Here is a 144,179-nt window from a genome sequence, read left to right on the forward strand (position 1 = left end):
AAATATCATAGACTGGGTGGTTTAAACGGCAGACAGTTATTTCTCACAATTCTGGAGCCTGAAAAGTCCAAGATGGGGATGCCAGCAGATTCAGTATCTGGTGAGAGCTCTCTTTCTGGCTTGCAGACTGCCACCTTCTGGTTGTGTCTGCACATGGTGTGGAGAGAGAGCTCAAGCTCTCTGGTGGCCTTGCTGCAGCTGTCTCTTCAGTCGTGTCTACCCCATAGACGGCAGCCCATTTACATAAAGGTACTAATCCCATCATGAAGATCCCACCTTTATGACCTCATCTAAGCCTCCTAAGTGAGTGAATGATAGTCACTCAGTCATGTACCGACTTTTTTCAACCCCATGGACTTGCAGGCTGCCAGGCTCCTCTGTCCGTGGAATTCTCCAGGCAAGACTACTGGAGTGGGGTGCCATTTCTTCCGCCAGAGGATCTTCCTCACCCAGGGGTTGAATCTAGGTCTCCAGCATTGCAGGCGGATTCTTTACCATCTGAGTTACCAGGGAATCCAAGCCTCCTAAAGCCTCCACAATCAGATAATTGAGGGGGCGAGCCTCCAATATATGTCTGTGGGAAAATACAATTCAGTCCATAGCAATGTCTCGCAGAGTAAATTTTAAAGTTTAATGAAGTCCAAATTAACAATTTTTCTTTTATGGATCATGTCTTTGGTGTCACATCTAAGAAGTTTATGCCTAGCTCAAAATCACAAAAATTTTCTCATATTTTCTTCTAGAAAGTTTATACTTTCAGCTGTTTTTATGTAGATCTAATCCATTTTGTTATGTGTGCTTAGTCGCTCAGTAGTGTCCAACTCTTTACGACCCCATGAACTGCAGCCCGCCAGGCTCCTCTGTTGATGGGATTCTCCAGGCAAGAATACTGGAGTGGGTGGCCATGGCCTCCTCCAGGGGATCTTCCTGACCCAGGGATCAAACCCAGGTCTCCTGCATTGCGGCGGATTCTTTACAGAATGAGCTACCAGGGAAACCCAAGTATACAGGAGTGGGTAGCCTTTCCCTTCTCCGGGGGGAACTTCCTGATCCAGGAATCCAACCAGGGTCTCCTGCATTGCAGGGGGATTCTTTACCAGATGAGCTACCAGGGAAGCCCTGGTATGACTTGTTAGATATGGTGCCAGATATAGATCAAGGCTCTTTCTTTTAACATTTGTATGTCACATTGTTCTACCAGCATTTATTATTATTGTTTTTTAATATCTTGTCTGGGGCTTCCCTAGTGGTCCAATGGGTAAGACTAAGGATCCCAACACAGGGCACCCGGGCTTAACCCCTCGTCAGGAAACTAGATCCCACCTGCCACAACTAAAAGATCCTGCATGCTGTCACAACCAAATAAATAAATATTAAAAAAAAAAAACTCATATAAAAGTTATCATCTTAACCATTTTTAAGCATATAGTTCAGTAAGTGGCACTCTTTTAATGGTTCCCGTTTGCTTGTTTCTTAAATCTTGAATGAGTACTGAACTTTATCAGATATTTCCCTGCATCTATTAAGATGACTATATTTGTTTCCTTTTTCCCTTTTTTAGAATGGTGAATTACATTGAGTTTTCAAATATTAAGCCTGACTTGTATTTCTGGAAATAACCCCATTTAGCCGTGATATATCAATAGTCTCCTTTTCATATGTTGCCAATTTTTATTTGGGAAAATATCATGGAGTATCTTTATGGACAAAACATACTGAAGGCTGCTGAGTTTCTGGGTGGAAGAAGAGATACTTTAAAAATGTTTAATCAGTTCATTTACCATAACATGCAGTGTAAACATACGACTCAAAAATATGTAAGCAAGTGTCAGAAAGAACAGCTCAGAATTGAAAGTGAATGGAAGCAGGAGTAGAAAATGAGGTTATTCTTCCACTGTTTGCACCACCTGTTAAAATTATGTGCACATTACTTTAGAAGTAAAACAATTTAAATTAAATTTAAGAAAAAGATCCTCCCCAACCAGAAACCAAACAACTCTGATTCAGCTGGGATTTTTTTGTTGGTGCATGCCATGCAAACTGGAAAGATAAATAGAAAACTAATTTGTCCCAGCGTAACTGATTAATTAGTCCTTAATTTTCTTCCCATGATTTGTTAATACTCTTGTATCACGGTGTTTCTGTACTATTTGTCCTTGCTCGGATACTACACTGATTAGAGATACCGTAGCATGAGTGTGGGCTTCCGTGATGGCTCAGACAGTAAAAGAATCCGTCTGCAGTGTGGGAGACTGGGTTCGACCTCTGGGTTGGGAAGATCCCGTGGAGGAGGGCATGCCAACCCACTCCAGTATTCTTCCCTTGAACAGGGCTACAGTCCAGGGGTCGCAGAGTCGAACACGACTGAGCGATTGAACATACCATGAGTTAACTGTAGTGAACCTCATTTTACAAAAAATTAAAAAAGGATGTGCAAAGGCACAGAGGTTTATAAAAAAGTAGGTGGCTGGTAAGCGCGTGGAGGAATCTGAATACATAAATAATGAACGTTGAAACATCCACAGTAAACGGCACTCGTTTAAACGAAAAACTCCGGCCGCGCAGTTCCCTGGGAGGAAACAAACATCACAATTTGACAGCCGTAAGTGAAGCAGAGACGTAGAGACTCAGACCACCAAGGCCAGGTTTGCAGGCCCTCACCTGCTCAGGCTGATTGGCAGCGGCTGCGGGGGCGGGGTGAGCCGAACGTCACTTCCCGTCGCGGCCGGCCTGGTCCTCTCGCGCGATGACGGCCAGCGTGGAGCCGCGGGGGCGGCGCCCGGGGGTCGGAGTGGGCGTCGTGGTGACCAGCGGCAGGCATCCTCGCTGCGTCCTCCTGGGGAAGAGGAAAGGGTCGTTCGGAGCCGGCAGTTTCCAGCTTCCCGGGGGCCACTTGGAGTTCGGGTAAGCAGCCGCCTGGCTGACTGGGAAAACGGAACGGGCGCGCAGAGGACGACGTCGCCGCCTGCGCGCATCCGTGCGTGAGTGCGCGCTGACGCTGCGTCGTTTCTCGCGCGTTTGTCTTTCTCGCCTGAGGCCGGCAGGGGGCGCTGTTCTGGGCGAGGCGGGAGCAGGAGTCGCCACGTCCGCGTGCGAGCTGCCCTCGAGGGGTCAGCTCCTCTCGAGCCCTGACGCGGCTGGGCGCTGTGAGTTGTCTTTTTCCTGCTGCTTGCGCTTGAAAGGCCGGAAGTGCGTATTTACAGGCCTCGAGTAGTGTAGTTGTCCCTTCAAATGTTTGCACGGTTTGCTGGCTATTTAAACGCAGGCAGTATAATATTTTCCTGCTCCCGTACGTCTTCGTAGCGCTCCAGCCAAGCGAATGGTTAACGGAAACCCTGGGCCTCTACCTCCCTCGTTAAAACGGGGAAATCCTCCGAAGTACTCCCTAAGGTCTCCCTCTCTGCTTTGACTTTCTGTGAATTGAGGTGTCAGACCGACAGAGAAAGTTTAGTTGTACACAAGGGTGAATGAAGAAAGGCTGAGAGTGACCTAGAAGGTGGGTTCACCCAGGCTCTTGGACTCTTTAATCGATAGAAATTGGTAAGATGCCAGAGGAGGAATTTAGGCAGAGGTTTGTCGGGGCTCGTGCTGTAGCCGAAGGGAGGGAGCGAGAACAAGAAACAGGTGCCCTTGCTCGCTCTCCTGGAGCGGGAGGTGGTGGTGAGCTGGTTTCTTAAATGGAGTGGGGCGTAGGTATGGATCTGCGGGTTGCGCAGAAGGTGCGGCTTAAGTGATCCGCCTGCTCCTTTGGTGGTTCTGTGTGCGGAAATCATGCCTGGTAACCCTGCTTCGCTCTGAGCAACTCACAAATGGCTGTAGGTTTGTGGCTTTTTTTGTAGTTTGTCTTTAATTGCCCCAACTGTGCATGCGTTGTTTTTAGTCTCTAACTTTGTCCAGGTGCGAGCATCCCGGAAAGGGTCCCATCCTATCTCATAGTGAGAATAAGGATGACCTCTGCAGCAGATAAACAGCATCAGAAACGTTCAAGGGGCTTCCCAGGTGCCGCAGTGGTAAAGAATCCGCCTGCCAATGCAGGAGATGTAACAGAAGCAGGTCGGGAAGATCTCATTAAGGAGGAAATGGCAACCCACTCCAGTATTCATGCCTGGAGAATCCCATGGACAGAGGGAGCCTGGCGGGCTACAGTCCATAGGGTCGCACAGAGTCGGACACAACTGAAGCGACTTAGCAGCAGCAGCAAGCTATCGCTTAATAAATAATAAAATTACTAGATTAAAAATCAAATTGCACAGACAAGCACACCCCTTGATGGTGCTGAGTGCAGAAATCATGTGAGGTACCCTGCTTTTGCTCCTGGCAGCTCACAAGTGGCAGTTGGGTTTTTGAATCTTGTTCATAATTTGTGCCAGCTGTGCGTGGCAGCTGTGCTCTGGTCTACTTATTTTGGGTCCCTCATTGTTTCTTTTTGTTCTGCCGGATAGAGGAGAGGAGACATAAGGGTCCCAGGTCTCAGCCTGTCCCACCATCAACGGGATGGAGGGAGGGGGGATGTACAATTATGGCTGATGGCATTGTTGTGTGGCAGAAACCAACACAACATCGTAAAAATTAAGAAAAATAAAAGTAGTATTTTGGTATTCTGGTCCTCTTCCAGGCGTTTGTGTTTCCTTTGTGGTGGGGAGAGGAGGTGCGGGCCCATGTTTTGCTCTCTCTCTCTGCCACCTCCTCTTCTCAGTGTTTCTGATTTCTTTATCCCGAGAGTGCCGAGGTCGGAGGGGAGGGCGCAGAGCGTTCCCTGGGTGGTGCTGCTGCGCTCCAGGTGCCCTCTGGGTGCAGTATTCACGTGTGCGCTCTTTCTGAGGGTGTGTTTGGTGGCTGGTTGGAAGTCCTCCAATCCTACAAGGATTTCTGCACTGCACAGTTCCCTAACACAGGTGACCAAAAACTTCTTGTGATGCTGGCCGCCAGCTCCTGGTGCTAGCTAGCACACCGCGCTACATTTTCTTTCTGCCGGGTTCCCCGGTAGTCTCACAGCATCTGCTTGGCCCGGAGAAAACACGATGCTCTCACCGCCGCTTATTTTCTCTGCTCAGCCATCGTGGGCTGCTTTTGCCAGTCCCCTACCGTCCAAATGCCTAAAGTGGGGATGAGCTGCTGTGTTCACGTGCATCCCTGACACCTCGGGACGCGCTTCAGACTTCCACAGCTCGTTCCCTGCTGGTCCTCTGCTCTGAGGCACCGGGCAGCCCTGTATGCTTCCACAGCTCAGCCCTTTAAGTGGGGGTAACGCACCGGTGCCTCCTTGAGAGTCAGTGGTCACCCGTCTCCCTGACCATTTATTTCTCTTGGAGCGCCTCTTGGTTTGGGGGCAGAGTTGGCCCCCCATCAGGAAGAAAGGGAACATTCCTACAGCCTGAAAACTCACAACTTTCCTCCTTCCACAAAGATCTGTCTAATGGATAGAGTGAGGGTAGATTAGATAATTAGAGAAATAGTCAAGGTAGAAAAAATAGAGAAACAGTATTCTTTTTTGCTGAATATCTCACATACTAAAGTGCTTCATAAATATAAGGAAATTTAATCTAAAAGTCACTGAACCACACAGATTTCTTTTCATACTTGTTTTCACTTGATACTCACATACTTTATCTGACTATAAAATTCCATTTGGAACCATTTCTAAAGGGGGATACTGTATATTTTTAATCTTGTTTCATGTATGATAACTGTACAGTGAAATGTTTTAATTTATATGCAGGTTTTGGTAACTTTTAGAGTATCAGTTCTTGTCAATATCTAGTTATTATGGATCATATTGAAGGTGAACTAATCACCTAAGTGTATTTTAATATTTTATGAATGCCTTTTGTTCTCAATTTTGAGGCATAAACTGAAATTCTGAACCTACTGGAAAAGACTTTACTTACTTCTTGATACACTTACAACAAGCCTGTGAGAAAGTAGCATTATGTTTTTACTTATCCAAAGTGGAAAGGAATGGACTTTGAACTCAAACCTAGGTCTAGTTAACTATGAGGCCTGCGCTCTTAACTGATACATCAGACCACCTGGTTGCATGCTGCTTCCGGGCAAGCAAACTAGTGCTGGATTGGCTAAATGTTCGTTTTTTGTTGTTCAATATGAAGTCCTTTTGGTCTTCAGATAACTAGATACAGGATAAACAGTATCTAAGGGTTGTTGATTTATTGTTTTAAAGCATGGATCAATTACAGCTCTTTTGGGTTACACTGGAAATTTCTAGCCAGAAATTTCATGGCTAAAAAAAAAATGAATAAATAGAATCGAATATGGTGGTGTGTTTCTGTTTTCCAGTGAAACCTGGGAAGAATGTGCTCAAAGGGAAACCTGGGAAGAAGCAGCTCTTCACCTGAAAAATGTTCGCTTTGCCTCGGTTGTGAATTCTTTCATTGAGAAAGAGAATTACCATTATGTCACTATTTTAATGAAAGGAGAGGTGGACCTGACTCATGATTCAGAACCAAAGAATGTAGAGCCTGAAAAGAATGAAAGTAAGAGAATTACATACAATAGTGTGTTTTCTACGAGAGCATGTCTGAAGGAAGATTATGTCACCATATGAAGAGAGTTAGAATGTAATTATACTTTAATTAGAGCTTAAATCTACTTAAGTTCTGAAGACATAAGGATAGAACAGGAAAGAGAATGGGTCTAGAGCCAGACTGCTTGGTTCTTCCGCTTAGAGATTTGTGACCTCCAGCCAAGTTCTTTAGGTCTCTGGGCCTCTTTTCTCATTTGTTATAATAGTAGCTACCTCAGATGGGTTGTTGTAAGGATGAAATGAGTTATTACCTACAGTGGGCCGGTCCTAATGAACACAGTAAGTACTCAGTGTTAGTTTTATTGCTAGTGTTTAATTTTGTTTCAAACTGACTTTTTTAAGCAAAACATTTAATGTGCCTTCCTCAGTTTTCTCACCTGTGCAAGAGAGATAGTAACTTTCTTTTATAGAAAATGATTAACTTGCAAAACACCTAATCTGTTGCCTTCTGTGTTGAATTGAGTGCTCTGAAAGCTTTAATGACAGTAATTGATATCCTTTTATTTACTGTGTACTACACTTTGTCCCTGGGGCTTCCCTGCTGGCTCAAAGGTAAAGAATCCACCTGCCAGTGCGGGAGATGGGGGTTCGATCTGTGGGTCAGGAAGATCCCCTGGAGGGGAAATGGCAACCCACTCCAATATTCTTGCCTGGATAATCCCATGGACAGAGAAGCCTGATGGGCTACAGCCCATGGGGTCGCAAAAGAGTCAGGGTTTAAACAACACGGCAAGGTGTGGGGGCGGGGGCATGGATGCACCACCCTCCCAGCAGCTTGACGTGTTCAACTCTGAAGCTTTCTGAACCCAGTTGTGTGGAGTTTTTATGAAGGATCATTACATTATGGGATTATTATTATTGTGATTGAGTAAACCATTGCCCATTGATTAACTCAAACCTCCAGCCCCTGTCCCCCTCCCTAAGGTGGAGTGTGGGGGTCAGCGGTGGGCTGAAAGTTCCAACCCTGTGATGATGCCTCTGTCTTTCTAGTCAGCACCCACTTCCCGAAACTGTGTGGGAGCCACCAGCCATCTCATTAACATTAACTCAGCCTTGGTTGAAAGGGGCTTATTATGGAAAACAAAAAGATGCTCCTCTGATCCCTGTCACTCAGGAAATTATTAATACAAAGGTTTCAGGAATCCTGCCAGGAAACAGAGATGAAGACCAAATACATATTTCTTATTTAATGATATCACATGAAGAAAAACACAAGAAGGATCCAAAGGCCTTCAGCTGGACTAGGGTACAAAAAAAATGATTCACACCTTAAGAATGGGAAGGCAGGATTGTACCAAATTCACTAGGGGAGCTGATACCTGGCCAAGGTACAGTGGCTCGGGGTCTTTATTTATAATACAGGCATGCGCTCTGCCCCGTGTTCATCGGGCCCTGGATCTGAACAGCCTACTTCAGTCCTCTAGTCACTGCATCTTTCCTCCGGCCGTCAGAGTATAATTAGAGGGATTACCCAGATGCTTCCTTCTCTAGGAGGCGCAGCTAACTGAGCATCTTGCAACACGTGGTTAGTGTGTGCCTCCCCTCTTCGTCCCCCACCTCTCCTCGCCCCCACCCCCATACTGTGTGGTCACAGGTACTGAGCAGCCCTTCCAGAGCTTGTTCCAGGTTCATGGATTCTTTGTCCCCTTCCTTCCCAGAGTGAAACTACATATCTGTATTTTATAGGCAGAGAAATGCTTAATGAAAGAAACAGTAATTACACATAGATATATACATGTAATCATAAACTAATTTAGAACATAGAATTCTTAATAATCATTGTATTTTTGTTGTTAATATCATAATATTTAAACATTCACCTGTCGTGAGCATCTGTACACACTCAGTCATGTCTCTTTGCAACCCCATGGACTGTAGCCCACCAGGCTCCTCTGTCCATGAGATTATCCAGGCAAGAATACTGGAGTGGGTTGCCATGCCCTCCAGGGAATCTTCCTGACCCACAGCTCCTGCCACATACCCGCATCACAGGCAGATTCTTTACTGCTGAGCCACTGAAAATCATGTTTGTATAGCCAAGATAATGTGTAGCATCACTCTTGCGCTTCATTTTATTAGTAGCAAATCACTTTTTAATTTTTCTTAGTACAGGTTAACTAGCCAAAATGAATATGCTTTGTTTCAACTGAAGAAATTGCTTTAATGTCTTTCTTTTCTAGGTTGGGAGTGGGTTCCTTGGGAAGAATTTCCTCCCCTGGACCAGCTTTTCTGGGGACTACGTTGTTTAAAAGAACAAGGCTACGATCCTTTTAAAGAAGATTTGGATCATCTGGTAGGATATAAAGGAAGTCACCTAGAGGTGAACAAGGAGATTCACTGAGTTGTTTTTTTTTTTTAATGGGTTGGCCAAAAAGTTCAGTTAGATTTTTTTTGTACGATGCCTATAGTCTTGCTTGGTTGTCTCTAACTTCATTTAAAACAATTTTGTGAGATTGTATTATGACACCTGTCACAGCAATGTGCATTTTTTAAAAGAAACTTATCAAAATTGGTGAATTTGGGGGGTAGCCATTTTAATATTGAAGATGGAAGAAAAAAGGCAACAATTTCGGCATATTATGCTTGATTATTTCAAGAAAGGTAAAAATGCAACGGATACAAAAAAAAAGATTTGTGCAGAGTATGGAGAAGGTGCTGTGACTGAGCGAACATGTCAAAAGTGGTTTGCAAAGTTTCGTGCTGGAGATTTCTCTCTGTATGATGCTCCACGGTCAGGTAGACCAGTTGAAGTGGATAGCAATCAAATTGAGACATTAATTGAGAGCAATCAACATTATACCACACGAGAGATAGCCGACATACTCAAAATATCCAAATCGAGCGTTGAAAACCATTTGCACCAGCTTGGTTATGTTAATCGCTTTGATGTTTGGGTTCCACTTAAGTTAAGCCAGAAAAACCTTCTTGATCGTATTTCCACTTGTGATTCTCTACTGAAACGTAATGAAAGTGTTCCGTTTTTAAAACAAATTGTGACAGGCAATGAGAAATGGATACTGTTCAATAATGTGGAACGGAAGAGATCATGGGACAAGCGAAATGAACCACCGCCAGCCATGCCAAAGGCCGGTCTTCATCCAAAGAGGGTGATGTTGTGTATATGGTGGGATTGGATGGGAGTCCTTTATTATGAGCTCCTTCCAGAAAACCAATCCATCAATTCCAAGAAGTACTGCTCCCAGTTGGACCAGCTGAAAGCAGCACTCAATGAAAAGCGTCCAGAATCAGCCGACAGAAAGTGCATAATCTTTCATCAGGATAATGCAAGACCACATGTTTCTTTGATGACCAGACAAAAATTGTTACAGCTTGGCTGGGAAGTTCTGATTCCTCCACCATATTCCCCAGACATTGCACCTTCAGATTACCATTTATTTCGGTCTTTACAAAATTCTCTCAATGGAAAAAATTTCAGTTCCCTGGAAGACTGCAAAAGGCACCTGGAACAGTTCTTTGCTCAAAAAGATAAAAAGTTTTGGGAAGATGGAATTATGAAGTTGCCTGAAAAATGGCAGAAGGTAGTGGAACAAAACGGTGAATACATTGTTCAGTTCAGTTCTTGGTGAAAGTGAAAAATGTGGTTTTTATTTTTGCTTAAAAATCAAAAGAGCTTTTGGGCCAACCCAATACATAAAAGGCAAAATAAGGTCCTGTTAAAGAATAAAAAATATCTACATTTCAGAACAACTCCATTTTACCTGAGAAGTCCCACGTGATGGACAGTTTATTTGTAGTCTCTTAATATACCCAACACCTTTTCATTCAGTACTTGTGAAGAATTTTCAGAGATTGTGTCATGAACTGTGCTTCAGATTCAGAACACGTGACAATTGGTGATGTTATAAGTGGTAATTCCGCTTTCTGTATTGCTCTGGTATTGATGTGTCACTACCAGTGTGTGTGGAGGAGAGTGCAGTGGAATTCGTCTTAGTGTTTCAGTTCTAGTAGAGATCCTAATTCAAGTGCTACCACAGAATTTATCACACTTGTTGGTTTTCCTTTCCTGTTCTGTTGTTGTTAATATATTTTGACAGTTCCTACCACTAGAGCAGACAGGACAGGTCGTTAGGCTGTATTTCTGATTGGGAATGTAAACCTAGGGAAGCGAGTTAAACCATCCAGGATCTGTATCCCATTGTTAACAGGCCTTACCATTTTGGATCTCAGTTGATCTCTCTCGAGATTCAACTTCCTTGTATGTGAAATGTAATTAGACTAGGGCGGCAGTTCTCAGTATGGTCCGGAGAAGTCCTCAAGGCCCTTTCAAAGGTCCTCGGGGTCAGAGTCGCTTTTGTCACATCCACAGAGGAGTTTTCCAGAAACTGCGTGTTATAGGTTACTCTAGTAGAGTGACTGCAAAGCAGAGAAGAAAATCTAGCTCTCTCCTAGTAAGCTAGATGTGGAAGAAATGGACAAAAAAATGTAAAACAATGCCATGCATCTCACTTTTTTTTTTTTAAGAAAAACATCTATATTTTTTATAAAAATTATGTTAACATACAAGTTTTGTGTTATGGGTTTTTGTTATTTGTAAATAAATAAAAGAATTCTTAGAATTTATCAGTTTTAGTTGCTAGTATGATACTATTACTAGATAACATCCTACAAAAACTCTTTGGGGCCTCAGTTTTTTGTTTGGTTTTTTTTTTTTTATGAAGTATAGTTGTTTACAACGTAGTGTTAGTTTCAGGTATGTACCAGAGTGATTTAGATAGGTATTAATGCACACACATTTTCAGATTCTTTTCCATTACAGACTGTTGTAAGATAAATATAGTTCCATGTATTATACAGTATGTCCTTATTGTTTATCTGTTTTATACACATAAAGTGTGTATTTGTTAATCCCAAACTCCTAATTTGTCCCTCCCCATCTCCTTTCCCTTCTGGTAATCATGCCTTTTCCCTGCATCTGTGAGTCTGTTTTGTAAATAAGTTCCTTTGTATCATTTTTTTAGAGTCCGTGTATTAGTGATGTCATGATATTTGTCTTTCTCTGCCTGCCTGCCTGTGTCTGGGTCCACCCGTGTTGCTGCAGGTGGCGTTATTTCATTGTTTTTGTGGCTGAGTAATACTCCATTGTGTATATGTGCCATTCTTTATCCATTCATCTGTTGATGGACGCTTAGGTCGTTTTCACGTCTCAGCTATTGTAAATAGTGCTGCTGTGAACGTTGGGTGTGTTAATTTTTTCAAATTCGTCTTCATCTTTTCCGAGTATCTGCCCAGAAGGGGGATTTCTGGATTGTATGGCATCTTAGTTTTTTTAGGGAACCTCCTTCCTGACCTCTTCAGTGGCCGCACAGTGTACATTCCCACCAACAGTGTAGTAGGGTTCCATTGTCTTCCCCACCCTCCTCAGCATTTACTTGTAGACTTTTCAATGATGACCGTTCTGACTGGTATGAAGTAGTACCTCATCATAGTTTTGATTTGTGATATTGAGCATCTTTTCTTATGGCTCTTGGCCACCTGTATGTCTTTGGAGAAATGATGTTTAGGTCTTCTCACTTTTATGATTTTGGGTTTTTTTTTGATGTTGAGCTGCATGTCGGTTGCATAATTTGCAGATATTCTCTCCCATTCTGTAGGTTGTCATTTTGTTTTGTTTATGGTTTCCCTTGCTGTGCAAAAGCTTACAAGTTTGACTAAGTCCCATTTGTTTATTTTTGCTTTTATTTCTTTGGCCTTGGGAAACTGACCTAAGAAAACATTGGTACAATTTTATGTCAGAGTTTTGCCTGTGTTCTTTTCTAGAAGTTTTATAATGTCATGTCTTATTGAAGTCTTTAAGCCATTTTGAGTTTATTTTTGTGTATAGTAAAAGGGAGAAAAAAAATAAAAGGGAGTGTTCTAACTTCACTGATTTTGATGCAACTTTCAAACTTTTCCAACACCACTTGCTGAAGAGACTGTCTTCTCTCCATTTTTTTCTCTCTTTTGTCAAAGATTAACTGGTGTGGGTTTATTTCTGGGCTCTCTCTTCTGTTCCATTGATCCGGATGTCTGTTTTCGTTACTAGTATCACGCTGTTTTGATACCCTAGTGTTGTCAGAAGTCTGGGAGGGTTATACCTCCAGCTTTGCTCTTTTTCCTTAGAATTGCTTTGGCAATTCTGGGTTTTCTGTGGCTCCATATACATTTTAGGATCATTTTTTTCTGGTTCTGTGAAAAATGTTTGGGTAATTTGATAGAGATTGCATTAAATATGTAATTTGCTTTGGATAATATGGCCACATTAATAATATTCTTCCAGTCTGGGAGCATGGGATAGCTTTACATTTTTTAAAAAATCATCAATTTCCTTTATCAATGTTTTATAGTTGTCAGCATATAAGTCTTTCTCCTCCTAGCTCAGGTTTTTTCCTAAGTGTGTGTTTTGGTTTTTTTTTAATGTGATTTTAAAAGGGATTATTTTTCACTTTCTGATACTGTTTTTAGTGTAAAGAAATATAATAGATTTATGTAATTCATCTTGTATCCTGCTACCTTGCTAAATTCATTTATCAGTTCTAATATTTTTTGTTTAATGACAACCCACTGCAGTATTCTTGCCTGGGAAACCCCATGGACGGAGCCTGGCAGGCTGCAGTCCATGGGGTCACAAGGAGTTGGACATGCCTGAGCACGCACATATGCACCTTATTAAGTTTGTTTATCAGTTAGAAAAAGATTTTCTTTTAATCTTTAGGTCCTCAGTAATTTTTCAGAGTGTAATAAGATTCAAAACCAAAGTTGGAGAACTGCTGAATTAGACCATAAACTCATCTTTTTTCATCATGAACCCATTTCTATAAAATCCCTTGCTTCTCCTAGAGCTTGTTATATTTGAATTTTGCCCTGTCAGAAGACTCAAGTACTGTTGTAATACATGCTACAAAAGAATTTTTCCAATGAATGAGGATCATTTTTAAAGTTTTTAATTGCTTGCTTTTTCTAAATTGTATGTGCACATTGTAGAGTTTACCATTTACAAATCTCATTTTCTGTTCTGACAAACTTGTTTTAGAGTGAGCTCAAGTAAAATTAGTCTATGTTCCTTGAACTAATGAATTTCAGTTCTTCCTACTCCTATTTGATTATTCACATCCTTCTCTTGCCTGCTCATTAGTTTTACTCTCTTTAACCGCCTTAACCCCTTTCTGTCCCTGAAAGTGAAGTGAAAGTGTTAGTTGCTCAGTTGTGTCTGACTCTTTGCCACTGCATAGACTACAGCCCACCAGGCTCCTCTGTCCGTGAATTCTCCAGGCAGGAATACTAGAGTGGGTTGCCATGCCCTTCTTCAGGGGATCTTCCCAACCCAGGTTTCAAACCTGGGTCTCCCACATTGCAGGCAGATTCTTTACGAAGCCTCCTCCTTGAATGGCAGATATGGGAGGCTTAATAAGAAGAACCCAGGCAAGCCTTGTGGATGAAACTCAATAACTTAATCCCAAGTATGTTGATTGGGAATTCATTGAGGTATGTCTTTATGCTAGCTAGTACTATATAAACAGGTTATAGTTTCAGAAACTTAACATAAACTACAAGTTTCTTCCGTTATCTACTTTTTAAAAATTTTAGTAGACAAATTCATTAGGAGCTTGTGAGGTTTTCCATTTGTTTTAAATTCACCAAACTAGACATGACGGTTTACTTCAATGGAAAGAGAAAAACCAATCTGGGCTCTTTATTTATAGCAAAAAGTAAAAAGGTAACTTTTCTATTTAGAGGGGGATTGCACTTTCTCAGCATCTGACATGTACAGTGGCATCCAGTAATCACTCTAAATATTTCTCTAAAAGAGCGAATGGCCAGAATAAGATTTAGAGCTGTTGAGTAAGCAGTTAATTCTTAAATGGTTGAGAATTGCCTTTAATAGAAAAAACTAATACACTGACTAGCAATATTCTCCTAAAATGAAATGTCTGTACTTTACTCTGCCAGGATGCTGGCAAGTCTGAAATAGCTCTTCATGTGTTTGTTCAGTCAAGCCCCGATGTGTCCTCTATCCCAGGCAAGTCCTCCTACACCGACCCTCCAAACGTCTGAGGAACATAAAGGACAGCTGTTTCTAGAGCTGTAGAGAGAGGAGCTAAAGTCTGAAATAGAGATGTCCTGAAGGTTAAAGACCTGTACAAAGTCCAAAACCAGGCGGGAGACCAATCATCAGTTTAACAGGAATAATCCTGTGTTGGGGAAATTGCTAAATAACGTGTGTGTATGTGTAATGTGCCTAAAATGAAGGTTTAATATGCATAATTTATAAGATGCCTCTTCAGTTCTTGCTGGGGGTTTATTCTATAATATTCAATATTTAAGTCCTGCTAACTTTCTAGAATTTTTTAAAAAATCCAAGTTCTGAGATAAGGGTTTTGGGTGAGAGGTTGTAGAGCTGTACAGATAAACACCAAATGAGCATGTACACAGCAGTTTCATTTGAGGTACACATGGAACTCCATTTTCCAATCCACTGGTCCACCAACACTCAAAAGAATCTAGGTATTCCTTGAGTCCTATTTTTCCATTTTGGTTTATTTTTTGTTGTGTTGTTTGTGTTGGTTTATAAGTGAAAACCCCTCAGGGGAAGAGGTGCTAAGATTCTTGGGTTGTGAATGGCAGGGACCTTAAGGGCTTTAGGGCTCCAGTACTTAGATTTGGATGTGAAGGCTTCACACAGATGCCGCTTCAGCAGGTTAAGAAGCAGATTCCTCAGTCTGCCTTCTAACAGCACCCGAGTGATTTTCATACGCTTGGCTTGTGGCCACACTTGAGAAATACCACTTTCGAGATAAAGTGTAACTAGTTATTGTCCTCTGCACAAATCTAACATCCGTAATATGGGCTGCTGTTTTTTTTGTAAACAAAATATATATAGTGTGCCCTTTTTTTTTTAAAAGATAAGAGTCTATACCAGGAAAAAGAGTAAACGATGCAGTACTGTCTAAAACTGAAAAATCAAAATGTAGTTAACCACCAGAAAAAAAAGTGATTCTAGGAGCTGCAGTAAGAGGGAAGGTGAAGCCTGAGAGTGTTTTCCATTCTAAAACACTTCTTATAATTTATGTTTGTTATGACATTTCTATGGTAAGTTGTCAGAAAAAAAACCTACTTCATTTTGTTTCTTCTAAGAACGGCAGTCTATGCCTTTGAGAAACCTACCAAAGTTGGGATTACCAGTTCAGATGGGTACATCATCATATTTGATATCATATATGAACATATATGATACTGCATCATATTTGTTCATCTTCCAGATTCTAAAGTATGTACAAAATGCAACTGGATTTACAGAAATATCTTACCTACACTGAAAGTACATTTAAAAGTTTTTTAAAACATACAAGAATACAAACAAAAATAAGTTTATTTACAAAAAAATACAATAATTACAAACAGTATAAATTGAGATGATTTCTCCTCTTCCTGTGACAGAAAGTTAAATAGCCTTTACTTTCAAATGAAGGTTTCTGTTATATAATACAGTGATCTGCTGCTCTTGCTTATGCTTTTCTAAATAATTCCAGCCCTGTTAGTGATATGTACATGGGTCATTTCCCTCAAATCTTCCTTCCAGTACTGTGCACAAGTCCAACACAACTGGAACAGAACAAGGTAAGACAGCATTGAACTGAAAAAGCTTTACCCCAACAGTACAGTGTGATTCTTAAGTATTAACCTAGTGGTTTAGAACTGAAACCATAATTTTTGGCTTAAAAAGAAAGTCCACTATGATTTTTAATGGGCAGAACAATTCTACTACAGCCAACATCACCTGGCTAGCTTTCCACTTTTGCCATTTAAGAAACAGATTTCTATAGTATTCAATTCTGTATGCTCTTTGTCTTACGGTCTCTAATCAGAGTCACTGCTGCTGCTTGAGGAGTCCGTTGACATAACCTCTACATCATCCTCGTTTTCTTTGTTATGCCCTGGAGGTTCCAACAGAAAGTCATGACTGTGGTTTGGTGGTAACATGTTCATCGCCATGTCATTTGACTGCCATGGATACTGTGGAGCAAGGACATCTGGACAAAAAGACGCACACATGAGAACATTTCTACTAACGATTCATTCACTTCTTCTTCTTTCCTTCATGCAAATACTTTGAAAATTTTTTTAAAGGTTAGAAATCAAAATATACATTTGGCCAAATTAATGATCAAACTTATCAAGGAAAAATGTGATGTTTTAAAAAGTAACTAGAATCTATGATTTATTTTTTTAAATCATACTTTCCTACAGTCACTATTCAAGACAGTCACAATTTCAAATCAAATGTCTCCTCTATATATATATATAATGCACGTATATTAACAATGTGTAATAGGTCATGTATAGTACTTTCTATACATTCTCTCTATATACACATTATAAATAGCTAATGTGTACTATACTAAGTATTGCAGTTTAGGCTGTCTCTAAGCCTCCACTCTTCTCCCTGAACCCTAAACACGGTTCTCCGCCAGCAGCTACAGTGTTCGGCTCTGCCCGTAGAGGGCGCTGCAGGGACTCCACAGGTGGTGGTGGTGGTGGTGTCACCAAGTCGTGTGCCCAACTCTTGAGACCCCATGGACTGTAGGCTACCATGCTCCTCCGTCCATGGGATTCTCCAGGCAAGAATACTGGAGCGGGTTGCCACTTCCTTCTCCAGAGCACTTCCCAACCCAGGGATCAAACCCAGGTCTCCTGCATTGCAGGCAGACTCTACTGACTAAGCTAGGAGGGAAGCCCACAAGAGGAAAAGGCTTCTTCCCCTACTAGGCCTGCACTCCCTCCTGTGGTGCCTGGTTGATGTGCAGGATGTCAGCGGCATCCCAGCTGGATGGGCTGGTGTAGTTTCAGTCTTCTGCTGGGACTGTACTGACACATGGTACAATCACAATGAGAAAAATGAGGTGATACTAAGGGAATCTAAGGCACAGTGAACTCCCAGTTTGTCTTAGTTAACAATGTTCACAAAAGCATTTTTAGTAACACAGGGACAGCCTGACAACAAAACATTAAACACTGAAAAAGCATTATCTAGAGTACATTTTTAGCAATGTAAAAAATACAGGGTGGGGCTTCCCAGTGGCTAGGACTCTGCCTGCCAATGCCAGTAACGAGGGTTCAATCCCCGGTCCAGGAACTGGGATTCCACAGCGGGGCAGCTGGGCCCGTGCAGCCCAACTACTGAGGCTGCTCTGTGCTCTGCAACGAGAGAAGCCACCTCAATGAGAAGCCGGCTTGCCGTTAACTAAAGACAGCCCACGAACCACGACAAAGACCCAGTGAAGCTGAATAAATTTAGAATAGGTATTTTAAAAAATACACGGAAAATCATGAGATATGTAAAATATTAAGTGACTGCCCAAAAAATTTTTTCCTTTCTTACACCTTTTAGAAAACTTTTAAAAAGTTCTACCAGATGAAAACAAGTAGACTTCTACGTGAAACCAGAGGGGGTCTGAAGCTCAGAATGAGCTCTCATAAAAAACATACTCTATTTAGTTAGTAAAAAGTCCATTAGAAGCTTTGTTATTCACTTAGTTAATTTGGGGGTTTTTAACAAGTATGTTCATGTGGTATCCTTTAAACTGAATACTTCTTACTCTGTTTATAAAGTATGGTTCATTAAAAAAAAAAACCATGTCTGGAGCTTAAGTTAATGAGAGGCCTAATGCCTGAGGAAAATGGCACAATATCACCTTATTCTAATTTCTTGGGGCTTCCCTTGTGGCTCAGCTGGTAAAGAATCCACCTGCAATGCGGGAGACCTGGGTTCAATCCCTGAGTTGGGAAGATCCCCTGGAGAAGGGAAAGACTACCCACTCCAGTATTCTCACCTGGAGAATTCCATGGACTCTCTAGTCCATGGGTCGCAAAGAGTCAGACATGACTGAGTGACTTTCACATCACATTCTAATTTCATAGCCTCCATCTAGAACGGTCTTAAAGGACAGGAAGCAGAGAGCAGCATAAACTGGTAGTTAACTAACTCTAGCAACTAAAATCGGAGAAGGCAATGGCACCCCACTCCAGTACTCTTGCCTGGAAAATCCCATGGATGGAGGAGCCTGGTAGGCTGCAGTCCATGGGGTCGCTAAGAGTCGGACACGACTGCGCGACTTCACTTTCACTTCTCACTCTCATGCATTGGAGAAGGCAATGGCAACCCACTCCAGTGTTCTTGCCCGGAGAATCCCAGGGACGGGGGAGCCTCTTGGGCTGCCGTCTATGGGGTCGCACAGAGTCGGACACGACTGAAGTGACTTAGCAGCAGAAGCAGCAACTAAAATAAGATGGGTCCAGACCCTCAAACTTGTTCAACAGCCAGGTCTTTGTCTTCATCATCATCTCTGAAAAAAAGCCTTCATCTCGAAGTACTGTTCTGATGAACACATACCTGGCAGTCTGCCCGCTGCAAGTGCGTCCCCTGGGAGATGGCCGTTCACTCCATTAGTGGAAGGGCTGTTCATCTGACCCAGTAATCCACTTCTCATCTCCAGATCGGTTGGGTATGGTCTCCGTGGGTCCCCTAAAATACAGCCCGCTTTTAATTCAATCACACACGGAAATATGCTTAAATACCTTCTTGGAAATACTGATTTTCCTTGGTTCACTTTGAAAAACTCAAGCCACATTTTAAATTTTGGAATATTAAAGTCATCTTATCAATTGCTATTAAGAACATGTTAAAATTTTAATTACATGTATTTTTATATCTTTAGATCTTCACAATAACACTATATGAAAATTGTCATTTCAGCAACCATTCCAAATGACAAAATTATAATCCTGATTCCTCTAAATTAAAGCCTTTTCCTAATAACCTTTTTGTCATGTCATTTAAAGACTAATTCCTGGGGACTTCCCTGGTAGTGCACTGATTAAGACTCAGCTTTCACTGCAGGGGCCTCAGGTTCCATCCCTGGTCAGGGAAGTAAGAGCCCACATGCCACACAGTATGGCAAAAAAGACCAATTCCTATAACTTTCAGGCAGAGAATCAGAAGCCAATGATGTTCATTTCCAAACATGAAAGCACACTGTTTAGTTCTGGGCTGATGAAAAGTTGGCCAGATGTGAACCAATACTGGGGTATTTTCTCACCAACTCTAAATTATTTACCCTCCAAAACTGCAGCCACCCTTAATGTTTCAAGCTGTGGCAAAACACCACTGTCAGGAGTGACTAAAAATAACTACTCCCATCCTCCCAAAAGGCTGGAGCTCTACGCGAGGTCCCTGGCTGTCAATACACGTTGCAGTTTCTCTCTCCTGTTCCTTAGTTTCTCCAGCTTTCTGCAGCCTGTGCACCTGCTGCCTGGTGTCCAGTGCTTCATCTTTATACCCTAAGAGGTGGGATTGTCTCTCAGGCTGGAGCCCTTGTGGAAATCCCTCGAAAAAGTTGGCTTCTGGCCAGCCAGGGTTTTCCAGGTATACAAATACAGCTTTAGAATCATCACATATTACCTTGTATTTTAAAATATATACATTCTATATTTAAATCTTTTCTCCTATTTTATGTATAGCTAACCTAAGAATTTTCACAACCACCATGTATCTAGTAAAAAGAGAATCATTTTTACCTGGGACCCAGGTCAGTGGGGCGCACACAGCATTACTTGCACTAATCCTATGTGCATACTTAATTATTTCTTCAGAGGAAATAGCACCTAAGAGAGTCAAGAGGAGTTTTAACACTTCAGCCTACTAACATACAAGTTTGTCAGTGCATATGTCACAGTTACACTTCATTTAATACACTTAATTTTATTACACTTAATACATACACTTCATTTTTTATATTCATAAAAAAAGTGCACGTAAGTAGTAATATGTATAGCATGGCCTAGTTTTACTATTATTATTGTCACATATGTATTACACATCTAAGAAAAATCTCGAAGAACACACATCAAACATTAACAGCAGTTAATCTAAAATAGGAAAAGAGGGAATTTAGATGTAAATCACACCTACAAATCATGAAAAGCAAATAGCCAAGGTTTTCATTACAATTCTGACTTTTAGTATCCAAACTAAAAGATCCAAAATGGAAGCCTTTTAAAGAGAAAAGCAGGACAGGACGAGAAGGCAGGCTGAGCGTCTCCCAGCACCACCAAATGGGCACACCCCAAAGCCTTACTCAGTTCTGACTTCATGGTGCTTTAGTCCTATTCGAGTTGTCCACTGCATGCTCTCTCATCCTCTATCCCATCTTTCAAGGTCCACCTCAAATCACATTGTTTCCAGCCCATATTCTGTTCTCCCAACAATGTAAAAAACCCACTGTCTTTATTACACATTTAAGTAATAGCCATACTTCTTTATCTCATTTTGTAACCTGAAAAAGGACGTGACACCTCCCTAACAATGTCCAGCACAGGGCTGTAACATAGCAGACACTTCACAATAGAAATTCATTGGAAACTTTTTAACAGCATGACATGACTACCATTAATACTCTCATCAGTTTCTTGAATGGAGAAGGCAATGGGACCCCACTCCAGTACTCTTGCCTGGAAAATCCCATGGACAGAGGGGCCTGGTGGGCTGCAGTCCATGGGGTCGCTAGGAGTCGGACACGATTGAGCTTTTGACTTCACTTTCACTTTTCACTTTCATGCATTGGAGAAGGAAATGGCAACCCACTCCAGTGTTCTTGCCTGGAGAATCCCAGGGATGGGGGAGCCTGGTGGGCTGCCGTCTATGGGGTCGCACAGAGTTGGACACAACTGAAGTGACTTAGCAGCAGCAGTTTCTTGAAACCAAAACTTAAGTCTTTCAGAAAGTCATTTAATGTCCCCACATTACTAACCTTTCCTTGCTTTTTCTATTGACTTGAGTTTTTCTTTTGCTTGGTAAACAGCTGTTGCCTAATTTAAACAACATTTTAAAAAGAAATACAGATTATTCAGAACTATACCAAGTCCAGTTTTTGGCCTAATTCACAAAATCATTTATCCCATAGAAACAATATATAAAACTTGGAAATCCCCACAATTTATTTATAATATTCTGAAATACCACTTGGGTATCATTTACATCAGCTATAATTAATGAGAAAAATACCATATTTATGTATTTATGAATTAGCCTCCATTCACAAATTAATTGTTGGAAACAAAACATAAACTGGATTATTCGCTACCATTTTTGCTTTATGTCTTCTATCATAAGAATGCAGAAAACAGACCAGGTACTACTCCCAAAACAATCCTTACATCTGGTTCAAGGATAAAACACCAAAACACTTTTTTTTCTAGTTTACAAGGTAAGTTTGTAGGCTGAGAGTGTCACTCACTTACACATTACCAATGCATAATGACTGTTATAATGAGCTCTTCCCCTTCCCCCCTGGGCAAAGACAAACTCAGGGTAAAACGAGGCTGACCCTAGCGTGTGCATCCTTAGCCGTAACACAGCGGGTAAAAGCAGGCAGGCAGAGGGATCTAGGTTTAAGTTCCGTGTCTCTACTTTTACCCTCTTGGGCAAGATAGGTATTCATTTAAAACCATGGTTTCATCTGTAAAAATAGAAAAATGGTACTGACCTCATAAAACTGTTAAGATTAAGCTAATACACTAGTGTACCAGGGGGCACTAGTAAAACTGTCAGTTGCCATTGTCTTAACTCACAAGATTTATTCTTTTTCTAGCCCTCATGTTCACTGTCTTTAGAGAAGAGCCTGCAAAGTCTGGTCCGAATGAGAATCAAACTCAGCTCTTCCTGCAATACCACCACATAACAATTACGTAGGTCAGCACTGAGAGAAATAACTGAACAAATAAATTGTCTCTTTGAAATAGTAGAACAAGAAAAACTAAGAGTCCTCGACATATCCAAATCCCACCTCATTTAAGATGGAAGATGACATAAATTAATGTAAATTTTAATCAATTTATAAAATTGGTATATATTTTTACTGATTGCAAAATTTCTAAAACTGAAGATTTAGACTATTAATAAATGACACTTATATGAGGACAGGATAAAAGTAAAATGTCATACTTCTGTGAATTCAATCACGTGAAATCTTTAAATAATGAAAATATGGTTCTAAAGAAATGCAGAGTATCTGAAAATCATTAAAAAGTGAATGACATGGTCTTTCATCTAATGAAAGTGACAAGTTTGGTTAGATTTTAGACTGGAGATTCAAGTTTTCTGCCACTTCAAAATTCTGAAAATAGGTTTATTTTTTGTAAATAGAGTAAATAATAGCCCTTTTTACATTAAGAACCAGCCTCTATCAGCTTACCAGTATCTGTTCTGCTTCCTTTAGCTGTTTTTGTAGTTGCTGAATATCACTGTCTCTCTTTTCTACTTCTTTTTCTAAAACTTGCATTTCATGATGGATTTTTCCCTGATTAAGTGCCAATTTCATTAGTTCCTGAAATTCCCCATCTCTGTGAATTAACAACTCCAGGACCTGTGAGATAACAGTTGGTTAAAACAGACAACAGAATACTGAAGAACTACATTTCCAATGAAACCAGCCACACGTGAACTGGCAAGTCCTCAAAATCTTAACACCTTCAAAGTATTATTTTCTAATCATTATTAGAAATAAAAATAGCGTATCTATGATTATTTTAGAAAGATTAATCAAGATTTTCTACTTTTTCTAATTATATGCTATTCTTTCATACAAAAGAAATCTTTCAGAACTAGCAATATGCCAAAATGAGCAGGCTTATTCATTTCTCAGGGAAGGCAAAATTTGAGATGATTTTAGTTGACAGCCCTGGCAACCCACTCCAGTAATCTTGCCTGGAAAATCCCATGGACAGAGGAGCCTGGCAGGTTGTCCATGGGGTTGCAAGAGTCAGACACGACTGAGCAACTAAGCATGTATGTATGTTAGCTGACACCGGGAACTGAACAGACATTTCTCCAAAGATACACAAATGAACAAAACCAGAAGCAAAGGCACCCAATATCACTAATCATCAGGGAAATGCAAATCAAAATCACAACTGGATATTGCCTTGCACCAGCTAGGTGGTATCGTCAGAAAGACAAACGATAACAAGAGTTGGCAAGAATGTGGAGAAAGAGGAACCCTTAGTACACTGTTGGCAGCGATCTAAATTAGTGCAACTACTGCAGAAAACATTCCAGTAAGTGTGGAGGACACTTAAAAAGTTTAAAAAAAAAAAAAAGAACCACCATATGATCCAGCAATTGTTTCCGGGTATTTATCCAAAAGCAATGAAATCACTACTTGCAAAAAGATATCTGCACTCGTATGTTCACTGCAGCATTATTCACAATAGCCAATACATGGAAGTAATCTAAGTGTCCATGAATGGATGAATGGAAAAAGAAAATGTGATGTAGATCTATACACATGCACATACACACAAAGGAGTATCATTCATCCACAAAAAGGAAATCCTGGCATTTGGAATAATATGCATGGACCTTATAGAACATCACATTAAAGGAAGTAAAGTCAGACAGAAAGACATTGTATGATCTCAGTTACCCGAGGAATGTAAAAAAGCCAACACACAAGAAAAGAGCTCAGGTTGGTGGCTGCCAGAGGGAAGGGAGTCAAATGGGTGAAGGTGGTCAAAAGGTACAAACTTCCAGCTGTCAGACAAGTGAATTCTGGAACTGTAACGTACAGCATGGTGACTTTAAGTAAGAACACAGTACTGAAATCTGAAAGTTGCAGAGTACATCTCAGCAACATGAAGTTCTTAAAAATGTGCAGAATGCAACAGACATTTTTCCAAACACATACAAATTGCCAACAGGTACATGAAAAGGTGCCACCTCCACCTTCCTTGCAATTTTCTTAAATGGTCTTATCATAAAAAAGACTTCCTTGGAAATCCAGTGATTAAGACTCTGTACTTCCACTGCAGAAGGTGCAGGCTGGATCCCTGGTCAGGGAACTAAGATCTCGCATGTTAACTAAACTTATAATGGTAATTTTGCAATGTGCACGTATATCAAATCATAATGATATACGTATTAAGCTAATCCAGTTTAATGTATTAAATATATTTGTATCAAATATATAAACATTAAATATATATAATTAAATATAAAGAAGACATTAAATATATTAAATAATGTATTAAATATCACATAATTATATGTCAACTATATCTCAATTACATCTCACCTAAATGATGCAAAAAAATCCATTTAAAAACTGCAATTAATAATTTAATAGTCTGATCTTCCTGTTCTCACACAAAGTAAACATAAACAGGAAACTGAGGAAATGACGCAGGTTTTTTGTTTTTAATTCAAAAAGAAACCACTTACCTGGTTCTCCTCTCCAGACTGTAGCAACTTTTGGTTTCTTGAAATTGCCAGCATTTCTATAAGTTCTCTATAAAACAAAAACAAAGTCTGCAAAGTAAACACAACAGAGGCTCTCTTATCTGACCTCCACCCAGCCGATGTGCGGGACTGACAGCAAGCAGACTCAGAGCTCCTGCCCCACAGGCCCTCTGACTGGACTTCAGCTCTCACCAGCACAGCGCATTCTCACCAAGACTCAGCTGTGCTCATTACCAGCCCCATTTATTCAAGTTTTACTATTACTATAATTATATAAATCAATATGGAGTAGATAAACACAAATCAAGTATGACTGTGAACAGGCAGAACTGTTTCCATAAAAACCTAAGCTGGGAAATACTCAACAGAGGTGTTACAAAGGAAAACTGTATCGAACCAAGAGAAGTCAAGTCATAAAAACTCAGCAAGAGCCTGCCCTAAGACTGCCTGATGAGTGGCCAAGGGCTCATTTCACTTTAAAGAAACTGAAGGAGAAAACGCAGATGATGAATTAGGGGTGGTTTATGCAAGAAAAACTCCTGCTCCATCAGGGGTCTACAAATCCAGCCCATCTGTGGTTTAGGTAAGTAGCTATTTTAGGAAGACAGCCACGCCTCTTCATTTATATATTGCCAAAAGCTGCTTCCCATGACAAAGGCAGAACAGAGTAGTTGTGACGGAGAACTTCTGGCCTGCACATTTTTTAATTAACCAAACAGGTATCAGCTAAGAGGGATTCTTACACATAATAAATCATACATTTCTAGAATGCTTCTCTGTTAAATATGTTAACTTTCCTATATGAAAAATAGTAGAATGATTGGGAGGAAATGTGCAGCAGGCATTTTCTATTTATACATTAATTTCAAAATCGATGACAGATGGGACAATTCAGGAAAGGACAGCTTCACAATTAGCCGCCTGACACTACTGGTCAGTCCGGTTTGCACCTTTTCATCTTCATTTTCCATTTTACCTTCATATTCCCACCATCCACCTTCCTCTCACTAGCCTCAGGCTATTTAGTGGATGGTACCGACTGGACTCAGTATTTCCCACTACTACCTCCCTCCCATACACTACTACGTATGAATTAATTAAAGCTAATTAATGAGAAAAGTGGATAAAGGGGTGAAAAGTTCATACATTCAAATATTTCCTGAGTGCCTATTATGGGTCAGGCACTTTCTAGATGATCTGAGTTATAAAAATGAATTAAATGCAGAAGTCAAGAAAATATATAAACCAGAGTTGACAAGGATTAGGAAGAAAATTAAGCGGAGTGTTACAGCAGAAAGTGTCAGGGAGGTAGTCTGGCTACTTACACTGTGTGGTCAGGGGAGGTTTCTCTACAGGGTTATCTTTGGAGTAAAGCATGAACTAAACAAGAGAAGCCGGCCAGCAGATGTGGGAGGAAAGAATGCTTGTCAAAGACACAGCCAGTGCATCAGCGCACAGACGGGCTTGAGGAAGCACACCGGAGGCGCCAGGGAGGGCACAGAGCAAGGACGTGAGGGCTGCACCGTGTGGGGCAGGAGCCCCAGCCCGGGGAGAACTCCGAGGTCATCACAAAACGGAAAGTAAAATGCACAGACGTGTAGTGCCCTCTAGTCATCCCGAAACCATACCCTTCTCCTTCCCCACCCTGTCCCTGGAAAACTCTTCCACGAAACAGGCCCCTGGTCCCGCAGAGGTTGGCGCCTGCTCGTGCAGGGCCTTGTCGGTCAGGTTAAAGGATCAGTATTTCACTCCAAGTGCAAAGACAAGTTACTAAATTGTTTTAAACAGGAAAAGGACAGGACCTGATTCATGTTTTTAGACAATTACTGAGCTATCTGGAGACAAGACTGTAAGAAAGCTAGAGTGCGAATCAGGTCAGGTGGTCTTTGTAGGAGCTCAGGCAAAAGAATGACACTGGCTTTGACTAGGTCCTGGGCATGAGGATTTAGTCATGGAAATGGGGAAACCTGGACAGATTTAGGGTACATTTTGGAGGCAGAGCTGACAGGACTTGCTAAGATGACCAACTATTTTAGCCCATTTCTGTACCCCTTAATGAGATGAAGAGTTGGGAACCCCTGCCCTAAATGCAAGCTGGCCTCTGGGGGCTGGGCTGGGGGTGGCCGTGGGGAGCATGGTGTGAGATGCTGAGAAAGGAAGTACACAGGGCTGACCAAGAACTCAGGCACGGACATCAGGGCGTGGATTCAAGTCCTCTACTCCTTTCTTCTTGTGCGACCTGGAAAAGATGTTGGGATTGCCTATACGGTGGATCCCTCATCAGCCAAATGTAAGTAATCACAGCGCTACCATAGAGAGTGATTTTAAGGAGGTGATGTCCGTATGTATCTGAAGGACTTAAAACCCTGGCACCCTTTTACACTGTTGGCTGGAATGTAAATCGATATAACCACTATGGAGAACAGTATCGAAGCCCCTTAAAAACTAAAAGGGGATTTCCCTGGTGGTCTAGTCTGCCTGCCAATGCAGAGGACACGGATCTGATCCCTAGTCAGGGAACTAGGATCCTACATGTGTGTGTTAGTAGCTCAGTTGTATGACTCTTTGCGAACCCAGGGACTGTAGCCCACTAGGCTCCTCTGTCCATGGAATTCTCCAGGCAAGAATGCTGGAGTGGGTTGCCATTCCCTTCTGCAGGGGATCTTCCCAACCCAGGGATCAAACCCAGGTGTCCCACACTGCAGGCAGCATTATGCCAATATAAATTTTCATCAGGAGTCAAAATAACCAGAGAGAATGTAGGGTGGGAAGCTGTAACCAATGGCGTTGGACTGGAATTGTTATAATAAATCATAGATAGCCATTTCAAGACCTTGGAGCCATACATGACTCCCTAAAGCTAAAAACAGGCCCTTGAAGGAAGAAAACATGATTAAAAATTAGAACTATGCATCCATATACACCTGAAATATGTAACAAGTATGCCAGTTCTATTTGATACAAATTATTTGGGTTTCCCTGGTGGCTCCAATGGTAAAAAGTCTGCCTGCATTGCAGGAGACCGGGTTTCGATCCCTGGGTCAGAAAGATCCAAATTAATAGGAATCAGAATTCGGAGGCAAATTATTATAGCCCTTAGTTGAAATACTAACACATTCCTGACACTACATCTTAACCAAATTCCAATTGAATAATCCATGACGAATAGTATACTGGAAATAGTAGTGAACTGCGAGTACCGGACACCACAGTTCTCATCTCAATTCAGCCACTAACTAGTCACACATCCTGAACCAGGATCATAGTAAATACCCAGCAAATGGGATGTTAAATCCAGGAACCTAACTTCTTTGAATCTCTAGTTCATTTGTAATAGAGATCACTGGATTAAAAGATCCTACATGTCACAGGGCAACTAAAACCATGTACCACCTACTGAGCCCATAAGCACAGAACTCACCATGCTTTGCACACGAAACCACAGCAATTTGAAGCCTGTGAACCACAGCTAGAGAGTGATCCCCGCTCACCATAACTATTAATACAAATAAGTAAGTTAATTTTTTAATAAAACTAAAACTACCATGTGATGCAGCAATCCCACTCCTGGGCATATATCCAGAGAAAACTGTAATTCAAAAAGATACATGCACCCCAGTGTTTGCTGCAGCACTATTTACAACTGCCAAGGAAATGGAAGCAACCTGTCCACTGACAGAGGAATGGATAAAGATGTGATACACATACACAACTGAATATTACTCAGCCATAAAACAGAATGAAATAATGCCATTTACAGCAACAAGGATGGAACAAGGCATTATCATACTCAGGTGGACAGAAAAAGGTAAGTATCATATGATATCCCCTATATGTGGAATCTAAAAAAATGAAACAAATGAACTCATTTACAAAACAAAAACAGACTCAGAAAACAAATTTAGGGTTACTAAAGGGGGAAAGTGGGAAGGAGGAGGGATAAATCAGGAGGTTGGGATTAGCATATACACACTGCTCCATACAAAACAAATCATCAACAAGGATCTACTGTATAGAATAGGGAGCTCTACTCAATACTCTGTAATAACCTATATGGGAAAAGAATCTGAAAAAGAACAGATACGTAATAGATAAAAAAAAAATCTTGGTATTCTTCTAAAAGTTAAATCATTAAAGACACGTTTCCTGTAAGCTTAAATTATACAAAATGTCCCATCTCGGGGAAGCCTGCCTCCCAGGTAATGAGCATTAAGCTAAAATACCTTGTTTAACTCACAGGAAACATCCTGACCAGGCCCACCCTTGAAGGACTGCAGGAAGAAATTAACAATTCCCCTCCGGAAACTGTGGGAAACATTTGATTTGCCTCCCCTCCTAGTATAAAAGAAGACGGAATTCTAACTCAGACAGGTGGCTCTTTAGGGCACAAGTCTACCATCTCGGTTTGCTGGCTTTCTGAATAAAGTCGCTATTCCCCTGCCCCAACAATTCATCTCTCTATTGGCCTGTCATGAGGTAAACAGTAGGAGCTAAGACTGGATAACTGATATATACACACACACACACAACTGAATCACTGCTGTACACGTGTGTGTGACTGTGTGTGTTGCTTAGTCGTGTCCGACTCTTTGCAACCCCACAGACTGTAGCCCACCAGGCCCCTCTGTCCATGGGACTCTCTAGGCAAGAACACTGGAGTGGGTTGCCATTTCCTTCTCCAAAAGGAACTATAGAAAGAAAGTGAAGTCGCCCAGTTGTGTCCGAATCTTTTGTGACCCCATGGACTGTAGCCTACCAGGCTCTTCCCCCTATGGAATTTTCCAGGGAAGAGTACTGGAATGGGTTGCCAGTTCCTTCTCCACTGTACACCTTAAACTAACACAGGATCTGACTACACCGAGAACAGGCCTTAGGGAGGCTCCGCGCCACAATCACTGTTGACACAGACGTTCCTCTGGGTCAGTGGTCTCTCGCCAATTACACCAAGCTCCTCCTCGTAGTACCCCTGGGGACCGTTTCCCAGCGCGCAGCACCCACGGGAGTTCCTTATACGTCTGTCGAGTGTCGGTGGACGAAGGGACCCACACCCGGCGACCTCTGACGTCCGCTAAGATTCCCATATTCTGGAGATCAGGGTCACTATCAGTATTAAGATGGACGTGAGTCTGAGCAAGCTCCAGGGGATGGTGAAGGACGGGGAAGCCCGGCCTGCTGCAGTCCATGGGGTTGCAAAGAGTCGAACACGACTGAGCGACTGAGCAACTACAAAGAGGGCTCTTGACCCCGAGTCCCTGAGGGTTGCAGACCCACTTCCACCGCGCTCGGGCACTGTCCCTCGGGGCGCGGCCCTCCCCTTCGAGCCCCGGGGAACCAGCCCAAGGCAGGCCGGTGGTCCCGACTCAGTCCTTCCGGCCCAGCCGCAGCAATGGCCTGGGGCCGACGGCCTCACCTCGACAAGACCTCCAGATCTTCCAGCGCTGACAGCAGCCGCTCTCGCGTGCTGTTACCGCCAGCCGCTCCTAAGCCGCCGCCCGGCCGCTCCTTCTCCTTCTCGCCGCTCGACGCCGCCGCCATGGTGCCCACGGGCAGGCGTGCGCGCAGCTGCGCACTGGCGACGAGAGGCGGGCTCGGCCGGCGGAAGGAAGGATCGCCGAGGCAGGGAGGAGCGGCGGGCCAGAGCGCCCCCTGCTCGCCTGGCGGTACGCTGAGGGCGCCAGCGCCCCCTGCTGGTCAGTGAGGGCTTCGCCTTCCACCCCCTGATTCAGTTCAGTTCAGTTCGGTTCAGTCGCTCAATCGTGTCCGACTCGTTGTGACCCCATGGACTGCAGCACGCCAGGCCTCCCTGTCCATCGCCAGCTCCCGGAGCTTGCTCAAACTCGTGTCCAGTGAGTCGGTGACGCCATCCAACCATCTCATCCTCTGTCGTCCCCTTCTCCCCCTGCCTTCAGTCTTTTCCAGCATCAGGGTCTTTTCCAATGAGTCAGTTCTTCGCATCAGGTGGCCAAAGTATTGGGGTTTCAGCTTCAGTTCCAGCCCCTGGAGGCAGAGCCAAACTGAGAACTGCGGGCCAACACGGTCAGAGTCTCCTAGCCTGTGCTTAGTCGCTCAGCCCTGTCCAACTCAGCGTCTCCTAAGCCTTAAGTTATTCAAGCAGGAATGGGAAGCTTCTGCTCAACGGATTTTCAGCATTTGAAGGACTTACTTAATGGCCTGCCTCTGTTTCAGTTTCTTCGTGAAATGTGCAGGCGGGGGCGGGGGGTGCGGGGGGGCGCTCCTCTTATTAACTTCTCTCCTAGTCTGCGTTTCCGTAACGCTATTCCCATTCTCCTGTTTGGGCTCTCAGGAAGGCTGTAAGAAGTTTAGGGCAGGAGCCAAAATCTATCATATTTTCTTCCTTTTTTTCTTGGTGGTAAAATACACTTAGCATAAAATGTACCATTTAACCTTGTTTAAGCGTACAGTTCAGTGACATCAAGTACCTTCATATTGTGCTACCATCACCACCATCCTTCTCTCAGTTCAATTCAGTTCTGTCCCTCAGCCCTGTCTGACTGCTTGCGACCCCATGGACCTTTGTTGTCAAAGTAATGTCTCTGCTTTTTAATATGCTGTCTAGCTTTGTCATAGCTTTTCTTCCAAGGAGTAAGCGTCTTTTAACTTCATGGCTGCAGTCACCATCTGCAGTGACTTAGGAGCCCAAGAAATAAAGTCTCTCACCGTTCCCATTTTTTCCCCATCTATTTGCCATGAAGTGATGGGACCAGATGCCATGATCTTCGTTTTCTGAATGTTGAGATTTAAGCCAGCCTTTTCACTCTCCTCTTTCACTTTCATCAAGAGGCTCTTTAGTTCCTCTTCACTTTCTGCCATAAGGGTGGTGTCATCTGCATATCTGAGGTTATTGATATTTCTCCTGGCAATCTTGATTCCAGCTTGTGCTTCTTCCAGCCCAGTGTTTCTCATGATGTACTCTGCATATAAGTTAAATAAACAGGGTGACAATAAACAGCCTTGAGGTACTCCTTTCCCAATTCAGAACCAGTCTGTTGTTCCATGTCCAGTTCTAACTGTTGCTTCCTGACCTGCAAACAGATTTCTCAAGAGGCAGGTCAGGTGGTCTGGTATTCCCACCTCTTGAACAATTTTCCACAATTTGTTGTGATTCACACAGTCAAAGGCTTTGGCGTAGTCAATAATGCAGAAATAGATGTTTTTCTGGAACGTTCTTGCTTTTCAATGATCCAGCGGATGTTGGCAATTTGATTTCTGGTCCTTCTGCCGTTTGTAAATCCAGCTTGAACATCTGAAAGTTCACAGTTCCCGTATTGCTGAAGCCTGGCTTGGAGAGTTTTGAGCATTACTTTGCTAGCTTGTGAGATGAGTGCAATTGTGTGGTAGTTTGAACATTTGGGGGCATTGCCTTTCTTTGGGATTGGAATGAAAGCTGACCTTTTCCAGTCCTATGGCCACTGCTGAGTTTTCCAAATTTGCAGGCATATTGAGTGCAGCACTTTCACAGCATCATCTTTCAGCATTTGAAATAGCTCAACTGGAATTCCATCACCTCCACTAGCTTTGTTCGTAGTGATGCTTCCTAAGGCCCATTTGACTTTGCATTCCAGGATGTCTGGCTCTAGGTGAGTGATCACACATCGTGATTATCTGGGTCATGAAGATCTTTTTTGTACAGTTCTTCTGTGTATTCTTGCTACTTCTTCTTCATATCTTCTGCTTCTGTTAGGTCCATACCATTTTTGTCCTTTACTAAGCCCATCTTTGCATCAAATATTCCCTTGGTATCTCTAATTTTCTTGAAGAGATCTCTAGTCTTTCCCATTCTCTTGTTTTCCTCTATTTCTTTGCACTGATCTCTGAGGAAGGCTTTCTTATCTCTCCTTGCTATTCTTTGGAACTCTGCATTCAGATGAGTGTATCTTTCCATTTCTGCTTTGCCTTTAGCTTCTCTTCTTAGCTATTTGTAAGCTATTTGTAATCCCATTTGTAAGCTATTTGTAATCCTTCTCTAGAGCTCTTTGTATCTTGCAAAACTAAAACTCCATATCTATTAAATAATAGTTTTCCATTCCTCCCTCCCTTCTTGTTTATCCATTCATCAGTCAGAGACACTTGGGTTGCTTCCACAATTTTATAGTCCATCTTTTTAATCATATATCTCCCAGCAAAATGTTTTGTTCACTGTTCAAGATGACCAGTGAACTGAACCAATGAACGTGGTATGTAAGTGCTGTGTGTGTTGTTAGTTGGTCAGTCGTGTCAGACTCTTTGCAGCCCCATGCTTTGTAGACTGCCAGGCTCCTCTGTCATGGGATTCTTCAGGCAATAATACTGGAGTGGGTAGCCATTCCCTTTTCCAGAGGATCTTTGTGACCCAGGGATCAAACCTGCATCTCATGTATTGCAGGCAGATTCTTTACTGACTGAGCAACCATATAATTGGTAGTTGTTGAAAATAGTTCGTTTGGGCTTTTCTTTTTTTTTTTTTGGTCTGTTCTGTGAGGCATGTGCAATCTTAATTCCCTGAACAGGGCTTGAACACACACCCCCTGGGCTGGAAGTGTGAAGTCTTAACCACTGGACCATGAGGGACACTCCTGAAAACAGTTTAAACAATTGATGTAGTTTAAATAATTTTAAAATTCAATAATTTAAAGAACAATTCCAAATCAACCAAAAATGTGATTTAACCCACTTTTCAGCAGGGAAAACAATGTAGTAGAAGACCTTCCTTACTAGGGAAACCCAAGGTTAGACAGCCCTAAGAGTGGGAGCTCTGCATCTGACCGAAGCTGCTGTCACAGAGAGTGAGCCGCAAAGCTGTCACTCCCAGACAACAGCTGGAAGGGAGCCAGGAGCACCTGTGGTCCTGTCCTCTGGCCTGACCTTTCTAGAGGTGTCAAACCTGATTCCTGCTGGAGGATTTCCTCAGGACTCATGCTAAATAAATTCATTCATTGCAACTGCTGAATAATAATAACCCAGAATGCCATTTTATTATCTTAAGATGAGCACAATTATATGCATAGATAAACCCGCACTGAAAGCCACAAATATCACCAGAATGTTGACTGGTAAACCTGGATCAGAACAAATGAAGATAAATACAGATTTAATTGATGCAGTCATTAGGACTGACACCATGGTGTAGGGATATCTGTGTTAAAGAGATTGGCGTGCTTGTGTTCACAGGTCAGAGTTGCCTTCTTCCCTACACAGGACAAGAGACTCATGGACACCTTTTATTGTCCTACCACCCCATACTTCTGCTGTGGGCTCACCTCTTCATTTAATACAGTCAGTTCTCAGGCAATGGACTTAATTAATTAAATTTAGGCTTTCTTAATTACAATTGCATTCTAAGCGTGCCTCCCAGTAGCTCTAGTCAATAATTTCTTATATTAAGTTTCCAAGGGGCTAAACTCCTTCAATTTATGTGGATTTTGTTTGTCTTGGGCCAAGATTCTGGTGGCGGGATTAGGTAGATCATATTAGTGTAGCTTCCACATGAAAATCCTGGGAGGATTCTAATTAGTTAAAAATGGCCAGTTATAAATCCTCCTTTACAGATAACCAGGGTCAACATGTGGACTGTCTGTGTGATGTGAGGGCTTCTCTGGTGGCTCAGTGGTAAAGAATCCGCCTGCAGTGTAGTAACTGCAGGAGACATGGGTTCGATCCTTGAGTTGGGAAGATCCTCTGGAGGAGGGCATGGCAACCCAATCCAGTATTCTTGTCCGGAGGATCCCATGGAGCTGGTGGGCTACAGTCCATAGAGTCATACAGAGTCAGACACGACTAAAGTGACTTAGCATGCACTCATGCACTTGTGTGTTGTAAACTCCGTACCTCCTCAGATTTGCACAAATTCACATGTGCACTGAATATTCTCTATAGACTAATAAGCAATGGTACTTCCTACTGATACACTCTTTTGCAAACTGTAAAGATTCAAGTATGGTAAACAAACTATGAGCTATTTTATAATATATTTTAGAGTTGGCCACTGAGCAACATGGTGGGTAGGGGTGCCAACTGGAGTACTGCTGCCTTTGCCTTGAAAACAAAGAAACTGATAAGTGACTCACCCAAGGCAGAATTGAACAGAAAGTGAAAGTGAAGCCCCTCAGTCGTGTCCGCCTCTTTTCCCCGTGGACTGTAGCCCGCCAGGCTCCTCTGTCCATGGGATTCTCCACGCAAGAATACTGGAATGGGTTGCCATTGCCTTCTCACCCAAGGCAGAATTGAACAGAATTGGGACTCAAATCCTAGTTTTTTTTTGTTCCATATGTTGTGACCAATAATCAGACACAAGCTTTTCCCCACACTCGTTTAACTTAAAGATCTGTAAAAGGAAAATGCAGTTTCTATATTTATTGAAAAAATTCCACATGTAAGGGGACCCCTGCAGTTCAAATCTGTGTTCTTTAAGGGTCAATTGTAACTAAATATGAATGTTTTATATATTTACACTGTTCTTATGATAACTGTTCATGGGGTAGATAGCATATTGGAAAGCAGAGACATTACTTTGCCAACAAAGGTCCGTCTAGTCAAGGCTATGGTTTTTCCAGTGGTCATGTATGGATGTGAGAGTTGGACTGTGAAGAAAGCTGAGTGCTGAAGAATTGATGCTTTTGAACTGTGGTGTTGGAGAAGACTCTTGAGAGTCCCTTGGACTGCAAGGAGATCCAACCAGTCCATTTTCAAGGAGATCAGTCCTGGGTGTTCACTGGAAGGACTGATACTGAAGCTGAAACTCCAATACTTTGGCCACCTCATGTGAAGAGTTGACTCATTGGAAAAGACCCTGATGCTGGGAGGAATTGGGGGCAGGAGGAGAAGGGGACAACAGAGGATGAGATGTCTGGATGGCATCACCGACTCGATGGACATGAGTTTGAGTAGACTCCGGGAATTAGTGATGGACAGGGAGGCCTGGCGTGCTTCGATTCATGGGGTCACAAAGAATCAGACACGACTGAGCGACTGGACGGGACTGAACTGAGCTATGATAACTGAATTCATGGTAACTTTGAGTGTAAAGTATTTTCTCAATCTATTGATTCCAGAAGTATAAATACTACAGTGCTGTATTTTAAATGGATAGTCAACAAAGTTCTACTCTATAGCATAGGGAACTCTCCTCGATATTATGTGGCAGCCTGGATGGGAGGGGAGTTTGGGGTAGAATGGATTCATGTATTTGTATGACTGAGTCCCTTTGCCTTTAAAGGTAGGGCCTTTAATGAGGTACTTAAGTTAAAATGAAACTGTTAGGGTGAGCTCTAATCCCATCTGACTGGTGTTCTTATACGGAGAGGACGTGAGGACACGCTGAGACTAGGGATGTGCAAGCGCAGAGCAAAGATGGTGTTGAGGATGCTGCCGTCTCACACCTGGAAGGCACCTTTGGAGGAAGGTAGCCATCTGCGAGCCAAGAAGAGGCTGCCTAAAAAACTAACCTGCTGCCACATTGGTCTTGGACTTCCAGTGTGTGTGTGTGTGTGTGTGTGTGTGTGTGTGCGCGCGTGCGCGTGCACGCACGGGCGCACACACACTCAGTCATGTCCAACTCTTTTCAACTTCATGGACTGTAACCCACCAAGCTCCTCTGTCCATGGGATTTCCCAGGCAAGAATACTGGAATGGGTTGCCATTTCCTCCTCCAGGGACTTTTCCTGACCCAGGGATCAAACTGACATCTCCTGTATCTCCTGCATGGGCAGGTGGATTCTTTACTAGCTGAGCCACTGGAGAAGTCCCTTGGACTTCCAGTTTCCGTAACAGTGAAAAAATTTTCTATTCTTTAAGCAACCCAGTCTGTGGTAACTTCCATCCTCTACTCATCCTTCTTAGCGTACTTTTCCTGTCAAGAAAATCTTCTCTTGAGTGCACTTCCCTCACCAGCAACTGCTTGGCTTCTTTGCTCCTCTGAGCACAAAGAGATCAGGTTATTTTGTTACCAAGTTTAGTCCTTCCTCATGTCAATTTCAGTTCGTTTTTCAGCCCTAATTCCCCACCTAAACTCAGTTTGTAAAGGTCATCAAAGACCTCTGTGCTGCTGAATGTAAAGGTCAGTGCTCGCTGTGCTTGATCTCTCAGCCGCCTGGACACAGTCCATCACCCGCTTCTACTTGATACTTTCTTCACTTGATTTCTAAGATGCCAGACTCTCTTCATTTTTCTATTTCCTCACTGATCTCTCTTCTGCATCTCTCTGGCTGCTTCCTCCTGGTTCCTCCTGACCTCTATGAAAGTGAAAGAACGTGTCAGTCGCTCAGTTGTGTCCGACTCTTTGCGACCCCATGGACTGTAGCCCTCTGAGCTCCTCTGTCCATGGGATTCTCCAGGCAAGAATACCGGAGTAGGTTGCCATGCCCTCCTCCAGGAGATCTTCCCAACCCAGGGATGGAACCTGAGTCTCTTGCATTGGCAGGCAGGTTCTTTACCACCTGAGTCACTAGGGAGGCCCAACTGGCCTCTGTACAGAAGAGCATTTTAGGGCCACTTCTAGGTTCTCATCTCCATCTGGCTCACTTCAGATCACGTCATTCAGTCCAGTGGCTTTAAATGCTGCCTGTAAACTGACTCCCTAATTTTTATTTCCTGCCCAGATCTGTCCTCTACGCTCAGACTTGCAAATGCAGCTCCTCCTGGATACTTGAGAGTCCTCCACTTGGGTGTCTAAAAAGACATAAGCAAGCTGGGATTCCTCATCTACACCCCCACCCACCCAGCAACACTGCCTGCAGCTTCCCTCAACTCAGTTCAGTTCAGTTCAGTTACTCACTCGTGTCTGACTCTTTGCGACCCCAAGGACTGCAGCATGCCAGGCCTCCCTGTCCATCACCGACTCCTGGAGCTTACTCAAACTCATGTCCATTGAGTTGGTGATGCCATCCAACCATCTCATCCTCTGTAATCCCCTTCTCCTCTTGCCTTCAATCTTTCCCAGCATTAGGGTCTTTTCAAATGAGTCAGCTCTCCGCATCAGGTGGCCAAAGTATTGGAGTTTCAGCATCAGTCCTTCCAATGAATACTCCAATGAATAATCAGTCCTGAGTATTCCTTTAGGATGGACTGGTTGGACCTCCTTGCAATCCAAGGGACTCTCAAAAGTCTTCTCCAACATCACAGTTCAAAAGCATCAATTCTTCGGTGCTCAGCTTTGTTTATAGTCCAACTCTCACATCCATACATGACCACTGGAACCATAGATAGCTTTGATTAGATGGACCTTTGTTGGCAAAGTAAGGTCTCTGCTTTTTAATATGCTATCTAGGTTGGTCATAACTTTCCTTCCAAGGACTAAGCATCTTTTAATTTCATGCCTGCAGTCACCATTTGCAGTGATTTTGGAGCCCCCCAAAATAAAATCTGCCACTGTTTCCATTGTTCCCCTATCTATTTGCTATGAAGTGATGGGACTGGATGCCATGATCTCAGTTTTCTGAAAGTTGAGCTTTAAGCCAACTTTTCACTCTCCTCTTTCATTTTCATCAAGAGGCTCTTTAGTTCCTCTTCACTTTCTGCCATAAGGGTGGTGTCATCTGCTTATCTGAGATTATTGATATTTCTCCCAGCAATCTTGATTTCAGCTTGCAATTCATATGGCCCAGCATTTCTCATGATGTACTCTGCATATAAGATAAATAAGCAGGGTGACAATATACAGCCTTGACGTACTCCTTTCCCAGTTCGGAACCAGTCTGTTGTTCCATGTCCAGTTCTAACTGTTGCTTCTTGACCTGCAGACAGATTTCTCAAGAGGCAGGTCAGGTGGTCTGGTATTGCCACCTCTTGAACAATTTTCCACAGTTTGTTGTGATTCACACAGTCAAAGGCTTTGGCATAGTCAATAAAGCAGAAATAGATGTTTTTCTGGAACTCTCTTGCTTTTTCCATGATCCAGCAGATGTTGGCGATTTGATCTCTGGTTCCTCTGCCTTTTCTAAATCCAGCTTGAACATCTGAAAGTTCACAGTTCACGTATTGCTGAAGCCTGGCTTGGAGAATTTTGAGAGTTACTTTGCTAGCATGTGTGGAGGTAATGAAGATAATGGCAACCTCCTTCCAAACGTCCTGCTCACGCACTGCCGCACTCAGTGCTCCTGACCCCGCAGCAGTCTACCATCCACCCACGCCCCACCGGAGACACCTGCACACTCACACGCAAGTCTAGGTCAGTCTTGTGTGGGGCGATGCCAAAGAATCACAAAGAAAGGCAATGCCAAAGAATGCTCAAATTACTGCACAATTGCACTCATCTCACATGCTAGCTCAAAATTCTCCAAGCCAGGCTTCAGCAGTACGTGAACTGTGAACTTCCAGATGTTCAAGCTGGATTTAGAAAAGGCAGAAGAACCAGAAATCAAATTGCCAACAGCTGTTGGATCATCAAAAAAGCAAGAGAGTTCCAGAAAAACATCTACTTCTGCTTTATTGACTACACCAAAGCCTTTGACTGTGTGAATCACAACAAACTGTGGAAAATTGTTCAAGAGATGGGAATACCAGACCACCTGACCTGCCTTCTGAGAAATCTGTATGCAGGTCAGGAAGCAACAGTTAGAACTGGACATGGAACAACAGACTGGTTCCAAATCGGGAAAGGAGTATGTCAAGGCTGTATACTGTCACCCTGCTTGTTTAACTTACATGCAGAAAACATCATGAGAAATGCTGGGCTGGAAGAAGCACAAGCTGGAATCAAGATTGACAGATCAGATCAGATCAGTCGCTCAGTCGTGTCCGACTCTTTGCGACCCCATGAATCACAGCACACCAGGCCTCCCTGTCCATCACCAACTCCCGGAGTTCACTCAGACTCATGTCCATCGAGTCAGTGATGCCATCCAGCCATCTCATCCTCTGTCGTCCCCTTCTCCTCCTGCCCCCAATCCCTCCCAGCATCAGAGTCTTTTCCAATGAGTCAACTCTTCGCATGAGGTGGCCAAAGTACTGGAGTTTCAGCTTTAGCATCATTCCTTCCAAAGAAATCCCAGGGCTGATCTCCTTCAGAATGGACTGGTTGGATCTCCTTGCAGTCCAAGGGACTCTCAAGAGTCTTATCCAACACCACAGTTCAAAGGCATCAATTCTTCGGCCCTCAGCCTTCTTCACGGTCCAACTCTCACATCCATACATGACCACAGGAAAAACCATAGCCTTGACTAGACGAACCTTTGTTGGCAAAGTAATGTCTCTGCTTTTGAATATGCTATCTAAGATTGACAGGAGAAATATCAATAACCTCAGATATGCAGATGACACCACCCTTATGGCAGAAAGTAAAGAGGAACTGAAGAGCCTTTTGATGAAAGTGAAAGAGGAGAGTGAAAAACCTGGCTTAAAACTCAACATTCAGAAAACGAAGATCATGGCATCTGGTCCCATCACTTCATGGCAAATAGATAGGGAAACAGTGGAAACTTTATTTTTTGAAGCTCCAAAATTACTGTAGATGGTGACTGCAGCTATGAAATTAAAAGACGCCTTGCTCCTTGGAAGAAAATCTATGACTAACCTAAACAGCATAGTAAAAAGCAGAGATATCACTTTGCCCCAAAGGTCCATCTAGTCAAAGCTATGGTTTTTCCAGTGGTCATGTATGGATGTGAGAGTTGGACTATAAACAAAGCTGAGCACGGAAGAATTGATGCTTTTGAACTGTGGTGTTGGAGAAGACTCTCGAGAGTCCCTTGGACTGAAAGGAGATCCAACCAGTCAATCCTAAAGGAAATCAGTCCTGAATATTCATTGAAAGGACTGATGCTGAAGGTGAAACTCCAATACTTTGGCTACGTGATGCGAAGAACTGACTCATTGGAAAAGACCCTGGGAAAGATGCTGGGAAAGACTGAAGGTGGGAGGAGAAGGGGAAGACAGAGGATGAGATAGGATGGTATCACCAACTCGATTGACATGAGTTTGAGTAAGCTCCGGGAGTTGGTGATGGACAGGGAAGCCTGGCATGCTGCAGTCCTTAGGGTTGCAAAGAGTTGGACACGACTGAGTGACTGAACTGAACTGATAGTTGAGTTACAATGTTGTGTTAGCAACTTCAATTTTATTTATTAAAAAAAAGTCATGCATTTATTTATTTACTTTTTGGCAGCGCTGGGTCTTCTTGCCGCGTGGGTTTTTCTCTAGTTGCGGCAGGCAGGGGCTCCTCTCTAGTTGTGGTTCACAGCCTTCGCGTTGCAGTGGCTTCTCTTTTTGCAGAGCATGGGCTCTAGGGCACGGGCTTCAGTAGTTGTTGCTCCTGAACTCTGGAGTGCAGGCTTAGTCCTTGTGGTGCACAGGCTTAGTTGCTCCACACAGGTGGGATCTTCTGGAACCAGGGATCAAACCCATGTCTTCTGCATTGGCACGGGGATTCTCTACCACTAAGCCACCAGGGAAGCCCCTAGCAGGTGGATTCTTATCCACTGCACCACCAGGAAAGTCCAGCAACTTCAATTTTTAAACCAATTACAAAGCCTCAGAATGTGCCATTTTACTGCTTTTAATAAGCTGAGTTCTCTCTACTCAATCCAACTGGTGTTGCTCTACATCAGGAGAAGTTTTACAAGCTGAACAAGGCCCCTTATCTTCCTCATCCTGGTTACAATGGGAAGCTTTCATCAGAAGAACCTTATCCTCCTCTTTCCAAAACACAACATGGCAAAAAACTCCCACTGTCCAAAATTGCTCAGTGTTAATTAAAGTCATTAGCCCAGTGGAAAGTAAAGCAATTTATCTTTTAACTCCCTACATTCTTGGGCCTTGAGAATAAAAAGGAGTTTAGGTTAAACATCTGATTCTCTTTAAATATTCATGGTGTGGTTTCAATGGAAAGGTTTTCTAGAATTAACAAAACTTCTAATAATAGTCTCATCTCCTGCTAGAAATTCTCCAGGCATCACTGAAAATTTATCACTTCTCAGTAACTCCAGAGAAGGTGGGCATCATCATTGGCCTGGTTTGATAGTTTCATTTATTCTCTCAACAGATATTTATTGAGCTCTTTATGTGCCAGGGATCTCACTGAATGCTGGGCCTGCAGTGGTCAGGGAAGGCTTCCTGGAAGAGATGCACTCAGAAGCTCCTAAGAAGGTAGAAATTGGCTGGGCTAAGTGTTGGACATGGGGTGGGAAGGTAGGCAGGGATAGAAGAAAGAAGAACTAGAGTAAGGAATCAAGTCAGAAAGAGAATGGTTCAGATATCTCACCATTCTGGATTCAAACATATAGTGAATTAAATGGAGAATTCAGTCCATTTATATGGAGGATTAAATAGTGAATTCACTACACATTTGAATCTCTTTGAACCTCCAAAGAGATATGTCCATGTCCGAATCTGTGAATGTGACCGTATTTGGAGATGTGTGATGTTCCAGTTAGCCCATAGCCTTGATGTCTTCAAGAATTTTCTGGGACACAGCAGCCATCAATTAATAAATCAGTGCTGTTGGGGTGTGAACTATTAACCATACAAATCCACCTACTCTACCATCACCCTGTCCATATTTCTTTGTTTTGTACTCAAGGAATTCATGATAGACTCTGCCAAATTCAAGAACTTCACTTATGATAATTTTTATTTTTTCTCCATTTAACATTCCTAAACAACAATAACAGCAACAAAACGAGGTTTGAGGAAAGGGAACATACTTTTGTATTATATCCATTTTTGACAGAATATGTTTAAATTTGTCCTTAAATTTAAGGACATGTATTTTTAATTTCATAAAACCAGTACCTACCACAGAGCAAATGTTCAGTATTTTTACTGAAGCTTTTTGACTTATCTAGCAGCTGAATGTGAAGGTCAGTATTACATTCATTTTAACTTTTGTTTTCTCCCAGATAAAAATATTTGTTTTGGCTATACTGAGGGAGCTTTCCCAGAAAAAGTCTCCTTTTTGGCTGTTAGTAAGTTAGCTCACTTCCTGTCTCTAACTGTGGAGACAATTCAGAGAAGATTAACTATAATCTCCAGGCTGCCAGTTTGTTTTTCATTTCCTCGCGTTTCAAATCCTGTTCATTTTTGTGTATCAGGTTTTCACATGATAGGCAGATTCTCAATCAATGTTTACTAATTTAATTGAGGAAAACACCTCGTGAGCTAAACACTATAGTTCAATTGGCAAAATTGGCTTCAGATTGCTTTCATCCATCGTCGCTCTGAATGTTTCACAATCCGGAATGAACCACAGGACCATGTATGCAAATGAGTCTGTGTAACACCTCCCCGGAAAAGCAAAGAGATAAGCACTCCAGTGCGAGGAGATGAAGCATTGATGAAGAATGGAAGCCCCCTCAAAACCACCAAATTTCTAGGCCATTTAGCCGTCTCGATACAATAACATCGTCATCATTTCCCATTGTTCTGGTAACTTTCAAATACATCTGCATTCGTGTCATCTGCTTCTGACACTGGCCAGATTTTTACCCTTAAAGCCATACAGATGAGTTTGCTGCTAACTGAGTGAAAAGCACGAGGTCGAAGGCGGTTTCTTGGCCCTGGTCAGGGAGAACAGTGGCCCCTTTGTGTTTCCAGACTCTCTGGGGCTTGGCCCCTGCCTCTTCTTGGATAACTCGTTGCTCTTGGACATTCTGGGCTTCGGCCAGCTCTGGTCGAAACCCTCCCCGTGAGTCATTCCCCTGGGGCCGCCCGGCCAGCAGTGAACACACTGACTCGCTGTCCTCCAGGGCTGGGCTTCCAGAATGTGCCCTGCCCATTTTGTGAACCTAACACCTGATGTAAAATTTCTAATTACAGACCCCAAATTCTCTCTCTTAGGAGATCTGAAACTGCAAGCCGCTCTTCATTAAGAACTTGTTTTTCACTGGAAAGCCCGTTCCAAACGTTGGCCACAGTTCACTCCATTTGATCCACGCTTTTTATCTCTTCTCAACCAGACAAATGCATAATAAAGCTTCATTTGCTGCATGATCAGGCAATCCATTTTCAAGACTGGATGTACACAAGGCCCCTGCCGGGCCAGTGGGCTGTACAAAGTGCCCCCAAGGTATTTCTCCGGTTTTGCCTCGGGGTATGGCAGAACAGCCATGACGTTCCTCAACAAAGGCTTTACAGTTTCAAAGGGAGCTTAGATCCCTTGATTTTAGTAGTGTCAGTGGTTCTTTTCTGAGTCTTCAGACATCCAGCCTGCTGTGTGTTTAGCGCTGGATTTTGATGTGAAGTGGTGGAATTATGAAACACAAATATCACTTGGCAAGGGACCCTTCTAACAGATTTTTGCATATTTCAATCTCTTCGCAACCCATGCCTTTTGGATTACTTGCAGCCTAGCGTATTGGTCAGTAAACTTTACATCCCTAGCGTGAGTGAAGGGCCCATCCCCAGTCTTGCACCAAGGACAGTGAAGTGGGGAGAAGTCCAGGGATATAAAGCTCCAATCAGTCCTCTTTCTTATTCCAAGTCACACTTGATGTACATGCATTTTCTATTTGGCACGCACCCCAGGGGCCCAGGCAGGCTCAAATATTAGGCCCCAAATATTAGGGGAAAGAAAGGCTGCTGAGGTCTGGCACTGCCCTGAATTGCCAGAGAAAAGGTCAAGTCAGAAATGGGGATGGGGGCAGGATGAGGGAGCCAGGGGACAGCAGATGATGCAGGGGCCTCAGTAGGGATAGTCAGCATATATTTGACTAGACTGTCCCCTTTTTGCATTTCTCTCAGGAAACTGTATTGCAGTAAAAAATCTGAAGAGGGTCCAAATAGAAGAAATCTTGTGCCAACTTTGGGCGCAAGTCTTCCTGTTCATTCATTCATTCAGCAACTTATTGAGCAGCCATGATCCTAAATACTGTTCTAGATTCTGATGACGTAGTAGAGGGTGATCCAGATGAATTCTCTGCCCTCCTAGAGCTTGCCTTCTAATGGGGAAGGCAGAGAATTAATCAGCAAATATATCTGATAATTTTGTTGTTGTTGTTTCTGTTTAGTCACTAAGTCGTGTTCGACTCTTTGCAACCCCGTGGACTACAGCCCGCCAGACTCCTCTGTCCATGAGATTTCCCAGGCAAGAATACAGATGTGGACTGCCATTTCCTCCCTCATGGGTCTTCCCGACCCAGGTATTGAACCACCCGAATCTCCTGCATCTCCTGCATTAGCAGGCAGATTCTTTACCACTCAGATTTTAATTTTAGTTTATGATAAATGTTTTGAAGGGGTGGGTGACATGTTATACAGGGTGACCGAGGAGGGCGTCACTGAGGAGGGTGAGTTTTAGCTAAGAACCAAAAGATGAAAAGGAACTTCTCACTGTTTGATGATCTAGGGATCATTCTGTTCATTCCAAGCAGAATGAACAGCAAATGCAAAGGCCCTGAGACAGGGAATACCTGGGAGTGTTTGAGGAAGCCTGCAGGCTGGAGCACAGTGAGTGAGGCAGAGCATGTGGGATGAGGTGTCAGACAGAGGCCCCATCCTGGGAAACCTTGTAGGTCACAGCAAGGAGTTGGTATTCTAATTTTGTTACAATGGGAGTGGAGAGGGTGATCAGTAGGTGGCTTTGGGTTGAACTTCATGGGGTACCTACAATCTGGTAAAGTCATGTAATATTCAGGGTCATTAAAAAGAGATCAGATTTTGGGTGTTTGCGATTGTTGTTTAGCCACTAAGTCATGTCCAACTTTTTTGGGGACCCCATGGACTGTAGCCCACCTGGCTCCTCTGTCCATGGTATTTTCCAGGCAAGAATACTGGACTGGGTTGCCATTCCCTTCTCCAGGGGATCTTCCCAACCCAAGGATTGAACCTGGGTCTCCTCCATTGCAGGCAGATTCTTTACTGCTGAGCCACCAGGGTGCTGAATATTTCAACCATGTTGTCTATCAGGACTATAGTCCCTACCAAGGGCAACTTTTCTTCTCACCAACCTACTTTCAGTTCAGTTCAGTCGCTCAGTCGTGTCCGACTCTTTGCGACCCCATGAATCGCAGCACGCCAGGCCTCCCTGTCCATCACCAACTCCCAGAGTTTACTCAGACTCATATCCATTGAGTCAGTGATGCCATCCAGCCATCTCATCCTCTATCATCCCCTTCTCCTCCTGCCCCCAATCCCTCCCAGCATCAGAGTCTTTTCCAATGAGTCAACTCTTCGCATGAGGTGGCCAAAGTACTGGAGTTTCAGCTTTAGTATCATTCCTTCCAAAGAAATCCCAGGGCTGATCTCCTTCAGAATGGACTGGTTGGATGTCCTTGCAGTCCAAGGGACTCTCAAGAGTCTTCTCCAACACCACAGTTCAAAAGCATCAATTCTTCAGCGCTCAGCCTTCTTCACAGTCCAACTCTCACATCCATACATGACCACAGGAAAAACCATAGCCTTGACTAGACAGACCTTTGTTGGCAAAGTAATGTCTCTGCTTTTGAATATGCTATCTAGGTTGGTCATAACTTTCCTTCCAAGGAGTAAGCGTCTTTTAATTTCATGGCTGCAGTCACCATATGCAATGATTTTGGAGCCCAAAAAAATAAAGTCTGACACTGTTTCCACTGTTTCCCCATCTATTTCCCATGAAGTGATGGGACCAGATGCCATGATCTTCGTTTTCTGAACCTACTTAAGATCTGTCAATTAGAATTAAGGTGCATCTGCTTGTCACAAACTGTTCCCATCCCCCGATGCCTAATAGCACCAGTGACCTATGGTGGGGCCCTCACTCATTTATTAAGTATTTATTAAGTGCCTGTTATGTCCTAGGGATACAGTGGTGAGCAAAATACACATGTTCCTTGCTTATTATGGGACTTAATGATAGGGAAAGTGCAGTGCTAGGCGAGCATACAGAAGTGTAGTCAAGTGACCTGGTCAAGGAAGACTTCCTGGAGGAAGCGATTGGCTGAGAGCTGAATATTAAGTAGGAGAAGACTAGTTGTGAAAGTTTTCCAGTTGGAAGGAATGGCATATAGCCAGAGGTAAGAGAGAATGTGGTGCATTTTAAGAAATATTTTCAAAAAGATGAGAGGCAGAGTACAACATTGAGAAGTGGGAAGAACTGAGGCTGAAATGTACTCAAGGATCCAGGTCATGAGGATAAATCATGAAGAGTCACATAAGGGTGTTAAAGCATCTGTACTTTATCATGAAGGTGATGGGAATTCTCTGAAGGGTATGGAAGATGGATTGGGAATGAGGGAAGACGGTGGTAGGAAAAGTCATTGTACTAATTCAGGGGGGATATTTGTGATTTGACCAAAATAGTAGCCATGGAAATGGAGCAAATTTGACTGATTACAGATACATTCATCCACAGCTTAAAAAGATAACTTGGAGCCAACTCTCTCTAAGGAAATGAAGCCAAAAAAAATATGGGGAGAATGAAATTGATGCAGAGAAAGAATGAAGAGAACATGATGGGTTATGTAAGCTGAATTTATAAAGGAACAAAACCCAAGCATATGTTCATCTTCTTCATATGCTATGAAGAAGATGAACGATATGCAGGGACAGGGAGCGAAAAGGATAGTGGGAAGAAAGAGATGATATGGCCCCTGAGAGAGGAAGGGGGGCGAGTGGTAGTCCCTGGGGCCAGCCCACTTCCTGGAAACTTTCTAGGTTCAGTTCCCATAAGCTTCAGCTTTATCACGTGTTCCAGTCATGAATTCTCATGACCCCTGTCTCTCATATTGCTCCATATGAAGGAGCTTCTCCACCTCCACATGCAGGCTAGCTTGACTGAGTTTTGCTCCTTGCAACTTAAAAGAATCTGAATCAACCATTATGTTATACAAATTAACTCTTCAAGAAAGTCATTAATTAAAAGCAAGGCAAACTGATGCAATTATAATGAGAACTATAACTTCTGAGTGTTCGTAGATGTCCCTGTCCACGGATCAACTGTTTTTCAATTCAATGAGTCCAACTGCGAACTAGAAGTCCCTTGGAGAACAAAAAGCATTGAACGGTCGTGATGTCTGATCTCTCTCCAACTCGTTCTCCAGGGGTTGAATCACAAGAAACCACTTCTGAGGCCAGAGACCACAAATCTGGAGGCGGTGGCCCAAGGAAGGATGAGGAAATAGAACAGGGGAGAGAAGCTGACTCTTGCCAAGAAGCACTCACGAATATTCTGGAGAAGTCAGGTCAGACAGCAAAAGGGAATGAAGGGTCGATGGAAACCCAGGATGATAATCATATTGGACATGATGAGGAGGGGATAGGATGAGATAAGGCTCAGACTGAGCTGGTGCATGGAAATTGTTTGGTGAGGTACAGCGTGAGAAAGCTGAGCAACCTACCAAGTTTCAGGCCTTGTGAGGGGACAAAAAGAAAGGAGGGTCAGCTCCATGTTCTTAAGGACTTACAGTCTGGTGGGAAACCCAGACGTACACACAGATTACATAATGTGGTGAGAAGCAGGTTAGCACGGGTGCTAGGAGTTTCCAAAGCGCAATTAGATTAAGCTAGGGGCTCAAGGTATCACAGCTGGGCACAGTTCTGTTCCATTATAACAGTTACACCAGATATAAACCTGAAACATAGTTACGCAGGGAATTTCAGGACCAGCAAAATTTTAGGTGTATCTGAAAAGTTCTGAAGGACTTATAGCAGGTTGTACAATTAATATCAGAATATAAAGTGGGAACAGCAGAAGAGAAGGCTGGGAATTTAAAGAAAAGCCATTCCATGAAGGGCATTTTTATTTCCAAGATAAAAATCTTAAAAAAAAAAAATCTGCAAAACTAATACAATTATGTAAAGTTTAAAAATAAAATAAAATTAATTAAAAAAAAATCTTAGACTTATTCTTTTTTATAAATAAATATTGGTCAAAGTTTTAGTCACAAGAAGATGCAAAAGTTATGCAACAATGTATCTTCCAACTTTAAAAAAAAACAGAAATGGAAATTTTTACAAAGCACTGTTAAATTGTAGCTGTAAATACTTCCCTTTTAAAATTCCAAATATCGAACAAAAAATGACCAACCAGATATTGAAGAATATAATCATGAAATCAATTTAGCAGAAACAGGGTTAGGATATGGACACTATAAATAGTGAATATATACCTTTCTTTCTGTAAATCAGAAACAGAAAATACACATCTTTTCCTATGTTGTTGGAGCATCTTCTAATATAGATCATGCATTTAGGTATAAAGAGAATCTTAACAGAACATCCTAAAAGAGATTTTATAGATCATTGTTTTCTGATTAGAGTCTAAGCTAGAAATTCGCAATAAAATTGGACGTGGTTTTATAAGTCACTGAAAGATGTTTAGCAAGAGGGTGACACAACCATGTGAGGAATGAGTTTGGAACAAGAGTTGGGAGACACAGGAGGAGGGAAACCAGTTAAAGAGATATTGCAACAGTCTAAGAAAGCAAGACAGTAAGTCCCCTACCGGTGAACCTTCAAATTGCAAACTTTCAAAAATGCGAACGTATGTTCACATGTCCAGTCGTGTAAGTCAGTTCACATGGTCCCACATTCACGCACCCTCCACAGGCAGTTGTGCTTTTGTGTACTCTACTCTGCAGTAGTGTATAGAGCCCAGTAGTGCAGGAGCTTTATTTCAAGGCCAAGATGTCCAGAAGCAAGCGTAAACGCAGCATGATGTAGTGCGTACTGCTAAGAAGGTCTTTTACAGTTGTACTGTACTACTGTACTTTTCCAGGTTCTATACTGTAGGATTCAGAATATTTTCTTTATTGTTTTTACGTTTGTTTTTTATGTATTATTTGTGTGAAAAGTATTATAAACCTAAAATTACATTACAGTACTATACAGCCCATTGTGTTAGCTGGGTTCCTAGACTAACTTTGTTGGACTTAATGAAAAAAACTTAGACTTATGAACATGCTCTTGCAACAGAACTCATCCATATGTAGGGGACTTAGTGTAATGTGAGTCTGAATCAAGACAGGAGATGTAGGGAATAAAAAGGAATAGAAAATTTAAGAAGTATTTAGTAGATAAAAAAGGACTGGCTGACTGAATTTAGGGGAGAGAGAGAGACAGAGAGGGAAAGGAGAGGAGGAGGGAAAGAGAGAGAAAAGAGAGAGGTGAGGGGATGGAGAAAAGGTGAATGATGAGGTTGGGTGGTGATTCAATGGAGGCAGTGTCATTAACTCAGGCGAGCGACACAGGAGGAGGGAGAGGTCTTGGGGAAACAGGCAGCGCTCATCTTTGGGCTGGTTTGGTTTGAGGAACACAGGCTGTAGTGCAGTTTGTGGAAAGAAAGCTGTAAACATTGCCGTTGGCAGCAAGATTCTTCTTTTGTGCAGGGGAGATTCAGAACTCAGGCCATGAAAGGGGAGAGCGTGTCAGGGTTCCTCTTTTATTTGGTGCTTGGTTGCGGACGGGTGTGCTTATCAGAAGTGCTTAACAGGACTTTATACAACCTGCCTCTTACGCCCACCACTTACCTGACATGTTTAGGAGAATGAGGGGGTGATAACTGTCCAAGCCAGCTGGAAGACAAGATGAAGGACTCTACGACATGTGCCACAAGGGCTGACTAATGCTATAGTGAATCCAGAAAAGGAGACAGGACTGTGAGTGAAATCAAGAGCGTGGCCTTGCTTTTTTTCATAAGTCCAGAGGAGGCACACAAGTCTTTTCGGTGCTGGGATGGATCACAGGCAGTGACCCACAGATAGGAATAAGCTTTGGGTGGAAGGATCAGGACCCAGAGGGTGCACTGGGAGGGAGAGGGAAGGGAGATGGGTCCTGAAGCCCGGACAGGGGTTAGGACTCGGCAGGGCAGACCAACGGCGATGTGGTGAGATTTGGGGTCTGTAGACAACAGTTATTTCATGAGCTCTTATGTAAATGGACTTCCCTGGTGGCTCAGACGGTAAAACGTCTGTCTACAATGCGGGAGACCTGGGTTCAATCCCTGGGTCGGGAAGATTCCCTGGAGAAGGAAACAGCAACCCACTCCAGTACTCTTGCCTAGAAAATCCCATGGACGGAGGAGCTTGGTGCAGGCTACTGTCCATGGGGTCGCAAAGAGTCGGGCATGACTGAACGACTTCGCTTCACTTCACTTCTATGTAAATCGAAGTCATTAAAATTAATTTTGCCCTGTGAATTTTCTGAAGAGTTTCTCTACATTTCTTTGGATGGTTGATATCCAAGACCAAGGAGATTCAGCAGAGACTTTTATCTAACAAAGATAAAGCCTTGCTTTATGCGTTCACGGTTGAGGATTAAAGGACTTTTGACTACTTGAGGGGGCTTAGTAAATGTTGATTGCAATGACTTAGAAAATCCTTAGGGCATCAGATGGTGAAGCAGCCTAAGTCTTCCAGAACACAATCCACTTTGAAGCACGGGGTCCAGTGGGCCTGGAGAACGAGGAGGCAGTGATCTCAAGCAAAGGGCGTGACCTTTTCTATCTGCAGTTTTCTAGTCTGTAAAATGGGAACTGTAATTTCTTCCTTCACTCAGTGAATGCTTTATGGGCATCGTCTGTGTGCCAAGCAAGATTCTACCCACGTTACAGAGTTATTTTGAGAATTAAATGAAGCAACATAAGTGAAAGTGCTTAGTATAGGGTCTAGAATCTACCAGGCATGAACTGTATTCACTTTTTTATCCAAAAGAATTTTTTTTTTTTTTACTACAATATGAATGGACATTTGAGCCAATATTGGGTCAGGCCAACAATGGGCCAAGCATAATCAGAGTGCTTGTTATAAATATCAGGATGTCTTGCAGGGGGAAAGGATTAACTGCACTGGGGATCCAAGAAGGAGATGACTTTTAATTTAAAGGTACATTTTAGAAGCAGTAGGATGAAGCGCAAAATGTTGCTCTTGGGAAAGCGAACTCTATGTCAAGGTTATTCTGGGAAGTCTGCATAGGGTGTAATGAAGCAGCACAGATGTTCCGAGTTAAGACCCATTGGAAATATGACTGTCCTGCTGGGTCTAGAACATTGAGAAAGAACTATCAGATAGCTTGCTTCATCAGCATGTTTAGAGTTGAGGTGCATGACCAAATAATTGTTCTTCTGAGACATCTTAACTATAAACACTGCAATGCACTCACTGAGGCCTGGGAAGTGAGTTTGCAATTCAGAATAAATATTTGGAATTAACTGGTAAGGATCCTGATAATGTCCCAGTGCTCTGGGTAATTCATTTTAAAGAGTAAAGGAAGAAAACCTGACTCAAGCTGGAAAACATGTTTTCTCTCGGTATTACTTTCGCTTCCAAAATGAGTTGATTCATTATCAAAGGGGGTGGGGTTTTCCATTTTCCTTTTATAAACTGGACTTTAGCCCAGACTGTGAAGAGCCTAATGAGGTTGGTCAGAAGTCACAATGAGATCCTGGAATATACCTGATACTCAAAGACAGAAGGGGAAGATCAAGGCTGCTTGCATGTGTCCCCTGGTACTCTGAAAGACAGTAACACCACTTACTACATTATGATAACTGTAACTGCCAGATTGTTTTTCAATCTTTCCAATAGACTTTTAGCTCCTCAAGGACAAGGACTGTGTATTATTTAAAAAAAATTTTTTTAATTTATTTATTTTTGGCTGTGCTGGGTCTTCTTTGCTGCAAGCAGGCTTTCTCTAGTTGTGGGGAGTGGGGGTTACTCTCTAGTTGCCATGCACCGGCTTCTCATTGAGGTGGCTTCTCTTATTGCAGAGCACTAGCCAGGCTCTAGCCACATGGGCTTCAGTACTTGTGGTGCATGGGCTTAGTTGCCCCGTGGCATGTGGGATCTTCCTGGACCGGGGATCAATCCCACATCCCCTGCATTGGCAGGTGGATTCTCACCCACTGGACCACCAGGGAAGTCCAAGGACTGTGCATTATTAATCACTGTAATTCCAGTTGCTTGAATACCCCTCATAGGAGAGATTCAGTAAATTCCTTACAGTGAGCAAGGGGTTCGGTGAATAGAGGGGTGGATGGACAGACAGAGGGGTAGTCAGATGAATCTTGGGTTCCTGACATCAAAGAAATAAATGCCATAACAATACAGAAATGGTGCTCAGGTTAAAGGGGAAAACAGACTGAATGATTGGGGCCCAAAAGAGTTGCTGAGGAAGGATATGATTTTAGAGTCATTTAAGAAAAAGCAAACATGGATCGGTTTCACCAGTTTCTCCTAATCCGTCCTGCTGGGACTCCAGAAAGAAAGCTGCTACGGGGTAAATGAGGCTGCCTTGTGCCGATCAAGAACTAGGAAGGACTCCAGGGCTTTCCAGAGGGACAGAAGGCCCTTCTCCTTGACTATGGATTTGTAATCCTGAGAGGCAAGTCTCCATCAGCCTGTGGTGGGAGGGTTACAGGGTTCTAGCGCCCACTGAACAGTCATCGTGATGACAGCCTCCAAATCGTCACTTCTCATAATGGATGGACAATGGTGGAGTAAGGAGTGGAGGAGCTTTGGGAGTGGAGGCCGTGGGGGTTGGCTTGAAGACTTCAGGGTGGCAGTGTCAGTGCCAGGGGACCGTATTTCATAGGGATTTGGTCCAGTCAGCAGCTGCAGGGCACCGGAAGCATAAACCTTTCACCTCCAGGGCATCTCAGACTGAGCCTGTCCACATAGAGTAATTAAAAAAACCGCAATCGGCCAGACCTGGAAACAGCCAGGAGAGGGCGCCTCCAGGGACAACTCACTGGTCTGCAGAGCAGCGAAAGGTGAAAATGTTAATTGGGACCCAATGGACTGTAGCCCACCAGGCTCCTCTGTCCATGGAATTCTCCAGGCAAGAATACTGAAGTGGGTTGCCATTCCCTTCTCCAGGGGATCTTCCCAACCCAGGGATTGAACACAGGTCTCCTGCATTGTAGGCAGATTCTTTTCCATCTGAACTGCCAGGAGCTAAAAAGCTGTGGGGAAGGACAGACTGCAGGGTCCCCTCCCTGGGCAACACTGACCCAAGGCCCTTTGAAAGAAGGTTGTGCCACAAGAATGGGTCATTGGAGAATGTAGTCTCTGCCTTTCTACTGGCCGGTGGAACGTGAAAAAATAGATCAGCTCTCAACTAACTGCATGGAAAGCAGCAGATACAAATACATCTGTACAAGGGAAACCTCTCCACTCCCCAACGCTTTACATGGTTCACATGAAGATCTGAAATTTCAAATTTATAATCTACACATTCAACAGGGTGGGGGATATTGGAGGGGTGGGGTGAAACATACTATACAAAGGGAAAGCTTGAATTTATAGATTATTCTACTGCTGTCACCTCTAACCATTAAGGATGTAGCAGATCACCATTTTTAAGAGCATGTGAGCCAAATGCTAGGGTTTCAATCCAGGCTTAGATGCCTTTTACTCTGAGACTGTGAGCAAGTCTCTTCACCTCCTAAGTCTCTGCTTCTTCTGTAGAAGGGGATAATAAGAACACCAATCATAGAATTGTTAAGATTAATGAAAGTAATCCAAGTAAATGCTGACGCATAATAAGAACTCAGACTTCCCTGGTGGCTCAGATGGTAAAGAATTCCCCTGCAATGAGGGAGACCTGGGTTCGATCCCTGGGCTGGGAAGATCCCCTGGAGAAGGGAATGGCTACCCACTCCAGTATTCTGGCCTGGAGAATCCATGCACAGTATAGTCCATGGGGTCACAAAGAGTTGGACACAACTGAGTGACTTTCACTTTCACAATAAGAACTCAGGAAATTAGCATTCATATAAAATACGGCTTGAATGATAAAATTTGAATTGCATCGCATTTGGCCAAACAATCCCAAGTTTCCTGGGCTTCCCTGGTGACTCAGTGGTAAAGAATCCATCTGCCAATGCAGGAAGCCTCCTGCAATGCTGGAGACCAAGGTTTGATCCCTGGGTCATGGAAAGGGCATGGAAATCCACTCCAATATTCTTGCCTGGAGAATCCCCATGGACAGAGGAGCCTGACGGGCTACAGTCTATGGAATCACAAAGAGTCACACACACCTTAGTGACTTAACCAGCACCACCACCATCACCACCAGCTATTTTTCCTACATAATTACCGGTATCGTGAACTCGTGAGACAAATCAAAAACATATATTCAGATACACTCTTTTCCTTCTAAGAAACTTAAGAATCTCTTGTTGAGCCTCCAAAGTTTTTACAGAGTGTAGTTCGGAAACAATTGCTTTATTCAGCCAAAACTAAAAGCCATACGTCCTAACCTGATTATAGTGAGTTCAATACTTCTGGCCCACTCATGCTTTAATAACCATAGACAACATCTGAAGTTGGCTCCGTTGAAGCTCCTTCTAATATTTGGTGTTTATCTGAGCTGGTATGATCCTGAACCTATGTGAAGGGTACATAATTGACAGTGCCAAGGAAAACAGCTTAGGAGGAGACCTTAGGTTAGAGGAAATAAAAATCTGTTATTTGGAGTCACTGTGAATAGACACAGAAGCTTTTAAAACATATATAATAGGATGTGAGAGTCGCACCACGAAGAAGGCTGAGCACCAAAGAATTGATGCTTCCAAATTGTGGAGTTGGAGAAGACTCTTGAGAGTCCCTTGGACAGCACGGAGATCGAACCAGTCCCTCCTAAAGGAGATCGACCCTGAATATTCATGGGAAGGACTGATGCTGAAGCTGAAGCTCCAATCCTTTGGCCACCTGATGTGAAGAGCTGACTCTTTGAAAAAGACCCTGATGCTGGGAAAGATTTAAGGCAAAAGGAGAGAAGGTGGCAGAGGATGAGATGGTTAGGTAGCATCACCAACTCAGTGGACGTGAATTTGGGCAAACTCAGGGAGACAGTGAAAGACAGGGAAACCTAGTGTGCTGCAGTCCATGTGGTCGCAAAGAGTCAGACACAATTTAGCGAATGAACAACAACAATGGAATGTTGGTAAGATGCTCAGTAAAACATCTGGGCGCCTGTGACCTTCACAGAAAAAATACACTGGCACAACATTGTAAAGCAATTATACTCCAACAAAATTTAAACAAATACAAATAATGGGGCTTTAACAAAGGACATAGAAAGATAGAGTGATGAGCAGATATGAAAACAGACTAAGAGATTAACAACCTTGTCAAATTTGCTCAGAGGTCTAAGAAAAATTAGTTTTTTACTAATTTTTAAATAGTAAAAATTAGTAAAATTAAAAAAATTTTTTTAATTTTAAAATTACTGTTTCTGTTAAGTTATTTATGTCATTTAAAACTGTGACATGAAGTGTAATCTCTATTTGTGTTAAAAAAGAAAAAGGCTTTGGAATTAGATTGTCACTTAAAGATGACTGGAACTTAAGTCTGTGACTCACTGACTTCTTTTAAACCTTGTGTTTTAAAAATATTAACTCTGGGTGGTAAAGTTAAGGGGAAAATTTTGTTTCATACCCTCCCCTCTGTTCTCTTCTCCTTTCCATTCCTTACCCTATGTCTCTTCCATGTAGCAAATAGCTGGGAGTTGAATTTCATGTGCTTAATTACATGAAATAATTACCTAAATTTTGTGTTTTGCCTGGCACAATGGACCAGGCTATAATCAAATGATAAGGTTATGACAGCAACTAATTAGGAAAGCCCAATATATGTGAACAGAGTTTTGCCATTTCCAAATAAAGACTAATGAAGTTAATGTTATTAGGACTTAATAATACAGAGCTACATTATTATGCTGGTAGACAATTAGGCATAATTGGTAAGTAATCATATATGTAGCCTGTGTTACTTTTATGTGTGCAAATTATACTTCTACAGGTTAAGTCTTCTCATTTTAGGTCCACACAACAGTATTATCTCAGCAAAGCAGGGCTGGGGTGAAGAAAATTAGACCAGAAATAACTGACAAAGCAGAGGACCCATGAAAACAGACCCTGCATTCCTGGCAATTGAAGGTCTTGGATAAAATACTAGGGTGAGTGAAGGGAAAGCGATTCATGATAAGGCAGGAAGGAACACGATAAGGATGGAAAAGGGATTTAGGGTTTTTTTTTTTAAAAAGGAGGGGGTTTTGGTCAAGGGTAATTGAGATTTTTCCTGTTCTCATCACCCACCTTTCACCACTCCCTCAAAACATTTATGGTAGCCAGAAAGCCATAAACAGTAATTATCTCCACAATTAGAGACAACGTTTGATAAGCAAGCCAGCTGGCAGAGGTAACATGAAACTCTTTCTCACTAAAATGTTAATGGCTGATACTGGATCCTCTGCTATTTCCATAGGAAGAAAAAGTAAGAGTATGAGAGGGCTCTGGCACCAGAGGACTTCCCAAGGAAGGAAAGCATATTAAATGATAACAAGAGAGATAACTAACATTTACTGAGTACCTGTGGCCAGGTTCTATTCTAAATGCTCTCATGGATTAACTCATTCCCTCCCAAAGTGCTTTGTCTGAGGAAGGTACTCTTACTAATCCCTATTTTTCAGATGAGAAAGCTGAGTCCCAGAGAGAGTAAGCACTTGCTCAGGGCAACGGCACCCCACTCCAGTGCTCTTGCCTGGAAAATCCCATGGACCGAGGAGCCTGGTAGGCTGCAGTCCAAGGGGTTGCTAAGAGTCGGACACAACTGAGCGACTTCACTTTCCCTTTTCACTTTCATGCATTGGAGAAGGAAATGGCAACCCACTCCAGTGTTCTTGCCTGGAGAATCCCAGGGACGGGGGAGCCTGGTGGGCTGCCGTCTATGGGGTCGCACAGAGTCGGACATGACTGAAGTGACTTAGCAGCAGCAGCAGCAGCAGAGTCATGGGGGTGAGACCAAGACTTGAATTCTGGCATTTCTAGTCCTAGAGTCCATACTCCTGGCCATTGTTGCTGTTCAGTCACTAAATTGGGTCCGACTCCCTGTGACCCCATGGACTGCAGCATGCCAGACTTTCCCTGTCCTTCACCATCTCCCAGGGCTTGCTCAAACTCTTGGCCATAGTTGAAAGGAAACTGATTTGGAGAGAAGATGGCCCAGGAGACAAAACTCCCTTACCTGGATGATGTTGCCTAAAGTCAGCCTGTTTACTTCTGAGTGCTGGAATGAGAAGGAGTCCATGTAGAGGTGTTGTATCTTGTCACAGAGTGTGTCTTTGCTACCTATCAGAACACCAGTGCTGGGAGGACGTTACATGGGGTCCTATGGAACGTTTTGATACCGCCTTGGTTCCCATGTGTGTATGGCTTTGCTGCCTGAATTAGTGATCCTGTTGCAGTTGCCTCTGAGTGCACATTTGGAAACTGGGTTAGTTCCACTTGTCAGCTTCCTGACTCAGAGGAATGCCAAGGGCTAATGGACTGATCCATGCAAAGTGCGTTGAGCCATAAACCAGGACTAACTGAGAGAACCGTGTGACTTGGCAGCTGTATTTGGATTAAGAGAAGTGGTAGAATAGTCTCACAGTAGCCGCTGGATGTTCTTGGTTTGGCCGTCTGGTCTGCTAGGGCTGCCTGAATTCTCCTCTAGGCTTTCAAGCAGCACCACTATAATGAAGGGCAGCTGTCTAGTAGACTTGGGCCATGTCCATATAGTCTGGGATTGTTCAAATTATGTAGAGATAAGAATTCCTAATTCAAAACAAGAATCTTCAAGCCAGGACTTTGAAAGCTATTACTTATCAAAAAAGGTTAAAAAGAACTGGATCTACTCCAAGGAAACTTTTAACCTAATAGCAGACACCATACCTTAGGACTCAATTCAAATGATAGTGATCTAATTGACATCACAAGGGCAGAACCATTGGAAAGCTGTTTAAAAAATAATAATAATAATAATAATGATTTATAAAGAGATGTGGATAGGAAGATGCCCAAGACAAAGAGGATGGGGAGAGAAGATGTCTCAGTTGTAGCTACGATTAAGAAACAGCAAACCTAAAAGAAGTATAAAGCTACTTTTTTTAAAAAAAGAAAAATGTGTCTGATTAATGCACACTATCTTGTGGAATTTCTCTTCCATTTTTTAAAGCATAGAAATATTAATTACCAACCTATGTCTTCAAATAAAACAGATGAAAGCAGGAGGTGAAAACGATATTTTTAATAGATACAGTTATTAACTCAATGATTTACCCTCAGATTTTTGGTCTTCTAAGGACAGAGTTATATCTTGGGGCAGTCAGGGCTCTCTCAACACAAGAAAGGATCACGTGAACTAAAAAATAAACACAAGCAGTGGGAACCAAGGTGGGAATTCAGGATCATAAATAGGACAGATTAAAATAGTTTACGGAAAGAGTTTGAAGCAAGGGAAGGAAATTGAATGACAGAGGGAAGATCATATAGCATTAAGGAGCAACAAACCCAAAACAAGAAAAATAAGAGAGAGTTTTTCTGAGTGCTGCTGTAATTCAAACCATTTCGAATAAAAGCTATGACAAATTTCAGAAAACTTGAGATACAGATTTGGTTTTAAGAGGCTAAGACTTCCTTGTGGGAGCTGCCTAGGCTCGCCAGTGTTTTGTTAGTGTTAGTGGCAGCTCGTTAGTGTTAAACTTGGCAGTGTTTTTTCGTATCTATGGATTCTTCTCTTTAAACACTCAAGGCCCTGTCTATTCCTCACAAAAGGAAAATAGTGATACAGACTTTTTAGTGTGAAAGTAAGGCAAGGTATAATCTTCCCAGGAGTATTTGGGAGACTAAAGCATCATGAGCAGGAGTTTTTCAGGTCAAAAGCTGGTGGACAAGGTACAAAAACCTTCCTGGTATCCCATCTCCCAAATCTCATGGAAGGCACTTTCTGCTTTTGCCTCTGTCTCCCACAATTTATAACGGTGGTTACCTGGTTCACAGACACATCTTCACAGGGTCTTTGCTGGATTGAAAGAGGTTCCCTTCACTAAAGAACAATGGGATTTGTGGGAAAAAAAGGTCATTTAGGTAAATTCACAGCACTGAGACAGGAGGTAAGGGGGCAGATCACAACCTTAAAAGAATGGCGTAGCCATTGAGGATACAACAAAAACTGGTTACACCTGCTAGGCCCCAAATGGTGGGAGATTCCACTTCTAGTACACCCTGAACCTCATTATACACCTACTGTAATATATTAACATCTAAATGACAAGCCCACAGGCACTATGACAGTTGTGAGGACAAGCATTCAAAGCCAAAATTGGGCTGTGGACCGATTCCTGATAATCCCCTCCCCTTCCCCAAAATAGTTGGAATAAGTCTCCCACTCGTTAGCCTATGAAATCACCCAGCCCATAAAAACTAACCATCCCTTACTCCGGGCCCTCTCGCCTTCTGAGGTGGCCCACACTCCGGGTACGGAGTGTCTGTCTCCCTGAATAAATCCGCTTTCGCTCTGCCTGCTCTTGAATTCTTTCCTGCAGGAAGCCAAGGACCCTCCCTTGGCGGCCATCCAGGGGACTCACCCGAGACCGGGGACGTGACCATCCTCTCTTGTCCCCATATTCCTGCAAGACTATGATTCTTCATTATGTTCAATCTGTGATAAGGTCTTTGAAGGTCCACTACCAAGCAGTTCCTGTTTTATGTGTCAGGGAGATAGATAGTCATTAACAGGCCCATTTCACATAAAAAACGTTCATTGTGTTTGCTGAGGATGGGGTTGCCAGGGCTGATGCTCTGCGTCTCTGTGTCTAAGCCTGTTTACAGGGAGGTGAAGGATAGCTTCCTTGCCCACACTCTGCGGGCTGCCCCACCCTGCGCTGGCCTCAATGGAAGGAAGGGTGGAGCAGGCACATAGAGTTTTGACAATGCTCCAGGACTTTGCACCCCAAATATTTACTGAGACAGGTAATTCTTTAGAGAGGCTGGGCCTAACCTATAAAAGCTGGCAGAGGGACAGGAGAAGAAAGAAGTACTCCGTGTGCCTGTAATAATTGCAAAAGCCGTGATACAGAAACACAGAGAAGGTCTTCCACACCCTCTTGCAACTAATCACCCATCTGACAGCTCAGCTTCAGGGCAAGGAGCCTAGGCAGCTCCCACACACTGCTCTCCTGGGTCTACGGGCAGCTGTTTCCTCTGCCTGGAAGCGGCTCTTCTCACTTAAAGCTACCTTTTCTTCACAGAGTCCTCTCCACCCCTCTCCACATCCCACTTCCTGTATTAAGCTTCTCCCAGCTGTCTCAGCCCACAGTCATCACTTTGCTCTTCGGCCTCCCACACCACTCGCCCAGCACTTCGTAATTTCTGTGGTTGATATGTTTATCCGTTCAACTCCCCTCGCCCTACCACCGGACTTTGTCTGAAACCGTCAGCCTTGACAACATGCTTATAAATGATGATAAATCATTGCAGTCGAGGGGTTTAGGCATGCCTGACACAAGTTCATGTCTGTGTAACTTTTAACTCAAATGACAAGTTTCTCATGGCTAGCACTTTCAAAAGGCAGTAAATCCTTAGTGTGCGATTGTTTTCAAACATCGTGGATTTTTCAGGGAGGCATAAGGAACAGGCCTCATCAGATCTGGGGAAAGAGAGGAACAAACAGCAGGTTCACAGAGTCCTAAAGGCACACTGGTGTGACCCATCCGTCCTGCTCACCTGGAACTTTGCCAGTTTCCACACCGAAAGTCCTGTGTCCTGGGCAGCCTCTCAGCCCCAGGCAGACCTGGACAGCTGGTCACTTACCAGGTGGCCAATGCGCGTTTTGATAAGAAGCAAATGCAAATCTTAACTAATGGACTGCACCTACTTTATCTTCTCTCACCTCAAATCCTGGGGCCCCAGCCTCTCCAAGGACACTCCACTCTCCGGTGACAAGTGGAGAAGCAGGCAATGATGCCCAGTTCTCGAGAAGGAACCTTGAGTTTATTCAGCTCTGCTCACTACAGAAGCCATCTCAGGCCTGGGAGGACAGGCGGTCAAGGGAAAACGCTTTGTACAGAGTTCTCACAAAACAGAAACTAAAAGGAATACTTGGAACAGGAAACAGTGACCTTGATGGCGCGATTCCCAAAGGGAGAGGCCAAAGGCGGAGATTCAGGAAGGCAAAAGTCCAGGGTCCACAGGAACTCCGTCTCACGCTGAGCATTCCACACCAGGCTTGCTCCATGCCCCTCCAGAGCATCTGCTTTGATAACGCTCCTGGGTAATCAGGCCAACTGTGACAGTTCAAGTGGCTTGGGCTAGCGGTAAAGAATCTGCCTGCCACTCCAGGAGACGCAAGAGACATGGGTTCAATCCCTGGGTCGGGAAGATCCCCTGGATAAGGGAATGGCAACCCACTCCAGTATTCTTGCTTGGAGAATCCCATGGACAGAGAAGCCTGGCGGGCTACAGTCCGTGGGGTTGCAAAGAGTCGGACACGACTGAAGTGAATTAGCACACACAGAACAGATAAACAAGAAGACTGGAATCTACGACCACAAATACCTCTGAATGTCATAGCAATCAGCAGGACTAGTAATACTTTCTGAGCACCCAAAATGTCTTATAAGAATAGATGCATTTGGAAAACCCAGATGGTCCTGAAATGAGCGTAACAATAGATAGATACATCATTAATAATGGTACACACAAAAATCCAGTCCAGGTCGATAGTTTGTATAATGATGAGAAATTTTTCCATAATAAAATAACAAAATGAATCATTTTAATCTGTACAACATATAACCCAGTAACTCACAACAACAACAAAAAGTATAATTGAGAAATAGAAATATTACTTCCTGTATCTGTTTATATCACTGAAGATTTAGGTGGAGCTGATTTCTCTAAGTGTGCTTTCCTTTGACTGACAATGCTCATGTGTCCCAGAACCAAGCTGGCCAGGGGTGGGGGTGGGGGGCTGAAATTTAGGGTGTCCAGGGTATCTAGTGCAGGAATGTGCTCTAACCACCAGAGGGTATTCTTTCCTCCTCTGGACTCTAGGCAAGTTTCTGGAACCACAAACTAACCCCAAACCAGCTCCCTACTAAAAATGGGCCAGGCCAGATCACAGGAAAGTGCACTGATTCATAATATTCACACAAATTCCCCCTTGCCTTCCCATTTGAGAGAGGGTTCAGTTTTCTTCAGCGAAGAGAATTGTGCTGGCAGCAAGCCAACCTACACACACAGTAGAAAACAAATGACTTCTCTCCTGCTGGTCAAAACAAGAGAGGAGTCATTTCAGAAATAAGCCCAGGTGGTTATTTCAGATCATCCAACCCACACGCCCCACCCCCCACCGACAACTGCCCACCCCAGCCCCCACTCCTCATGGGTAGAGCAGGATTTTCAAGAAAATGAAGATGCCCTGGTCAGAAAGAAAGAGCGGAGGGATTTCAGGGGCTGTGGGGCCTCCTGCCTGAATTTTGATCTAGGCTAATTTACAACTGAAAAAGGCCGAGGTCTCATTGGAGACCAGAAAGCCTAGGAAAGTTACCAGAGAGATTTGACAACGTCCAGAGTCAGCCCGGGAGTCTGTCCCAGCGCATTAATATACCAAGTTTAGAAAGCAAGGTCCTGGAAAGATGCCCCAGGGAGATGCCCAAGGGAGTCAGTTTGAATCCTGCCAAATGCTTACTCTGGAAAAAGGAAGACTTTGTCCCTTCCAGCTTGTTCAGTGCCAGAAGCTCTTTCAGGGAGAAAGGCCATGAAATTGAGAAATATGGGATATTGGGTCATCTGCCCAACTGAAGGCAGCTTCAGCAAATCCAAACTTCAAGTTGATATTTTCCTCTTGTTTTTCAAATGACTTCAAATAATACTTATTCACTGCTAAAAATTCAAACAGTACAGAAATAAAAGTAAGAAGTGAAGCACTTTTATCTCACAGCCAGCCTACTCCCTACAGCCCCACTCAGCAGAAATACTGTGGATAATTGACTTATGCTTTTCAGGGCTTCTGATTTCTATGAATTACAAAAAAACTGATCTCTCTACTCATCTAGTTCTCCATCTCTTCATCTCATATATCTCACAATCATCCGCTAGGGGATTTTTGTTGTCGTTTTGTTTTGTAAAAAGTGGAGATCCTGAAACAGATAGATATTATTTGACTTGAGATGTTCGTTGCACAAATCATTGCATTTTTCCAGGTCCTCATTCCATTTAGTTGTGACACTGGGTCGTTCCATTGTGCAGACGTGCCAAAAGCCAGTGCACTATGGATGGACGTGTATGTTGTTTCCGATTTCTCTTTCGATTACAAAATGCTATAATGCAATTCTTAATTAAAAGAAGTAACTATTAATGGGAATAAATGGATATTAATTAACCCATTAATAACTATTAATAGGTTGTATTATGGTTCAGCCCCTGTCTGTGCTAAGCCCTCTAGAGGATGTTCAGGTGAATAAAATAGATTTTTTTTTTTTTTTTTGCCTTCTTGGAGTTTGCTCTCTAGTGGGGAAGATCTATAAGCATCTAACTGACGCAAGAAAAAATGGCTTAAATACTAATAACTTGGACAAGTAAGATATTCAAACATACAACATATTCCCTGCCTAGGGAGCATACAGAAAGGAGTTATCCAATACTGACAGCTGGGGTGAGAGGAGGTTTGATAAGCGGGCTTCATCCATGGAGAGATTTGCTGTAGTGTGTTTGATGTAGGGAAACTGATATGGGAGCTTGCAAAACTCCTTAAAAAAATTTTTTTTTTTAATTTATTTGGCTGCACTGGGTCTTAGTTGTGTCTTATGGGATCTAATTCCCTGAGCAGGGGTTGAATCTGGGCGCCCTGCGTTGGGAGTGTGGAGTCTTAGCCACTGGGCCACCAGGCAAATCCCCATAGAAGCCTTAAAAATTATCCTGTTGACTGGGACAAAGGACTCTAGGATTTTTGCTTTTGAATTTTCTTTAACAAACACAGTCTCATATAGGACCAGGAATGCTCTGTCCTTCTTGTAAGCGTGCTTGACTGAGTTTAGTCTATAACTTTGTCTGGCAACCTGAAAAATCCATTTACAAATACCCAACATGCTTATTGCTTTTGCTCTAGCTCCAGATTTTCTGGGCAACAGTGTGATCTCCACATAAGCACATCACAGTTGAATTACCTGTTACATCTGGTGTGACTGTCCAGAGAAAGAGGTTTTACTGGTACTCCAAATCCAATGGTATGTTATAAAAAGAAAACATGAAATAACTTGCCTGTGATAACGAATCTCTGTAAGTCAGAATCTTCCTAGCCATCACGTACATATGCTGAAAGGAGAAGTTTTCTTTTCAAGCAATCTTAATGAGCATGTCTTTTTCTTATTAACATCTTCAAAGTGCTTTGAGCTCCTCCCCAGACGAAACGTCCTGTGTGAGTACAAATTATTATTATGCTCACAAAATGCGTATACGCTAACTGCAGGAAAAGTGCAAATGATTTACCTCCATGGCCTGCAATGCCCTTGAGACCCTTTGATCTGCCAATATAACCACCAATTATTCTATATCCTTTTCTCTCTAAATGCATGCATCAAAGCATTCTCATGCACACCCTTGTAAATCCAGCTGTTTATTCCACAATAGCTCCTCTTAATTAACCCTGTTTCCTTTCTCTTTAGTTGGCAGCTGCTGATTCAGCCTTTCTTCGGCTAAAGAGAAGGTATATGCAACCCTGGGTATGAAATGGAAAATAACTCCATTTTTTTTTCTCTACAAAGAGGGCCATGACATAGAAGATGTGTATTAGTAAAGATTCTTTGATTACCTAGAAAAATGCATATGATACAGTAAGCGAAAAAAAAGATACAAAAATGTAGAGAGTGAATGACATGTACACACTGCTTTTTTTTCTATGCATCTTGAGATTTATTGTTAGCACACTGCTACATTTAAAACAGACCTACTGTAAAAAATAAATAAATAAAAAATAAGTTAAAAAACAAAGTAGAGAGTGTTATCTCAACTGTAATATGAGTAATTGGTCACATGAATTGAATAAAACCATGCCAGTCACTGAACTGAATGTTTTGCCTAGTGATAGACTTTCATTTTCAGTATGAGCTAAGTGCTAGCATCCCTCTTTTCAAGATAAAGACACTGAGACTTAGATAGGTTAAGTGATGGGGTTCTCTCTGGCATTGTCTGGCTCCAAAATTTGTCCCTTTAATGAAAGTCATGCTGCCTTTTAACAATGATTGTCTTTAGATAGAGAAACGTGGGTTTTTTCCCCCCAACATTTCATACCTACACAGTTTTAAAAAGAAACAAAACTAAAATATAAACGACATGAGTTAATCAAATAAAAATGAAGAGGACTAAGTCACTCTTTTATTGATGGCTGTGATGACTTAGGCTAAATACAGGTAATGTGTCATTAAGCTCAGAGTTCTCTAGATCTCTGCCTTCTTATCTTTAAAGTAATGGGTTAAACCAAGGTACCTTAAAGCACGTTTCAGTTCTAACATTGCTTTAGTCCCTTCGTTTCTGTTTATGCTTCAGAGATGGCACTTTTCTTCAACAATAAGTAGATTCCAGTTCCTTAAGTCTGCTCAAAGAGCTCTGTTAAGTACCAAAGAAAGAACCATGGAGCTGAGTGTTAAGTGAATTCAGTTTGTGAGTCATCTTTGAACACCAGGAAAGAATAAAGACTCTTTATGTTAATGATAAATGTTGAAAAGTACTAATTAATGTAAAATTATTACACTATTATAAAATTATCATTGTGAACCAAGAATAACATACTTTTCTGATCTGACTCTAGAGTAAACGACAAGTTACCCTGGAAATCAGAGCCAGGTCTCTTTCTGACCGGGGTTTAGTTTGGACATGTCTAGAATGCAGGAGTAAGAAACCCTTGGAAAGAACATGAAGAGTGGGTGTCTCTAGCTGAGAGGAGCATTTGATCTTTTCTTGGAAAATAACTACCTGCAACACAGAGGAAAGTTGCTTGTCCCCACGGAAGGATGAGTTCCTCAAACAGGAAGCATGTGGCACCAACCATGAAGAACCATCTGTAACGCTATAAATATTAAGATGTCTGGGAAGTATGAAGAATTTTTATTTCTGCCCACTGAGCATTACATTTATTTATTTATTTTCTATTTCTGAGAGTAGTCTTTATTTAGAACTCTTTCATGCCCAGTATTGTATTTTTCAACACAGAGAAATGCAATGATTCAGCACATAATATTAGCTCAATGAAGGAAGCGTATTAATATTTAAGCTTTAATTAGTACAGTGTTTTTTAGGTAAGCCTTAGGAACAGTACCCTTTCCATAATTAATACTTAGAATTCAATCTTCTACAGAACCTAGAATTTTTTTTTTAATCATCAATTAAAAAAATCCTTCCAGGGATCAAAGATTCGGGAATGAAAAATAAAATCATTTTTATATTTGAAGAAAACGTGGAAGAATTTCTTTATAATCTTAAAGTGGGGAAGATCTTTCTATTACAACTAAAATCCAGAAATCAGCAAAGAGAAATAATAATGTTAGATAAGGTTAACAATATAACAGTTAAAAACAATAAAAACATACACACATTTTTTTTTTAAATGAAAGATTAACTACCAACAGATAAAAAAGTTTGAAATTCATATCAAGACAAAAAGCAAATGTACCAATGTATGAGTTCTCAGCAATCAATAAGAAATGGATCAACAACCCAGTAGGAAAAAAGGCAAAGAAAATGAACTGAGAGTTCACAGATAAAGAAACACGTATGGGAGATACTTTAACTCGAGCATCTTCAAGAAGTGTAAGATATAACTATTCCAAGTTATTTTGCCCTACCCATCAGATGGGCAAAAACCTACACATTTGATAACATGTTCCATAGCTAAGACTTTGAGAAGGAAAGCATTATGTGTAGAAGAATAAAATTGGACAGCCATATAAAAATATCTATCAAAATTACAAAGGCACACAACCGAAGGCAAGTTTTAGGACCCCTTGCTTGCACAGATCTGTTTCCAGGGCCTGGAAAGAGTCTCAGTAATTCTTCAACATATTATGTTGTTTTCGAAAACTTTCCAAAAATTAGATATTTTCATCACGATTGTTTAAGACCACTGTTCCCTTTCCACCGAGACTCCCTCTCTATTCCACTTTCCCTTGTGAAGTGTGGCACCAAAATGGCATCAGGAGCTTTTGGCGTCAGGCTAAAAGAAAGCTGATGTGTAGATACATTTAGCCTGGATTTAGTAGCATACCCATCTGTGGTATGCAGTCACTTCCATTATAGCCAAGTTATTGCCTGATGTCCTGCTGTAAGAACCGTTTCCAGAAATATTCCTATCACCCACTTTGCCAATTACCTGCTATCCTGACTAGAAGTTACAGGGCCAAAAGTTCTACTGAAATACAAACATGTTTTATGGTGCCTGATACCAGAATTATGTGAGTGGAAAAAAAACAAGGTTTAAAATATATGAAGCCTGAAGCCAATCTATGGAAAATTACTTTACTTGTTAGATATGTAAAATTATAAGTGGACTCTTTAGCTTTTAACCAGTATCTAGTCAAAATGGATGTACTTCACAATGTAGCAATTATAAATGGCCCATGTTTTATAATCATTTTTGAAATGAGAATCATGTGAAACAGACTATCAGAATGTCTGGACTGCAGGGCGCAAATCTATAGCAGCAGTACAAATGGCAAATGTTTGCAAGATTTGAATGCTTCACGCACGCCAACTGTCAAAAAATAATTTTTAAAATGTAAATTAACCACACTAAAGCAGAGCCTAAATTATCTTTCTGCTTTCTCTCTTTAAAATATCACAACATTGTAGCTACATGAAGAGGTAATCAAAGTGTATGCAGCCAATTAAAAAAAAGAAAGAGAGAAAGAAAGCCTTATGGAGATGTCTCAGGTAGTTAATTAGTAAAACTATTATGTTACTTTTCAGAATACTCATGGTATTTTTTTTAGCTTTTCAAAATTAGTAGTCTATTGTGATTTTCTTTCTATATAAATATTCATTTTCATCCAATTTTGAATTGGATAATTTTGTATTCTTTTTCTTAACGAAGATCCACAGAATTATAATCCTCAGGGTACATACAACATGAAGCTTTCTTTGTAATCATCCAATGCACTAGAAAACCTCAAGTGTGGGAATTTATCTTAGAGTTGTTCTTGTACAGGCCTGTGCAAGTTTCAGTTCAGTTCAGTTCAGTCGCTCAGTCGTGTCCGACTCTTTGCGACCCCATGAATCGAAGCACACCAGGCCTCCCTGTCCATCACCAATTCCCAGAGTTCACTCAGACTCACGTCCATCGAGTCAGTGATGCCATCCAGCTATCTCATCCTCTGTCGTCCCTTTCTCCTCCTGCCCCCAATCCCTCCCAGCATCAGTCTTTTCCAATGAGTCAACTCTTCGCATGAGGTGGCCAAAGTACTGGAGTTTCAGCTTTAGCATCATTCCTTCCAAAGAAATCCTAGGGCTGATCTCCTTCAGAATGGACTGGTTGGATCTCCTTGCAGTCCAAGGGACTCTCAAGAGTCTTCTCCAACACCACACTTCAAAAGCATCAATTCTTTGGCACTCAGCCTTCTTCACAGTCCAACTCTCACATCCATACATGACCACTGGAAAAACCATAGCCTTGACTAGACGAACCTTTGTTGGCAAAGTAATGTCTCTGCTTTTGAACATGCTATCTAGGTTGGTCATAACTTTCCTTCCAAGGAGTAAGCGTCTTTTAATTTCATGGCTGCAGTCAACATCTGTAGTGATTTTGGAGCCCAGAAAAATAGAGTCTGACACTGTTTCCACTGTTTCCCCATCTATTTCCCATGAAGTGATGGGACCGGATGCCATGGTCTTCGTTTTCTGAATATTGAGCTTTAAGCCAACTTTTTCACTCTCCACTTTCACTTTCATCAAGAGGCTTTTTAGTTCTTCTTCACTTTCTGCCATAAGGGTGGTGTCATCTGCATAACTGAGGTTATTGATATTTCTCCCGGCAATCTTGATTCCAGCTTGGGCTTCTTCCATCCCAGCGTTTCTCATGATGTACCCTGCATAGAAATTAAATAAGCAGGGTGAAAATATACAGCCTTGACATACTCCTTTTCCTATTTGGAACCAGTCTGTTGTTCCATGTCCAGTTCTAACTGTTGCTTCCTGACCTGCATACAGATTTCTCAAGAGGCAGGTCAGGTGGTCTGGGATTCCCATTTCTTTCAGAATTTCCCACAGTTTATTGTGATCCACATAGTCAAAGGCTTTGGCATAGTCAATAAAGCAGAAATGGATGCTTTTCTGGAACTCTCTTGCTTTTTCAGTGATCCAGTGGATGTTGGCAATTTGGTCTCTGGTTCCTCTGCCTTTTCTAAAACCAGCTTGAACATCTGGAAGTTCACGGTTCACGTATTGCTGAAGCCTGGCTTGGAGAATTTTGAGCATTACTTTATTAGCGTGTGAGATGAGTGCAATTGTGCGGTAGTTTGAGCATTCTTTGGCATTGCCTTTCTTAGGGATTGGAATGAAAACTGACCTTTTCCAGTCCTATGGCCACTGCTGAGTTTTCCAAATTTGCTGGCATATTGAGTGCAGCACTTTCACAGCATCATCTTCCAGGATTTGAAATAGCTCAACTGGAATGCCATCACCTCCACTAGCTTCATTCGTAGTGATGCTTTCTAAGGCCCACTTGACTTCACATTCCAGGATATCTGGCTCTAGGTGAGTGACCATACCATCGTGATTATCTTGGTCGTGAAGATCTCTTTTGTACAGTTCTTCTGTGTATTCTTACCACCTCTTCTTAATATCTTCTGCTTCTGTTAGGTCCATACCATTTCTGTCCTTTATCGAGCCCATCTTTGCATGAAATGTTCCCTTGGTATCTCTAATTTTCTTGAAGAGATCTCTAGTCTTCCCATTCTATTGTTTTCCTCTATTTCTTTGCATTGATTGTACAGGAGACAGGGATCAAGGCCATCCCCATGGAAAAGAAATGCGAAAAAACAAAATGGCTGTCTGAGGAGGCCTTACAAATAGGTGTGGAAAGAAGAGAAGTGAAAAGCAAAGGAGAAAAAGAAAGATATAAGTGTGCAAGTTTGTTCAGTCCCAAATTGTTTTGAAAAAAGATTGAATTCAGTAGGCTGAACAGATTATGGGCATATCCATATAATGGAATATTATACAGCTCTAAAACTGGGGGCATGCTTAATATTCTGGTATGGAAATGGCCACAAGATATATTTTTCAGTGAATATACCTTGGTGCAGAACACTGTGTACAGAATACTTTTTATTTTAAAAATAAGCAGGAAGAAAAGGAACATACATTATCATTTGTTTTGCTTATTTTTGCATAAATAGGTTCTGAAAATGAATGAAAGTGATTGTAGGGAGGAGGCCCTGAGTGGACTCAGAGGTGGGACTGAGATTGTCTGTTTTTGGCTGCCCCATGCAGTTTCCAGGATCTTAATTCCCTGATGGGGAATTGAACCTGGGCCCTCTACAGTGAAAGGGTGGAGTCCTAACCACCGGACTGTCAGGAAATTCCCTGACACCTTTTTAAAATGCCAGTGTATTTACTTATTAGCTATGAGTCTTAAACTCATGTGTATTCATTTCAGAACCATTTATAATAGTCTTCAATCAAAAGAATTTTGAAAACCTGAGTGAATTTTAAATAAGGCTATAAGAAAACATAACACCATTGAAAATATTTAATTGTATGAAAACTTTTTAATTTCTGCACTTGGAAAGAAATAAAGGCAAACAAACAGGATTTATTGTCTTTAACATCCAATTCATATAAAAGGAAACTCTTAAAACTACTCAATAAATAGTGAGCAATGAATATGAATAGTCTAGCAAAAAATTTAAAAAGCAGATAAAAATATTAAACTTGGAAAGCATTGTTAGCTTCTCCTCTGCTATACCCCCAAGTCCAATATACTGCAAAGCAGTGTCATTTTGTCTCCATTGTCAATATAATCACCATTGTCACTGTCACGATTCTAGCCCAAGCCACCACTTTCTCTCGTTAAGATCAGTGCAGGACTTTCCAGGTGGTCTAGTAGCTGAGACTCCACGCTCTCTCCCAATGCAGAGGCCTGGGTTCCATCCCTGGCTGGGAAAGTAGATTCCATATGCCACAACTCAGAGTTTTCATGCCGCAACTAAAGATCCTGAATGCTGCAACTAAGACTCAGTGCATTGGATATAGCCCCAGAAGTAGCATTGCTGAGTACTCTTTTATAAACGAAATTCACAGACCATCAAAGTGAACCATTTCCTTTAACCATTTCAAAGTAAGCAAGTCGGTGGCATTTAGTATGTTCACGACACTATGCCACCACCTCCATCTAGTTCCAACACATTTTCATCAATTCAAAAAGAAAGGCCATACTCGTTAAGCAATTGCTCCCCATTCTCTTCCCCACTCAGCCCCTCACAGCTAACAATCTGCTTTCTGTCTCTGTGGATTTACCTATTCTAGGTATTTCATGTAAATGGAATCACACAATATGCAGTTGGTGTCTGACTTCTTTCACTTTAGCATAATCTTTTCAAGGTCAATCTACAATGTAGCTTGTATCAATATATGATTTGTTTTAATGAATAAATACTGTTTGGCTACCTGTGTATGCCACACCTTGACTAAACTGGTCGTCTGTTGATGGGCACTTGGGTTGTTTTTCTCTTTTGGCTATTGTGAAATGTGCTGCTATGATCAGCCACCTTTTTGATGGGCATATGAACTGGTACTGAGCAGACTGACCAACGAGCCTGCTGGACTCCTATCCAGAGATGGAGTCTGGCAGGGACACTCCACCATGGCACATCAGCTAGGGCCTCTGCCATTAGTGGTTAAGTATTTTTTTTTTTTTTTTTTAGTGGTTAAGTATTTTGAATAATTACATGCAGATTACCGTAATTTGAACATATTAACAACTCATCTATTTCATCATCTGCTCACATTACCAATTTATCTACTTCCTTTCATACTTTCTTGCTTCTCTTTTTTTTTTTCTTGCTTCTCTTAAACCCACAAAAGATTGAGACAGACTTGGGCATTTAACCCAGAGCAGCCAAGGATAATCTGTTCGAGTGACCAAGGATGTAGCCTGAAGTAAAAATTCAACCTAATAGGCATGATGACTATCAGTTGAGTCAGTCATGGGGAAAATGAATTGAAAATATGAAAGGAAGTAGATAAATGGGTACTGTGAGCAGATAATGAAATAGATGAGTTGTTAATGGCATCTCGAGGGCAGAGCTTCCTGGGCGGCAACTGCTGACCGGTGACAAGGGGACAGGCTGGTCCCCAGAGCTCTCCTACATCCTGAATGACCTTCACCTGCAGCCTGTGTGGTTCAGCTAGCTCTTGTTCACTCTGTGATGTTACAGGAGCTCTGGCTTTACAGCTTGGATTCCTGCCCTGAATGTTTCTACAGCTTTCATTCCTACAAACTTCCCAATGACTGAGGGAACTTGAGTAATTCCTTGCATGCAGGAACGTACTTCAGGAAAACACCTCTGAAAAGAAGTTAGGTTGCAGATATCTAGAGCTTTACAATCATTTCCACTCTCTGATTCCTCAGCTTCTCTCTGGAACTGCAATCTAAGGCAATAATCCCTATGTTAGGAAAATTCACATGGCACAAAGAAGTTAATCTCAATTTTAGTTTAATGCAAGAAATTGCAAATCTGTGTCAAATTTAGGAGAATTTGAAAAAGAAAAAAAGAAGTGTCATAATTTTATTTAATAACTTATTTGTTTTATTTTAAATTAGATGAAGTACTTTAACCTAATACCCTATGCAGAATTATATAACTATATTAACATTGATATATTGTTATATTAGAATCTTAACTGAAAAAAAAGAAATATATATTCATGTGAAAAATATTCATAGAAAGAAATGGCAAAATAGGAACAGCGATTATCTTTGGGGGATATTTTTCCCCTACATTAAAAAATTTCTAATGATGATGTATGGCAGAAACCAACACAATATTGTAAAGCAATTATCCTTCAATTAAAAATAAGTAAATTAAACAAAAAATTCTAGTGAAATGTGCATGTGTTGTTCTTATAATGGAAAAATGCTTACAAAAAATTAAAGCAGAGGGACTTCCCTAATGGTCCAGTGGTTAAGACTCCATGCTTCCATTGCAGAGGGCACCAGTGCAACCCCTGTTTAGGGACCTAAGATCCCACATCATGCATGACATTCAGCGTGGCACACAGCCCTACTCCCCACCAAAAAAAAAAAAGTGGAATACAACATGGTTTTAAACAAAGCTTAATCATCCTAAAGTGATGTTTATTTATTAGGAAAGAGGGAGTGACAAAGCCTTCGGAGTGAGTAGAAACTAAGAGAAAAAGATGATGGAGATTTAAAGGATTTCATCTCCACTGTACTCCTCAAGGAACCTGATGGGACCCGGCTTTTCCAGAAGGGACAGGATACTGCCACAGGATACTGTGGCAAGGACAAAGAAAGGTTGGGGTAGCTAAGACACTACAAGACTTTCTGACAAGTTTAAGCCCTCCATGGCCGAGAAGGGCCAAGACACAGAGCTTCTTAGAGAAAACCTGTGCCAGAGAGGCAGTTCCAAATGGCCAGACTTGTGACTTCTCCTTGCAGGTCAGAAATATACGCCCATGATACAGCAGGGTAGTGAGACTGCAAGAATGGAAGGCTCTGGAAACTATTTGAACATTTATTTCATGTGAATTTTTTACTGACTCTTCAGACATGCTAGTGAAGAGTGCCCCTCAGTTCTGAGGAAGGCTTTGTAGCTTGTGCAACAGCAGAATGGGCCAAAAGCTGGGGGCTGTGACCTCTTTTCAAATAAAATGTCTTGAAATAATTTTTTTTAAATGATGTCAGGGAGAGATCTGGTGGTTAATTAATTCATTAAGCACACACTCGTTGAATGTTTACTATGAGCCAGACACTTCTGTGAGCCTTAGGGAGAGAATTTCTTGTCGCCATGGTACACACATTCGCTGGTGGCGGACTACAAGGTGCAGAGAGGGGGATACAATAAATAAAAAGGATAAGTAAATAATACAGTATGTTGGACAGCTATGGAGAAAATAGAACAATGGAAGGAGTTAAGGAGAGTCAGTTGTCAGGTTTTAGCATTTAATAAGGAGGAGGCAATGGCATCCCAATCCAGTGCTCTTGTCTATGAAATCCCATGGACGGGGGAGCCTGGTGGGCTGCAGTCCATGGGGTCGCTAAGAGTCAGGCACAACTGAGCGACTTCACTTTCACTTTTCACTTTCATGCATTGGAGAAGGAAATGGCAACCCACTCCAGTGTTCTTGCCTGGAGAATCCCAGGGACGGGGAGCCTGGTGGGCTGCCATCTATGGGGTCGCACAGAGTCGGACACCACTGAAGCGACTTAGCAGCAGCAGCATTTGATAGGGTGAATCAGGAAAAATAGGGCAGAGATTTTCCCGGTGGTCCAGTGGCTAATACTCTGTGCTCCCAAGACAGGGGCCCTGGGTTGGATCCCTGCTCAGGGAACTAGATCCCACGTGCTGAAACTTCAACGAAGATGGAAGATCCTGCATGCCACAAGTAAGACCCAACACAGCCAAATAAATAATTGAAAATAAATATTTTTTAAAAAGGAAAGGTAGGGCAGGGACATTGAAGCAAAGATGTGAAGAAGATGGGAAATACACCTCAAAAAAAGTGTTCTGGGCAAAACCCTGGGCAGGGCTGCATCTGGCCTGGTCAAGGAACAGCCAGGTCAGGGAGGCTAGGAGCAGAGTGATCAAAGGGAGAGCAGTGAGAGGGGTGAGGTGACCAGGGAGGGTCAGGGAGGCTAGGAGCAGAGTGATCAAAGGGAGAGCAGTGAGAGGGGTGAGGTGACCAGGGAGGGTCAGGGAGGCTAGGAGCAGAGTGATCAAAGGGAGAGCAGTGAGAGGGGTGAGGTGACCGGGGAGGGTCAGGGCACATACAGTCTTGAAGGCTGTTGTCAGGAGAATAAAGGGGACAAATTCACCAGCAGAGGCCGACAAGCTGTGGGAGCTGATAAACAGAGACAGGGCAAAGGTCACTCTTAAGAGTGATTAGGGCTCAGTGGTGTCATTAGTGAGATAGGAAACACAAGACGAGGAATATATTTGTGCCAGGGAGGAAAGGGGAGAAGTCATTTGTTTGGAAGGTAGTTCTTTTGAGGTGCAAAGAGGGCCCCAGAAGTTAGAGCTGGTACCTCAGGAAACGGGTCAGGATGGAGATGCAAGTGGTGAATTATGAGGAAAGACTGCATTTCCCAGCCTTTCTTGCAGTTAAGTTTGGCCATATGACTAATTTCTGGACAATGGGATATAAGTAGAAGTTTTCTGAAGAAACTGGAAAAGTTCCTTCAAGAAAATGGACTCAGCTGGGTCAATTTGTCATCTCTCTTTTCTCTTTTCTGCAGTCTGGAATGTGGATGATTTGGCTGGAGCTCCAGCAGCCATTCTGAAATAAGGAGGTGCCCTTGAGGATGGAAGCCAAGGGTTAGGATAATAAAACAAATAAAGAGAAGTTCCCTGGGTTTCTGATGACTATTAAGCCACTGTATCCCAAACAAGTCTAGTTTGCTCTCCTTAAAAATGTTCATATATTGAATAAAAACAAACATATTTTAAGCCACTATTTTTTTTTTCTGATACACTCAAACTAAACTAACCCTAAGGGTTATAACTGGAAATACAGATTTGAGAGTCAATATCACATAGATAAGGGCTTCCCAGGTGACTCAGTGGTAAAGAATTCACCTGCCAATGCAGGAGATGCAAGTGATGCAGGTTCGATCCCTGGGTCAGGAAGATCCCCTGGAGTAGGAAGTGGAAAGCCCACTCCAGTATTCTTGCCTGGACATCTCCATGGGCAGAGGAGCCTGTTGGGCTACAGTCCACGGGATGGCAAAGAGTCAGACACAACTGTGTGACTGAGCATGCATGCATGCTATCATATAGATGGTATTTAAAACTACGGGACTGGTGAAATTACCAAATAAAGACTGTAGAGATGATCAGGCTTGAGATCAAGCCCTGGAATTAAGGCTCAGAAATTACACGTGGAAGGTGGGACCAGCAAAGAAGACAGAAAAGGAAAAAATGAAGTAAGCGGAAAACCAGGAGAGTGTGTTGCCAACAGAGGCTAAGAGTAGAAATTATTTCTGGAAGGATAGCGGAATGAACTACGTCAAATACTACTGGGAAGGGAAAATGAGGACAGAGAACTGACTGATTTAGCAAAATTGGACTTCCCTGGTGGTCCAGTGGTTAAGAATCTGTGCTTCCAGTGCAGAAGGTGTGGGTTCAATCAATCCCCGGTTGGCAAACTAAGATCCCACACACCATGTGGTACAGACAAAAAATAGAGAAAAAAAGATTTAGCAAGATGGACGTCATTTATGAGCCACCACTTCAGTAGAGTGATGAAGACATGAAGACAAGCCCTACGGGAGCAAATTCAAAAGAACGGGAGGTGAGAATGTGGAAAGGGCAGATGTAGACAACTCTTTTGAGATGTTTTACCATAAAGGGGAACAAAGAAGAGGTAACGGGGTTAAGAAAGAGATTAAGATGAGCAATATTAAGTCAGCTTAACAGATTGATGGGGGTGATTCAATAAAGGGGAGAAACTGATAATGCAGAAAAAAGTAAACAACTGCAGAGGCAGAGTCTTTGAGACAGAAGATGAGATAGAACCCAGAGCACACTGGGAAGGTTGCCTCTGATAGACACCGACCTTTGGGAGAAGAGTTCTAAGGAAATGGAGGAGGCAAAATCCAACTGTGCTTGGTTCAGGAGTGAACACAGAGTGAGATAAAAATGACACAAGTGAAATAATATTAGTGGTTGCTTCCGGGTTCCGTCTATGGGGTCACACAGAGTCGGACACGACTGAAGCAACTTAGCAGCAGTAGCAGCTGGGTAATACAGGACTCGGATTATTTTTTTCCTGTGCTTCTTTTTGCATTTCTGTGACTTGCAAATTTTCTAGAGGAGTATCTACTACCATCATAATTAGAAAAAACTTGACAAAAGTGGAAGGAAAGGAAAGTCAGTCAGTGTGCTCATTTCTATCTTGGAACTAGGCCCATCCCTGGGAATAGAGGAAGTACAAGCTAGTACCTTATTTATGATGAAACCGTTTCTTCTTTCTCAATCTCTCGTCCCCTCTCTGTTGGGAGCTACTAACCCAAAGTGCTCCAATAAAGGAGGAAGTCCAGTGTAGCAGACAAAAACACAGTGGCTAGAGCCATGGTGGGCTTCCCTGGTGGCTCAGTGGTAAAAAATCTGCCTGCAATGCAGGAGGCGGGTTCGATCCCTGGGTCGGGAAGATCCCCTGGAGGCGGGCATGGCAATCCACTCCAGTACTCTTGTCTAGAGAATCCCATGTACAGAGGAGCCTGGAGGGCTATAGTCTATAGGGTTGCACAGAGCTGGACACGACTGAAGTGACTAAGCAGCAAGAGCAGCAGCAGCAGAACCATGGTAGTTGATCCGAATCGGTGGCCCAGGCAGATTCCTGGGGGTTGGGTAGGAGGATAGGAATAAGGTGACACTTGGAAGTCTAGGTAAGTAGGCAGTAGCACTAGAAAAGTCTACCTGCAGGCAGCCACTCAACTCAGGTTGAAGAGCAGAACTGGCAGAGTCAGAGACGCGCTTGGAAGAACAAAGCTAAGGTCAAACGGGGCCCACCACGGGGCTCCACTTAACAAGCTGCACGTGTATGAAGGGCTCCGCACTAGCTGTTGGCAAGTCTCACACACATTACAGAGACACGCTGAGAGGACTGAAGCTTGAAACCTGCCTCATACAGTTTGGAACATGTCTCTTATTACTAGATCATTCGTCAGTCATGAATTAAGATATTTATAATCCCACAATTACCTTACGGGAGCACAATTATTTATTTTCATTTGTTTCAAAATCATTGCATTTTTAAATGGAGATATTTAAAATAAACCACATTTTTGTGGTATGAATCCTATTTTAGAATTTGTTTTTATCTAATTAATAGCCTTTATTTTTTAGAACAGTGTCAGATTTACGGAAAAATTGAGCAGATGGTCCAGAATTCCCATAGCCTCGCCTCCCCTCCTCTACTTTCACACACAGCTCCTTCTTTTATTAACATTTTGTGTTAGTGTGGTATATTTGTTACAGTTGATGAACCAACTGTACAGTTTTGATACACAATTAACTAAAGTCCATAGCGCTCCAGTACTCTTGCCTGGAAAATCCCATGGATGGAGGAGCCTGGTGGGCTGCAGTCCATGGGGTCACTAGGAGTCAGACATGACTGAGCGACTTCACTTTCACTTTTCACTTTCATGCATTGGAGAAGGAAATGACAACCCACTCCAGTGTTCTTGCCTGGAGAATCCCAGGGACGGGGGAGCCTGATGGGCTGCCTTCTATGGGGTCGTACAGAGTCAGACACAACTGAAGTGACTTAGCAGCATAGCGCTGGTGGTAAAGAACCCATTTACCAGTGCAGGAGATGTAGGAGACTCAGGGTTGATGCCTGGGTTGGGAAGATCCCGCTGGAGGAAGGCATGGCAAGCCCACTCCAGTATTCTTGCCTGGAGAATCCCATGGACAGAGGTGCCTGGCGGGCTACAGTCCATGGGGTCACAAAGAGTTGGACACCACTGAAGTGACTTAGCTATCAGCTATAGTTTACATTAAGGTTCATGTTGTACAAATCTAAGAGTTTACAAGTGCACGAAGTCATATATCCACAGTGACAGTATCACGCAGACTAGTTTTGTTGCACTAAAAATCCCCTGTGTTTTACCTATTCATCCCTCACCTTTGGACCCACCCATCCCCCTGGACTCTGGGAAGCTATTGATTATTTAGTGTCTCCACAGTTCTGCCTTTTCCAGAATATTGTAGAGTTGGAATCTTACAGTGTGTAGCCTTTTCATATTTGATTCTTTCACTTAGCAATATGGATTTAAAGTTCCTTCATGTCTTTTCATAACTCGATGGCTCATTTCTTTCCTTTTCTTTTAATCACTGGATGGTATGCCATTGTTAGATATACCACAGGTTATTTATCCATCCATCTAATCAAGGATGCCTTGGTTGCTTCTAAGTTTGGGCAATTATGAACAAAGCTGCTACACGTGTAGGTTTGTGTATGAACATAAGTTCCCATTTATTTGGTTACAATTTTTTTAGTTTCCATACTGCCACTAAAGATCCTGTGTGCCGCAACTAAGACACAGTGCAGTCAAATAAACTAATTAATGGTGTTTTGTTTTGTTTTGTTTTGTTTTGTTTTTAAAGAGTCTATAATGAGTAGTGAGGGTACTATAATGGCCAGGCCATCACAGCCTCCATTCATAGGCCCCTGGTGGGTGAGTCTGGGTCTGTCCTGTCAGGGAAAAGCTCTGTGTCTGCACATGGTTCAGGTTTCAAGTTAAATACCCTCAGAGTCTGCCACTGAGAGGAGCAGTAAGAAGGCTCCAAGGGAGGCAGAAAACCCAAGCAAAACTCAAACTGTAGACCTGGGGAAGAAAACAGAGAGCCCAGTCATCAGAAGGGAGGACCACAGGGCGATTGGGTGCTTGTTTTCAGTGCTGAGCTAGGGATCCTGAGACGCCTGTGACCTCAGGATCATCCCAGGGCTGAGCCTTGAGGTAGGGTCAGGGGAGCGGGACTATAGAAACAAGCCAACAGAGCGCAGCTGTGTGAGACCAGCACGTGGGCACTATGGGGCGAAGACTTGGGCAGCAGACCCTACGGAGCCATTGCATCCTACACCCCGAAAGAGCCACTCCTTCAGGACTCAGCTCCTGAAAAGCAGTAAGCAGTTTGTAAGCTGACTGACACGTAAAGAGACCTAGAGAGATTTGTTGTTTAAAGGAAATAACACAGTCAATGCTTTTTGTAATGTTAGTTATTACTCCCTAATTGTTACTACTCGTTGGAAGGACGGGTGCTGAAGCTGAAGCTCCAGTATTCTGGTCATGTGATTCGAAGAGCCGACTCATTGGAAAAGTCCCTGATGCTGGGAAAGATTGAGGGCAGCAGGAGAAGAGGGTGTCAGAGGATGAGATGGCTGGATGCCATCACCGATGCAATGGACACAAACTTGGGCAAACATAGGGGGATGGTGAGGAACAGGGAGGCCTGGTGTGCTGCAGTCCATGCGGTCACATGACCAGGCAACTGAACAACAATAACTATTGCTATTGTCGCTATTTTTGAAAATTTGATTTTAATCCCTTGATTTTCTTAAATAGAGCATCCTTTTAATCTGGTTTCCTTCTATTAGATATAGATATATAGATCTTACATTTCCAAAAACAGAAACAGATGCTACTAATACATCCTAATTGGTAAGGTTTAAATTTGAATATTTGCAATATATTCATGAAGCTAAAAAAAATTTAGTCTAAACAAGAATTTCCCAAAACTGACTACAGATAGATAGTAGATAGTAAAGTCGCTCAGTCATGTCCGACTCTTTGCAACCCCATGGACAGTAGCCAACCAGGCTTCTCCATCCATGGGATTTTCCAGACAAGAATACTGGAGTGGGTTGCCATTTCCTTCTCCAGGGGATCTTCCCAACCCAAAGGGAAACTGACTATACATAGAATTAAACTGGGAGTGTTAAAAACAGATTCCTGTGTCCCACCTCTTGAGCTTCTGAGTCAAAAGGAAACATGGGAAGGCTGGGGACTCCTGATGACAGCTTGTGGCTTAGAAACTTTTGTGCAGCCATGGAAATTGAGCACATGGGCATTAACACAGAAACGATCTTATTGTTCCTGTCCCTGGCTGCCCCTCACCCAGTGCACGAAGGAAGTATTTCCAGCTTAAGCTGAACACAGTGATCCTACGGGTGGCCGGGGGAGGGGAAGGATGGGGTGGGCTACTGGCCTAATAAGGAGGTCTCAGAACCAAGCGAGGGGCCACTGCTGTGCAGTCCAGTGTAGAGGCAGACCTTGGTGGCTGTAGGTTCCTCAGCTCCTGGAGAAGACCTCTAAATACAAGGCCAGGGCCGTGACTGTGCTCAAGAGGCTGTGCACTTGATCTAGAATTCAAAGAAACGGGTTTTGTATTCGCTCCCATGTTCCCTAAAAATCATTAGGGGAAAACTGAATTTGCCCCTGTGGCAAGCAGAACAATGACCCCACCCCCAATGATGTCCACGTCCTACTCCCTGAAAGTGGGCCTGTGTCAGGTCACAAGGCAGAAATAGATGGTTGTTAATCAGCTGACCTTGAGATGGGGAGATTATCCTGACTATCTGCGTGGGCCTAATGTCATCACAAGGGCTCTTAAAAAAATGCAAGAGGGAGGTAGAAGAGAGCCAGAGAGATAACTGTGAGGAGGACTCCATGTTGCTGGAGAAATGGGGCCACAGGCTGTGAAATGTGCGTAACCTCTGGAAGCCTAAAGAATCTGCTTATACAATTTATAGATTCAGTGCAATCCCTATCAAGCTACCAACAGTATTCTTCACAGAGCTAGAACAAATAATTTCACAATTTGTATGGAAATACAAAAAACCTCGAATAGCCAAAGCGATCTTGAGAAAGAAGAATAGAACTGGAGGAATCAACCTACCTGACTTCAGGCTCTACTACAAAGCCACAGTTATCAAGACAGTATGGTACTGGCACAAAGACAGAAATATAGATCAATGGAACAAAATAGAAAGCCCAGAGATAAATCCACGCACATATGGACACCTTATCTTTGACAAAGGAGGCAAGAATATACAATGGATTAAAGACAATCTCTTTAACAAGTGGTGCTGAGAAAACTGGTCAACCACTTGTAAAAGAATGAAACTAGAACACTTTCTAACACCATACACAAAAATAAACTCAAAATGGATTAAAGATCTAAACGTAAGACCAGAAACTATAAAACTCCTAGAGGAGAACATAGGCAAAACACTCTCTGACATACATCACAGCAGGATCCTCTGTGACCCACCTCCCAGAATATTGGAAATAAAAACAAAAATAAACAAATGGGACCTAATTAACCTTAAAAGCTTCTGCACATCAAAGGAAACTATCAGCAAGGTGAAAAGACAGCCTTCAGAATGGGAGAAAATAATAGCAAATGAAGCAACTGACAAACAACTAATCTCAAAAATATACAAGCAACTCCTACAGCTCAACTCCAGAAAAATAAATGACCCGATCAAAAAATGGGCCAAAGAACTAAATAGACATTTCTCCAAAGAAGACATACAGATGGCTAACAAACACATGAAAAGATGCTCAACATCACTCATTATCAGAGAAATGCAAATCAAAACCACTATGAGGTACCATTTCACACCAGTCAGAATGGCTGCGATCCAAAACTCTACAAATAATAAATGTTGGAGAGGGTGTGGAGAAAAGGGAACCCTCTTACACTGTTGGTGGGAATGCAAACTAGTTCAGCCACTATGGAGAACAGTGTGGAGATTCCTTAAAAAACTGGAAATAGAACTGCCTTATGATCCAGCAATCCCACTGCTGGGCATACACACTGAGGAAACCAGAAGGGAAAGAGACACGTGTACCCCAATGTTCATCGCAGCACTGTTTATAATAGCCAGGACATGGAAGCAACCTAGATGTCCATCAGCAGATGAATGGATAAGAAAGCTGTGGTACATATACACAATGGAGTATTACTCAGCCATTAAAAAGAATACATTTGAATCAGTTCTAATGAGGTGGATGAAACTGGAGCCTATTATACAGAGTGAAGTAAGCCAGAAGGAAAAACACCAATACAGTATACTAACGCATATATATGGAATTTAGAAAGATGGTAACAATAACCCTGTGTATGGGACAGCAAAAGAGACACTGATGTACAGAACAGTCTTATGGACTCTGTGGGAGAGGGAGAGGGTGGGAAGATTTGGGAGAATGGCATTGAAACATGTAAAATATCATGTATGAAACGAGATGCCAGTCCAGGTGCGATGCACGATACTGGATGCTTGGGGCTAGTGCACTGGGACGACCCAGAGGGATGGTATGGGGAGGGAGGAGGGAGGAGGGTTCAGGATGGGGAACACATGTATACCTGTGGTGGATTTATTATGATATTTGGCAAAACTAATACAATTATGTAAAGTTTAAAAATAAAATAAAATTTAAAAAAAAGAAAAAGAATCTGCTTATAAAACAGGAGAGCTGACTGTGTGAGGAGGACTCCATGTTGCTGGAGGAATGGGGCCACAGGCTGTGAAATGTGGGTAACCTCTGGAAGCCTAAAGAATCTGCTTATAATACAGAAGACCTCGGTTCGATCCCTGGGTCAGAAAGTTGCTTTGGAGAAGGGAATGGCAACCCACTCCAGTCTTCTTGCCTGGAGAATTCTATGGACAGAGAAGCCTGGCGGGCTACAGTCCATGGGGTCACAAAGAGTCAGACACGACTGAGCGAGTAACACCCTCACACTTTTCTGGAAGCCAGAGGAGGTTAGAAAGGGAACCAAAAGGACCACAGCTGACCCGTTGATGTCAGCTGAGAGAGACCTATGTCAGACTCTGACCTCCAGAATAATAAATTTCAAGCCACTAAATCTAGGCTTTAAATAACACAGATTTTATTTTTACAGCAAGAATAGGAAACTAATAGAACACCTATGACCAAGTTCTTAATTTTTTTTCTTTAGAACTCAAGAAAAGAAGAACTAGAACTTCACATCTGACAGTCTGTCGTGTCTTCTTATCACAAGTCCCTGCAGGCCATCTCGAACATTTCACTTTTCTTCTCTTTGAAGAGACAGAGAAGATTCTATATCTAAGATAACCAGGCTTGCTTACTGGGCCAAGATCCAGGATCCATATTTTAAAAATCTCCCTTGGTATCTCTAAGTTGACAGCCAGGTTTGCAAACCACGGGGCTAAAATGTTAAATTCTAAACCACGTAATTAGGAGTGACTGCATGCCTGGAGAATGAGCACACTGGATTATTATTAACCTGAGAGGGCATAACAGTGTGGCGTCCACAGAGACTGGGCCTGGTGATGTAACATTTCATCAATGACCTGAATAATGAAATGGTGAGCATGCTCATTAAATGTGAATGTGGTACCAAAATGGAAAACAGGCGGACGGAGGAAGGCATTTTAATTAATTAATGAGGCTTGTTTGGATGGAGAGCATATTGATTCAAAGGACAGGTAACAGCAGGGTGAGGAAGTGCTGGAGGAGTTGCTAGGAACAGAATGAAGGTCAGGGAAGGCAAGCACAGAACAATACACATTCTGTGGAAGGGAAGGAAGTGGCACAGCAACAGGCAGGGTGGGAGCAGACTGTGACATTAGAGAAGGATCCTGTAGTAAGGCTGATCACAGAGTTGGTGGTGCTGGGGCGGGTGCTGGAAGGCCACTTGGCTTGGGCCTCGCATTCACATAGCCCCTGAAATTTAGAATTCTGACATCATGCTGGTATCTGATAAAGGCGTTCATTTGTTAATGTAAAGCCCAGTTTTATGATCCCATTATTTTGCAACTTTTCCTTTCTTAATGTATTGGGAGCCTCAGAAAACGAAAGTAGCCTAGACGTGTCAGCTTCAAGAGTCCTGGCTAGAGATCACAGAGGATCACAAGACTCACTATTGCAAGCACAGGTGTGCAGCCATTGGGTATTTTGAGGATTCACAAGGAGCAATGAGGGGTCTCTAGCCAGCAAGGCTGGGGGGATTCGAATCCCAAGAGGACAGGAGATTTACTTTGATTTTTCCTGAAGAAAGTATCAATAGATTCTGTTTTGATTTTTCTGTTCCCCCCACTCCCAGAGTTATATATTTGTATGATCTATTATTTGTTTGTTTATTCATTTTTTGCAATGCACCAGGTGGCAATTGAGATCTTAATTCTCCAATCAGGAACTGAACCCATGCCCCTGAAGTGGAAGCACGGAGACTTAACCACTGGCCCACCAAGGAAGTCCCCGTGTGTATAATCTAAAACTTATACACGTGTAGAATACAGTTCTACAAGGTGTATTGTGAAAAACACAAATCCTCTAGAAATCCCTCCTCACCATTTTCCACACTCTCACCTCTTCTAGATGATTCTCTAGTCTTCACATCTCTAAATTCACATGCTTGAAATACTTTTCCTTGCTCTTTCAATGGTGGCTATTGTCTGAGTTGTCCCCACCGCAGAAATAAGGATTTGGTGTCTTTCCTCTTGTGCCCCACACATATGCGCCTGCTCCCCCATCGCCCACTCTTCCAACATAGCAACCCTGTAATCTCTGTTAGGTGAATATTCAGTGTGTTACTATTAACAGACGAACTATAGTAAATTATGATACATCCTCCCTTCTCGTATACTTTTTTTTTTTTCGGTCCCTGGAACTAGTAACTGTCTTGTTTCTTCTTTTTTTATTTTCTACACTTTTATTTATTTTCAATTTTTTGGGGGGAGGGGCAGAACCATGTAGCTTGCAGGATCTTAGTTCCCTGAGCAGCGATTGAACCCAGGCCCTCGGCAGAGAAAACACTGAGTCCTAACCACAGGACTTCCAGGGACTTCCCTTTCTACATATTTATATTTGCTGTTGGTCTGTATTTGCTCTCAAGGTTATGGAAAACATTCAGATACTCTCTTAATTTCAGCAGTGTCTCCCAAAGCCTCCGAAAATGCTACCACCTGGACCTGAGACAGGGCTCTCATCTTAAGCCCTCTTTTCCCCTCATCCCAGGGACACCTCCCTCCTGGGTAAATTCTGGGTCCTCTTTCTTTATTTGTTCCATCTCCTGACTTGTGTTCTAGAGACTTCCTGAGGCAGGGGCACAAGATATGAATTTTCAAGAACTTGTATGTCTGAAACGTGTTTAATCTATCTCGACAACGTGATAGATGGTTGGGGTTGGGTACATATAGAATTCTATATTGGAAATCATTTTCTTTGAGGACTTTGAAGGCTGCGGCCATCTGTCCTTCAGGGTTGCTGCTGAAGAGTCTGAATCTGTTCTGATTCACCACCCTTTATTTCCTCTTCTTTGAAGGCTTGTAGCATCTTTCCTTTGTCCTCATTGTTTCAAGATCTCACCTTGGTGTGCTTTGGCATGAGCCTATTTTCAATTCTATGTGGGTATTTGGTGGCCCTTTCATTCTAGAAACATGCTCCTCTGTTCTAGGAAATAGTTTTGAATTACATTTTTAATGACTTCCTCTATTCTGATTTCTCTGTTCTCACTTTTTGGAAATCTATTTTCATATATTAGATCTCCTGTTCTGGAGACTCAGTTTTCTTATCTTTCATTTGTCTATTTCTTTTTCTTTTGCTCTAATTTCAGGAAAATTTACTCTCCTTTATTTTCTAACTCCTTTATTGAATTTTTATGAGTATGTATTCACTCATGTCTGACTCTTTGCAACCCTACAGACTGTAGCCCGCCAGGCTCTACTGTCCATGGGATTTCCCAGGCAAGAATACTGGAGTGGATTGCCATTCCTCCTCCAGGGCATCTTCCCGACCCTGGGATCAAACCCAGGTCTCTTGTGTCTCCTGCATTGCAGGCGATTCTTTACTGCTTGAGCTATTAGGGAAGCCCTCAATTTTTATTTATATTATCCTATTTCTGATTTCCAAGAGGTCTTATCTGCTCCCCGAATGCTCCTTTTTCTGATGCCATATTCTTTTTGATGGCTATACATCTTAGTTCTGAGGTTATTAATCAGAGGATATTTTATATTTTATTCAACCTGCACTGTCTCTCTTTTCTCCAAGTTGCCTTCTTCTATTCATTTTGGTCTATGTAACTCATGTGAGAGGCATCCACAGTGTCTAGGAAATGTGGATTGTCTGCTCTTATTTAAAATGGGGGGCGACGGGGGTGGGTGTGGTAGCTGAAGAGCTGAGTGGAAAGTCTGAACCTGTAAGGGCTTTGTGACCAGAAGATCCACTGTGTGTTCCAGTGGGGCTGTTTGGTTGGAAGATGCCCACATCAGTTCAGTCGCTCAGTCGTGTCTGACTTTTTGCAAGCCCATGGACTGCAGCATGCCAGGCTTCTCTGTCCATCACCAATTCCTGTTTTTCCTTAAAAAACTTAAAGATTTTGGGAGTCCAAATTCCCCAGACAGGACTCTTCCAAGCTCATGCCCAGAGGATATAATTCTGGCTGCAGGCACTGTGGGAGCACAACAGGGAAAGAGCCCTGGGTCTTCATTTATTCACTCAACCCCTCTGTTTTTGCTACAGCACCCAGTCCTCAACTCTGCCTGGTGTCCTCCAATCTGCAGACCTCTGTTTTGGTTTCTCTGCAGTGGGGAAGGGGCACTGACCAGGCTCTGAAGAAATAGGAGATCTGGGAGTCTTGTTCAGTTGCTCAGTTGTGTCTGACTCTGTGACTCCGTTGACTGAAGCACGCCAGGCTTCCCTGTCCTTCACCATCTCCCAGAGCTTGCTTAAACTCATGTTCATTGAATCAGTGATGTCATCCAACTATCTCATCCTCTGTCAACCCCTTCTCCTTCTACCCTGTCTTTCCCAGCATCAGGGTCTTTTCAAATGAGTCAATTATTCACATCATGTGACCAAAGTATTGGAGCTTCAGCTTCAGCATCAGTCCTTCCAGTGAGTACTTAGGGTTGATTTCTTTTAGGATTGACTGGTTTGAGCTCCTTGCTGTCCACGGGACTCTCGAGAGTCTTCTCCAGCACCACAGTTTGAAAGCATCAGTTCTTCAGTGCTCAGCCTTCTTTACGGTCCAACTGTCACATCCTTACATGAAAGAGGTGAAAGTGAAAGTGTTAGTCGCTCAGTCCTCTAACAACTGACTCTTTTTGACCCCTTGGACTGTAGCCTGCCAGGCTACTCTGTTCATGGAATTCTCCAGTCGAGAATACTGGAGTGGGTTGCCATTCCCTTCTCCAGGGGATTGTCCCAACCCAGAGATCAAACCCAGGTCTCCTGCATCACAGGCAGATTCTTTACCATCTGAGTCGCCCGGGAAGCCCAAGTCCATACATGACTACTTGAAAAACCATAGCTTTGACTATACGGACCTTTGTTGGCAAAGTAACGTCTCCGCTTTTTAATGCGCTAATTGCTGCCTAAATGAACTTTGAACTGATGCTCTGGTTTTCTCATGCCGCCACTTCTTTACTGAAGGTGCCTGGTGCAGCCTGTTCATGAGCCTTTGGGGAATTCTGGATGGCTTCTTGAATTGTTCCACTGCTGGTTTAGGATTCAGTTTTCCCCTGTCTGCCCTGTCATTAGCCATGTTTCTTACTTTCGAGCTTTTGAAATTTTGTTGCTATGGGAAGTTAAACATTTTTTTGTTGCTATTATTTCTTCCCTTAAAAAATTCATTTGCATCTTTTGCATGAGATTTCTAAAAAGAGAAAATGAAGATGTATACTTGTTCAGGAAGATTTACTTCTTACTCTTTGCATTTTCCGATAGTTTTTTTAACCAATATTTGTTTACAAATTATCATTCATTGTTTTGCTTTTCAAGTTAAAACCATCTAGTTGCTTTTTTCAAAGAGTATAGCACAGGACCTCCCTGGTAGCTCAGTGGTTAAGAATCTGCCTGCCAAGGCAGGGGACACAGGTTTGATCCCTGGTCCAGGAAGATTCCACATGCCATGGAGCAACTTAGCCCGTGCACCACAACGACTGAGCCTGCACTCTAGAGCCCAAGAGCTGCAATTACTGAGCCCATGTGCCCTAGAGCCTATGCTCCCCAACAAGAGAAGCCACCACAATGAGAAGCCAATGCTCTTGCAACTGAAGAATCACTGGCTTACCACAACTAGAGAAAGCCCATGCCCAGCAATGAAGACTCAGTGCAGCCATAAATAAATAAATAAACAATGTACAAAAATTAAGAAACTAAATGTTAGAGAAGAAAGAGTATAGCTCATAGAGACTATGAAATAATGGTTGGCTTTTCTAGGGCTTTGAGAGCTTTGCAAATGCTGACCTGTGTAGTAGGGGCTTGTATGTGCATGTATACCTACCGTCGTTGAGACAGCTGCAGCCTACCCGGGGAAGATCATACACCCACAGCTGATGACCCCAGACCAGTAAATAGCAATACACTCCTAAGAAGGAAACTACGTGGGTCCAAACGACCCATCAGCAGTCATGTGACAGGCATTTCCTTGTCTCAGCCTGGAGTTGTTGGATGTTTGAGTTACTCCACTCATAATGAATTCTCTGAAGCAGTTGTCTCCAAGTTTTTTCATTGACACTCATAAGAAACACATTTTTACCATGCCCTCGAATATGCAAATTAATTTATTTACAAATTATATGTGTCTTCCTATAGCATTATCATATACAATATTAGTATATATAAGTAGAGTCTTTTTTAAGGAGATGATAGAAAATAAAATTAGAATCCTAGTATTTTTCTTCAGTATCTCAATGAATCATCTTGCATACCATGGAATTTTCAACCAGGATGAGCTGAGGATCAGAACCCCTGGGAAATTTTTTTCAAAAGCCTCCCGTCCAGGGCCCAGCTGGGCACTCTGAATCAGGACTTCTGAGGATGGGACCCTGGCAAGGATATTTTGAAAAAGTTTCCCTGATGATTCCCATGCACACTTCCGGTTAAGACAAGACTTAAAAATCAGAGGCCTTAAGAAACTGTCAAACATCTACCCTGAGTTGCAAATTGGGAAATGTATAGCTTGATTAAATATCTGAATTATCACAGACCTCAAAAAACTTTGTCTCCTTCCCTCAGCTCTTTTTCTTCCTCTGTATCTGTCCTCTTTCTTCACTTTTTAGTATAATCTTGATATTTCTATTATAGACAATAGACATTCATTTTTGAAAATATAGACAAGAGAAGAAAATTAAAACTCATCTAGAATCCTACCATTCCAAGATAACTCTTAAATTTTTCATTTATAGCCTTACAGATATTTATGCCAACATATATTTAAAAGTATATTTAAAATATATGCTATACATGCTATTTTTAACCTATTTTCTCACTTGGTAATTCTATTTTTTCCTATGACAAATTTGCAAGTGATGAGACAGCTGGTGCACATGCTCAGAGCAGATAGTGACATTGAAGCCCCCTAGAGCGGGCTGAACTGAAAGTTCCTCAGACTAATATTCTCTCCCCTTCCCCTTCAGATCCTCCCTTACTTGGTTTCTCTTGCTTTCTGCACGCTCTTTCTCTTTTCTTTTACCTTCTACCCTCCGCTCTATTCATTAAACCAACCGAAGCCTTCAGGACAAGGGTTAATATTCATATTTGACAGTATGAAACTTCCTGATAATTTGACAAGGGATGTATAACCAGAGAACTGGAGAGACAGCTGTGCCTTCCTCTGCAAAGGGATTTTCTGAGCAAGCCCAGGCAAGAGCCTGCTGTTCTTGATGATTATCTGTTATTTCCACTTGGGAGCCCAAATTAAAGCTGCTTATTTGCCTTCTAAGCAAGGTGTGGCCAGAGGCAGCCGGAGGCGCCCAGATTGTCAGAGAAGAGCCGTTTCAGGGAAATTGCAGTTTCTCGAATTGTAACCGAGAGACAAGACTGCAGCTGACACAAGGCAAGGTCTGAGAAGCAGCAGGCTCGACAGTCCAGAGCCAACCAGCTGCCGTGCTTCCACTTGGAGGGTAATCAGTTTTCCCACTGCTGTTCCTCATAAAAAAGCGGCTACAGAAAACCAGTTCCTCCTGTTTGAAGAGTGCTGGTTACCCTTGCCTGGTTCCTCAACCCACTGCCTCGGGAATTTCCATCTGTAGTTACCAATGCATGGAGAGTGAGGGAAGCTTCTGATATTTGAAAACTTCATTGGGATGATATGAAAGCAAGTAAGCCCCTTCCACCACAATAGAGCCAAATTGTGTTTTCTAGAGGCTGTGGAAAAGGATCATTTTCATTAAATGCAAATCATTGCCCCCAAATTAATGAAGTTGTCAATGGCTTCATGGACTGTAAGAGCCTACATTAGCCAGCTCTCTAAGGGCATTCTGCTGTGGAAGGTCCCAGGAAATGAGTACAAAGTAACTTGCTCTCCAGCTTCACCCTCAATACCACCCCCTCCCAAGCTTCCTTAGTTATCAGTTGGAGTGGGAGGAAGGGGACAGTGTATCACACTTGGGCCTATGCTATGCGATGCTTCAGGAGGACAGCAATTAAGTGCTTTAATAGAGTGTTAGTCACAGTGGGTGGGACTCCTCATTCTACAGAGGCAGAGCCAGAGAAGCTGATGATAGCTGAAGAAAGGGAGGGCCCCCGCCCCCCCACACACATACAACCTCTCCCTTTCCCAGCAAGAGCTACTTAATAAGCACCACTGAGCTTGTGTATAAGACTAGAGATCTCTTTAAGAAAATTAGAGATACCAAAGGAACATTTCATGCAAAGATGGGCTCAATAAAGGACAGAAATGGTATGGACCTAACAGAAACAGAAGATATTAAGAAGAGGTAGCAAGAATACACAGAAGAACTGTACAAAAAAGAGCTTCACGACCCAGATAATCACAATGGTGTGATCACTCACCTAGAGCCAGACATCCTGGAATGTGAAGTCAAGTGGGCCTTAGAAAGCATCACTACGAACAAAGCTAGTGGAGGTGATGAAATTCCAGTTGAGCTATTCCAAATCCTGGAAGATGATGCTGTGAAAGAGCTGCACTCAATATGCCAGCAAATTTGGAAAACTCAGCAGTGGCCACAGGACTGGAAAAGGTCAGTTTTCATTCCAATTCCAAAGAAAGGCAATGCCAAAGAATGCTCAAACTACCGCACAATTGCACTCATCTCACATGCTAATAAAGTAATGCTCAAAATTCTCCAAGCCAGGCTTCAGCAATACATGAACTGTGAACTTCCTGATGTTCAAGCTGGTTTTAGAAAGGGCAGAGGAACCAGAGATCAAATTGCCAACATCTGCTGGATCATGGAAAAAGCAAGAGAGTTCCAGAAAAACATCTATTTCTGCTTTATTGACTATGCCAAAGCCTTTGACTGAATGGATCACAAACTGTGGAAAGTTCTGAAAGAGATGGGAATACCAGACCACCTGACCTGCCTCTTGAGAAACCTATATGCAGGTCAGGAAGCAACAGTTAGAAATGGACATGGAACAATAGACTGGTTGCAAATAGGAAAAAGCGTATGTCAAGGCTGTATACTGTCACCCTGCTTATTTAACTTATATGTAGAGTACATCATGAGAAACACTGGGTTGGAAGAAGCACAAGCTAGAATCAAGATTGCCAGAAGAAATATCAATAACCTCAGATATGCAGATGACACCACCCTTATAGCAGAAAGTGAAGAGGAACTAAAAAGCCTCTCAATGAAAGTGAAAGTGAAAGAGGAGAGTGAAAAAGTTGGCTTAAAGCTCAACATTCAGAAAACGAAGATCATGGCATCTGGTCCCATCACTTCATGGCAAATAGATGGGGAAACAGTGGAAACAGTGTCAGACTTTATTTTTTGGGGCTCCAAAATCACTGCAGATGGTGATTGCAGCCATGAAATTAAAAGACGCTTACTCCTTGGAAGGAAAGTTATGACCAACCTAGATAGCATATTCAAAAGCAGAGACATTACTTTGCCAACAAAGGTTCATCTAGTCAAGGCTATGGTTTTTCCAGTAGTCATGTATGGATGTGAGAGTTGGACTGTGAAGAAGGCTGAGCGCCAAAGAATTGATGCTTTTGAACTGTGGTGTTGGAGAAGACTCTTGAGAGTCCCTTGGACTGCAAGGACATCCAACCAGTCCATTTTCAAGGAGATCAGTCCTGGGTGTTCTTTGGAAGGAATGATGCTAAAGCTGAAACTCCAGTACTTTGGCCACCTCACGCGAAGAGTGGACTCATTGGAAAAGACTCTGATGCTGGGAGGGATTGGGGGCAGGAGGAGAAGGGGACGACAGAGGATGAGATGGCTGGATGGCATCACTGACTCGATGGACATGAGTTTGGGTGAACTCTGGGAGTTGGTAATGGACAGGGAGGCCTGGTGTGCTGCAATTCATGGGGTCTCAAAGAGTCAGACATGACTGAGCCAACTGAACTGAACTGAAGCTTGTGTATAAGCTTATGTGAAATAAGGGGGAAATATTTTGACATAAATGTGTCCAGAAAAGATCTCTTACAGAAAGAATAACCTCTCACTTATGGCAAATTTGAAAATTAAAAAAAAATTTGTTTTTCTTTGAGAAAAGTGAAAATATTTTTCTTCTCCCCAGGGAAACAAATCTTTACTTGTAGCAGCACCTGGAATTCCACCATTAGTGACTAACGTCAATGTGTACTGTAGGCAACCTGGAATTTAAGGGGCCTGTATCAAAATGCACATTCTTTATATGAGGCCAGCCAGTATTTCTTGCTGAAATCAGAATCTTTGAGATGACTTTTTAATGCAGACAGCTGGCGCCGCACACATACATACTCCATCGCCCCAGCCCCTACTATGACCATGACCTTTAGCCAATAGGTGGGTCTCCAGTTGTCTGGTGTCTTAGTCATCTCAGGCTATAACAAAATACCACAGACTGGGTGACTTAAACAACAGGCATTTAGTTCTCACAGTTCTGGAGGGTGGAAGTCCAAGATCCAGGTGCCAACAGTTTGCGGTGAGAATGCTTCTTGGCTTGTAGATGACCACCTTCTTGCTGTTCCTTGTGTAGCTCTGTTCATTTGCTTGTGCACATGGAGAGAGCAAGACCTCTCTATCTTCCTTTTCTTATAAGGACACTTATCCCATCATGACTTCATATGAACCTAATGATAACCCAAAAGCCACGCCTCCAAATAACCTCACATTGGGAATTTGATCTATACAGTATATGAATTTGCTCTCCTTATAGCTCAGTCGGTAAAGAATCTGCCTGCAATGCAGGAGACCCGGGTGAGATTCTTGGGTCGGGAAGATCCCCTGGAGAAGGCAATGGCAACCCACTCCAGTATTCTTGCCTGGAAAATCCCATGGACAGAGGATTCTGGCAGGCTACAGTCCATGGGGTCGCAGGAGTCGGACACGACTTAGCGACTAAACCACCAACCACATGAATTTGCAGGGGCGGGAGGGAACATGCAAACATTCAGCTCATAATAGCTGGCTTTTGATAGGACCTTGGGGTAATTAACTTTAGTTCAGAATAGGTAGTTGACCTACTTGTGCAGGTTAGAAAATGATTTCCACCGTAGATGATGATTGGGTTGCTTCAATCAGAACTGACCCTCTATAATTAAGGAAGAAAGCAATGAAAACTGGAAATAGTTGTTTGTAAAATGTTGACACTTCAAAGGGAAGTACAGACAGTAATCAACTCTGTCACTCTTCCTGCACTGAATCCACGGTCCCTCTCAAAGCCCGTCTCTTTCTTTTCTCCCTACTTTCTCTGCCAGCACATATTAGGGTAAACATTTTAGGAATGTAATGTGTGTTTGTATTATACATACACTTGTCTTGTACTTTCTTTATATTACATGGGTTTAATATTTCACTTGGAGATGTAGTTATTTCACTGTGTTGGCCTCTCTTACTTGATGGGGCAGTGGCTGAGACAAAACAAAAAAGTCCTTATCTTTGTTTTATGACCTTCAGAGTAAAGGAATCATGTATCAGGTGGTGACATCGCAGGAGCCCCTAAAGAATGTGAGAGGGCAGTAAGGAGTAAGTTGAGGTTGAAAAAAGCAAGACAAGATGCCCCTACCTGCCAGTTTTGCAAAGAACAAGCTTCATTATGCTAAAGTCAGTTCCCGTCAGCAATCTACAAGGAGGAAGCAGTTAGTCCAAGGTCCCTCAGGCCGCTCACTACTTATACCCTACCTCAGATTTCCCTCGGGTGGAGATGTGCTTGGAGCCCAGAGTCACTGTCCAGGGTTGGGAGAACATAACTGTGCCTCTCCTGCCCATTGGCCTCCTTTTCCCCACCTCCACGCAGGCAGGTGAAATTAAACTGAAATTAACACCAAGGACCCCACAAAGGGTAAAGAAACTGCACAGGCCCATGCAGGCAGAGCCCCTGGCTAGAAGAAGTGGAAGGTCACTTCAGGTTCTTTAGGCATTTAGGAGAACTTTAGAGGATTAAGTTACTTTTATTTTCCTAGTCCTCTTCTCCCCTGTGTGCTGTGTAGGCTGCCTGTCATACCTCCTGGCTCCAGTCAGCAACTCCGCACTGCATCCTGAGTGCACGATGTGCACTGAAGAGTGCAATGAAGAAAGAGCAAGCTGCTTGGGCCTCTCGCCTTCCCAGACGGAAGACGAGGCTCTTGGTTTTACACTGCTTCCAGGGAGCAGCGTGTGACAGAGCCGCAACCTCCGGTCACTCTGTCAGCTGTCTGCAGTTCCTCCTTTCTTTTCCTTTTCCTGGCCTGATAAACAATGACCGTTGATGCATCCCGCTATCTACAGATTCTGAGCCACACTTAGTTTTGGTTAAGAGAAAAATTCTACGTTCACCAAAACAGTGGTCAGAATGCTTTACTGTATGAGCAGGAACTTGACTTTCTCTGATACAGATGACAAAATCTGTTAGTCACCATTCCTGTTTTCTGTATGTTTATAGTTGATAGCAAAATCGATGCTACCCAAGAAATAGACAAGGAACTTCTTGGTAAAGGGAGGAAGTAACCAAGTAGTTGAAAGCGGAGACTCAGGAAGTAGCTTAGTTCTGCATTCAATTCCTCCTCTCATTTCTAACAGTTCCCTCCTCTCTGAAAAAAGAACAGCAAGAATAGCAAAATCAACAAATTGTGAACTCGGTTTCCCACCTGTCCTAAGAATGCTGGTGTCCCCTGTCCCACCCTTGTTACAGTCAGAATTCTAAACAGTAAATTAGAGCAAACCTAGAAATCTACTAGTACAAGCAGGTGAATGCACGCCTCTACTGTCACTTCCCAAAGACAGGAAGAGCTCTTTTTCGTCTAAATGGCAGATACCAATCCTTCCAGCTTTCTCTTCTATAAGTTAACATCTAAACACGGCATTTCAAAACAGTGGCGGAAAAGACGGATTATCCAAGACATATTATTGAGGCAACCATACAGCCACATGGGAAAAAAATAGAATAAAACCCATATGAAGCAAAGATTTAAATATAAATAGGAAATTATAAAAGTACTAGGAAAAATGGTTTAAAATTTTTAATGGTTTTTTAATAGTTTTGGGAGTGAGGCAGTATTACATAAAACCAAGAAGCCATAAAAGGTTCAACTATAGAAAACTGGTAGATTGAAGTATATAAAATAAAATTTTAAAAATTAATGAGAAAAACGACCAGAGACGAAGACAAAGGACAAATGATAAACTGGGGGAAAGTGCCTGCAATTCTTGTCACAAGAGGATAATTCCCCCAGGTAAAAAGAACTCTTAACTTTTTTTTTAATTGAGGTAGTGTTGATTTACAATATTATATAAGTTTCAGGTGTCCAACATAGTGATTCACAACTCTTAAAAGTAATACTCCATTTATACTTTTATAAAATATTGACTATTTTCCCCTGTGCTGTGCAATATATCCTTGTAACATTCATTTTACACACAGTAATTTGTACCTCTTAACCTTCACCCCTATCTTGCCTCTCCCCCTTCCCTCATTTCACTGGTAACACTTGTTTGTTCTCTTTATCTGTGCGTGCGTGTGTGCTAAATTGTTTCAGTCGTGTCCAACTCTTTGCAGCCCTATGGACTGCAGCCTGCCAAGTTCCTCTGTCCATGGGATTCTCCGGGCAAGAATACTGCAGTGGGTTGCCATGCCCTCCTCCAAGGGAACTTCCCCACCCAGGGATCAAACCTGCATCTCCCTTGTCTCCTGCACTGGCAGGCAAGTTCTTTACCACTAGTGCCACCTGGGAAGCCCTTTTATCTGTAAGTCTGTTTCAAAAAGAACACCTAAAATTAATAAGCAGGATAACAAAACCCAATAGAAAAAGACAGAAAAAGGATACAAGCAGAGAACTCGCAAAAAAGGATACAGAAATAACTCATAAACACACAAAAAGATGCTCAACCTCAATCATAATAAAAAGAAAGGAAATTTAAACCGCCCTGACAGATTTTTTTCCCCCTATCAGATTGACAAAAACAAAAGTTGGGTGACATATTTTGTAGGCCGAACTGTGAGGACACAAGCATCTTACCCATTGCTAGTAAGTGTAAATTAGTACTGTCTCAGCAGGTCTTCCCTGGCGGCTCAGATGCTGAAGAATCTGCCTGCAATGCAAGAGACTGGGATTTGATCCCTGGGTTGGGAAGATCCCCTGAAGGAGGAAATGGAAACCCATTCCGGTATTCTTGCCTTGAGAATCCTAGTGACAGTGAAGCCTGGCGGGCTACAGTCCATGGGGTCCCGAAGAGCTGTACTCAACTGAGCAACTAACACTTTCTTTCAGTTTCAACAGAAGTCAATTTAACAATGGCTTCCAGCTTCCAAATAGGCATAACCTTTGACCAACAATTCTACTTGTAGGAATTGGTCCTACACATATACACACAAAAGGAAGTATATTCAAAGTAATTCACAACAATGTTTTATGTGTATATGGATTACATGGAACTGTAAAAAAGAATAAGGAAGTTCTGTATGCACTGGGATGGAACCATCTTCATATTTTGTTACATGAAGAAAAACAGAGTGTATGTGTGTGTTTAAGTAGTCTAAGAACTTGTTATTTCTTTAAGAATTTTCAGAAAGTATACCAAAAAACTCATAACATTGGTATTCTCTAGGGAAGGAAATTGGATGGCTGGGGGACAGTAGGGGCAGGGAGACTTTTTACTGGATATATTTTTGTACCTTGTGAATTTTAAACCATGTCAATATATCACTGTCCTCAAAATAAAATATTACAATAAAGAATAAATATAGGAATTCCCTGGCATTCCAGTGGTTAGGACTCTGTGCTTCCACTCTAGGGGGCCCAGGTTCGATCCCTGGTGGGAGGACTAGGATCCCACAAGCTGCATGGGACGGCTAAAAGAATAACAACAAAAAAAGAGACAACAACCTATGAGCTTGAGTGAACTTCAAAAATGATGAAGAGGATGGTAACTTTATGCTTTGAGAATTTCATCTTAATTGAAAAAAAAAAAAAGAGCAGGATCCCGACAAAGAAATAGAGACCAAGCCTGGTCTTCTTCTGGTAGGCCTCTGTCTTGGGGCATGGTACTATCCTATGTGTTGTAAATGTTTAACAAATTCCTCCCTGCTGCTGCTGCGTCGCTTCAGTCGTGTGCGACCCTGTACGACCCCATAGACGGCAGCCCACCAGGCTCCCCCGTCCCTGGGATTCTCCAGGCAAGTATACTGGAGTGGGTTGCCATTTCCTTCTCCAATGCATGAAAGTGAAAAGTGAAAGTAGAGTCGCTCAGTTGTGTCTGACTCTTAGTGACCCCATGGACTGCAGCCTACAGGCTCCTCCGTCCATGGGATTTTCCAGGCAAGCCTCCCTAGGGAAAAAAAAACAACACTGATTTGTAGCCTTTGTCGATTTCTGTGTTATAAATATTCCCAACACTGAATAAAGAATTGGGACAAGACACACACAGTGTGCTCTAGTGAGCCAGCACAACCCAGCTTCATTATACAACCGGCATCTCTCCAGTATTGAAACCAGCACCTCGAGAAACATCTTTGATGCCCAAATGCTTCCTGTCCCCACTCCTTACTGCCCATTGTGGCCTCAATAGCCACTCCACTCCTCCCCGATTGAGTAGAACTCTCATAGTTTGGGAATGGATCCGATCCCCAGCGCGTGTGTCCTGATTGTTTAACCCAACACATCGCGGTTCCCCATTGCTGTGCAGAAAAAGATTTATCCCTTGGTATGGCCAGATGGGCCCTGAGCATTCTGGAGCTCCAGTTGAGGCCAATGAGATGTAAAGGACATTCGCTGGAAGCATCTCAAAAGTTTCCCACTTTTCAAAGACAATGGCAGGAAGAGACTGTTTCTCTCTTCCTCATAGAGATGAGGCTAGAGCAGCTGTGCCATCTGGTCAAGCAGCCTGAGTTTGGAGGGGAGGGTCAAAGCCAGAGCCTAAGCACCCCATCCTACCTCTGGTTTTCCTGGGCTGAAAACCAGTACATTCACTATTTACGCCCTTCTCAGCTTCTTGCATTGAATGAATCTTAAGCAACACATTTTTAACCCTCTTGGGCAGGTTTATTTTGTGTATCAATGTGACTAGGCTACAGCACCCAGTTATTCAATCAAATACCAATCTGGGTGTTGCTGTGATGGTATTCTGCAGATATGATTAACATCTACTTCACTTGGCTGTAAATGAAGATTATCTTCACAATCTGCTGCATGGCTTTGTCCAGTCAGCTGAACGGTCTTAAGAGCAAAACTGAAGTTTCCCTGAGGAAGAAGAAATTCGCCTGTAAAGAGCAGCATCGGCTCTTACCCAAGATTTTCCAGCCTGCCCTTCCTGATGGCCTGCACTACAGATCTCAGATCTGCCGAGCCAGCCCCACAATCACATAAGCCAACTCTTTGTGATAAACACCTCCCTCTCCCCTATATATGTGTGTGTGTGTGTTTCTGTTTTTTTTTCTCCTACAGAACTTTGAAAGACACACCTGTTTTCCCTTTACAGTACTTATCTCAATTCAGGGTTATGTACTTTGCATTTATTTGTATATTTGTCACTTTTCCTAGTTAGTCTATAGCCTGTATGTATACATGTGACTAATCGGTAGAATAGCTGGTCAAAAGTTATGTACATTTGGAAGATGAAAAATATTGTTAAATTAGCTTCCCTGGCAGGATCTACACTCTTACTAGATTATAGGCTTTATGTTCTTGTCTTCCTATGTGTTCTCAGCACATAGTACCTGTCCAATAAATATGGACAGATGGAATTCTAGGAGGAGAAACATGAATTAAGGCAGAAAGTCCTGAATAGGCTGTGGAGTTCCGATCATAACATATCCATTTGGCTGTCCAAATTCAATGCCATTCAGTAATGATTTTTTGTATTCAGATTACACACTGAACAAAATTTCTCTAATAGTTTGAGCTCCTCTGTGGCCTGTCTATAAGGAATCTTCTCTGGTCGGGCTCACCTGGCCAGTCAGCTCTCCCCAAACTAACTTTCCACTCAAACATCTGTATTCTTAATCATTCTGGGAATCAGTCTGATCAAAACAGTCTGATCCAGAAGAACAAGGAAAGACAAATCATATTTTTGACTAACCTACAACTCCAATTAAGGGGAGAAAAGAAAAATAGAGCATAAGGAGAAACTGTCCAAGAGCTGGGAAATCGCTAAAGCACCCACATCTGTAGGGGGGTGGCACCTTTGTGAACTTTGCCTTCTCAGCTACACTGATCTCATACCAGCCTCTGTTTAGGAAGCCAGGGCAAGCACTTGTCCGGCTTGTTCCTGAAAAGACTTACGGCAGGTGGACCTTGATGGTAATTCTTCTTGATTAACGACAAACCTAAAGTGGTAAAAGGAGGAGGTTTGTCCAGGATCACATAACTTTTACATAGACATTCAGAGAACAAGCGTTAGCTTCCTCTGAGTACAAAGCTTCTGCCAAAGAACCAAACTGAAGATGCAACAGGAAGAGTATCTGATCTGGGCAGAATGTTGAGTCCAGAAGACTTGAGGACAGTCTTAGATTATGACTAGAGTTCTGTGATCTATAATTCAAATTTTATGCTTTTGTAATTTCCTTATTTCAGTCACTTGAGTTCTTTTAGATTTTTTATTTATAGAGTATGCAAAATGTAAAAAAGAAAAAAATTAGATGTTATCTTTCATTTATTTTTAATTGATATATAATTGACATATAATGTCAAGTTAGTTTCAAGTATCAGTACAGTTCAGTTGCTCAGTCATGTCCGACTCTTTGCGACCCCATGAATCACAGCACGCCAGGCCTCCCTGTCCATCACCAACTCCCAGAGTTCACTCAAACTCACATCCATCGAGTCAGTGATGCCATCCAGCCATCTATCCTCTATCATCCCCTTCTCCTCCTGCCCTAATCCCTCCCAGCATCAGAGTCTTTTCCAATGAGTCAACTCTTCGCATGAGGTGGCCAAAGTACTGGAGTTTCAGCTTTAGCATCAGTCCTTCCAAAGAAATCCCAGGGCTGATCTCCTTCAGAATGGACTGGTTGGATCTCCTTGCAGTCCAAGGGACTCTCAAGAGTCTTCTCCAACACCACACTTCAAAAGCATCAATTCTTTGGCACTCAGCCTTCTTTACAGTCCAACTCTCACATCCATACGTGACCACAGGAAAAACCATAGCCTTGACCAGACGGACTTTTGTTGGCAAAGTAATGTCTCTGCTTTTGAATATGCTATCTAGGTTGGTCATAACTTTCCTTCCAAGGAGTAAGCGTCTTTTAATTTCATGGCTGCAATCACCATCTGCAGTGATTTTGGAACCCAAAAAAATAAAGTCTGACACTGTTTCCACTGTTTCCCCATCTATTTCCCATGAAGTGATGGGACCAGATGCTATGATCTTCGTTTTCTGAATGTTGAGCTTTAAGCCAACTTTTTCACTCTCCTCTTTCACTTTCATTGAGAGGCTTTTTAGTTCCTCTTCACTTTCTGCCATAAGGGTGGTGTCATCTGCATATCTGAAGTTATTCATATTTCTCCCAGAAATCTTGATTCCAGCTTGTGCTTCTTCCAGTCCAGCGTTTCTCATGATGTACCCTGCATATAAGTTAAATAAGCATGGTGACAATAGACAGCCTTGACATACGCCTTTTCCTATTTGGAACCAGTCTGTTGTTCCATGTCCCGTTCTAACTGTTGCTTCCTGACCTGCATACAGATTTCTCAAGAGGCAGGTCAGGTGGTCTGGTATTCCCATCTCTTTCAGAATTTCCCACAGCTTATTGTGATCCACACAGTCAAAGGCTTTGGCATAGTCAATAGAGCAGAAATAGATGTTTTTCTGGAACTCTCTTGCTTTTTCCATGATCCAGCAGATGTTGGAAATTTGATCTCTGGTTCCTCTGCCCTTTCTAAAACCAGCTTGAACATCAGGAAGTTCACAGTTCACGTATTGCTGAAGCCTGGCTTGGAGAATTTTGAGCATTACTTTACTAGCGTGTGAGATGAGTGCAATTGTGCCGTAGTTTGAGCATTCTTTGGCATTGCCTTTCTTTGGAATTGGAATGAAAACTGACCTTTTCCAGTCCTGTGGCCACTGCTGAATTTTCCAAATTTGCTGGCATATTGAGTGCAGCACTTTCACAGCATTATCTGTAAGGATTTGAAATAGTTCAACTGGAATTTCATCACCTCCACTAGCTTTGTTCGTAGTGATGCTTTCAGGTATACAACATTATAAATTCAATATTTGTATCTAAAAAAGGAAAACGTTGAGTCCAGTGGTTAAGACACTGTGCTTCCACAGCAGGGGGCATGGGTTCCATCCCTGGTCTGGGAACTAAGATTCTGCATGCCTCATGCCATGGCCAAAAAAAGTAGGGGGGGGGTGCTTTTTGATTCTAGCCATAACATGGTAGTTTTCATTAAACAAAATGAAAATTGTTAAAAGCTGGACAAAATATTTAACACACCATTTGAAAGAATTTGGGGAGTGACCAACACAGATGATCCCTAAGAGAAGGTGGGCACATCAACATGACCTCCATATTCACCCTGGCTCAACTCACAGGGCAAGGAACAGAGTACGAGGCTGCTACTTTACTAGTCTGTTGCACAAAGAAGCCAGATTGGTGTTTGAAGTTGCCAAAGTGGCTGGGACTTAAGTGGTAAAATCCCAGAGAGAAGGAAATTTCAGAGAAGTGAACCCAAAGGCTAGATGCAATCTCCCCTTGAGCTGTCTGACAGCTCCTAAGCTGAGCAAAGACAGCAGAGACTGCAACAAACCTAATAGAAAGCAGCAACTGGGAGACTGATGCACTGTGCAGTTTTTGCAGCCGTGTGGTATTAATGAGGTGGGAGTACAAGGTGCACCAAAGTGAAATAGCAACACTCAGACTTCTGATCCAGACCTCAGAAAGACCTCATCCTGGTACTGAAGCCAAAACCAAAAGAGACCAAAGCTAATAAATTAACCCTTGACATATTAAGGTGATTTGTCTGTATTAACTGCCTCCCTTTTAGAAGGAACATAAAATAATACAGAGCCTCTAAGAGTGAATAACCAGTATGCTAAAATAGGAGGGAAAATGGAATAATAAAAAGTATTTTATTCCTCCCCTCAAAAAACAGAAGAAAGGAGAAATAAAGTAATAAAAAACAGAAATTGAAACAAGAAAGTACATATAAACATTTCAATAATTACATTAAATGTTAATAGATTATTACTCCAATTAAAAGAAAAAATTGCTTTTGGATAAAAAATCAAAATCTCTATGCTATTAATGAGACAATTGTAAGGACAGAAGATTAAAAAACAAAAAAGAATTGAAAAAAAATATGTCATGTAAACCTCAGATATGCAGATGACACCACCCTTATGGCAGAAAGTTAAGAGGAACTAAAAAGCCTCTTGATGAAAGTGAAAGTGAAAGTGGAGAGTGAAAAAGTTGGCTTAAAGCTCAACATTCAGAAAACGAAGATCATGGCATTCGGTCCCATCACTTCATGGGAAATAGATGGGGAAACAGGGGATACAGTGTCAGACTTTTGGTGACTGCAGCCATGAACTTAAAAGACGTTTACTCCTTGGAAGGAAAGTTATGACCAACATAGATAGCATATTCAAAAGTAGAGACATTACTTTGCCAACAAAAGTCCGTCTAGTCAAGGCTATGGTTTTTCCTGTGGTCGTGTATGGATGTGAGAGTTGGACTGTGAAGAAAGCTGAGCACCGAAGAATTGATGCTTTTGAAGTGTGGTGTTGGAGAAGACTCTTGAGAGTCCCTTGGACTGCAAGGAGATCCAACCAGTCCATTCTGAAGGAGATCAGCCCCGGGATTTCTTTGGAAGGAATGATGCTAAAGCTGAAACTCCAGTACTTTGGCCACCTCATGCGAAGAGTTGACTCATTGGAAAAGACTCTGATGCTGGGAGGGATTGGGGGCAGGAGGAGAAGGGGACGACAGAGGATGAGATGGCTGGATGGCATCACTGACTCGATGGATGTGAGTCTGAGTGAACTCTGGGAGTTGGTGATGGACAAGGAGGCCTGGCGTGCTGCGATGCATGGGGTTGAAGAGTTGGACACGACTGAGCGACTGAACTGAACTGAACTGAAACACTAACCAAAAGAAAATTAGTGTAGCTATATTAATATCAGACAATACAGGTTTTAGGGGAAGAAATATTTCTAGAGATTAAAAGAGACATTTCATAATGATAAAAGTGTCAATTAATGATCAAATAAAATAGTCGCAAGTTTGTAACACACTAAAGAATGTATAAGTAATTTATAAAAAATATAGCAAAATTTCATTATATATTAAGCAAAGTTGACAACTAAAAGAAGAAATGGATAAATCCACAATCATTATTGGAGATTTTAGCACTTCTTTCATTAGCTGATAGAAGTGAAAGTGGCTTTCTGCCTGTGGACGCCTCCGAGAAAGCATCGTTGAAGTCTTCCCCGCCTCCACTGCCATCATGTCTAAATCAGAGTCTCCCAAAGAGCCCGAACAGCTGCGAAAGCTCTTCATCGGAGGATTGAGCTTTGAAACAACCGATGAGAGTCTGAGGAGCCATTCTGAGCAATGGGGAACGCTCACAGACTGTGTGGTAATGAGGGATCCAAACACCAAGCGCTCCAGAGGCTTCGGGCTTGTCACATACGCCACGGTGGAGGAGGTGGATGCGGCCATGAATGCAAGGACACACAAGGTGGACGGAAGAGTTGTGGAACCAAAGAGGGCCGTCTCAGGAGAAGATTCTCAAAGACCTGGTGCCCACTTAACTGTGAAAAAGATTTTTGTTGGTGGCATTAAAGAAGACACTGAAGAACATCACCTGAGAGATTATTTTGAACAGTACGGGAAAATTGAAGTAATTGAAATCATGACTGACTGAGGCAGTGGCAAAAAGAGAGGCTTTGCTTTTGTAACCTTTGATGACCATGACTCCATAGACAAGGCTGTCGTTCAGAAATACCACACTGTGAATGGCCACAACTGTGAAGTGAGAAAAGCCCTGTCTAAGCAAGAGATGGCTAGTGCTTCATCCAGCCAGAGAGGTCGAAGTGGTTCTGGAAACTTTGGTGGCGGTCGTGGAGGTGGTTTTGGTGGGAATGACAACTTTGGTCGTGGAGGAAACTTCAGTGGTCGAGGTGGCTTTGGTGGCAGCTGTGGTGGTGGCGGATATGGTGGCAGTGGGGATGGATATAATGGATTTGGTAATGACGGAAGCAATTTTGGAGGTGGCAGAAGCTACAATGATTTTGGCAATTACAACAATCAATCTTCAAATTTTGGACCCATGAAAGGAGGAAACTTTGGAGGCAGAAGTTCTGGCCCCTATGGTGGTGGAGGCCAATACTTTGCCAAACCACGAAACCAAGGAGGCTATGGTGGCTCCAGCAGCAGCAGTAGCTATGGCAGTGGCAGAAGGTTTTAATTACTGCCAGGAAACAAAGCTTAGCAGGAGAGGAGAGCCAGAGAAGTGACAGGGAAGCTACAGGTTACAACAGATTTGTGAACTCAGCCAAGCACAGTGGTGGCGGGGCCTAGCTGCTATAAAGAAGACATGTTTTAGACAATACTCATGTGTATGGGCAAAAAACTCCAGGACTGTACTTGTGACTAATTGTATAACAGGTTATTTTAGTTTCTGTTCTGTGGAAAGTGTAAAGCATTCCAACAAAGGGTTTTAATGTAGATTTTTTTTTTTGCACCCATGCTGTTGATTGCTAAATGTAATAGTCTGATCATGACGCTGAATAAATGTCTTTTTTTTTTTTTAATGTGCTGTGTAAAGTTAGTCTACTCTGAAGCCATTTTGGTAAACTACCCCAACAGTGTGAAGTTAGAATTCCTTCAGGGTGATGCCAGGTTCCATTTGAAATTTATTTACAACCTGCTTGGTGGAGAAGCTGTTGTCTTCAGAATCTTGGTGTAGTTGAACTGACAGTTACTGTGTTGTGACCTGGAGTTCACCATTAAAAGGGTCACCCATGCAAAGTCATGGAGTTTTTTTTTATTTTTTTTGGTTATTAATGATTGTTGGCACATCCTATGCAATATATCTAAATTGAATTATGGTACCAGATAAAGTTATAGATGGGAATGAAGCTTGTTACCATCCATTATCATGTGTAATCAATAAAAGATTTAATATCCTCTTGAAAAAAAAAAAGAAGTGAAAGTGAAGTCGCTCAGTTGTGTCTGACCCTTTGTGACCCCATGGACTGTAGCCTACCAGGCTCCTCCATCCATGGGATTCTCCAGGCAAGAATACTGGAGGGGTTACCATTTCCTTCTCTAGGGGATCTTCCCCATCCAGGGATCAAACCCAGGTCTCCCGCATTGGAGGCAGATGCTTTAATCTCTGAGCCACCAGGGAAGCCTCAAAAAAGATGCAGAAAAAGGGAAAAGACTTGAATAACACAAGTAATCAAATTAACCTAATTGACATACATAGAATTTACAATGAACAATGACGTTATACTGTTGTTTTCAAAAGTATATGAATATTTATCAAAATGGGCCATATGTTAGGCCGTAAGGTGAAAGTGAAAATCGCTCAGTAGTATCTGACTCTTCGTGACCCCATGGACCATACAGTCCATGGAATTCTCCAGGCCATAATACTGGAGTGGGTAGTCTTTCCCTACTCCAGGGGAATCTTCCCCACCCAGGGATTGAACCCAGGTCTCCCGCATTGCAGGCAGATTCTGTACCAGCTGAGCCACAAGAGAAGCCCAAGAATACTGGAATGGGTAGCCTATCCCTGCTCCAGGGGATCTTCCTGACCCAGGAATAGAACCAGGGTCTCCTACACTGCAGCAGATTCTTTACCAACTGAGCTATGAGGAAAGCCTGGGCCATAAAGCAAGTCTCAAAAATTTTCAAAGGACTGAAATCATACAAACTATGTTCTCCAACTACAAAGGAATCAAACTAGAAACCAATAACAGGAAGAAGACTAGAAAATCTCCAAATGTTTGGAAATTAAGGGATACATTTTTAAATAGATTTGTAAGTCTAAGAAAAAACTGCAATGAAATTAGAAAATATTTTAAGATAAATGATAATGAAAATATGACATATTAAAACATTTTTGATGCAAGGCTTACAGGGAAATTTATAGCTTTAAATGTATATATCTGAGAAGAAAGACTGAAAATCCACATGATCTAAGCTTCCATCTTAAGGAGCTAGAAAAAGAACAGCAAATTAAACCCAAAGGAAATGGAAGGCTACAATAAAGATAAGTGTAGAAATCTCTGAAATAGAAAACACATATGCAGTAAAGAAAGTCTACCAATTCTAAAACGGACTCGAGGTGCTTATCTTTGTTTCTTAGTTAAGGTTTGTTTTAGTTCCTTTTCAACCTGTTTACCTTTTATTTCCTTTTCTTGTCTGATCGCACTAGCTAGGCCCTTCAGTACGTTATTGAATAGCAGTGATGACAGAGGACTTCTTGCCTTTTTCCAACCTTAAAGGTAAGTATATAGTTTCTCACAATTAAGTGGAATGTTATTTATTTATTTATCCATGCAGTTAGCAGGATCTTAGTTCCCTAACCACTGGACCACCAGGGGATTCCCAAGTGGATGTTATTTGTAGGTTTTTTTGTAGATTTTTTAAAATCAAGTTGAGGAAGTTCCTCTCTATTCCTAATTTGTTAAGAATTTTCATCTTGAATGAGTGTTGGATTTTGTTAAATGCTTTTTTCTGCATCAATTGATACGATCATCTGATTTTTATTCTTTAGCCTGTTGATGTGGTGGATTACATTGACTGATTTTTTAAATAGTGAATCAGCCTTGCATATCTGGAAAAAATACAATTCAGTTGTGGTACATAGTTCTTTTTATACATTGTTAGATTTGATCTGCTAATATTTTGTTGAGGATTTCTACATCTGTATCCAGGAAAGATACTGGTCTGTAGTTTGCTTTTTTTGTTATTTTTTGTCTTTTTCCAGTTCTTTGTTATTTTTTATTTCTTTTTTTCTGTAGTTTTCTTTTTTGAAATGTCTTTTTCTGGTTTGGGTGTTTGGGTAATGCTCGCCTCATAGAGCAAGTTAGAAGGCAAAGATTACTTTCTAAAAGTTTCCTTGTGATATGGATGGTGGTGATGATTGTGCAACATTATAAATATATTTAACATCACTGAATTTACACTCAAGAATAGTTAAGATAGCAAGTTTTATGTTATGTATATTTTACCACAATAAAAAGAAAAGTATTTTTTGAGTCTTCTTGAGCATTGATTGTACTAAGAAGTAGTCTATGTGAGATCTGGAGAGCCTTAGTTGAAAGATCCAGAAAGCTCTAGTAGAAAAGGAGAGGGAAGCCAGGAAAGATGCTAGAACCAAGGATTATAGGGAGCAACTCTGGTTGCTGAAGGTTAAATACACAGTTCAGTTCAGTTCAGTTGCTCAGTCATGTCTGACTCTTTGTGACTCCATGGACCACAGCACACCAGGCCTCCCTGTCCATCACCAACTCCCGGAGTTTACTCAAACTCATCTCCATTGAGTCAGTGATGCCATCCAACAATCTCATCCTCTGTCGTCCCCTTCTCCTCCTGCCCTCAATCTTTCCCAGCATCAGGGTCTTTTCAAATGAGTCAGTTCTTGGCATCAGGTGGCCAAATTATTGGAGTTTCAGCTTCAACATCAGTCCTTCCAATGAACACTCAAGACTGACCTCCTTTAGGATGGACTGGTTGGATCTCCTTGCAGTAATGAATATTAAATTCACAATGGAAGATAATATATTGGCCAAAAAACACCTCACGGATGGTAAATGATGTAGAATTTGAGAAAAGGATGTCCATGAGTCCTTTTCTTCTTCTAAACTAAGTGTACTCTTCCTTTAACTCATCTACATCTAGAGGGCCAAGGATTGGGGTGATGGTAAGTGGAACACTGCCACAACTACGTGAAAAGACAGCATTTTACATCCAGGGGTAGGAAATACGCCACATTAAAATCCTGTTAAGTTCCTATCATTTAAAGACACATTATTCTATCCAAGGTTGACAAAGCATACTTTTGTAATGTGGAGACAGAGATTGCTAATCAAGTTAATGGTGTAGGAAAAATTGTGTTGGAGGTAGAAATGGAGGAAGGAATGATTTGGACTTACTTAAAAAGAACAAACGCTTCAAGCCTCTTAACAATTATGGTCAAGCCTCATTAAGTTGAACTTCACCAGTTTGGCATTTGTGCCAAAACTTAGTGCTAGTACTGAATTTTACTTTCACTAAATACAATCTTTCTTGTAAAAAGAGTGTGTTAAAGGCTTTCCTCCTCTAATTCCTCAAAACACCATGAAATACAAAGTAGTTATGGTTTCACAGATTATTCTTATTTTACAAAACATCCTCGGCTTTGACACCATCAGTTATAATTCACCATGAAAACACTATTTTTAATATACAAACTTCTAAAGGCCCATTCTAGTTTTTGAAATGGTAAATGCGCAAAATGTCCATCTTAGGATTAAATTCTAAGCCCATTACTTCTTTCTCACCTTTAGACATCTACAGTCCAACTGCCTGCCAGGCACGACTGCCTCCATTTGAGCACCCCTGAAATTTCATTCTTTAAGCCATCAGTCCCCTCACCCAAATCTGTCCTGTTCCTATTATCCATGTCTATTTCCATGATCAAAATCTTGTTCAAGCCAGAAACCTTGACTCCTCCTTCTCTCTCATCCTCCACATCCATCCAGTCACCGAGATCTCTATTCATTGCACTTCCTGGCCACATTTTGACGCCATCCACTTCCTAATATCCCTGTTACCCATCCCATTCAGCCCCTCTCCCCTGGAAGACTACAACAATCTCCCGTTGATTTCCCCTTCTCCTCACTGCAGCTGAAACAATCTTAAAAACCCTGCACTTCAAATCTTTTCAACAGTTGCCAAAATATCAAATCCTTATTTTGGCACCCGAGGCCCTCTCTTATAGAAACCGGTTTGTTCTCCATCATCACCTCACTTCATTTCCCTCTCCGCTCTCAAAACTCCAGCTGTACTGACTTCCTTTAGCTCCTCAAGCATTCGGGGAAGGGTGTGCCCGGCTGCTGATGGCCCTCACTTCCCCTTTGTTTAGCCTCTGTGTGTGTGTCCTTCAGGCCTCAGCTAAACTGTCCCTTTCTCAAGGGGGCTCTCCCTGAGCCCAATTAGACCAGCTTCTCTGTCCTGTTCTCCCATAGCACAATGTTCCTTCGCTTTCACAGCACATATCACGCTCATAATTAGTTATTCAAGTCCATCTTTCCTACTAGAAAGTAAGCTACACCCCTGCACTAAGCTTAATGCTTGGCACACAGTAATGTTAAAATGTTAGCTGCTCAGTCATGTCTGACTCATTGCAACCCCATAGATTGTAGCCCACCCACCAGGATCTCTGTCCATGGAATTCTCCAGGCAACAATACTGGAGTGGGTTGCCATTCCCTTCTCCAGGGGATCTTCCTGACCCAGGGATGGAACCTGGGTCTCCTGCATTATAGGCAGATTCTTTACTGTCTAAGCCACTAGGGAAGCAGTAAGCTCTCCTTAAAATTTTGATAAATATATTAAATTCCATTCATTTATATTAAGTATTGTATTTTACATGTTATATGTTATTAATATTAATATTTTAAGTAAATTAAATATATTAGAGAATAATGTCATTAAAGAAGAAATGTCTTAAAGAATAAACATTCACATATATGCTGCTTAACAATATGGACTCTGGGATCTGTCTGCTGGGTTCATACCCCAACTTCCCTACTTACTAGCAAGGAGACAAATTATTTAGACTTTTTGCATCTTTCTAAGTGGATACAGCAATGCTATCTGCTCCTCATAACTTGGGTCAGTTATGGGGACTAAATAAATTAGTATGTGTAAATCACTTAGGACATTGTCTGGCACACAGTAAGCACTCAACAAATATTAGGTATTATTATTATCTCTTTTGCCTGCCCCAGCAATCCTAGGAAAAATTATAGTCAGTAAATTAAGGTATATATACAGTAAGAGTCTCCAGAGTTTGAGGATGTGCTGAGGAAAACATCATTGTCTTGAAGTGGAACTATCAAAAGTCAACATAAAAAAACATAAATTCAGCCCTCAACTTGAGTAGTCCTTCCTTCAGCTGCTACAGATAAAGCTTTGGGAACCATCCAAATGAATCAAGGGAGCATCTTCAGGTCCAGATTAAATGAGATAATGAACATTAGGAGCACTTAGAAAATTGTAAAGTATGATATAAATGTTTGTGGCTGTAATGACTGTTATTAGTAGTACAGTAATTCTATTACCCAGTCAATAGTACATATTGTAATCTGACTGTCTGAAGCAACACAATTGCTTGTAATCACAAGGACCTATTAGCCGAGCAGAGGAATTGAAGTGGGAAGGAAGAAATAGGTGATATCTATCCAGCACAATCCAATTAAGAGAGATACTTGTGTGAGGCAAGGGAGGTAAAACTCATGGAATAAATTTCTTCTCCTACTTTGCAAATATTTTCGTCCTAATAGTCCACACTCATCAAGCAAATATTTTGCCTTTGACCAGTTTTGCAGGAACCAGGAAAAAGAATAAACTGGATATTAATCACTTTAAGGAATAAATGTATGCATTGTTTCTCAGCCGTTGAGTACTTACTGAGCTGCTAGAGTAGGGCAGGCCCCATACAGTGGTGTTAGCGGTAGGTAGCTCCTGCCTCCTTGTTACAGTCCAGAAAAGACAGGAAGGAAATCACATAAACAATACATAACTGCATCTTGTGCTAAGTGCTATCTTAGACTAGATAATTAAGGCTTAATTCCGACACTTTAAGTGAACCTAGGAATTAACCAGACAATGGAATGAGGGTAAGCTATCAGGCCGAAGGAAGTAAAGGGTTTGGTGTGTTCGGGACTCTGAAAGGCCAATACAGATTGGAAGTATCAAGGAAGAGAAGGGCCATATGTCTGGAGAGGTAGGCAGGAGCCAGATCACAAGGGCCTTGGAGGCCACTCAGGGGCAGCTTGGATTTGAGTACAAAATACAAAGATAATGTTAGACATGGTGACATTTGTCCTTTCAAATGACCCTTTTGGTTGCTATGTAAAGAATGGATTGGAGTGGGCCTGAAAGTGGAAACGGAGAAACCAGGTAGGAGAAATGTGCAATCACTCAGTCAAGAGACAATACTCACATGGATGAGAATATTGGCAGCAGACAGAAAGAGACAGAAGTACAATATATTTAGGAGACAGGGTTACAAGGGCTTGGAGATAGAGTGGATGTAGGGGAAGAACCTGAAGAATTCTGGCTTGAGTAATCGGGTTGAAGAGTTATAGTGTGTTAGTCGCTCAGTCACGTCCAACTCTTTGTGACCCCATGGACTGTAGGCTGCCAGGCTTCCCTGTCCATGGAATTCTCCAGGCAAGGATACTGGAGTGGGTTGCCATTCCCTTCTCCAGGGGATCTTCCCAACCCAGGGATCAAACACAGGTCTCCAGCATTGCAGGCAGATTCTTTACCATCTAAACCACAAGGGAAGCTTGAAGAGTTGCCATCCATTCACTAAAATGAGCAAAGATTAGATGTGGCTCTGGGTCAGAACATAGATGTTAGGGAGTGAAGAAGAGTTTGGTTTGAGTATGTTAAGTTTGAAAAGGACGTGAAATTTCCCAGGGGAAGTAAGTGTCACGTGACAATTTTAATGTATGGTAAGGAGTCTTAGTAGAGAGACCCAGTTTTCTGGACATTTGAGGGTCAGTGGTATATAAAAAGCATCTAAAACCTTGGGATTAGAAAGTTCACCTAGGGAAAAAACATAGACAAGACAAGCCACGAGAATCTCCAGAGTCAGATTCTTACAATCTGTCAACTCTGGGTAGGTTAATAAGATCAGGTTTCTGAACCCAAAGGACTTGATAATCATCTCTACATCCATGGTGACCCCAGTCAGCTACCTAGCCAAAACAAGCAGCAGACCATTCCATCCTCTTCTAAAATACAACTGATATTATTATCCCTGTTTTACAAAGGGCACAATGAGGCTATATGAATTTAAGTGATCTGGTTAAAACTGCAGAATCAGTAAGTTACAGATAGGATTACAGCTGAATTCAGGTCATTATCATTGCAGTTCAGAACTCTTTCCATCGTTCTAAAAGCTTTCCCTGCAATTAATTATCCAAAGCTTGTGAAGAAACACAAAAGTTTGTTATGCTGGTGGGAAGATCATAGAACAATGAAAGCTGTTAGGCAAAGTTAAGTTCTAAACCTGAGGGAAGAAGAGATCACCATGAACTCAGGGAGTTAATGTAGAGTCTAGTGTGGACTGTGAAGGTTAAGGAGGAATTAGGATGAGGGAAAGTGAAAGTCGCTCAGTCGTGTCCGACTCTTTGTAACCCCATAGACTATACAGTCCATGGAATTCTCCAGGCCAGAATACTGGAGTGGGTAGCCTTTCCCTTCTCCAGGGGATCTTCCCAACCCAGGGATCAAACCCAGGTCACCTGCATTACAGGCAGATTCTTTACCAGCTGAGCTACAAGGGAAGCCCAGGATGAAGAAAAGAGAGGGGAAAAACTCTCAGACTTAAGGACATGATGAACCAAGATGCGGAGCACACCAGGGTATAGAAAAGAACTGATGGCAAATGGGCTTCCGTTTCACATGTCAACTCTAATAGACTGATGGTGGCTCAGCGCAGGGGAATTAGCAAGATCTGTCAAGGGCAGGAGGTAAGGAAGTGGGGGTGGGGCTCCCCGGTTACCTCTCTCATGTGTGTGACTGAAAAAAAACATACTTGGATAACTGAAGTAAGGTCAGATTATTTCTACCTGGAAAGCCAGGCAGAAAATGTTGAACTTAGTTTAGTAGTTCAAATAGGAGCCTTTATAAATTTTTGAAGAGGCAAGAAATACCAGGAAATCTTTAGGAAATGCATGTGCTGTTGCTGGTGGTATGTTACACAAGACTGAAAGGGCTGAACTCCCAGAGGAAAACTAGGGAGCTGTTAGCCCAAGGTAAACCAGTGACTTTTCAAACTTTCCTTAGCAGGAAATCCCTTCTAAATATGAAATCGTATGTGAAATTCCAACACATAAAGCAAAAATAAAAATTAAAAAGTGGTTCTTTTATTAGGAGAATATTTTATGGCTTTGAACATATAATATGTTTATAATAATGTCAAAGCAAAGATAAAGGAAGTTGATTAAATAAAGCCGAAAATTTTAACTCTGGGATGAGAAGATAGTTACATCTTATATTAGGTTTAGCACTCAACTGTCCAATTCATTTCTGAATTTTATTTTGGTTTTATGTAGCAAGAAAATCCTCATACAATGATTCACAGAGATAAATACTTACATATGGTAATTTTTGTTTATTTTGTATTTTGCAGTTGGCCTGCAATCACAAGTGTTAGTCACTCAATCATGTCCAACTCTTTGCCACCCCACCCACTTGGAGCCCACCCGGCTCCTCTGTCCATGAAATTTTCCAGGCAAGAATGCTGGAGTGGGTTGCCATTTCCTTCTCCAGGGGATCTTCCCGACCCAGGTTGGGGTCAGAATGGAACCAGGGATGGAACCAGGGCCTCCTGCATTGCAGGCAGATTGTTCAGTTTTTGAGCCATCAGAGAAGCCCATCACAAACCATCACAAGGCACTCTTCAATTAAACTAATCCACAAAGAGTGGCAGAAATTTTTTTTTTTTCCTTAACAAAAATATGAATGGCCAGAAGCCTCCAGGGAATATAACTGTGCAGACACCTGTAGTGTGAGATTTTCATGCTGGGCCATGGTGTAGGTTGTCTGCTAAAGCGCAGTCACTACGGTGTGTGAAGAGCAAGCGCAGGAAAGATGAGCAAGCCTAGAAAGATGCTCTGGAGTCCAGCCAGGCACTTAATCTAATGCGGTGCGCCTGCGCGGGGCCCTGGCTACAGCTGCAGTTTTACACGAGCGGATGTGCCCACTCCCTAGTGAAAAAAGAGCAGTGTACAGTTTCAGCTTTCCCAACATCAAAAACGTTAGGTTTTGTGTCTGTGTTCGAATCTGCTGACATCACAATTCTTTGTTTTACTTGAATTGCCCCCAAGAAGAGAAACTAAGGCAGGCAAGGGGAGAAGAGAAGAAGGTTCCAGGTCTGAGATTTCTTTCCAGCTGTAGAAGAGCTTTTGTAATTTATTTAGTAATAGGCTTGGATTAAGCCCCAAGGATTAACATAGATCATTCACAAACCAAGTGAGCAAATTTCATTTTGTAACACATATTGCGTATTACATGCCTAATGGTTGAAGGAATGTGGCATTTAACAGAAGTTTTTTAAAGTGCTAATAATTCCCTTCCTTAGATTAAAGAAGGCTGATGTGGATCATTTATATTCCAATTTCAGGACCCTAAGGAGCAAAGAGACTGTGGGGAATAAGGCTTCATTTACTTTAAACATATTTAGGGCCTCTCTTTTAATATTGTCAGATGTTTATTTGGTAGCTTTTTTTTGTTTTGTCTTGGACAGGAAAGAAACGTTAGGAGTAGAACAAAACTATTTACACTGACTAGGATATCAAACTGATACTCTATTTTTTAGTTACAAAATTAAAATTTTAGTTTTCCTTGAGTTTAAATTAGTGATCTTGTTATGCAAATTAAAATTATTCTCTCACTTTTCTTTGATTGATATTTGGTTTGCTCACACTAAGAAACTAAATTAGGTTAAATAATCAGTACAAGCTTGGATAATTAAATCCCCTTAAACATTTTAAACTGCATTTATAAATTTAATAGAGCCAATTTTTATTATAAACATTTCAAAAAGCCTGCAGAGCAAATTTATAACCTTATGAGTGCTTCCCCAAATACTTAAATAACCCTTATTAATTGAATGCATTAAATGCATAAATATGGCAAATTAAATTCTCTGAGGCATTTTACTTACTTGGAAAAAAGAATGTTAATACTGAAAGGAATGAGGAAATTGGAAAGAGAAGGTGGTGTAATAAAGGCATGCCAATGCAAGGCCTTAAAAGATGTGCCATAAAAAATTCTTACTAAGTGGGAATTCCCTGGCAGTCCAGTGGTTCAGTCTGTGCTTTTACTGACTAGGTCTCAGGTTCAGTCTCTGGATGGGGAACTAAGATCTTACAATCTGTGTAGCACGGCCAGAAAAAAAGAAAATGAAATTGGTATTAAGAGGTTTGGGACTGAGGTTCCCTGAAATTAGACTCACAGGAGTCCTTCAACATACACATGCCTAAGCTCCAGCACAGACCTACTCAATCTCAAATACTGCAAATATTTTGAAAAGGCTCCCTGATTCCTGAGGCTGCCCAAGTCTCCCCAAATTTCCCTCTCCCTCACTCCAGTCCCATAATCTCACATCTTGCATCCTCAACCTGCTTGTGCATCACAGGTTGGAGCTCAGGGAAAAGCTCCTTCAAGAAATGTTGATTTGATATTAATATTATCACCTTGATAGCATCTACCTTGTAAGCAACTCCCATGGAGCAAATGCTTAGAGAGTAGAGCACCGAGGCTTGGGAGGACACCCAGATCAAAGAGACAGAAGGAAGAGAAGCCTAACGAGGCCATGAAGTTTATCGTTTGCACTCTGCACATCAAATCCGGGTTTCTATACCCCTCCTCCTCTACATATGTATGTATATATTTATTATCAATGCCTTGGAATAGAAATCAGATGCTAAAAATCTATATTTGAATTCTGACAAGGATATAGACCAATGGCCTAATGTATGTATGTATGGCTTCATGACAGGGTTCAGGTAAAGATTTTTTCAAAAAAGCACTCAAATTTTTTGCCTTGAATGACAAAAACATTCAATGAATCTTTTTTTTCCCCTCCCTCCCTCCTTCCCTTCCTTTTTTCCTTTCTTCTTTCTTCCCATAATTCCTACCTCCATCCCTCCCTTTCTTTCTTTCACAGGAGCTACTGCATGCCCAGCATCGAATGAGGCACTGTGGAGGTTGTGCAAGAAATTCTTGTGCCTTGGCCTTTCCTCCAGACGGTATAATTTAGCTGAAGAGATGAACTAACCCAAATAAAACAATGAGAAAAGCATAAGACCATGGTGCAATGAAATATTAGGTAGAATGTAACAATAAGTAACAATAAATGAGATGGGAGGTCTCTGCACATGGTAGGAAAAGGCAGTTTGGGGTCTTGCAAGATGCAAAGACATCAGCTGATTCTCACAGACTGAGTAGGATGGATGTACAGCCCATACCAGGCGCAGAGGCCTCCGGACACCAGGCAAGGAAAGGCCCATTAGAGAAACACTGAAAACTCTGAGGAAGCTGACCACATTTTCCATAAAAATATCAGGACACATGGTTCGACACATGGTCTGACAACAGGAAAGAATATTTTTAATTGGGGCTGTACCAGAAAATCTAGAACATATGGTTACTCTATTTATGGGCCAAGAAAAACCTAATACAAGAGAGGGCTGAACTCACCAACCCTAGGTAGACGAGACACAGCCACACATTTGAGAGGCCGCTAGACTGTTTCCCGTCATTGGAGTTTGTTTTTTTGTTAAGATTTCTGTTAACCTTTTCAAAGAAAAGGTCAACGGTTGAACAAGGAAAGATAAGAAGCAGAAGACAGAATTTATATTCAGATTTCTTAAATCACATTCTTTAATTTTTTCTCAATTGCCTGAAATAATTTTTGTAGTAGACAGGGTATAAATAATGAATACAAAAATGTTTCTTCCTCCTGGGGTAATCAAATGCAATGTAAAGTTTCCTTTCTTGTAAGAAAAAGAGAACATCCGTACCTGGTGTAGTTCCAGGCTTGTGATCAGAGCCTCCATTCATATTTTTAAAATATATTTTAAATTATCAGGATTGTTATATGTAATTTTGCCTTCTAAGTCCTTGATGTCTCTCTGTTTTTCTCACTGTTTTAGTAGCTTGCTGTCTGAAATAAAGTACAGGCCAGAAGCTTCCTTACCCAGTTTTGCGATTTAATAATCTTAGCAATTATTGGAAAAGAAACAGTTTTAAAGGCTTTAACTCAAGTCTTGGCAGGTTCAAACATCTTCCCTTTCACCTTTCAACCCATCCTGGAGCTCAGAAATCACTTGCCAACTCATTCTCAATATTATCAAGGAATTGCACATTTCTTTCCTTCTGTTGTCAGTAAATACATTGACCAAGATGCTGTGGTAATCACTGCTGAAGCAAACAACAAAGCCACACATTTGAACAACTGGCTTCCTCTGCTTCTAAAAAAATTCTTAAATGCAACTTAAAATATGTGTGTTTCCGCTGAAAGCATGAAGACATATTTTTAATGAGATTTCCTGAATACTAGACTTGTCAATAGTTTTCTTCCACTTCCCAGTTTTTTCAGGCCTCAAAAAACATAGGTACATTTAAAGGCAGAGCTTGATTTTCGTTAACTAGAATCGCTAAAAAAGAGGAAACACCTTAAGGCACACAACAGAAAGGGAATGTTTTGCAACCATTAAAATAAAAAAAAAAACTGCGTTCCACCTTAAGAAGGAATGAACTTCTGACATACGCTACAGCATGGACGAACCTTGAAGAGATTATGCTAAGTGAGATAACTCAGACACAAAAAGACAAATACCGCAGGAATCCTCGTAATACAATGGGCCACCTCAAACTCACAGAGAATGAAAGTAGGGTGGTGGTTGCCAGGTGCTGGCATGAGAAGCGAATGAGGCGCTATTGTTTAATAGGTGCAGAGTTTCAGTTCTGGAAGATGAGGAGAATTCTGGAGATGAATAGTGCTAATGGTTGCACAACAGTGTGGATGTATTTAATGCCACTGATCCACACACTTTAAAATGGCTAAAATGGTAAATTGTATGTTATGTACATTTTCCCAATTTTTTTAAAAAATAAAAAATGTAATTATGGATAAATCAAATCTACCTGAATTAAAACCCCTCTGTCCCAATTCCCAAACCTAGGTCCAAAGCTAACAGGTGAATTACCCATGGCTTTTGGAGAATTTAGTCGAATCCTAAATAGTCAATAAATGATAATGAGAAATGGAAAAGATAAAAATTGTTTGTTACACAAAAAAGTGTGATAAAGAATACTGTCAGGACCACAAAGAAGAAGGGCTCACTTCTACCCAGAATGGGACATTTTGCTTATTTTTTCCTTTGTATATTTTGAGAAACATTTAGACTCTTTAATTTCACTGGTATAATGTGTACATAAATTGGGCAACAGAGAAAGAGAAAACAAGTTCTCAGGGTCTTTCCTGGTGGCTCAGTGGTGAAGAATCAGCCTGCCAATGCAGGAGATCCGGGTTCAATCCCTGATCGGGGAGGATCCCACGTGCCACAGAGAGACTAAGCCCAGGCACCACAACTACTGAGCCTGTGCTCTAGACCCGAGGAGCCACAACTACTGAAGCCTGCCCGCCCCAGAGCCCCTGCTCCACTGCAATGAGAAGCCGGAGCTAGAGAGTCGCCCCCACTGCCACAACTAGAGAAGGCCTGCAGGCAGCAACAAAACCCAGCACAGCCAAAAACAAATAATTAATACAATTATTATTATTTTTAAAAAGGTCTCAGAAGATACTTGAGGGTTTCCCTGGTGGTCCAGTGGTTAAGAGTCTGCCTGCCAATGCAGGAGACATGGGTTCGATCCCTGGTCGGGGAAGATCCTACATGCTACTAGGCAACTAAGCCTGTGCCCCACAGCTACTAAGCTCAAGCTCTAGAGCCTGAGTGCCCCAACTACTGAAGCCCATGCTCTGCACAAGAGAAGCCATCTCAGTGAGAAGCCCACGCACCAAAATGAACAGTAGCCCCTGCTCGCAGCAACTAAAGAAAACCCATGTGCAGCCGAAAATAATAAGTTTGTTTTAAAAAAGAAGGTACTTGATAATATAAAAATACAAGAGGATAGAAAACCCTTTAGACATGTCTGACTTTTTGCTACCCCGTGGACTGTACCAAGCTCCTCTGTCTGTGGGATTTCCCAGGCAAGAATACTGGAGTGGGTTGCTATTTCCTCCTCCAGCGACCTTTCCAGCCCCGGGACCAAACCCATGGCTCCTGCCACATTTCCTGCATTGCAGGCAGATTCTTCACTGCCGAGCCACCAGGAAGGGCCATTTAAATGCTATATGTTAACTATAAGAAGACCAGCTATAAAGGCTAGGTTACAAAGTGGAGAAGAGAAAACTGTGATTAGGAGGAAAAAGTGATAAAATGGCCATAGTAGGCAGTAAGTGTTACTTACTGTGTTTGACAGGATAAACCACAAAAGAATTGAAGGATATGCACTTTATTGTTAAGGATTCTACAATCTAACAGAGAGACAAAAGGCACAAATAAGAAAGAAACACATTTTTAAAGCAGTGATTCAGAAGGGCAACATAACATAATGTAAAAGATATGTAAGTATTAATCAGGGATCAGGCAGAGGAATACAAACAATAAGATCCCAGACATTTGGGGTCCAATTTGGAAATAAAGGAGGGATATTACAGATGAAAAGGAAAAGGAGCATTGCAAACTGGAAAGAACAACAGAGCCCCAGAGATTAGAGCCAACTAAGCCCCCTAAACCTGCACAAGAATTTCCAGAGGAAGCAAGTTAGTCCTACATGGTGACTATCCACAGATGACTTGGAGGAATTCAGGGGACTGAGAAGTACTTGCAAATTCCTGGAAAGGCATCTAAGAGTACACTTCCAAAGTTGTTCAGATTTTAATGCTGTAGTCCTAGAAAGGGGAATCACTGCAGTCGTGTGGATTCAGCTAGCCAAAGGCTGACCTGGAAATAGGTCAAGTGGTGGCTCAGACGGTAAAGCGTCTGTTTACAATGTGGGAGACTTGGGTTCGATCCCTGGGTCGGGAAGATTCCCTGGAGAAGGAAACAGCAACCCACTCCAGTATTCTTAGCTAGAAAATCCCATGGACGGAGGAGCTTGGTGCAGGCTACTGTCCATGGGGTCGCAAAGAGTCGGACATGACTGAGCGACTTCACTTACTTTATTAAAATGTAACCGTCAGCAAGGTTCAAAGTTGTCACAGACCACTCACTCTTGAGTCCAAGTCGAATCGAGTAACAGACTTGGGCTAAGTCTGGACTCAGTGTAGGAAAGAGATCCCATCAAATGGAAAGTCTGCTCTGCAAAGTCTAATCATAGCAGCTCTTACAGATTGCGCGTGTCACTGGGCACGGGATATTACTCCAAGGGCTCTCCAAGGGCTCACTCATTTCATCTTCATGGTCCTCTTGGGGGTAGGAAGTGGTGCCGCTGCCCCTAGAGCCCAGGCCCTTAAGCCCTTGGCTACACCAACCTTCTCCTGCTTTTCAAATGATTATGTGAAATTGTGTCTGTTCTTGGACTGGAAGAGCCATGAGGTGTATACATGAATGCAATCTAAAAAATAATATTGCAGCTGTGAGCTGCACAACCTCAAGAATCTGTTATATATTTGGGACTTCCCTGGTGGTCCTGTGGCTAAGACTCTGAGCTCCTGACGCAAGGGGCCTGGGTTCCTCCGCTAGCCAGGGATCCAGATCCCACATGCCACAAGAAAGAATTCGCATGCCAGAACCTAAAGATCCCAGATTGAAGATCCCTGTGCTACAACTAAGACCTGGCACAGCCGAATAAATAAATATTAGAAGAAGAAGAAGAATTTGCTGTATTTTTAATGAACTAAAAATGAATGTAATAAATTTACTTTTAGCCTGGCCACATGCCATGAAGGCTTTAAGACCACAAGAAACATAGGTTTATGAGAAGTAGACTGTGAATTAGGCAGACTCTATATATGATACCATAAAAAATGTTCTGAATTTTGAAAATTACTGAAAATGAGTCACAGAAAAGTTATTAGACTGGAAAGAGTTTATTCCCCAGACCTCTAAAGCTTACAGCTTTAGAGATTTAGAACTAGTCAAGCCCTTCTTGGGAGTTATGACATATGCTCATCTGGGAATTCATCAGGTATCAATTCATAACCCAATCTGGTCCCTGAAAGATAATGAATGACTTTGTAATATAAGGCATCAAAGAATAAATATTCATTTTCTGACACTCTGAAGAGAAGATAAATTTAAAATGTCAGTTGTATTTCATCCTCACTAGATGAAAATTTGTTTCATTCCTATCAATCTGTTAAATAAAGAAGCTCCAAAACATACAAACACACTGAAAAAGAAGAAGACTGAAAGCTGCAAGTGTTGTAATAGAGTAAACACACTTTCCCTAGGAATGACCAGTGCTTGGAGTGCGATGATAGTGTCTAGCCTATGGTCTCAGATTTTCCAGTTCTTCTTCCCGATGCAATTGCTTGTTTTATTGTCATTTGTTATGGACTGACTTCTGTCTCCCCTAAATTCATACGCTGATGTCCTAAACCCAGTACAGGTGATCCCTCAGAGGGTGATGATATTTGGAGATAGGGTCATTTTTTTTTTCTTAGTCAAAAGGCCGAGAAGCAATGGAGATAGCATCTTGAAAGAGGTAATTAAATTGAAATGAGGTCATGAGGGTGGACCTTAATCCAATATGACTTGTAAGAAGAGGAATTTTGGACACAGTCACACTCAGTTGGAAGATATAAACACAGAGGGAGAAGATGATTATCTTATCAGCTAAGGAGGGAGACCTTGGAAGAAACCAACCCTCCAACATCTCGATCTTGGCCTCCAGAATTGTGTAATAAAAACTTGCGTTCTTTTAAGCCACCCAGTCTGTGGTCCTTTGTTCTGGCAACCCTGGCAAACTACTGCACTATGCCTTCTACCAGATTGTAAGCTTCTCGAGGGCCAGCCTGTGTCTGGATGTCTTCTCTATCCTTATATGCCCGGCACACATCATGAGCCTGGTGAAGAGTAGGTGCTTAATAAATATTATTGAATGAATAGCTGACTGCCACTGGATGTCTTGATCCATTTTACTGGAGTACAGGTATGTAACCATTACCAAAAATGATCAAGGGTAACCTTCTCTCTTTATTAAAAAAATAACTTTGGGACTTCCCTCCCTGGTGGTCCAGCGGTTAAGAATCTGCCTTCCAGTGCAGGGGACAGGGGTTCAGTCCTTGGTGGGGGCAGTAAGATCACACATGCTGTGGGGCAACCAAGCCCATGCCATACAAAGAACAGTCCACCCACCACGTGGATGACCTAGCACAGCACCCCCCCACAAAAAAAACTATATGGCTTGCAAAATGAGTACATTAATTAAAATAAGTTTAAAAATAACTTCATATTCTGATTGAAAATGCTGATCATTGTGAAAAACAGAGCGCAGTATTAAAAAAATAGAAAATCATTTAAAACCCTGCCACTTAGAGATAACCACTTTATGTTTTGACACTTTCCAGTCCTTTTTTTATTATATATGTATACATAGATCAGCCCTGGGATTTCTTTGGAAGGAATGATGCTAAAGCTGAAACTCCAGTACTTTGGCCACCTCATGTGAAGAGTTGACTTATTGGAAAAGACTCTGATGCTGGGAGGGATTGGGGGCAGGAGGAGAAGGGGACGACAGAGGATGAGATGGCTGGATGGCATCACTGACTCGATGGACGTGAGTCTGAGTGAACTCCGGGAGTTGGTGATGGACAGGGAGGCCTGGCGTGCTGCGATTCATGGGGTCGCAAAGAGTCGGACACGACTGAGCGACTGATCTGATCTGATCTGATGTTTACATATTTCAATACAGTAAAATAATACTGTATCACTTACCATATGTTACATTTTCCCTACAGAGTTAAAAATTCTTCATAAACATTTTAAATGACCATAAAATATGCAATAAAATCAGGTAAATTTTTTATAACTGAAATCCTCATTGTTAGACATTCAGGTGTTTCTAATTTCTTCTATCATAATTAGCACTGCAATGAATTTCTTTGTATGAAAATACTCTTATCCACTATCCTGAAGTTTTTAAAGGATAATATCCTAGCACTGCAATTATTGATGCAAAAGATATGGCTGTTTGAGTCACTTGTTAAGGCTTTTGATCCATATTCTTCTATTTTTTTTTAAAAGATAAACCAATTTATACTCTCACAAGCAGTCAATGAGATTTCCCATCTCTTTACCCTAAAGTATGATTTTACAAATCTTATTAATGTGATAAGATAAAATGGCATCTGGGTGGCATTTAAATTTTCACCCTTTGAATATTAATGGAGCTTTCCATTTTCCTCTGTCATTTATAATTTAGCCTTTAGAATTGTCTGCATGCCTTTTCAAAGGGATTTTTCTGAGTGATTTTTAGGAAGTGGTCTTCTAGCCAAACTCCTACTGCATTATTGCCTGCCCTTCATCAGAGGCCTCTATTCTGAGTTAATTAGACCACACATTTTAGGTCCCAGAATCTTATCACTGGCTGCTACCCTGTAATGAAGTCTTTACAGTTCTGAATAGATGGACAAACTTGGCCAGTTATTCATCTCCTACTAACAAATTTTGATACAGCAAATACAAGTAGATATATTTAGTTATCTAAGTCTAAAATCAATTTTCATTGTAGAATGAAAAGGAAGTTCTCACTTTAAAATAATAATAATAATACAACCAAATTTTGTAAGGAAGGAAGATAGCACTCTCCCTCTAATACAATTTTGGCATAAATGTGCCTATTTCTTGGGCTTCCCTGGTGGCTCAGATGGTAAAAATGTCTGCCTACAATGAGGGAGATCCGGGTTCGGTCCCTGGGTCAGGAAGATCCCCTGAAGAAGGAAATGGCAACCCCTTCCAGTACTCTTGCCTATTTCTTGGCTGCATTTATTAAATTTGGGACACAGAGGAAATTAAAAATACATACATTCTTCAACTGCTTCATTCGAAAATTCACATCCATGGTAAAACATAATCTTGCGCCTTGAAGAAATCTTAGAGGTCTTCTCATCAAATACCTTTCATCAAGGAAAACTTCAACAAAGAAGGTTTTAAGGTGGTGATTAGTGATAGAGTTGGGTTTTAGAGAGAGTAATAGACTAGAACAGTTGGAATTTGGAGGGATATTGGTAATACCAAACAGACTAGGGGAAGCCCCATTGAGCGGAGTGAAATAAATACCATGCAGGGACCTTCCTGGTGGTCCAGTGGCTAAGACTTCATGCTCCCAATACAGGGGCCTGGGTTCGATCCCTGGTCCGGGAACTAGATCCTGCATGATGTAACTAAACAGCTCGAATGCCGCAATGAAGATAGAAGATCCCAGGTGCTGCAACTGAAGACCTGGTGCAGCCCAAAAAATAGATCAATATTTTTTAAAAACTGGGTTATTTAAAAAACAAAACCATGACCGTGCAACTTGGAATCCTTCACTCTGCTTCTCTTCCAAGTCCTCACTGGCTAATCCTTGCCCATCCTTGCCCTCCGTCCCACAGTCACAGCAGGAGAAGTGTCCTATGCTTTCCCCCCGCTGTTCCCCCCTTCATCCTCTCCCTTCACACCTCCGGATGTCACCTGTCTCTTCCCCTCTGTGTTGTCATCCTTCCCTGTCCATCTGTTCCTTAAACTAAAAATATATTCAACTTTCTTTTTCCTAAAAAAAAAGAAAAGTTTCATTCTAAGCTTTGTTAGCTAACATTACCTGGTGTGTCCCCTGTCCAAAGCCCCTGGAAATGTTCCCTGTGTTTCTCTTTTCCTGCAACTTTCTTCCCCCACACACATATATTAAGGTAGTTGCTGCTCAGACACTACCCCCACTTCCAATTAGGTGTGCATGTTCTTGAACTTCGTATAAATGGACTCATACAGCATGTACTCTTTTGTGTCTGGCTTCTTTTATGCCTTTATTCTTTTTTGTGTGGTAAAATATATGTAACATTAAATGTACTATTCTGTTTTGAGTATACAGCTCAGTGGCACTAAGTCCATTCACATTGTCGTGCAGTCATCACTACCATCCATACACAGACCTTTTTCATCTTTCCCAACTGAAACTGTATACCCAGTAAACAATAACTCCTCAGTCTCCCCTCCCCTCTAGCCCCAGGTAACTTCTATTCTACTTTCTGTCTCTATGAATTTGCCTATTGTAAGTACCTTATATAAGTGGAATCGAGCACTATTTACCCTTTTGTGTCTGGTTTATTTCACTTAGTGCAATGTACAAAAGGCTTTCCTGGTGGCTCAGTTGGTAAAGAGTTTGCCCACAATGCAGGAGACCTGGGTTTGATCCCTGGGTCAGGAAGAGCCCCTGGAGAAGGAAATAGCAACCCACTCCAGTTTTCTTGCTGGAGAATTCCATGGACAGAGGAGCCTGGTGGGCTACAGTCCATGGGGTCACAAAGAGTCGGACACTAAGTTTCACTTTCACTTTCAATGTATTCAAGATTCATCCACACTGTAACAGAACTTCATTCCCTTTTATAATGATAATAGTCCATTGTGTGCGTATACCAAATTTTGATTACTGACTTTGTTTATCCAAAAGTGGACATTTAGCTTGTTTCCATTTTTTGGCTATTGTGAACAGTGGTGTACAAATAGCCATTTGAGTCCCTGCTTTCAATCCTTTTGAGTAGTGGCATTCGTGGTCATGTTGTTATGGAGTACACCCTCATACCACTTGCCCCACAACAGGCCAATAAATTGAGAGATGAGTTGGGGTAAGGAATAACGATCTTATTTGGAAAACTGGTAGGCCAAGAAGATGGTAGACTTGTGTCCCAAAGAACCATCTTCCCTGAGTTAGGATTCAGGTTTCTTTTATATCAAAAGAGAACAGAGAAAAGTCCTGGTTCCAGCCAGACAAGAGAAGATGTGTTAATTTCTTCCTCCCTGGAGTCATTCATATGTGGGCCTGGTCAGGGTGTTTCCTGGGAGCTAAACAAAGTATTTTAGCTTAATGCTTATTACCTGGGATACAGGGTTCCCAGAGATGGGCCATTATGTATAATTTAAGCTTATAGGGCAACATCCCTTTAGTGATCAACTTGTAATAGAATGCAAAGGTCTTTGCTTTTACAATATGGTAATTCTATGTTTAACTTCCTGAAGAATTTCCAAACTGTTTTCCACACAGCTGCAACATTTTGCATCCCTACCAGCAGTGAATTTTCTCCACATTCTCACCAAGACTTATTTTTCTTTCTGTCTTTTTAAAAATAATAGCCATCCTATTGAGTGTGAACTGGTATCTCACTGTGGTTTTAATGTATGCATTTGTTCTTAAAATGCTCTCTGTCTTTGGTTCCTGCTTTCACATTGGTTCTTTGTTTACTTTTCATGCTTCCTGGCTGACTTCTCCATCTTTCTCTGCCTCTTTAATTTGGTTTTCCTGGGTTCCTCCTCAGCCTCTCCTACCTGCTTTGCACACAGTCCCTGGAGATTTCCTTCAGTCCATGATAGAAGGATCACACCCATGCTGGTAACTAACAAATCTATACTTCTGTAGTCAGGACCTCTCTCTGAGCATAAGATTGCTTTTAAATCATTATCTTAGAAAATAAAAGAGTGTGAAGTTTAAAACTTGTTTAAAAATATGGACACTTTAATGGTCTTTGTTGCTGCTGAGAGGAGGGAGTGAGGAGGAAAAGACTCTCACTTTCTGAAAAAGTGTGATTAAAAAACACAGAACATAAATGTACTATTATAACCAATTTTTTAAAATAGGCTTTATTGGACTTCTCTGGTAGACCAGTAGTTAAGAATCCGCCTGCCAACGCAGGGGACACAGATTCAATCCCTGGCCCAGGATGATTCCACATGCTGCGGAGCAACTAAGCCCGCGAGCCACAGCTATTGAGCCTGTGCTCTAGAGCCCACGAGCCACAGCCACTGAGGCCCACGCGCCTGGGGCCCGTGCTCCACAACAGGAGAAGCCACGGCAGTGAGAAGCCCGCGTACCACCACGAAGAGGAGCCCGGCTCGCTGCAGCTAGAGAAACCCCGCAGGCATCAGTGAAGACCCATCGCAGCCAAAACTAAATAAATAAAACTATAGAAAATGGACTCTATTTTTTAGAGCAGTACTAGGTTCACGGCAAAACTGAAGTGAAGGTATAGAGATTTCCCAAATACCTCTTTCTCCCATGTACACATAGCCTCTCCCATATCAAAATCGCCCACCAGACTGCTGCATGTGTTACAGCTGATGACTCTACACTGACGCAACATCATCACCCAGAATCCATAGTTTACATTCGGAATCACTCTTGGTGTTGCTCATCCCATGAGTTTGGACAAATGTATAATGATCTGACCATGACATCATAATGATCATGTCAAGTAGTTTTACTGCACTAAAAATCCGCTGTGTTCCACCTATTCATCCCCCTCTTCCCCCCAACCTCTGACAACCACTGATCTTTTGACTGTCTTCATGTTTTGCTTTTCCCAGAATATCATATAGCTGGAATCCTATAGTAGGTAGTCCTTTCAGGATAGTTTCTTTCACTTAGTAATATGCATTTAAGTTCCTCCATGTGTGTTCATAGCTTGATCGCTCATTTCTTTTTAGCACTAATATTATGAATACATTGTCTGGATATACCACAGTTTATTTATCCATTCATCTGCTGAAGAACATCTTGGCTGCTTCCAAGTTTTGGCAATTATGAATAAAGCTGCTATAATCATCTGTGTGCAGATTTTTGTGTGAATGTGAGTCTTCAACTCATTTGGGTAAAATGAAGGATCATGACTGCTAAATCATATGGTAAGAGAATGTTTCATTTTGCAAGAAACTGTCAGACTGTCTTCCAAAGTGGCTATATCATTTTGTATCTGACTAGCAACGAATAAGAATTGCTATTGCTCTACATCTTCACTACTATTTGGTATTGTTAGTGAAAGACGAATGGATATGGTGCACCTTATTAAAATTTAAAACTTCTGCTCTGCAAAAGACACTTGCAAGAGAATGAGAAGACAAGCCACAGACTGAGAACATGTTCGTGAAAGATATATGTGATAAGACTGTTGTCCAAAGTATACAAACAACCGTTAAAACTCAACAATAACAGAACAAACAATCCAACTAAAAATAGGCAAGGAACTTGAACAGACACTTTACTAAAGAAGATGTAAAAAGATGGCAGATGTGCACATGAAAAAATGTTCAGCTTCATGTTATGAGTTGAAAATTAAAACGATGAGATACCCTGCATGCTTATTAAAATGGCCACCATCCATCATAACCATTTTAAGTGCACACCTTCAGCAGTACTTATTCACACTGTTGTGTGACAAATCTGCAGACGTCTTTTGATCTTGCAGAACTGAAACTATATACCCACTGGGCAATGACGCTGCATTTTCCCATCCCCCAGCCTCTGGCAAGCAGCAGTCTACTTTCTGTTTCTATGTACCTGACTACTTTCGTTAACTCACACAGGAGAATCAGAATCGTGTGTGTCCTTTGGGGACTGATCTATTACACTTAGCATAATGTCCTCAAGGGTCATCCACATTGTAGGGTCATCCATGCACATCCTTGCACAGGCAGGATTTCCCATGGTTTTTTTAATCATAAAAAATGACTGATGTTTTCAGTTAGGTAATGTATGTTGTGCTAGCTGTTTGTTCCACCTGCCCCCAATCAGACATTCTCTAGCCTCCTTGCCCTGCTGAGTCCCAGGAGGCTGACTTCTACAGACTGCCTTCCCCCTCACCCTCTGGTTTCTGGTTGCAGTTGGGTTGGCACATGGGAAGCACCATCAGGAGCCTGAAGGGCATGAGGGCATTCGTTTATCCCCTGCACAAACACTCTCTTCCTGCTCAGCACAGTTCAGGGAGTGGCTGCTCTTCATCCCACTTCCTCAGCACCAGCTCATTCCAGGCTCCCTTAACACCATTCCCCACTCTGACTGCACCCCTGCCCATAGGCCTGGGGTTAAGAACAACTTCCTGCTGTTGCTAGTCCCTGCACGCTTTCCCATCCCTTGTATTCTTCCTTTAACCTCACCCATACATGTGTAAATCATCTCTTTATTAAAGTCTCTTCATCAACCCCTTTTGAATATGTCATCTGTTCATAGGATTCCTGCTCTGATCCTGAGTCAGACACATGTAGCTATGTTTAAAAAAAAAAAAAAATTAATGGTGTAGAAGGCTAAGAAGTGAAAAAAGAAATCTGTTTCTTCCCCATAGCCTTTAATTCCATTCCATTCTATGCCTAGTTGCCATTTGCTTGGGGATTTGTGGGGGAAGGGTGGGAGATGGAGGTAGGATGACCTTGACCTCACCTCTTGGGTGAACTCTAATTGGTCTCAGATAAGCATGCTAAACCCTCCCTTGTGTGCTGTTTTTGCTTAGTCGCTCAGTCGTGTCTGACTCTTTGCAACCCCATGGACTAGAGCGCGCCACGCACCTCTGTCCACAGGGATTCTCCAGGCAAGAATAGTGAAGTGGGTGGCCAACCCTTCCTCCAGGGGATCTTCTAAACGCAGAGATCAAACCTAGGTCTCCCACATTGCAGGCAGATCCTTTACTGTCTGAGCCACCAGGGAAGTCCAAGAATTCTGGAGTGGGTAGCCTATCCCTTCTCCAGGGATCTTTCTGACTCAGGAATTGAACCGGGGTCTCCTGCATTGCAGGTGGATTCTTTACCAGCTGAGCTATGAGGGAAGCCCAAATCATCCCTTACTGGTACCTGGTTCAGAATGCTAGGCCCAAGCTATCCTTGTAGGGATTTTCCTGTCCCAGGGATTCAGCTGAGAATGGGCTCATGAGTCACGGCCATGATTCAGTTCAGGCCAATAAGACCCAAGAAGAAATTTGCTGGGGGCGGGAGGGGCGGGGTTCCTCTCATGAGAACTATAATTGGAGAAGTCCCAGAACTGCTAGAACTAGTCTGAGAAGTCAACAGAGGAGGTTGGGCCAGGAGAATCAGAGAAACAGAGTTGGGCCAGCAGATTAAGCCATTGAAGCTAAACCCTATATCCAGCAAGCCCCTACACTACAAACCATGAGATCTGATCAGTTTCATGATTATCTGTTTACTTACAACAAAAGCATCCTAACCAATACATGCTTATACTGTAAAACACACATACCCAAATGGGATCATATCATAGATTTTGTACGGCAAATTGCTTTTTTCACTAAGTCATACATTCTAAACATCTTTCCAAGTGAAAACATTTAGCCCTGCTTCACTATTTTAAATGCTGGACGGTCTTTTCTCAAAGGGAAAAGTCAGAGTTTTTCCTTTCTTCAGTGGAAGAACAGTTAGGTTGTTTGCAGATTTTCCTTATTACAGACGGTGGCACAATGACACATATTTTGGAGTGTCTATATTAATATGTACATAAGATAAATTCCTCATAGAATTGTTTGGTCAATAAGTCTGAGAATTTTAAATGTTCATAAATACTGCTAAGTTGTCTTCATTAGTTTACTTCATTAATAAAAAGGTTCTATTAGTTTACACTCTTATTATGGATATGTGAGTGTACTTATTTCTTCACACCTCTGCCGATACTGGGTATTATAAAAAGTCTAAACCATTGGTAATCAGATGAACATTACATCTCATTAGTGAGTTAATATTTTATTCATGGGTTAGGTCAAAGGAGAAAAGGAAAGATATACCCATCTGAATGCAGAGTTCCAAAGAATAGCAAGGAGAGATTAGAAAGCCTTCCTCAGTGATCAATGCAAAGAAATAGAGGAAAACAATAGAATGGGAAGACTAGAGATCTCCTCAAGAAAATTAGAGATACCAAGGGAACATTTCATGCAAAGATGGGCTCGATAAAGGACTGAAATGGCATGGGCCTAATAGAAGCAGAAAATATTAAGAAGAGATGGCAAGAATACACAAAAGAACTATACAAAAAAGATCTTAATGACCCAGATAACCACGACGGTGTGATCACTCAACTAGAGCCAGACATCCTGGAGTCCGAAGTCAAGTGGGCCTTAGGAAGCATCACTGTGAACAAAGCTAGTGGAAGTGATGGAATTCCAGTTGTGCCATTTCAAATCCTCAAAGATGATGCTGTGGAAGTGCTGCACTTGATATGCCAGCAAATTTGGAAAACTCAGCAGTGGCCACAGGACTGGAAAAGGTCAGTTTTCGTTCCAATCCCAAAGAAAGGCAATGCCAAACTACCACACAATTGCACATATCTCACACACTAGCAAAGTAATGCTTAAAATTCTCCAAGCCAGGCTTCAATAGTACATGAACTGTGAACTTTCAGATGTTCAAGCTGGATTTAGAAAGGCAGAGGAACCAGAAATCAAATTGCCAACATCTGCTGGATCATCAAAAAGCAAGAGAGTTCCAGAAAAACATCTACTTTATTGACTATGCCAAAGCCTTTGACTGTGTGGATCACAACAAACTGTGGAAAATTCTGAAAGAGATGGGCATACCAGACCACCTGACCTGCCTCTTGAGAAACCTGTATGCAGGTCAGGAAGCAACAGTTAGAACTGGACATGGAACAACATACTGGTTCCAAATCAGGAAAGGAGTATGTCAAGGCTGTATATTGTCACCCTGCTTATTTAACTTATATGCAGAGTTCATCATGAAAACTCCCGGGCTGGATGAAGCATAAGCTGGAATCAAGATTGCTGGGAGAAATATCAATAACCTCAGATATGCAGATGACACCACTCATGGCAGAAAGCGAAGAGGAACTAAAGAGCCTCTTGATGAAAGTGAAAGAGGAGAGTGAAAAAGCTGGCTTAAAACTCAACATTCAGAAAACTAAGATCATGGCAACTGGTCCCATCACTTCATGGCAAATAATTGGGGAAGCAGTGGAAACAGTGACAGACTTTATTTTGGGGGCTCCAAAATCATTGCAGATGGTGACTGCAGCCATAAAGTTAAAAGATACTTGCTCCTTGGAAGAAAAGCTATGACCAGCCTAGACAGCATATTAAAAAGCAGAGACATTACTTTGCCAACAAAGATCCGTTTTGTCAAAGCTATGGTTTTTCCAGTAGTCACATGTGGATGTGAGAGTTGGACCATAAAGAAAGCTGAGCGCCGAAGAATTGATGCTTTTGAATTGTGGTGTTGGAGAAGACTCTTGAGAGTCTCTTGGACAGCAAGGAGATCCCACCAATCCATCCTAAAGGAAATCAGTCCTGAATATTCATTGGAAGGACTGTTGCTGAAACTCCATTACTTTGGCCACCTGATGCAAAGACCTGACTCATTTGAAAAGACCCTGATGCTGAGAAAGATTGAAGGTGGCAGGAGAAGGGGATGACAGAGATGAGATGGTTGGATGGCATCACCGACTCAATGGACATGAGTCTGAGCAAGTTCTGGGAGTTGTTGATGGACAGGGAAGCCTGGAGTGCTGCAGTCCATGGGGTTGCAAAGAGTCGGACAAGACTGAGTGATTACACTGAACTAGGTCAAAATATTTTTATGGTTGCTGTGTTTTGTAAACTGTTGATATGTTTTGCCTATTTTTCTATTTAATTGTATTTTTCTTATTGATTTGAGATATCTCTTTGCATATATTTTTCAAATAGCTATTTTTGATAGGTGTTAAATTTTGTCTTCCTGCTTTTTGTTAATCATTTTTATTTGTTTGTGATACATTTTTTCACAAGAAAGCTTCATTCAATGTAATGTGTCGATGTTTTCCTTCATCATTTCAGGGTATTGTTTACACTTAGAGTTCCTCCTTCACTTCAATATTATTATTTAAATTCACCAAATTTTTTTCCACTTATTTTATGGGCTCATTTTTACATTTGAGTCTCTGATCCAAGTTAAAAGTTTTTGTTCTACACAAATCTGAACTCTTTGATTTTTTTTTTTTTACGATGAGTATATATAAGTATCACAGTTTTTAAAAATATAGTCACCAGTTAGTACAGTACAGCTATATCTTTCTATGAAAATCTTGACAAAAACAAAACCAATAACAGATGTAATTTTAAAAACAATATGGCAAATGAATGAAGCTAGGCTTCCCATATTTTGCTTTGAAAGATCACCATATGTGAGCCTCCCTCTGCTTCCCCGTGTGTACACACTGTTCTGCACATGAGGACGGCTGGCTTCGTATCAGTGGCCACCCCTCCTGAAGCTTGATACGAATCCACAGGAGAAAAGGAAGAAAAGATGTCAAGGGAAAGAGTAATCGAGTAAGATAAAAGCCTGTTGGAAGCAGAATCAGCATTTACTGCCAGGCATCAATAGCTCTGCTGAATAGTACGCTTCATTTCTCAACTCCCACCTCATTAAAACTCTTCAAAGCCCTCCACCCTTTCGGTCCACAGCCCCAAAGCGTCTCCCCAAAGCATAAAGTCAAGAGCGTGGGCTCTGGAGCCAAACTGCCCAGTTCACACTGGACTCTACTACCTAACTAGCTGTGAGTCCTTAGCAAGTTGCTCAAACATCTTTGGATGTCAGTTTTCTCTCTTAAAAAGTGGGAGTAATTGTAGTAATACTTACCTCATATAGATGTCCAGTGGATGGATTTGGTGAGGTAATACACAACAAACACTTATCATAGTATCTGGAATATAATAGTTCTCAGTAGGTATTAGCTCTTTTCATTATCTAAGTCTAATTAAGTCTATCTGAGCCTCAAGTCCCTTGTAGAAGTCTAAGGGAATATCAGAAAGTTAGGAATTATGAGATATTCCAATTGTATTGCTGTTTCACAGGTTTTGGAAAGTCATGCAAGTTCTGCCTTTCTACTTTGCTAAGCTGTAATATGTAGGCAATTAGTTTCTTACTACAATTAACTGCTCATTGTAAATTACTGTAAATATGCAGTTTGAAGGCTACTATTATTAAAGTGGTTCTTATTCACCTGACTTAAAATATGCTGGTTTTTTTTTTCCCAACTGACTCAGGGTTCTACTCACTACCATTGTCCAATAAAATTAGAGAAAGTTGTTGAATCATTTCAAACCTGCTTATTGATGCTAAGATCCCATTGTGAAATGGGGCAAAAAAAACTTAGTCATGGTTAGGCAATAGCACCATATCAGAAGGGAAAGGAAAGGAAACGTGTGGTAATTGATAAACTGTGCAACTGAGGTCTATTTTGTAATACTAATTCTCCCACCAATCTTATGAAGTTAGCACTTTATAATGTTGGCCTATCAAGTTCCCTTCTTATAGAAAAGTAGATTAAAACTTTACAAGATCACATTACTGGCAGGGATCATTAAGATTCATTTTAGAAAACTGCTTACCACATTTATATGTAGATACAAGTTGCTTTCTTTTTTTCCCCCAGAAAAATACAGTAACGTGATTAAAATGCACTAATTTATTTTCTTTAAATTCCCTTTTATGTGTATTACACTTCATCTTTGGTACACTCTATTGTGGCTGAATTTTTTGGTTCATTTCTTAAAATTCACTAGTTTATATACTTTGATGTGTTTATGTTGCTATTTGGTTTATCTATTGTTGTTGTTTAGTCACTGAGTTGTGTCTGACTCTTTTAGGACCCCATGGACTGTAGCCTGCCAGGCTCCTCTGTCCATGGGATACTCACTCCAGGCAAGAATCCTGGAGCGGGTTGCCATTTCCTTCTCCAGGGCATCTTCCAACCCAGGGATCAAACCTGCATTGACAGGTGGATTCTTTACCACTGATCTACCTGGGAAGCCCTTATTTGGTTTACTTACTAGGACTTTTATTTCAATGATCATATTTTTGTTTGTTTGTTTGTTTTCAAGAGCAACAGGTGATTCTTTAATTAAAACTGCCTGCTCTTACAGGTGTAGTATCCTGTCATATCTCTGCAGTTATTGATCACAGTTAACTTGAAATATTGTTTGTTCTAGAAACTGTTTCCTTGGGCATTCATGCTTATACTTATTGCCTTTGGTGCCTGTCTTCCACGGTGTTGGTTTTCCTTAAAAGCCTGCTGATTCTTGGTGTACTGCTTGTCTTCGTGTTTGAGCAGCCCTGTCTGTAGGAGCTGCTTCTGCTCCTGGGAGCTGTCACAGTCACTGTGGATCTCTCCAGCCCTCTTCTTCTCCTTCCTCCTCCTAGACACTCCCCCCCCCCCAAATTCACTACCCTCTGGAACATGTTTCTCAACCCCTTTTTCATTGTTGTTCTTCTAAGAAGCTGTTTTAGGACACTTCCCCCCAGTCACTGCCTAAGCTCAATGAATTTTAGTACCGCAGATGTGCTGTACATCTGTTTATTTATTGTTGTCCTTTGCTGTCGTTCAGTCTCTAAGCTGTGTCCAACTCTTGGCAGCCTCATGGACTGCAGCACACCAGGCTTCCTGTCCTTCACCATCTCCCAGAATTTGCTCAAACTCATGGCAACTGAGTCAGTGATGCCATCCAACTATCTCATCCTCTGTCGTCCCCTCCTCCTCCTGCCCTCAATCTTCCCCAGCATCAGGGTCTTTTCCAATGAGTTGGCTCCTCACATCAGGTGTTCTTTGGAGGGCTGCAAACTATTGCAATATTTAAGGTGTTTTTTGTTTTTCTTCTCTCCCCACCCCCAAATCGATTTTTGCCACACCAGGAGCAATAGTGTACACACCCCCAGCTGATGCCGTGTGCTCTGAAGAACATTCCTGCCTTTCTGCACCAAGTGTCCTGGAGGTAAATGCTCTTACTGCCTTCTGCTTAGAAAGTGAACGTGAAACTGTTAGTTGCTCAGTCGTGTCCGACTCTTTGCGACCCCATGGACTGGGGCTTCCCAGGCCCCTATGTCATGGGATTCTCCAGGCAAGAATACTGGAGTGGGTTGCCATGCCCTTCTCCAAGAGATCTTCCCGACCCAGGGATCAAACCTGGGTCTCTCACATTGCAGGCAGATACTTTACCATCTGAGCCACCAGGGAAGCCTCTCTGCTTGGAAAATTGTAGCCCAAAAAACTCTCCATTCATTCAGTGCCTCTGAGCTTAGAACATCCCAACATTCCCCGAGTCATTCCTACCTCTAGAGTCTCTGATGCACTAGGATGTCTAGTTGCTGTTGTTCTTTTAAAAAACTTTATTCTTTAGAGCAGTTTTAGGTTCACAGCAAAATCAAGCAGGAAGTACAGGCTGTTCTCATACACTCCCTCCCCACCCCACACACAGCCTCCCCCACCATCAACATCCGCCTCAGTGTGGTGCACTGGTTACAACTGGCATTTGGTTTTCAGCTGATGTTTGCTCTGCTAATCCAATGATACAAGCTTTCAATATTTCTAGAATTCTTCAAACACAAGGACCTAATCATAGCATATTTTGTTATTTTCAAGCAATAGTATGAATTCTGCTTTGTCTTTATAATTTTTGTAATTTTGAGGGACTAGAACAGGTGGGTAGGGAGAGCTTTCCTTATAGTCCTCCATCTGAAATCAATCTTCTAGACGGACAGTTCTACCATAATTTTTAAAAAAGGAGGTTGAGGTGATAATTAACTTCCATAGACTGTTATTTTAACTTGTATCAGCAATCCTCCAATTTACCAAGAATCTTCTAAATTCTAAAAGACTAAGTTATTCTTCACTAAATATTCTACATTCGTAACAAATCTTATGTGTTAGCTTACATATGATGAAGTAGCAGGGCTCTATTTTCATGGGTTCTTTCTTTAATGTTCTATACTTATCATTGTTGGAGTTTATGATATATTTAATTTATATAGTATATTAAAATGATATATCAATGCTATATGTTTAAGTAGATTTACAGAAGACCACAAAAGCCATTAAATTCTATTTCTATTGCTCCAGTTCACTTTTAATCTGTCAGTATATATGTACACATATTTCATGCTGCTGCTGCTGAGTCACTTCAGTCGTGTCCGGCTCTGTGTGACCCCACAGACGGCAGCCCACCAGGCTCCCCCGTCCCTGGGATTCTCCAGGCAAGAACACTGGAGTGGGTTGCCATTTCCTTCTCCAATGCATGAAAGTGAAAAGTGAAAGTGAAGTCGCTCAGTCCTGTCCAACCCCCAGCGACCCCATGGACTGCAGCCCACCAGGCTCCTCCATCCATGGGATTCCTCAGGCAAGGGTATAGTCCAAGGCAATGGCACCCCACTCCAGTACTCTTGCCTGAAAAATCCCATGGACAGAAGAGCCTGGTGGGCTGCAGTCCATGGGGTCTCGAAGAGTTGGACACGACTGAGTGACTTCACTTTCACTTTTCACTTTCATGCACTGGAGAAGGAAATGGCAACCCACTCCAGTGTCCTTGCCTGGAGAATTCCAGGGACGCGGGAGCCTGGTGGGCTGTCGTCTATGGGGTCGCACAGAGTCGGACACGACTGAAGCAACTTAGCAGCAGCAGCAGCAATACTTTATACATACTATTTTTGTGCTGTTATGTTAGTGTATGTGTTTACTTATACTTAGAGTTCTACAAAGTTGCCATTTTTACTACCCACCTAATTACTTTTAAAATAACTGTATCTATTTAGGGCTGTGCTGGATCTTCATTGAGGTGCTCAGGCTTTCTCCAGTTGCAGGGAGCTGGGGCTGTTCTCTAGCTGCAGTGCATGGGCTGCTCATTGCAGCGGCTTCTCCTTTTGTGGAGCACAGGCTCTAGGGCGCGTGGGCTCAGCAGTTGTGGTGCACAGGCTTAGCTGTCTCTCAGCATGTAAATTCTTAACCTCTGCACCACTAGAGAAGCCTTACTTATACAATTATCATACAGAATGTATGATGTACTGAGAAGATGTCCGTAAATATGGGCGATTTACATTCTGTATGATAATTGTATAAAGTAAGGGGACACGAGTTCAATCCAATATTTTTATATTGTGTCAAAGAGTATGAATACTGTCAGGTGGCTTTCCAAAAAACATGCCCCCATTTACAATTCACCTTCAGCCTTGCCAAACACAAAATCTTTTATTCTTTGGGAAGTTTTTAAATTGGCTTTTTTTTTTTTTTTTTTACATTTGTGACTATGTTTTCCCACTCAGTGACTTCCTATCTCTATTGTCCCAGGCATAAACGTGTTTGTGGCAGATTATGTTTCCCTAATCTGTCTATATCAACCTAATCATCCAATACATTTTTCTTCGACACTCTTCCCACTGAGAGATAAGCTCTATGCTCTTCCCCTTGATTTTGGGTGGGCTTGTGACTCTGGCAGAAGTGATACTATGTGACCTCCAAGGCTAAGTTAAAAAAAAAAAAAATGCAATACAGTGTCTGCTTCAGTTCAAAATAAGTGCATCGCATTCTACGCTTGCTCTTAGGACTCAGCCACTCTGCTGTGAGAAAGCCCAAGTCACTGTGAGGAGGTCCAGGTGGAGCAGCAGTGCAGAGGGCTGCAACACGTGGCCCTGGCTGAGCTCAGGACAAAGCCAGCACCCACTTGCTAACCGCAGGCATGAGTCATCTTGACTCACTAGTGCTCAAACTAGTCGCTCCTGCTGATGCTGTGGGGTGAGGACAGAGGTAAGGGATCCTGCTGAGTTCTGCTTGAATTAAAGATTTAGGAGCAAAATACATAACTGTTTTTGTTTTAAAGCACAGAATTTGGGGCTCATTTGTAACCCAACAGTTGATAATGGATACAGTGTGCATATCTCCTTTAACCACTTTTCAAGTGCAGTTAGGAATATTGATACATGGTTGTTTAACTCTTTATTTGGAAGAGCCACTTTAAAAGAGAGAGAGAAATATAGAGATATGAGAGGTAATACAGAATAACATATGAGTATTCTAGAATTTGACTGCCTGGGATCAAATTCTGGCTCTGCCAAGCACTTACAAATTGTCAAAGATAGCTTGTTATCTGTTAAGTGGGATGATAATGGTAATCACCTCATTAGAAGTATTATGAGGATAAAATGAGTTAACGTATATAAAGCACCTAGCCCAGTGCCCAGCCAACAGCAAACCTTATTTAAATGCTGGCCATTCCCAGCAGTTACATATTTTCACATATTCTCTATTGTGTTTTCTTTCTTTCTTTTTCAAAAAAGTTGCACTGATACACATTTACTTTACTTTTATACTTGGTATCAGTCAGGATTCTTTCCAGTACAGCTACAGAAAACACGGTAAAAACAAAGCAAAATAAAAACTGACTTAAGAAGGAAATAGCTTAATGAACCTAATCAGAGGTAAGGTGAGATCTGCAGTGGGTCAGTATACTATCTTGATCTTGACATCCGAGGACTTCCGTGGTGGTCCAGTGGTTGAGAATCAGCCTTCCATTGCAGGGGACATGGGTTCGATCCCTGGTTGGGGAGCTAAGATCTCACATGCCTCCAGGCAACTAAATCTGAGCACAGCAACTAGAGAAAACCCAAATGCTGCAATACAGACCCACTGCAGCCAAACTAAAAAAAAATAAGAATAAACTAGTTCACTACCATATTTTTTTGTAATGCCATCAAAGACCCAGGTTCTATTTAGCTCTTAGATTTTCTATTCGTAACATAGTGGGGGGAATTCTGTGGTGGTTCAGTGGCTAGGACTCTGTTTTTACTGCAAGGGTCTAGGTTCAGTCTCTGGTCAGGAAATGAAGATCCCACAAGCTGTGTAGCAAGGCCAAAAAGGAAAAAAAAAAAAGTAACATAGTGTGTAAATAATTCTAAGTCATGTCCAGATACAGCAAAATATAGAGGAACAAGAAAACTCATCTCTCTCTTGGTGCTCTCATAAAAGGAAAAAAGCTTTTCTTTGAAGACTTACATCCATTGGTAAAAATTGGGTATGTCCTCAATCTATAGCCAAATCTCTTAAATGTGATTAGAATGGAATAGGTGTTGGACTGTCAACTACAATGTTCATTGAACACTTTGAAGAGTATACAACTTGATTCTGATAATATACACTGTTTCATCAATGTGTGTGTGCTAAGTTGCTTTAGTCATGGCCATCCTGTGCAACCCCATGGACTGTAGCCCACCAGGCTCCTCTGTCCATGGGATTCTCCAGGCAAGAATACTGGGTGGGTTGCCATGCCCTCCTTCAGGGGATCTTTCTGACCTGGGGATCAAATATGTATCTCTTACATCTGCCTTGGCAAATGGGTTCTTTGCCACTAGCACCCCCTGGAAAGCCCCTGTTTAATCAATCAGCTCAGTTCAGTTCATTTGCTCAGTCATGGCCGACTCTTTGCCACCCCATGGACTGCAACACACCAGGCCTCCCTGTCCATCATCCACTTCTGGTGTTAACTCAAACTCATGTCCATTGAGTCAGTGATGCCATCCAACCACCCCATCCTCTGTCATCCCCTTCTCCTCCCACCTTCAATATTTCCCAGCACCAGGGTCTTTTCAAATGAGTCAGGTCTTCACATCAGGTGGCCAAGGTATTGGAGTTTCAGCTTCAGCATCAGTCCTTCCAATGAACACCCAGGACTGATCTCCTTTAGGATGGACTGGTTGGATCTCCTTGCAGTCCAAGGGACTCTCAAGAGTCTTCTCCAACACCACAGTTCAAAAGCATCAATTCTTCAGTGCTCAGCTTTATGGCCCAACTCTCACATCCATATGTGACCATAGCTTTGACAAGACAGACCTTTGTTGGCAAAGTAATGTCTCTGCTTTTCAATATGCTGTCCATGTTGGTCATAACTTTTCTTCCAAGGAGCAAGAGTCTTTTAATTTCATGGCTGCAGTCACCATCTGCAGTGATTTTGGAGCCCAAGAAAATAAAGTCGGACACTGTTTCCACTGTTTCCCCATCTATTTCCCATGAAGTGATGGGACCAGATGCCATGATCTTCGTTTTCTGAATACTGAGCTTTAAGCCAACTTTTTCACTCTCCTCTTTCACTTTCATCAAGAGACTCTTTGATTCCTCTTTGCTTTCTGCAATAAGAGTGGTGTCATCTGCACATCTGAGGTTATTGATATTTCTCCCTGCAATCCTGATTCCAGCTTGTGCTGGATGTACTCTGCATATAAGTTAAATAAGTGGGGTGACAATATGCAGCCTTGACGTACTCCTTTCCCGATTTGGAACCAGTTTGTGGTTCCATGTCCAGTTCTAACTGTTACTTCCTTACCTGCATACAGATTTCTCTGGAGGCAAGTCAGATGGTCTGGTATTCCCGTCTCTTTCAGAATTTTCCACAGTTTATTGTGATCCACACAGTCAAAGGCTTTGGCATAGTCAATAAAGCAGAAGTAGATGTTTCTCTGGAACTCTCTTGGTTTTTTTGATGATTCAGCAGATGTTGGCAAGTTGATCTCTGGTTCCTCTGCCTTTTCTAAATCCAGCTTGAACATCTGAAAGTTCACGGTTCATGTACTGGCTTGGAGAATTTTGAGCATTACTTTCCTAGCATGTGAGATACGTGCAATTGTCCAGGTGGCTCATTACTTTTAAATTCTAGCTTTGTAGAGGATGGGCTTCCCAGGATGACTCAGTGGTTAAGAATCTGACTGCCAATGCAGGAGATGAAGGAGTCCCGGGTTCGATTCCTGGGTTGGGAAGATCCCTTGGAGAAGGAAATGGTTACCCACTCCAGTATTCTTGCCTGGGAAATCCCAGAGGTGCCAGAGCCTGGTGGACTACAGTCCATGGGGTCACAAAAGAACCCAGACAAAACTTAGTGACTAAACAAAGAGGAGAAAGCAGAGACGGATTTAAAGATGCTGTACTTGAAGATTTGATGATGAAGCCACAGGCCAAGGAATGTCAAGAACCAGCAAAAGCAAGAAGAGTCAATGGATGGATTCTCCCTTTGGAGGACATGTGGCTCCATCAACACCTTGATTTCAGTCTGGTGATACGAGTTCAGGACTTCTGACCTCCAGATCTGTGAGGGAATAAATTTCTATTGTTTGAAGCCATCACTTGTGAGATAATTTGTTAGAGCCGCCATAAGAAGTGAATATGATTCCCATCCAATAATACTTTTTCAGTTACGGGGAGATTTAAGAATCATACATCTGCGGGATCCTGAAACCCTTTTTATCTTCCAGTTCTGACCTAATGGCACCATGCAAGTCAATCACACTGTAGACTGTGCGAAAGAAGCCGCTTTATAGCACCCTTCCACGCTTACGTTATCAGCCAGCTTGAGTCATTTTTCAAGGCAGCTCAATAGTATGTAGATCAGCACTGCCTCTACCCACGGCCCCCACCAGTTCTGTGCAGGTTGATCTCCAAGGATCTGTCGCCTTTCAAATTCTCCCATCTCTCGGGAGACTCTAGCCTTTAGGACAGTGTTTGTAATGACAGCAGGATTCCTGGATTTAGAAGTAAGAACTACCTTTGATGTCTAATATGAAAACAAAAGATTGTATGGAACTGACACACTGGTAAAGCAGGTTCCTTCACATCTAGAAAAAAATTCTGCCAGTTTCCTGAATACAGTTGGCTATAATTATCTGGCTGAGAAGAATATGGAAACATTCTAGCTTCCATTAGACCAGAGTTGAGCAAAATGTCCCGCCTTATAAAATGCCAGTTGAATGAAACCTGAAAATGGAATGCAGCCGTTCAGGTACAGCGTGCCATTTCTCCGCTCACAGAAATTCCCACTTGACAGAGTGTCTTTGTGTTTAGCCTCCTTGAGAACCAGCCTGGGGCCCCATGGGCACTGGAGATAGATACAAGGTCTTCACTCTTTTTCAGCCACTTTATGTTTTGGGGTTTTTTTTGTTTGTTTGTTTTTTAAAGGTTTCTTTGTTTTATTTTGTTTTTAAAACCAGGAAAGCAGCTTGCATTTCCAAGGTCACCAGCTCCCTCTCAAATCTCTTCTTTTCACGACCATATTGTTTTGTTTTTCTTGACCCTAGGGA

The 144,179-nt window shown here is 42.1% G+C and overlaps 2 protein-coding genes and 1 pseudogene across 6 annotated transcripts; 2 read left to right on the top strand and 1 right to left on the bottom strand.

The window, feature by feature from the left end:
- Positions 1–2,741: 2,741 nt before the first annotated feature.
- Positions 2,742–11,122, top strand: NUDT15 (nudix hydrolase 15). Its single transcript, XM_086329012.1, has 3 exons — positions 2,742–2,904; positions 6,295–6,491; positions 8,722–11,122. The coding sequence occupies exons 1-3, from the start codon at positions 2,747–2,749 to the stop codon at positions 8,880–8,882; spliced, it is 516 nt and encodes a 171-aa protein (XP_086185138.1). The 5' UTR covers positions 2,742–2,746; the 3' UTR covers positions 8,883–11,122.
- Positions 11,123–15,890: 4,768 nt separating this feature from the next.
- On the bottom strand, positions 15,891–61,595 carry MED4 (mediator complex subunit 4). Of its 4 annotated transcripts, XM_086329009.1 has the most exons (9): positions 61,385–61,595; positions 60,081–60,193; positions 59,483–59,539; positions 24,813–24,879; positions 22,789–22,959; positions 21,346–21,403; positions 20,114–20,200; positions 18,930–19,061; positions 15,891–16,569 (listed from the first exon to the last, which is right to left on the bottom strand). In XM_086329009.1, the coding sequence occupies exons 4-9, from the start codon at positions 24,864–24,866 to the stop codon at positions 16,397–16,399; spliced, it is 675 nt and encodes a 224-aa protein (XP_086185135.1). In that variant the 5' UTR covers positions 24,867–24,879; positions 59,483–59,539; positions 60,081–60,193; positions 61,385–61,595; the 3' UTR covers positions 15,891–16,396. The 4 variants fall into 4 exon arrangements, with proteins under 4 accessions (XP_086185135.1, XP_086185134.1, XP_086185136.1 ...); XM_086329008.1 differs by lacking the exon at positions 59,483–59,539 and having other exon boundaries at positions 61,385–61,588; XM_086329010.1 differs by lacking the exons at positions 59,483–59,539; positions 60,081–60,193 and having other exon boundaries at positions 61,385–61,585.
- Positions 61,596–104,977: 43,382 nt separating this feature from the next.
- LOC147361443 (heterogeneous nuclear ribonucleoprotein A1-like) lies at positions 104,978–106,328 on the top strand (annotated as a pseudogene). The gene has a single exon (XR_015137917.1). The product of XR_015137917.1 is annotated as a heterogeneous nuclear ribonucleoprotein A1-like (transcript).
- The last annotated feature ends 37,851 nt before the right edge of the window (positions 106,329–144,179 follow it).

Source organism: Bos grunniens, chromosome 12 (assembly GCF_055505025.1).
Source record: "Bos grunniens cultivar Pamir isolate PY7600 chromosome 12, Bosgru_T2T1.0, whole genome shotgun sequence".
In the NCBI taxonomy this organism is placed as follows: Eukaryota; Metazoa; Chordata; class Mammalia; order Artiodactyla; family Bovidae; genus Bos; species Bos grunniens.

Bases quoted from the DNA above. Each gene is read 5' to 3' on its own strand.
- NUDT15 (XM_086329012.1), top strand. From the start codon at position 2,747: ATGACGGCCAGCGTGGAGCCGCGGGGGCGGCGCCCGGGGGTCGGAGTG. The intron at 2,905-6,294 runs GTAAGCAGCCGC...TCTGTTTTCCAG, and splicing joins GGGGGCCACTTGGAGTTCGG to TGAAACCTGGGAAGAATGTG. The intron at 6,492-8,721 runs GTAAGAGAATTA...TTTCTTTTCTAG, and splicing joins AGAGCCTGAAAAGAATGAAA to GTTGGGAGTGGGTTCCTTGG.
- MED4 (XM_086329007.1), bottom strand. From the start codon at position 30,365: ATGGCGGCGGCGTCGAGCGGCGAGAAGGAGAAGGAGCGGCCGGGCGGC. The intron at 24,880-30,240 runs GTGAGGCCGTCG...TTTGTTTTATAG, and splicing joins GATCTGGAGGTCTTGTCGAG to AGAACTTATAGAAATGCTGG. The intron at 20,201-21,345 runs GTTAGTAATGTG...TGACTCTCTTAG, and splicing joins AATAGAAAAAGCAAGGAAAG to GTGCTATTTCCTCTGAAGAA.